Here is a 144,179-nt window from a genome sequence, read left to right as displayed (position 1 = left end):
GGATTGAGCAAATTGAAAACTATAATCGGAGACTAAATCTGAGTATTTTAAACTTTCCGAGAGAAATAGGGATATCACCGTTAGATGCCTTTAAAAAATATTTGATTGAAATATTGAAATATTCCTCAGAAGCTTTACCTCCGGTAAACAAAATTTACTACATACAAAATAAAACTCTCTCGGAAGGACTGTCTTCAAATGGTAAACCAATAGGAAATGATGGAAAAACAACTTTAAATGTATCTGAACTGTTGGAAGTTTCTATATCAGAACAATCAGAAAGAATGACTTTACTTGTTCGATTTGTTTTTCAACAGGATGTAGATGCGGTAAAAAAATTATACTTTTGGAAAATGAATGATTTATTTTATGGTAAAACAGTACGTGTTTATCAAGATGTTACAAAGCAGACACAGGAAATTAGAAAATTGTTTTTGAGTATGAGAAAGGAAATCCAAGATATGGGAGCCTCGTTCTTTTTGAACTATCCTAGTAAATGTGTCCCGAAATATGAAGGTTTAAAATATATATACTTTCAGCCAGAACAGTTAAGAGTGTTTCTTGATTCTAGGAAGCATTAATTGTCTGTGGTTTCCACCAACTGATAAAGAAGTTAAAGTAGGATAGAAAATGCGTGTTAAGTCTATTCTTGATATAAATCTTATTTGTTAAATTTCCCCTTTATTTCTAAACATGCCCCCCTTTATCTTGCTCATTTGTGATTTAAAGAAGATATTTAAATTTAAGATTGTTACAATGTTTTCTAGGGATGATATAATCCTAAGTTCATTTCTTGTCTGTTTTTCTGAAACAAGATTCTTTTGTAATGTTAAAATTTGGAAATTATAAATAAAGAATTAAAAAAAAATCCCACATGGTACCTAAAGATTGAAGGATGGCCAACGTACATAAGTACATAAGTAATGCCATACTGGGAAAAGACCAAGGGTCCATCGAGCCCAGCATCCTGTCCACGACAGCGGCCAATCCAGGTCAAGGGCACCTGGCAAGCTACCCAAACGTACAAACATTTTATACACGTTATTCCCGAAATTGTGAATTTTTCCCAAGTCCATTTAGTAGCAGTTTATGGACTTGTCCTTTAGGAAACCGTCCAACCCCTTTTTAAACTCTGCCAAGCTAACCTTCTTCACTACGTTCTCCGGCAACGAATTCCAGAGTTTAAGTACGCATTGGGTGAAGAAACATTTTCTCCTATTTGTTTTAAATTTACTACACTGTAGTTTCATCGCATGCCCCTTTTTAATAAGGGCTCCGGTGGTGATCCAGAAAACTACAAAAGAACAATATTACTAAACATATAGACAGTCGTGGTTTAACAGGACAAAGCCAACATGGGTTTAAACAAGGGACGTCTTATGTCACCCACCTGCAATAATTGATTTTTTGAAAGTGTAAACAAACATGTAGATAAAGTTGAGCCAGTTGATGTAGTATATCTGAATTTTCTGAAAGCGTTTGACAAAGACCCACTAGAGAGACTCCTGAGGAAATTAAAAAGTCCTGGGATAGGAGGCAGTGTCCTGTTGTGTATTAGGAACTAGTTAAAAAGTGGAACATAAGAAAAGCCATGCTGAGCCATACCAAGGTCCATCAAGTCTCTAATGATGGCCAGTTCGGGTTACAGATCCCAAAAAGTAGATCTATTTCTCACAGCTGATATCAAGGCTTTCCCAATTCTCTCTGGCTACTAATTTTTTTTACTGTACTTTTCCTCCAAGAACCAATGTTCCCTCTAAACTGTGCAGCAGGGGCGTAGCCAGACAGCAGATTTTGGGTGGGCCTAGGCAAGAAGTGGGTGGGCACCAAATGTTCTCTCCCCCACTCCCACACCAAAAAAATATCTCAGATGGTGGGAAAATGCTTCTCTCCAGTCTCCACCTTGATAGTCTGCAGCAGGCATGCGCTGAAAACTGAGCATGCGAAGGTGCCAGTATTGTGGAGAGCAGCATTTTCATTACCATGTGCTACTGTTGAATGGGCCTAAGCCCTAAGTGGATGGGCCCCGGCCCACCCAAGCCCACCTGTGGCTACGCCACTGCTGTGCAGGAGTCCTCCACCCTCACTTCTGCCGAAGGGGGAGGGGGTGGTGGTACCATCTGTCCCCTTGCAAATGAACACATGATATTGAAGCATCACCTCATAGGCACATTTACAAAATGGCTGCCGCTTTTGTAAATGTGCTCCAGACAGGACTCAGGCAAAATACTGCTACAGCATTCAGCACGGCAGAGGACATCGCTCCTAAAGAAGCTTATTGCGAAACAGAAGCTTGCTGTAAAATGAGCATCCCCTGACAGACTGTTGCTAACAGCTCAGATAAGTGCTACTAATCTTTTTGAATATAATACAACATAGAAACACAAAATTAGCAGCGTTAAATTTGGAGGTTTTTTGTCTAGTGACGAGCTAGCCTGATATCCACAGTACGAGCAAAATAGTTCTATGTGGGATATTGAAGGCATTAACCCTATAAAGTTAGTCAGAGCATTAACAATGAAAGGTTAAGCATCTGAAGTCTCCTATGTAATTCAATAGTAGATTAGTGAGAGGGTTATGTGCATTATTTAAGTTAAAACAGTAGTTAATAGGCAACATACCATCAGTAACCTAAAGCAAAGAAATGTTTGCAATGAAAGGTTTCATTCATGAAGTATTGATTGTACTATGAGAATGTTCAAACTTCCCTGAGAGATTGTCAACAGTTGTTATGCTTCTAGCTGTATTAGAAAAGTTTTTAAAAAGCTCACCGGTCTATAGTTTTCAAGATCATTCTACAGTCTTATTTTTTTTAATGGGGTTATATTGGCCACCCTACAGTCCTTAGGTATCATGGCCATTTTGAATGATAGGTTACAGATTACTAGTAACAGTTTAGAAATTTAATGTTTGAGCTTTTTCAGGACTCTAGGAAGAATACCATCTGGTTCTGGTGATTTGTCACTTTTTAGGGTGTCAGTTTCATCTGTTACATCTTCTAGACTTCCAGAAATGTGCTTTAGTTGTTCTGAGTCATCACCATAAAATGTTTCCATTGTGGGTATAACCCCAGTATCCTCCTTAGTAAAGACTGAGTCAAAGAAATAGGTCTGGTCAATATTCAGCCCACAGCTGTCAGCTTTTACTATAGAGGTCTTAAGGGACATGTGAAGCACATGTGGCTTTTACACTCCCATGCAAACAGCCTCTCCTCTCATGCATTAAAGACAAGAGTAGCAGAGGAGCTGGCGGAGTTTCTCAAGCCACACTGGTAAAGACATGCCTGGAGGTAGCAGGAATCCATTATTGGAAATGAGGTGGGGAGAATGGCTGAGGAGAGGACTGGAAAAGGAGGTTATTGAGGCCAATGAGGGGAGGAGTGGAGAGAGTGATTGAGGCCAAGGAATGGATGAGGGGACTGCAACCAAGGGGCGTATTGGGGGTGATGTGGGAGTGATTGAGGGCAAAGAAAGGTGCTAGGGAGGGGGTAAGATTGAGGCCAAAAGGGGACAGATATATATATTCTGGGATCAGGGCCGGTCTTACTATTAGGCAAGACTAGGTAGCACCTAGGGTGGCAGCTTCTAAGGGAGCAGCAAGAAGCAGCTGCAGTCAAAGCAAAACAGCTGCCCAAACTCAAGGAACCATCAGCCTGATATTTATCAAAATCGTGGAGAGGGGAGTCGACAGGCTAAGGACTGGAAAATTAATTGAGGGGAGAGGGAGCTAAAGACTGAAATTCACCTAGGGTGCTCAATACCCTTGTTCTGGCTCTGCTCCAGATGCATCACTGGAACATCTCATTCTTTGGCCTTCAGTTGGAGGAGTATATTTCTTTCTTTGGGACGGGCCACCCTTGGCACATCTGGACACAGTTTTGGGACCAGGGTCACATGCTAAATTTGCTAATATTTGCAATTTCTATGATATCCCCCTTTCATTTCTGTCTTCCAGTGAGTACAGTTTTTATTTCATAAGCCTCCTAGTGTAGGGTTTGTGTTGCAGGCCCTGCACCATTGCAGTAGCCCTTCTCTGGATTGCATCTTTCCTTTCAATGTCTGCAGTAAGAATGACCTCCAGAACCAAACACAGGACTCAACATGGGGTCTCACTAGTGACTTAACACAAGTTTTTGTGCTGGTGAGACCTCTTCTGATACATCCAAATATACTGTTAGGTTCTTCTGCTGCTCTGGCTGAGATAATTAGATAATCAGGAACTGGGTTGCTGAGGTGGATTAGTGAGGTTATCGGTTCTCATTGTAGGCTTTGTTGAAGAAATATGTCTTCAGAGATTTGCGAAAGATAGTTGTTTCATCGATTGTTTTCAGGTCTGTAGGTAGTGCATTCCATAGCTGCGTGCTCATGTAAGAGAAGGTAGTGGCATGCATCAGCTTGTATTTTAGTCCTTTACAGCTGGGGAAGTGCAGGTTGAGAAATTTGCGGGATGATCTTGTGGCGTTTCTGGGAGGTAAGGCCACGAGGTTTAGCATGATCTGAGCCCTCTGGTAGCATGGAAGTTAGGGCAGATCATCATCCCAAGCTTTAATAGTTGGAGCAAAGTACCCATTGCATCCTGGTATATATATATATATATATATATATATATATATATACCGTATTTTTCGGACTATAAGACGCACCGGACCATAAGACGCACCTAGATTTTAGAGGAGGGAAATAGGAAAAAAAAATTTTCCTTTTTCCCTCCTCTAAAACCTAGGTGCTCCGGTGCGTCTTGTCCGAGTTTTGGATCGCCGTCCCCTACTTACGCAATGCCATGTTCCCTGGTGGTCTCGGTGGCCATTTTGAATATCGCCGAGACCGTCAGGAAGCAGTCAGGAGCACGGAGAGCAGCGCGATGGGCAGGAAAGAGGGGGCTCTTTCCTGCCCCGACGTCACTAGACCACCAGGGAACATGGCATCGCGTAAGTAGGGGACGGCGATCCAAAACTCGCTACCTTCGGACTATAAGACGCACCCCCCATTTTCCTCCCAAATTTTGGGGAAAAAAGTGCGTCTTATAGTCCGAAAAATACGGTATATATATATATATATGAACTTGTTCTAGCTGTAAGTGCTAGACAGTGAAACCTGATTAAAGGATCCTAAAGCAATGGGTTTGGTTGGATCATGAAATGTCTGATCAGCAGTTTTCTTAATATGGAGCCCAAGGGCTGAGTATCACTCATCTAACACTCCATTTGGAAACAGAAGATAACTTTGCTACTGCCAACATATGCTCAGAAAGCATTTCTAACCCTGTGTGTCTCCCCTGGTTGTTTGGTTTAAACTCTCCGAAATTGTCTGTGCAAACAGTTTTACTCTGCCAGTACCTTCCTGCCTGAAGCTGTTTGTTTAGTCTTTTTTTTCCCTGCTATATGTTGTGTAGCATACGTGGTAGAGAGTGGTCCATGGACAGTTCAAATGCGCAAGACTTGATTGCTGGTTAAGGGTACAAAGTTCCCCCAGGGATGGGAAGTGCTTGTTTACTTGTGGTCCCAGAGCTCTCGTCTTTCAGTCTCAGGACTGAATCTCCGGTTCTGTTCCCAGCTGTGAACTATAAACTGCATCAGGAGGTTTGTTTATTTTTTTCTATTTTTTTTGGCATTGTGCTGTTACTGGAAACCACTGGAAAGCCCACCTTCCCATGCTGCAGCTTGTGCATTGTACGATATCTATGGGAACAAAATTCCCTATCAGCTACAACAAGCCCTTGTACTGCAGCTTGACTCCTAGCGGTAGTACTGCAAGACTACTGCTAGGGGTCACTGGTACTATTTTGAACCCAGCTTTGACAAAGGACAGGAGTGACTGGCGATAGCTTTTGCTCTTACCTCAGTAGACACCAGAAATTACTAAAAAGTAGGCCTTGGGTGGGGGGGGGGGACATTTGTGGATGGGGAATCTTTGGGGCAGGAGGGGGGCATTGGCACTTTGGCTGGCTCCTTTAAGAAGCAGAAAGTGTGAGGTTGTGGTTGTGAGGGTGGTTGTGAGGTTGACTGCATGCAGCATTATTCATGTACTATGGGAGTGACTAACCTGTGATACTGAACTACCGTAGGTTAGTCGCTTCCATGGGAAGTGAAGGTGTGATAAAAGCATGACTTCCACTGCACTCCTAATAACTACCTACCTACGGACCACCTTTTTGATGCTGCTTTTAACTCCTAACCCTTACTCACCTGTTCAGTACCCATATTTTATCATTCCCACCTTAGTAATTCCCTTATCTCTTATTTGTCCTGTTTGTCTGTCCTAATTAGATTGTAAGCTCTGTCGAGCAGGGACTGTCTCTTCATGTTCAAGTGTATAGCGCTGCGTACGTCTTGTAGCGCTATAGAAATGATAAGTAGTAGTAGAACTAAGGGCCTCTTTTATCATAAGTACATAAGTAATGCCACACTGGGAAAAGACCAAGGGTCCATCGAGCCCAGCATCCTGTCCACGACAGCGGCCAATCCAGGCCAAGGGCACCTGGCAAGCTTCCCAAACGTACAAACATTCTATACATGTTATTTCTGGAATTGTGGATTTTTCCCATCCATTTAATAGTGGTTTATGGACTTGTTCTTTAGGAAACCGTGTAACCCCTTTTTAAACTCTGCTAAGCTAACCGCCTTCACCACGTTCTCTGGCAATGAATTCCAGAGTTTAATTATGCGTTGGGTGAAGAAACATTTTCTATGATTTGTTTTAAATTTACTACACTGTAGTTTCATCGCACTAATGGTTCCCGCACGGCAATGCCGACGGAACCCATTCAAAATGAATGGGCTTTGTCGGCATTACCGCACCAGGAGCCACTAGCATGGCTTGATAGAAGAGGCCCTTAGTATGGAATTGTTAAAGGCTATTTTATGTGTAAGTCATTTTTATTAAGTGCGTTAACAGAAGAAACAAACAAAACAATGGTAAGCAAGCACAGTGCTTCCAAGAAATGCACAACAGGGAAGGATCAATGCAAATATTCCATCCTAAGAAAACTAGTCGTCCCCCCTTCTCCCACCCCCATTCTTGCTCCCCTGAGGGACTGGCCGGGGAAAAGAAAAGAAGAAAGAAAAAAAAAAACTCCAATCAACAGTTCAGAATCCTGCTCCTTGCAGGAGAAGTCAAAGTAGCAAAAAAGGATCCCAAGTGGCTTGAAACCGAAGTCCCACCACTGAGTCCAGGTTCCCCACCCGTCGCTGTGTTAAAGGTTACTTTAATTAATGCAAGATCTATTCGGAACTGGGTAACAGCCATTTATGATTTAATTCTTAAAACAAAATTTGATGTAATTCGTATAACCAGATCTTGACTCGCTGACTGATATATATTATTGATAAACCACTGTTGTCCCCCCTTAATGTGCAAGGGAAATGGAGTGTTGTACTTCACAGAGAGGTGGTGATGTTCTGGTGGTTTTTAAGAAATCTTTAAAGCTTGTAAAAAGTGCCTTAGAGAGTCGTAGCCAGTTTGAAATCTTGTGCTTAATGAGGGAAATGCTGGTTGATATGTCTTGAGGACTGTATTCCAGGACTGTTAAGTGCTAACTGTACTGTTGTTCTTCATTGCTGGAAACATTGGTAGCCTCTGAGATTAACTGGAGTAAAGGAATCATCTTGGGAGATTTCAAATTTACATATAGATTTAGATCCACAAAATGTTTCCAGTCCAGGATTGCATTGGGGTTTAAGCAATTGGTTCAAGGATCAACTCACATGGCTGGCCATGCTTTAGGCTTCATCTTTTTAAGATAGATTCTTTTGAGAACCTTATGCAAAATAGATGTGTTAAGATTTCTTGTACCTTGGTTGAGTCATTATGGCTTACAGTTCAGCTTGAATATATTAATAGATGAAGATGTAATAGGCGAAATAAGAAAGAAAGTCATGGTTGTATAGATGTTAAGAAATTACAGGATGTTTGGATATCCCAATTGCAGGAAATATCTTTTACTGATGAGGCTGAGGGAGTGGATTTCTGGATTTCCTCCTTGAGAAACTCTTTGAATTGGGCGGCAGCTATACACATTACCTCACATGCAACAAAAACAACCCCGTAGTTCAGTAGAGATTTGAAGGGAAAGAAGTAAATAAGAGACGCTGAGGAAATTTTTGAACGAAGAGCATTTGATTACATACAGGAAAACTGTGGGTAATAGTAGGTCTAGACTTTATCAGGATAAAATTAGAATTGTTTGTGTTTAAAGGAAGATTTTTGTACTCAAGAAGAAATACATTGTAAAGATTTTGCAACCTGTTTTGGGGATAAGGTTAATAAGATTTCACAGTTCTTTAAGGATATGCTGCTAACTATTGCTGATTTGCTGATCGAATTGGAGGCCATATGGAGACAGTTTGAAGGGGTAGCACTGAATAATGTAGTCTCTATCTATCTATCTATCTATCTATCTATCTATTTATTTATAGCATTTGTATCCCACATTTTCCCACCAACTTGCAGGCTCAATGTGGCTTACATTTGCCTTAATGGCGGTTGCCATTTCCGGGTAACAGAATTATAAATGGTATTGCATTAAGGTGCATACATACATGGTAACATACATGGAACAGATCATGGTATATACATATACCGTGTGCATACATACATGGTAAAGAAAAATAAATTATGGTATTGCATGAAGGTTGTTGAGAATAAATTGGATTGTAACATCTATTGTCAACTCTCTGAACTTGAAACCATGCTCACTCAATTTATGATGTCTGGTAACTTTGAAAGCTTTAAAACAAGAAATATTGGCTAGTTGTAATGAAATTAGTTTATGCACCTTTTTTGATGGACTGTGTACCACAATCATTGAAACATGCCAGTATTGGCCATTGATTAGAACAGAATCTATAAACCCCAAGGAATTATCAAACTACTGGCCAGTTCTGTATCTGCCTTTTTCTGGCAAACGTACTTGAGAAGGCTGCATTGACACAGTTATCTGAATTCATAGATTAAAATAGTTTACTGGATCCCTACCAGTTCAGTTTTGGGCAAAGTCATAGCACAGCAACTCTGTTATTATCCAGCGTTTAAGATATGCATCAGGGTTTTGATTATGGCCAGAATTTTATTCTGGTCTTGACTAACATCTTGTTGCTTTCAGCACTGAATCATGCAATTTAGCTGTCTCATCTTAAAGCCATAGAAATGACAGGGAAAGAGAAAGGGAACTGGGACTTGATATACTGCCTTTCTGAGGTTTTTCAACTGCATTCAAAGCGGTTTACATATATTCAGCTACTTATTTTGTACCAGGGGCAATGGAGGGTTAAGTGACTTACCCAGAGTCACAAGGAGCTGCAGTGGGAATTGAACCCAGTTCCCTACGTGCAGGACGTCAGACTCACAGAAACAGAAGCCTGTGTGGCTGCGTTGCTGATCTGCAAAGGCAGGCTTCTACATGGAATGTTGCTAGTGGAATACCAACATTCCATGTAGAATCTCAAATAGTAGCAACAGAATCTCAATAGTAGCAACTTTCCATCTAGAATCTCCAATAGTAGCAACATTCCATGTAGAATCTCAAATAGTAGCAACAGAATCTCAATAGTAGCAACTTTCCATCTAGAATCTCCAATAGTAGCAACATTCCATGTAGAATCTCAAATAGGGAAAGGGAAATGGGACTTGATATGCCGCCTTTCTGTGGTTTTTTGCAACTACATTCAAAGCAGTTTACATATTATATTCAGGTACTATTTGTACCAGGGGCAATGGAGGGTTAAGTGACTTACCCAGAGTCACAAGGAGCTGCAGTGGGAATTGAACCCAGTTCCCCAGGATCAAAGTCACTGCACTAACCACTGGGCTACTCCTCCACTAGCAACATTCCATGTAGAAGCCTGCCCTTGCAGATCAGCAATGCGGCCGCGCAGGCTTCTGTTTCTGTGAGTCTGACGTCCTGCACCTACGTGCAGGACGTCAGACTCACAGAAACAGAAGCCTGTGTGGCTGCGTTGCTGATCTGCAAAGGCAGGCTTCTACATGGAATGTTGCTAGTGGAATACCAACATTCCATGTAGAATCTCAAATAGTAGCAACAGAATCTCAATAGTAGCAACTTTCCATCTAGAATCTCCAATAGTAGCAACATTCCATCTAGAATCTCCAATAGTAGCAGCATTCCATGTAGAATCTCAAATAGGGAAAGGGACATGGGACTTGATATGCCGCCTTTCTGTGGTTTTTTGCAACTACATTCAAAGCAGTTTACATATTATATTCAGGTACTATTTGTACCAGGGGCAATGGAGGGTTAAGTGACTTCCCAGAAGGTCCTAGTGTGGTTTTGATCTTTTCTCTTGGCAGTGGTGTAGGCAAGGGTGGGCCCAGGCCCACCCACTTTGGGCTCAGGCCCACCCAGTAGCAGCATACCTATGATGTGGCTGGCAGGGATCCCCAAGCCCCACCAGCCGAAAACCCCCAACAACTGTCCCTCCTGGAGGAGTGGCCTAGTGGTTAGGGTGGTGGACTTTGGTCCTGAGGAAGTGAGTTTGATTCCCGGCACAGGCAGCTCCTTGTGATTCTGGGCAAGTCACTTAATCCTCCATTGCCTGCCGCATTGAGCCTGCCATGAGTGGGAAAGCGCGGGGTACAAATGTAACAAAAATAAATAAATAGCAGATCTTCGGCTGCAGTGAGCAGCGACTGATACATACTGCTCGCACCAGCCCCACAGCCTTCCCTCTGATGTATTCCCAGAAACAGGAAGTTGCATCAGAGGGAAGACTGTAGGGCCAACATGAGCAGTGTGTATTAGTTGCTGCTCACTGCCAGTGAAAATCTGCTATTTAAAAGGTATGCAGGGGAGGAGGGATGTTTGAGAGACCATATGGCGTGCAGGCGAGAGAAGGAGAGACCAAATCACTTGTGGGACAAGGCAGAGTTCTTCTGCCCACCCATCTTGGGCCCAGCCCCACCCAAAATTGGGTGTCTGGCTACACCCCTGTCTCTTGGATAGATGTCAACAAGTTTTCATACACAGTAATTGGTCATCCAAGGACACCTTATTTATTTATATATTTGGATTTTGCTCACACCTTTTTTCAATAGTAGCTCAAGGTGAGTTACATTGGGTATTTCTCTGTCCCTGGAGGGCTCACAGTCTAATTTTGTACCTGAGGCAATAGAGGGTTAAGTGACTTGCCCAAGATCCCAAGATGCAGCAGCCGGATTTGAACTGGCCACCTCTGGATGTCAAGACTGGTGCTCTAACTACTAGGCCACTCCTTGACTATTGGGGCTCCCCAGAGTTCTGCCCCTTGTCTGTGATGCTTTTTAGCCTATACCTGGCAATTATAGATATTGCTCCCTCTAAGCTGAGCAGGAGCCTTCCAACTGCAGTGCTTCCAGTGGGGAGTGGTATTTCAATATTGTGTTTTCAGTCACTAGGGACAGACAGGTCCCTCGGAGTGTTGCACAGCTTGCCTGTCCCTCACTATTGAAAATGTGATAGTAAAACAGAACCCCACCCCCCCCCCCCCACCACCACCACTGGCAGAACTGAAGGTGGAGGACTCCTGGTCCACTTAGAGGGAAAATCAATGGTGCTCAGTCATCTGGACTATTGCAACGCACTGTAAGCCGGCTGTAAAGAGCAAATAATCAAGAAACTTCAGACAGCCCAGAACACTGCAGCTAGACTCATATTCGGTAAAACAAAATATGAAAGTGCTAAACCCCTACAAGAAAAACTACACTGGCTCCCACTTAAAGGATGCTTCACGTTCAAAATATGCTCCCTAGTTCACAAAATCATTCACGGAGATGCACCAGCCTACATGGCAGATCTGATAGACTTACCACTCAGGAATGCCAAAAGATCATCCTGCACATTCCTCAATCTGCACTTCCCCAACTGCAAAGGTCTAAAATACAAACTAATGCACGCGTCAAACTTTACCTGCTTGAGCACACAGTTATGGAACGCATTGCCGCGCAACTTAAAAATGATCCACGAACTAACGAGCTTCCACAAACTACTGAAGACCCATCTCTTTAACAAGGCATACCACAAAGATCAACCAATGTGAATACACACAACTCCTCCACAGATATTCAGGACTGTCTTATAATATCTTCTTGTAATACTACTATCATGCTTTATCATTATGTTGACCAAGACCCTCCTATAACACTAAATATGTATTTTCTAATATATTTCCACTATTCATGATCTATTGTAAAGAGGTGGGGAAATGTGGGATACAAATGCAATAAAGAAATAAATAAAGTGCCTATAGATAAGTTATTAGCAAACTGTGATATACATTATAGAATATCCACAGATGATATACAAATTTCATATCAATTGTCCATGACTTGGCAGGTTCTCTGCCAAAAGTAGCAAAGTGTTTGACAGTGACAGAAGAATGGATGAGCAAAAACCATCTGGCCATTAACCTGAGCAAAACCGAGTTGATGATATTAGATAGACCTAAAGTTTCTGGTTCTCCAGAAGTTGTTTAGTTAGGGATATGACAAACCGAAGTGGCCTACAATATAATCCTGCTTTGGTTATTACTAAGTTGGACTACTGTAACTCATTGTATTTTGGGGTTGCCTAAGATGGCCATGCAAGACCTGCAGGAAGTTTAGAATGTAGCGGCAACAAGGCTACTGTCAGGAACATTTCATTACGAACATATCACTCCGTGTTTAATAGAATTACAATGGCTGCCTGAGGCCTGGAAAATCACATTTGAAATCTGATCCATCATATGTTGAGTAGAAATGCCTCCCCGTATTGTCATGAAAATGTACAGGCCCACCTGATCACTGGGATCAGAAAGCTCCCATTAGTTACATCACTCAGATAGTGTCATCGGGCTGAAGCACATGCTTGTGCTTTTTCAGTTGTGAGACCAGTTGGATGGAATGCTTAACCACAGGACTGACAAAAATTGAGAGTATTACAGATGTTAGAAAGAAGTTCAAAGGCTGGTTGTTTAAGCCGGCCTTCTCAATGTGAGAGATTATTATGGGGTTTTACTGAAGACTGCCATAGGGCGGAATAGCAAAATTACAGGTAAATGATGGGGGACTACCTATGTTTGGAGAGTGGATGATACGGTTATCACAATCACTTTGAATTGGCCAGCCTTTTATTTTGTTTTCATTTTCCAGATTATGTATGTGCAGTTACCTGTTCAGTAAAATGAGCAGACTATAAATCTTTAAATAAATAAATAAACTTTGCTTTAGCTAAACACTGATGAATATTTAACTGATCTCATCTATGTACTGTATAAACTCATTAACTGCTTGACTTACTGCCAGGCTTTATGAACAGGTGCAAACTGGACGCAGAAATTCCTACAGGATTGTCAGCTGGTGCATTCAGAGTCTTGTGCCCTCGCTGAAATTCCCTTAATATATCACTTGAAATTATGGGACAAGAGCCAAGCACCAATAATCAGGAACCTAAGGAATGCCAGGGAAGAGGTGCTAAAAGTATCCAGTAGCTTTGGGGCCATGAATGACTGACCTCTAATCCTGATGGAACATTCAGAGCCTCATTCATGAAAGATTATTTTCATAGACTTGAGAAAAGTCCTTTGTGAGCTACAGAGTTTACGGAAGTAGAAAATGTTAATGTAACAGGTACCCACAAAAATGAACCCATGGAAATGTTCACAGACACCCAAACCTCATCCATGCAAACATGTATCTCAATAGTGAATTTATACCATATTAATTTCAGCAGGCAAATTAAGCTTTGTAACAATCAATTTTATGTTCCATCTTAGGCCACTGGAGGAGTGGCCTAGTGGTTAGGGTAGTGGACTTTGGTCCTGAGGAACTGAGTTCAATTCCCAGCACAGGCAGCTCCTTGTGACTCTGGGCAAGTCACTTAACCCTCCATTGCCTGCCACATTGAGCCTGCCATGAGTGGGAAAGCACGGGGTACAAATGTAACAAAAAAAAAATTATATAAAGGGGCCAAACTTACTACTAGGATTTGTCCTCATCTCTCACTCTTTAGTCTCATACCCCCGTTGCAGAGGGGATAACCGCCAGGACCTGGGTATCTTCTATTTAAAGAAATGACAGGATGACTCTTAAATGGCGTTCCAACATAACTCTACTATTCAACTTGTGCAATAGTAACGATCTGCCACTGAGTACACTTTCTTCTGGGTATATCTATATGAGCGTGCAGAAACTTCATCCAATATCTGTTTATGATCCCTTGACATTTTTCTTCTCCAATGGGCCCTTTTACTAAAGCTTAGCATGCGCTAACAGAATTAGTGCATGCTAAATGTTAAGAAGCTGTTTTATACCTATAGGCTTCTCGGCACTTAGCAGGCACTTTTTCTATTAGTGTACGCTAAGCTTTAGTAAAAGGGCCCCTAAGTCTCAATGTCCTTATTTGGTTCTTGGATTTCCATGGATTCCGTAAACGGGCAGCGCCTGGTCTTTAATGAACTGAATTTCCATACCTGAGATCCTTCGGTGGGATCCTTTACTCTCATTCTATCCTCTCTTCCATTGTATTGGGTTGAGACCTCCATCACCTGTCACCACTCAGCAAATCTGAGAGTCGGTATTTCTCAGCCTCCTTGTTTTCTCCTATGCAGAGTACCAGGTAGGTTTCCAAATCTCCTTGTCTCCTACAACCTGGCAGGTTGCCTGGTCTCACAGACAGGGAGCCTCCTTGGCAAACCTTTCTCCTTTCTTTGAAGAGGAAGGGTGGAACAACTAAAATTTCTAGAGAGGAAACTCTGTTCTGTAGTCAATGTTGTGACTCTTAATTCAAACTTCAGCCACAGCTTCACTTTGAGAGTCCACACAGCCATTAGGGCTGTCTCTGCTACTATGGATTAGGAACCAACCACTCCTGAGGGTGCTATATATATATATTTTTTTTTTTACATTTGTACTCTGCACTTTTTCCCCACTCATGGCAGGCTCAATGCAGCAGGCAATGGAGGGTTAAGTGACTTGCCCAGAGTCACAAGGAGCTGCTTGTGCCGGGAATCGAACTCAGTTCCTCAGGACCAAAGTCCACCACCCTAACCACTAGGCCACTCCTCCACATAGATGGTACAGTCCTTTAACCTAATCTGTCTGGTAGGAACACTGAACCTCTACAGAGTCACACTGCTTAGCAAGTATCCCAGTAAAGTTCTCTGAAATTTGTGAATTATAACACCTTTGCCATATATAGAAAAATACCTTTTTGCCACATCTGTTCTTGTGGTACAGTAGAAGCAGAACATTTTACTTTAGGTTGTATAATTGCTTATATTTTTTCGTGTTCAAAGTGTATACATAATGACAATGTTCAATAAAGCTCCCTGCCCCAAACACACACAGTTCTGCTGCTGTTCCAGAACTGAGACCCTCACGTACAGCTGTACCAATTCTCCTCATTCCTGCCCTGCAGAATACACCTGCTATTCCAGCAGAAACCCCCTCTCCCCAGCTCTGCCAATGCTCTTCATTCCTGCCCTGCTGCATCCTTTGCTACTATAGAACTAGGGTTACCATACGTTCAGTTTTACCCGGACATGTCCTCTTTTTGAGGACACGGCCGGGCAGGTTTTGCCAGCCTGCCTGTTTGTCCGGATTTGCGGATGAACAGCAGGCTGGCGGGCAGACGGGCAGAAGTCTTGCAAGGTCACTGCTTCAACTCTGGTAGCCATTTTGAATTGGCGCCGGGAGAAAGACAGTCTGCAGATGCGCCGGACAAGAAAGAGGGGGCTCTTTCCTGCCCCAAAGAGGTCACTAGACCACCAGGGCATCACACTAAGGTAAAGGGGGGGAGGGGAGGGGTAGTGAATGGAGTCATGTGGGTGGAGGAAGGCTGGAAAAATAGGGGGAAGAGAGGGAATCTGGTTTTTTCTGGGGGGATCAGGGGGCGACAGAGGGTGGGGTGGGTGTGACAGGGGACGCAGCAGGGGTGTGACAGGGGGTGGGGCATGTGTTCTCTTTTTTCCTTAGGGCAAATATGGTAATCCTATGTAGAAAAAACATCCCACATACAGACCTGGCAATGCAACTCACTCCTGCCTTGCAGCAAACTGATATTCCAATACTGAGGTACTACCCCACCCCCCAACAGCTCTGCCAATGCCCTGCAGCATCCTAAACAAAGTTTTTATAAATACACTAGAACTACTCTGCAATTACAGTACTGAGACTCCCACACATTGCATTGTCAATTCACATTAATATGCACTGCAGGGCCCCTTGAAGTCTATTCTGAGAATGGTTCTGAACTTATTTTGCTTGTAACGGAGACTGGACTTTTGCTCTTTGTGGTACTAGGGATGGACTGGCAGACATGTTTTAAAACTTATATAGTTTTCTATTATTCATACATTGAAAACACAGATTTGAAATAATTATTTGCTAAGACTTTTGTAAGAGATGGGAAACCATTTCTTTTGTCTTCTGGGCATTGGGGAGTAAATCCTACTTCCTGCCTGACTCTGTTAATGCGGCTCTATTATGAGCTGGTAAGAATGACACATTTTAATCCATTGCACATTACTGAAACAGCACCCCCTGGAATAGCTGTACTTGTTCCCGCCATGTCATTCACAACTGGGAATTATGAAACAAAAGTCCTGTTATTATTTGCTGAATTAAATGGCCAAAGAGGGACTGCTTAGTCATAAATGTGAAGAAATTCATTTTTCTTGACAGCGAAAGACAGACTAAAGCAACAGAAAAGCAAAAGGAAGTTTACCAGCATTCTGTTGTGCCAGGGGATAGACTTATTTATTTGCTCTCTGAGTGGCCTCGGTTTTAAAATAATGCAGAGAAACTGTTATCAATTCACAGTGATTGCTTTGGTGTCAGATGCCTAGCAGCCCGATCGGGAAAACATAATGTCTAAGCCTTAGACTTAAACCAGCACCCAGGCCAAAAGAAGGGCCAACTTCAAGAAAAATGGTTTAAATAAAGCTGTGTTATACTCAGCTCTTACCACCAGATGGAGCATACCCTGTTTCCCTCCTTCAATTTCTGTGCACATAACCTCTCCTACTGCTCCCCAATTCACATTTAGCTAGGCTTAAAAAATTGTGATAAAAGCTTATTTTAAAACTGGCATAATAATAGCTCTAAATTAGCCTAAAAACAGTGGTTCTTAACCTAGTCCTAGAGACACACTCAGCTAATCAAGATACACACAATGAATATGTATGAGATAAATTTGCATTATTTGATAGAGGTCTATAAAACAATCAGTGGAATGGAACGGGTAGATGTGAATTGCTTGTTTACTCTTTCCAAAAATACTAGGACTAGGGGGCACGCAATGAAGTTGCAAAGTAATTAATTTAAAACATATCAGTGAAAATATTCATCAATATGTAATTAAACTCTGGAATTCGTTGCCAGAGAATGAGATAAAAGCAGTTAGCTTAGCAGAGTTTAAAAAAGGTTTAGATAACTTCCTAAAAGAAAAGTCCATAAAGCCATTATTAAGATGGTCCTGGGGAAAATCCACTGCTTATTTCTAGGATACTGTCAAAAATTAAGGGCATTCTCTACTGAAAATATATTCAAAACTAATAAATATAGTAGAGGATACGAAAAAATACGAAAAAAATACGAAAAAAATACAATATGTTGCAATCTCTTACGCGGGTGAGTCTCAATATATATATAACGGCTAGTGTCACTTCACTCCCTCGGTGAACCTATTGCGTAGAATGTTATAATCATAGACTCTTACCCCAACCTACCAATGTCTGAAACCTTTACTAATTATTCTTTTATTCTTAACATTATATGTAAGATCAGGCAATGTGTTACTTATCTTAGCTTGTTCCTAATGGGTGTGCTCACAAACCCGACAGGTAGCCTGTTTCGCAATTCTTGCTTTGTCAAGGGGGAGCGCTTCACCTCATGTCTGCTCGTAACCACTCTGGTTGAAGAAACCAGAGGTGTTACGAGCAGACATGAGGTGAAGCGCTCCCCTTGGACCAAAGCAAGAATTGCGAAACAGGCTACCTGTCAGGGTTTGTGAGCACACCCATTAGGAACAAGCTAAGATAAGTAACACATTGCCTGATCTTTACATATAATGTTAAGAATAAAAGAATAATTAGTAAGGTTTCAGACATTGGTAGGTTGGGGTAAGAGTCTATGATTATAACATTCTACGGCAATAGGTTCACCGAGGGAGTGAAGTGACACTAGCCGTTATATATATATGAGACTCACCCGCGTAAGAGATTGCAACATATTGTATTTTTTTCGTATTTCTAGGATAAGCATCATAAAATGTATTGTACTGTTTGGGGATCTTGCTAGGTACTTGTAACTTGGATTCGCAACTGTTGGAAGCAGGATGCTGGGCTTGATAGACCTTTGGTCTGTCCCAGTATGACAAAGCTTATGTACTTATTTTCATATATGAGGTGGATGTCCTGAAAATCTGACTGAGTGGGTATATCCTGAGGACTGGGTTGAGAACCTCTATTCTAAGCAAAATTGATCTGTGTGGGTTTTATTCTAGCTGGAAGTTGATTAAGGGGCTGGGAGCAGTGACTAAAACAGTGATTCTCAAACTGGATTCCTGGGAGTCCTCAGATTCTTCAAACTCTCATCGGGGGTTCCTCAAGAAAGAGATTATAGAATCTGTTTGTGTGAATATATATATGTTTACACAAATTGAAGATTCTTTGGTGTATGAAAAAAATATTTTAGAGGTTAGGACTTTAAATTAGGCATAGGCATTGTTTAAAAATACCATCGTGGAAGCCTAGACTAGATGTATTCCACATATTAATAAAGGTGGAAAAAAGTGCAAAAGACAGCCAGTGTGGTTAAACGGTGAGGTGAAAGAGGCAATTAGAGCCAAAAGAACATCTTTCAAAACATGGAAAAGGATCTGAATGAAGAAAATAAGATGCAACATAAGAACAAAGCATTGATAAAGAAGACTAAAAGAGAATACGAAGAAAAACTTACTGCAGAGACCAAAGCTCATAGTAACATTTTTTTTCAGGTATATCAGAAGCAGGAAGCCTGTGAGACAATCTGTGGGACCGTTAGATCAGGAAGGAGCAAAAGTAGCACTCAGGGAGGACAAGGCCGTAGCAGAGATATTGAATGAATTCTTTGCTTCAGTCTTGACAGAAGAAGATGTAAGAGATCTACCTGTACCGGAAATGGTTTTCAAGCGTGACAATGTGGAGGAACTGAAAGAAACCTTTGGTGAACTTGGAAGATGTACTGAACCAAATTCACAAGTTAAAGAGTGATAAATAGTATACCCTTCAGGGTATTGAAAGAACTCAGACATGAAATTGCTGATCTGTTGCTAGTGATCTGTAACATAGTAACATAGTAACATAGTAGATGACGGCAAAAAAAGACCTGCACGGTCCATCCAGTCTGCCCAACAAGATAAAGTCACATGTGCTACTTTTTGTGTATACCTTACCTTGATTTGTACCTGTCCTTTTCCGGGCACAGACCGTATAAGTCTGACCAGCACTATCCCCGCCTCCAAACCACCAGTCCCGCCTCCCACCACCGGCTCTGGCACAGACCGTATAAGTCCGCCCAGCACCATCTCCGTCTCCCGCCACCGGCTTTGCCACCCAATCTCGTCTAAGCTCCTTAGGATCCATTCCTTCTGAGCAGGATTCCTTTATGTTTATCCCACGCATGTTTGAATTCCGTTACCGTTTTCGTTTCCACCACCTCCCGCGGGAGGGCATTCCAAGCATCCACTACTCTCTCCGTGAAAAAATACTTCCTGACATTTTTCTTGAGTCTGCCCCCCCTTCAATCTCATTTCATGTCCTCTCATTAAACCTGTCATTAAAATCATCCATAGTACCTGAAGACTGGGGGATGGCCAATGCGACACTGATTTTTAAAAAGGGTTCCAGGGGGTGATCCAGGAAGCCTGACATCAGTGCCGGGGAAAATAGTGGAAACTATTATAAAGAATGAAATTATAGAACACATAGACGAACATGGTTTAATGGGACAGTCAGCATAGGTTCAGCCAAGGGAAGTCTTGCCTCACTAATTTGCTTCATTTCTTTGAAGGCATGATTAAACATGTGGATAAAGGTGGACCAGTTGAGGTAGTGTTTCAAGATTTTTAGAAAGCCTTTGACAAAGTACCTCATGAGAGACTCCTTTGAAAATTAAAGAGTCATGGGACAGTAGGCAATGTTCTTCTGTGGATTAAGAATTGGTTATTGGACAGAAAACAGAGGGTAGGGTTAAATGGCTATTTTTCTCAATGGAGGAGGGTGAATAGTGGAGTGCCGCAGGGATCTGTACCGGGACTGGTGCTATATAACATATTTATAAATGACCTGGAAAACGGGACAACAAGTGAGGTATTAAATTTGCAGATGACACAAAACTATTCAGTGTTGTCAAAACGTAGGCAGATTGTGAAAAATTGCAGGAAAACCGTAGGAAACTGAAAGACTGGGCATCCAAATGGGAGGTGAAATTTAATGTGGACAAATGCAAAGTGATGCATATTGGGAAGAATAATCAGAATCATAGAAATCTTCTGCCCAATTTGCAGCGGTGGCCAGAAATCAAACAGGATGCTAGGAAGTATTAGGAGAGGGATGCAAAATAAGACAAAAAAATATTATAATGCCTCTGCATCACTCCATGGTGCGACCTCACTTTGAGTATTACGTTCAATTCTGGTCACCGTATCACAAAAAATATATACTGGAATTAAAAAAGGTTCAAAGAAGATTGAGCGAAATGATTAAGGGATGGAACTCCTCCCATGTGAGGAAAGGCTAAAGAGGTTAGGGCTCATCAGATCGGAAAAGAGAGGGCTGAGGGGGGATATGATTAGATCTACAAAATCCTGAGTGGTGCGCAGTGGGTGGAAGTGAATCGATTTTTCACTCATTCAAAACGTACAAAGACCAGGGGACACTCAATGAAATTGCATGGAAATACTTTAAAAACAAATAGCAGGAAGTACTTTTCACTGAAAGAATAGTTAAGCTCTGGAACTTGCTTCCGGAGGATGTGTTGACAGCGTTTAGCATATTTGGGTTAAAAAAGGTTTTGGACAAGTTCCTGGAGGAAAAGTCCATAGTCTTTATTGAGATGAACATGGATGAAGTCACTGCTTGCCATGAAACTGCCAGCATAGAATGGTGCTACTAATTGGGTTTCTGCCAGGTAATTTACTGGGCTAGATGTACCATTGGTCTGACCCAGTATGGCTTTTCTTATGCTCTCATGTAAGCTTCTGAGTGTGTTTTGGCAAATGTTTGTGGCTGGCCTTACTGAGAAGGCATTCAAATTTTAATATAATTTTAGTTTGTCATAACATCAGACAGGGTTTGTGAAATAATCATCGGACGTACGTACGTGTTTAATTTTTCCTTCTGAGATGGTAACTCTGTCTGGCTACACCACCGCTCTCTTCTTTCAATATGCATCAGTCGACATCTGTGGATCAGAATGTAAGCCTTGTACTTTTCCCTTCTCCAGTAGCCATTTGAGAAGGGATCCAAAGCTCCTCTGGGCCACCTCCAGGGAGAAAGGGACACAGCGCCTCCTTTAACTCAGAGCTTTATACTTCCCGTCTATTCTATTGGGCCACTTTCTCAGAATAGTCCACCCTAGCCAGATTTGATTGCCATCTTTCTATAGCAGAAGGCCAGAATGTTCTCCGAAAACAGAAGAGAAAAACCACATGTTGTCAGCCTGCCAAGTTATATTTATTTCACATCAGTTGTTTCACTGGCGGTATATAATTGAACCCCCTCATAAATCCAAGGAAAAACCAATCAAGAAAGATTAATATAAAAGAACAAAAAAACTAACACAGGAATTCCTAATCAATAGTTTTGTAAAAACTGCTTTAAGAACCAACAGCTAAAGTACTTCATATCTTCCAAAGCTCAAGTCAGCTCTGCAGAAAGTTAATGTAAATCACAGTCCTGTGGGTGTCTCTAGTGTTAGCGCACACTAAAAATTTTAGTGCACCTGTAGCGCAGCTTAGTAAACAGGGCCCTTAATTTTTTTGTGTTGGTTCCAGTCTCTGGCTACTGCTTTTCTGTCTTCTTTTAGCTCTCTTTCCAAGGGACTCCTGTCCATTTGTCATTTTTTCTAAACTGTGTAAAGCACTAATACATGCTTACCCCTGGATTCTATATATCGCGCCTAGCCTTCTGCGCTGAAATCTAAGCGTATTCCATAGCAATGCACATAATATCTCAGGACTGAAACTCCCACTATATGCAGGGCTGTAGCAAGGTATGTGCAGCTGGTGTGGCCGCACAAGGAGCGAGGGAGGGAGGTGTGTCAAAATTCTGCCCTGTCCATTGCCTCCCCTGCTTGGCTGTGAGGCAGTGGGAGGGGTGGGAGCACTGGGTGCATTCCCAGCTTGGGACACTCCTAACTATATGTCTGTTTCAAAAAATAACTAGCAAATTTCTTGATAGCAATCCTCTATTAACCGTGTCATGATATTGCCTGAAATATTTTGCAAGGAAGCATCACTGTCAATCATGCTTCCCTTTGGCATTCTGGAAATGCCAAGGAGAGCACAGTTGACTCTGCTTTCATCATCAGCCATGCCATCATGCCTGCTTCATTCTGACTCTTGAGAGTGGGCCGCCAGCTCCTTGACCCACGGCTTCCATTAAGATCCCGAAGCCAGCACCTGTTGGTATTAAAAGTGCTCATGGGTAACGTCCATCACAGACAAGGGTAGTCAAGTCATCCAAGCTTGTGCTGCTTGAAAGATTTTTGAACAAATAACTAAAAAGCTTCTTCAGACCCACTGCTGTTCAGCTTTTTGAGCACTGACAAGGTATTACATTGATTGCTCAATAAGTAATTCCAATTCTTTTTGGCATTTTAAAATGTCCATTAAGATATGCATTGTTTACCTCCAGGAACTTTGGTGTACTAGAAAATGAAAGATTTCAATGGTATAAAGTGCAAAATCATTTATCTTAAGGAGAAGAAGGGAGTCTGTTCTCAATAAAAGAAACAATTGTAGGTCTGTCCCAGATCAGGGAAGCATGTTAATGCAGAGCAGACTCAAGGAGCGGTATTTGTTTTGGAGAAAACTAGAGACTTTTATTTGCTAAGTTCCGCTCCCGTTTACTCAATGCTAATAGCACACTTTTCTACACAATGCAGTTTAGCAAATAATCCATTAAGTCAGCTGCGATACCTTTTATGGCCGATATAAAAGGAGAGCATTTTTCCTGTGTAAAAAGAGTGTATGCAAGCTGTTTGAAAACCGAAATACCCTTTTGGCATGTAAAATTTTATGCAGAGTGCCACTATTCCAAAACAAAAAAAGCAACCACTGGGCCTTCAAGACTTGAGACAACAGGAGTCTCTGTTTCACATATGACCCGACACGGGCCGTGTTTCAGCGTTAAACAACGCCTGCCTCAGGGGTCAGCATTTGATTTTTTTTTTTGTTACATTTGTACCCTGCACTTTCCCACTCATGCAGGCTCAATGTGGCTTACATGGGGCAATGAGGAGGGTTAAGTGACTTGCCCAGAGTCACAAGGAGCTGCCTGTGCCTGAAGTGGGAATCAAACTCAGTTCCTCAGGACCAGAGTCCACCACCCTAACCACTAGGCCACTCCTCCACTGTTGCTACTATTTGAGATTCTACATGGAATGTTGCTATTCCACTAGCAACATTCCATGTAGAAGGCTGCGCAGGCTTCTGTGAGTCTGGTGTCCTGCACGTACGTGTAGGACCTCAGACTCACAGAAGCAGAAGCCTGCGCAGCCACATTGGTGGAATAGCAACATTCCATGTAGAATCTCAAATAGTAGCAACAGTGGAGGAGTGGCCTAGTGGTTAGGGTGGTGGACTTTGGTCCTGGGGAACTGAGTTTGATTCCCACCTCAAGCACAGGCAGCTCCTTGTGACTCTGGGCAAGTCACTTAACCCTCCATCACCCCATGTAAGCCACATTAAGTCTGCCATGAGTGGGAAAGCGCGGGGTACAAATGTAACAAAAAAAAAATGACTGCACATCTCAACTGAAGACTAATGCATCTGGTCCCTCAGAGTCTCAACTTTTCACCATCCCTAATTAAAGCAGCAACCCCAGATTAAAATGTTCTGCTTCTACCAAACACACATTGCATCCCTCTGCAAACACTAGTTCAGCTCAAGTTGTGTTAATGGACTTGCTCTCCGGGCCAAGAAATTGTCAATATTCAATGAAGAATGAAAACAGTTTGAGACTGTACAATGTCTGGAGAAACTGTATAATCCTGAGTAGAGGGCATATTTTTGGAAGGTTTTATTGAAGGTGAAGTAGTGTTTCCAGGAGTTGTCCAATTAACTCTTTAATATCTGATTCACTAAAATCTTTTTCCTAGATTGTGCCTATGGAAAAATATTTTAGTGAAGAAGGTCCTTAATGGGAAATGAGTTTCAGATCTCTCATACAACAAGTCTGTTTCTGACGCCTTACGTCCTGTATGGGGCTACATGCACGGTGCAGGACGTAAGGCGTGAGAAACAGATGATCCCACAATGAAGGCGCCAAAGTCAACCGGCGCTGAAGAAGACTCTTCAGCTGGCGGGGTTTGGAGACCCCCGCCAGCAAACAAGGTACCTGATGCAGCGGCGGGCGGCGGTGGTGGGGGGGTTGCGGTGGCGGGGGGAGGTCCAAAGCGGCAGGGGGAGGTCGGCGGCAGGGGGAGGCCGGCTAAAACAGTGCCCCCCACCTCGGGCTCTGCCCCCCCTCCCACCGAGGTCTGGCTACGCCCCTGGAATACACTTAGAAAGTTGTATGTTGTAAAGTGGATCCTCTTCCCTCAGCGGTTGCAGCTCTCCACAACGTGAAGAACACCTTTCAGTACTGCTCCTTTTTTTTTTCTCAGAACAATGAAGCTTTTTATTGCCTAGGAGGGGCTTCCCTCCTTCACTCAGTTGTGGCACCAAAACACAAAACAAAGCACAGTTATCATTCACCTTTCTCAATCCGGTTAGTTTCCCAGTCAGGCTTTCACAGCTGCTTCCTCTCCCTCCCTCCTGGGGAAGAGTAGCAGCAAAAAAGAAAAAAAATACCCTGTTCAGTGTAGCGGGGTTTCCCAAAACACAGTTCCCTTTTAACCAAGCTTTACCCCACTGCTCAGTTTAGCCAGGCTTTCCAAAATACAGTTCAGTTCTAGCCAAGCTTTCCAAAACACAGCTCAATTGAGCCAGGCTTTCAAAAAAAACACAGTTCAGTTCTAGCCAAGCTTTCAAAATACAGCTCAGTTTAGCCAGGCTTTCAAAAACACGGTTCAGTTCTAGCCAAGCTTTCAAAACACAGCTCAATTTAGCCAGGCTTTCAAAAACACAGTTCAGTTCTAGCCAAGCTTTCAAAACACCCAGTAATGGCTTTGCGCGGGCTCAAAGCCTAGGGTCCCACCCTCTTGGTCAGTCATACTCCTACCTGACCTCCTCCCGCTTGACCCGGCTTGGCCCCGCTACTTCCTTGGCTTTCGCTGAGCCAGAGCTGAAAAGTCCATCGGCTCTTCCAGGGTGTTCTCCGGTTCAGTCAACTCCATAGGGCAAGGCTCACTCCCTGCCTCTCTCTCCTCAGGAGCCCAATCCATATTCTCCTCGCCCCGCCCTTCTCCCAGCTGCTCACCCTTTCTTTCATTAAAGCTCCTTGGTGGCTCTTCTTTCTCCACCCACCTGTTCCACCACCTCTTCCACCAGGTTGGAGAATCAGCCTTATTCCTTCCCCTGCGGCCCTCCTCTGGAGACCTCTGGGAATGCACATAGTTTCTCTTATCCCTGGTCTCCCTTGGGGCATGCTGGGAGTTGTAGTTCTTTATTTCTAGTTTTTTCCTGGGGAATGCCTGCCTATAACGGGGTATTCGGGCCTATCCCAGGGTTCCTTTGGGGCCTGTCCTACATACTCTTTACAATGTGTAAATTCTAATTAGTTCCAATTAGTGCCAATAATTGATTGTTAGCAGCCAATTATCAGCGCTGATTAGCTTGTTAAACAAGTTTTCCACACAAATCGGCTACGCATGCAGATTTAGGCGTTCAACTTCAGTCACCATTTATAAATCTGGGGGTTAGTGCACGCCAATACAAATGCACTAGCTGGGTAACACTTCCATGCTCATTCTCCAGTTCTAACGAGGGCTCTTGACAATGAGGAGCACATCATTTAGTTAGTCTTATCTGAAATAAAAACCCTGGTCTTGCTGGAGCAGAGGTAATAATACCCCTATCAGTCATCTCCCATCTTCCCCTAAAGTTGCAATAAAGAGCCTTTGATGGCAATTTTAACTTCTGAATCTTCTCTCTGACAATTCCAGGCGCTACTTGGAGCGGTGATAAACAATGTCATAAATTACATCACACCGAGTGTCACATGACTGATTCAGTAGGTGGTGCCACATATGACATCATGGCCCAGATGAACCAATTGATTAAAACAGTAGGTGTGGCTCTGAGGCCATTTTCCCCCACTGGTCAGAACAGGGCTGCTCCCAAGGATTCGTGGCAATTTTAAATACATTTCCAATTGAATGGAAAAGTTATTAGTGAATAAATCCTGGGCTTTCCTTGAAGGCACACCTATGACCCATGACTGCAGCCTATTCTTACCCCTAGCAAGACCAAAAATACTACTCCCAAAGCAGCCTTCAATTTTTCAATGTCTTTAATTTAGAACAACTTGCCTTGTAGCAATCATTCTTTAACTCTGGGCCGAATGCATAAAGGTAGCCATAAAATATGGCTGCCACAGTAAAATTTAGTGAGTCGCAAACAGCAACCGATGCACAAAGGGGATCGCATGCAAATGAGCTGCATGGATCCCCCTTTGTGCATCAGTCACTGTTTAGGACTCTGAATTTGACAGCTCCTGATGCAGACCTGGCCCGACCCTAACACTCCCCACCGAATCCCTGGCACCTGACCCTCCAGCACCCCAAGCAACAAATACCTGAGTGTCCATTGGGTCCCCAAAAACCCCTGCACCCCTCCAGGCCCCCCATGCCAGCAATTCCCGTTGATCCAGTGGACTCCGGACCCCATACACTCCCTCCTAACCCTCCCCCAAAGCAAGTATGGCACTGGTGGTCTAGTGACCATGATCCCCCCGAGCCCTCCCTGTGCCCCTTCCCAACCCCCCCCCCCCAAAAAAAAGCAACAATGACCCTTGCAGCTGCCTGTTTGTGTTTCCTTCCTGTTCTGACAGCTCCAGAGCAATTGATCTGGAGCTGTGCATCACTCTGAATGTTCATAAGAATATTAATGAGCTCATTGTAATACATTTGCATGGAATTCTTGGTGGCTGCTAACGGCACACATTAGAGCCACAGAAACCCCCTTTGTGCATTACTCGCTAAAAACATTTGCTTTACACTGGTTAGAACCAGTCTAAAGCAAACATTCCCAGCACGGTAAGCTTGATCATCCTGGTGGAGCAGAGGGATGTACCTTACAGAGGCATCTTTTGTTGAATGTTTTTATTTTCAAGAAGGTTACGTTTTAATCCAGACGAAACACATCTTCTGGGTTTTTCATAAGAGACATGGGAGACAAGCCTTCACAATGAACACCTTGTTAACTGGTCATTAGAACCCCAAACCTTTCCTCTGCTAAGAGCCCCCCTTTCCCCATAGACTATCTGGAAGCAAGGAAATCTTGTTTAATCTATTACTGAATCCCTTTTCTTTTTGTTATTGTTGGTAAACAAGTGTTCACATATGAGGTGACAACTTGCATTTCATTTGCAGGTGGTCACAGCACACTGGTGTGCTTGCCATGAAGTTGCAAATGACACACCATGTACAGAGGTACTACAAGTACTGATATGACATCACAAAGCTTCAAAGTCAAATGCATCCAATCAGCTTGCAAAAACATCTTACAATGGCTGTGGAATGCAAGAAACTGTGTAAAAAGGGATAAAACAATTGTAATGTCATAACTGTGTTACCTCACTGCAGTTATCAGAGGAGCTGAGAGAAGACCGGAATAATGAAGACAGGTTGTGTAAGGCACAGATTGAAGAAAAAAAATCAAGGACAACATGACTTTAAAATCAAGGCAGTGTCCTCCTGAAGAACCTGGAATATTTTGTCATTAGTATCACCTTCAGAAAAGAACTTGAAAGGACTTCACCAGTGCTAAAAACTTCACTTCTGAATTGTCCCAAGTTAGTCTGCTGTATGAACTCCTGCACGGGATTACAGAGAAAAAAAACCCACCCCACTGAATACATGAGAATAAAGATCATATTTTTGTGCACATTGATTTGCTGCATGATAAAGTCAGACTGCAGAGCCACAGACAGTGCTTGCTTTCAGGAGCCCGTGCTGTCAGAGAGCTCCTAGACATTATTATTTGATGACCTCAGCTCCTGAAAGAACACATTCAGAGCACTGCAGGTCATTTCCACTCTGCAGTGTCTGTGATTTTACCACTTGAAAGGGAAACCTTAAGATTCAAATAGGTGCATAACTGGTTCTAAGACCACAAACAGAGCTTATGCTTGGTTGTGTACAGAGCAGAATCAAATTCCCATATATGAAAACAGGTTGAACAAAATGAACACATGTCTCTATGCAGTTGAAGCAGGATCGCTGAATGTTAGACTTTTATTTCATAGGCACAGGTAAACCCCATACAATATATTGGGAATAAGTGTACTGCGTTACATTTAAGCATTACACAATGAGTCCATAAGAGATCATATTACAAGGTGCTGAGTCAATTGTTTTACACAATGACATGTTGTAACAATGCTTTTAACAATGCACTCTTCATACAGATACAGAGATAACACAGTCACAAACATGCCACACAGAGAGCAGCACATCATCTTTCCATTTGAGTTTTAATGGCCACAAATGCCTTCAATTAGTTAGCCACTTAATCAGGGATGCTGACTGTCAGTAAGTTTGACAGTCAGAAAAAAAAAAGAACACAAAATGATATGTCTGTAACAATAATTTCACATTAGTAAAAACATACTGAGTAATGGATCTGTGCCTCTGGTGCCAGGAACTCAGGCTCTATGAATAGGACAGAAATAACCTTTTGGATGGCCCTAAACAAATGGGCATGACAGATCCGGTGCTATAATACAAACATATTTAAAACCTCGCAAATATATGAACACTAGTAAAAGAAGCCCGTTTCAGAGCAAATGAAACGGGCGCTAGCATGGTTTTTGTCGCCAACACCCCCCTCCCTCCCTGGCCAACCCCTTCGTTGTTCTGGCATTGCTCCGCCCCCAATGTCATGACGTTAGATGCGAGGGCGGGGCCCGGAGCGATTTCCCACCCCCTGCCTCCCTCCCTGCCAACCCCTTCATTGTTCTGCCATTGCTCCGCCCTCGAGGGCGGGGCCCAGAGCGATTTTGGTGGCTTCACCACCACGAACCTTTTTGAAGGAAGTCAGAGCTTGGCTTCACTGACGTCAGTGTCCTCAGAACGTTGAAGGTGAGTTTTATTATAGTAGATCAATTTGCTAGCCTGTAATATGGAAGTTTTAAAATACTCCCAAACTCCAGCAAGCACTCTCCACTGGCCAGCCTCAGATCTCATCAAACTTTTCCCCCTTCCCCTTCGTCTCACCCTCCCCAGGCCCCAGCAAGCTTTCTCCCATTTTCTTCCCACATCCAGCAAGCAGTCTCACCAGCCTTTACGTACTGGGATTGCTTCAGGGATTGAAAACAGAAGCAATCTGACAGGGACTTGAAAACAACAGGGGGAAAGGGGTATTCAGCACACCGTGGTAGCTAATGATGCCACTTCTTTCTGGATGTCATGCCAGGACAATGATTCCAGAAGGGTGCCAATGCATGGCATTGGATGATGATGCCAGCTCTTGACCTATTTGGGCCAACACAGCATCCATGATTGAAGACATCATCTGTTTTAAGCACAGGGGCCTGGGCATGGCCAGATTAAGGCAAATCTGATCAGCCCCCTCCCCTCCTCCCAAAAAAAACATTGGGCCCTATGTACATGTCTAGTTTACCTATGCCTTAATCCTGCCCTTTCTAGGAGGCTGTCATACTCGGGAGTTGGGAATTATGTCTCGATAAACAAAAGGATGTATCTGAACATAGTAAGTCCAATGGTGCACAAAATGACAACAGTAAAATGTGTACCCTTAACACTCTGTAAGCAGGGGCAGACCGCCATTAGACCACCTGAGGCAGGGGCCTCAGGCAGCACTCTTTAGGGAGCGGCATCTCCTCCTTCCCTCCTCCACCCCGTTTCCCAAGTTTACCTTCTTTCTTCGTGTTTCAAAAACTGTTGGCGGCAGGCACAATTCCCATACACCACCCTGCCGCCAGCACCCACTTCTTCTCTTTACTGCAGCTGCCTCTCTGATGTAACTTCCTGTTTCTTCAGAGGCGGCCGCAGTAGAGAAGAGACCGGTGCCAGCAGCAGGGCAGCTTATGGGAATTGCTAAAAGAAGGTAAACTCAGGGAACAGGGTAGATGAAGGAAGAAGTGAAATGCCAGAACGTGGCGGGGGGGGGGGGGGCGGCATCTCAGCCCTGCCTCTGGTGGCATTTTGCCTTGGGCTGCCCCTGCTGTATGACTGCCAGTAAAAACATTTTCATGCATGGCCAATCCTGTGTCTAACCAAGGAAAAGCAAACCACACAGCATCAATATTCCATTCCTATCACCAGATTTCCATCTTTAGTTTAACAGATGCTGTTTACTATGAGGACAGCTCTAAGTGGCACCTAAATGTAGGCATGACAGAGAAACACACTAACCCCCTAATTCTATAAAAGTTGCCAAAAATTGCACACGCAAATTTGGGCCTGTGCTCAGTTTGTGCACACAATATAATTGAATAAGAAACAATTATTGGTGCTAATTGAAATCAACTGGTATGTTACCATGTAAATGTAGGCATGTGATCCATGTCTACATTTTACGAGCATCCTGGAAAATGGGGCGTGGAAATAGGAGGGTCATGGGTGTTTTGGGGTGGCGCATGGGCGTGAATTCGAGTTATATGCACAATTATAGAATAAGGGCAATCCGTGCGTAAATTTAGGTGGAGCACTTGCACCAAGTTTTTGCTGGTGCACAAGGACTATGCCTAAATTTATACACAACCCCTGTGCTTAAGTGTTATTCTACAAACTTTGTCTAACTTTAGGCACGGCTTATAGAATAGCGCTTAAGCAGGGGTTTTTCCATGCTGATTTCTTAGGCACGGTTTATAGAATTCACCCCTAAGCACCAACTCTATAGCAATGTTAAGTCCTGTGTTAGCGTGCTGAAACTTAAGCAGGACAACATGCACCAGGTCAATGGCAGGCATAAGCTGGCACACCTAAATGTGCTTTGCAATGATCCTATTCTGTAAGTTGAGTGCATTGCTAGGTGGAATGCCCATGACATGCCCATGCTCCAGCCATTGGTACAACCCATTTGCTATAATGTGCCATGTGACTAGTGTGCCATTTTACAGAGTAGTGCCTAACACAAATGTGCATAACTGCTAATCTGTGATGCCATTCATGCACATAATTGTGCCTAAGCTACAAATTAGCACATGCAATTAGAGCCTAACTTTAGGTGCCCTTTATAGCATTGCCCTTCACACTTTCATCCTACCATAGAGCTGTGAAATCATGACACATCGCAGGCTACCTCCAAACTCCAAGTCTCTCTTGCAGTGTGCTGCATCTGATCATGTGGTTAAAACTAGTTATATGTTGTTGAGGGGCCCTGGGGGAAAATCCATCTTCTGTCCTGTAGAGAAGCCGCTGCACACCCCACTTCTCCCAACTGGGCAGTTCTTTTCCAGGTTCCAAGCGCCATCCCTGGAGAGTCAAGTGGAACCAGCTTATACCCAGGCCTTCACATGACTGTTCCACTCCTGGACACACCCACACAGACCGCCGTCCTCATACCACCTCCACTTGACACCCTTGTAGACAGCCCTGGCATAAGGCTGAAAGCACAGGAACAGGCGGAAGCGGCGAGCCAGGCTGCAGTAGATGGCCATGGCAAGCACGATGAGGGGGGACATGATGACAAAGCCCAAGATGATCAGTGCCGATGAGCTGCTGTCATCCAGGACAGTTTTGCAGTAGTAAGCATTGGAGTGAAACACCTGTGGCAGAAAAAAAGAATTGCTATCATATATGTCAGGGCAAAGAGAAGGAAGGCTTACAGTAAAATTGGTTCTGAAGGACCATCATTGGATCAGACATTTCTGGACACATGAAGGGGCTACTATACGTACACAACATAAATGAATTAAAACAGCCAACACATTATTTTAATTGGGGGGGGGGGGGGGGGGGGTTCAGAGTGTATTTGATTTTAATTCATGTAAAGTTTAGTTTTTGACCAGCCTTGGTTACTGTTAATAACTCTCCGTTTCAGATACAGCTGTTGGCGATGTACTGAAATTCCAGCACTATGCAAATCCTGATTCATACAGATGATCAATAGGACTAGTCATCTCATAAGACTTTTCCTGAATCATTTTTATTATAAGGAGCTATTTAGCTATACTATATTAGTGCCGTTATAAAGAGGCATGGAGCTGGTCAACTTAAGGCAGCAAAATCTAATGGCTATGACTCATTACCTCTTGTGGGGCTCCACTGGAAACCATGACTCATGGAAGGTGTGAGTCTACCATTTCATAACACTATATGACTCTCTGTATATCTTACCAGTCTACTATAGGCAAGCGCATGGGTGTAGACAGAAGTTGATTGGGGAGTCCCCAGGATGGACTGGGGAGGGCCAAGTATTTCCTCTCAGTCCCCTCTCCCCCCCCCCCCCCCACTGCTATCATTGCTGCGTGCTCCCCCTCCCCGCCCGATCATACCTTTGCTGGTGGAGATGCTCAAGCCCCACCAGCCAAAGTTTCATTGCAAGAGCCCTGCAGGTGCAGTCTGAGAAGCAAGGAAGCAGGCAGGCTGCTCCTGCCTCCGATGCCAGCACTTCCACACATGCTCAGTTCAAAATATGAACTGAGCATGCGCAGAAGTGCTGGAATCAGTCGCTAGAGCACCCTGATGGCTTCCTGCTGCTCAAGCAGAACTGGCTGGGCTCCAGCAGGGAAACTCTTCAACTGGCAGGGCTTGCACACCCCCGCCAGCCATGTACTGCTGCCAAAATGCTGGTGGGGGCCTGAGCCCAAAAAGCCCCCCTCCCCCATGGCTATTGGGCAAGAGGTCTAACCTTCCTTTTCTATAATACTTTAAGAACATATGGTGACCAGAATTGAACACAATACTCAAGGTGAGGTCGCACCATGGAGCGATGCAGAAGTCTTATTTTGCACCCCTTTCCTAATAAATCCTAGCATCCTGTTTGCTTTATTGGCCACTGACCCACACTGGACAGAAGATTTCAGCGTATTGTCTACAATGTCATCTAGATCTTTTTCTTGAGTGCTGACTGCTAAGGTGGATCCTAGCATCAGAGAAGTGGGAGGAGAGGAAAAGGAAGAAAAGAACGTGCATGAGAAGAGAGAAGGATATTTCATGGGAGTATACAATACTGGGTTCCACATTGGGCTAGATTCTATATATGATGCCTAAAAAATTGGCGCTGAAAAAATTATGCCTGGGCGTATTCTATAGAGTATGTCTAAATTTAGGCGTAGTTTATAGAATACACCTAGTGGCTGTCTGCGGGTTAAATTTAGTCGCAGGCAGTTATGACAAGTAAAACTTGGTGTAAATGTCGATGCCTAAATTAGGTGCGGACTGAGTGTATTCTATAACAACGTGGATAGTTTTTTTTAGAAATGCCCACAACCCGCCCATTCCACGCTTATGGCCATGCCCCTTTTTCAACTATGCACCTTGGAATTTATCCACATTGCTTTCCAGAATACACTTAGATAGTTGTGCTCGTAAATTCTAATTAATGCCAATTAGTGTAAATAATTGCTTGTTAATTGGCAATTATCGGTGATGATTGGCTTGTTAGCTAATTAAGTTGTGCGTGCAAATCAAGAATATGACCGGAGTTGCGCATGCAACTTAACTCGTACTATATAGAATCCAGGGGATTATGTCTTCTTGAGCTTCTGCTGGACCAGGAAACCCTGCCAGTCATTCTTCTGCTGCCACAATGATGAAGGGAATAAATAACAACTTCCTCTACAAGCCAGACCCAAGGATATTAGGTGCTCTAGGCCTCTGGTCTTCACTCCCAGGTACCTCTAATGAATATGCATGAGGGAAATTTGCATACAATGGAGACAGGCATGCAAATCTTCTTCATGCATATTCATTAGGATATACTGAAAACCTGAGCAGCTAGAGACCCTTGAGGTGTGGGAATAAATGCCAAGGCCCTAGTTGAACCTTCAGCCTTCTGGGCCCCCTAGTTTATATTTCATGCCCCTAAGCCCATGACATTTTCAAAATTAAACTCAACAGTTATGATTATTCCAACCTTACCCACTTTAGAACAATACAATCCTGTTTAACTTTTAAATGTAAAACTTTGGTTCACATGTAGATACATAACGATAGCGATTTCCACAAGCTATTTACCCAGTTGTGTGGCTATTCATACAGGTAAATGGGACATTCAAAAATTTACCACCCTGCTTGTGGGTAAAAGTATATGTTGTTGATTCTTTGAGTATGTGTGACTGTCAGGACCTATTATTTTGCTTTGTCTTTGCCACCCCTTAGAAGCTGCTGCCCTAGGCAGCCAACTCATTTGCCTAATGCTCCAGCTAGCCCTGTGGGTAGTAAGAAGAAAAAATGAGATTAATGGACTAGAGCCAGCCTGTGGAACATAGTTTAGAACCCCTTCTCCAAGACTTTAAATAATGACTCTGGTGTCAGCTCTTCCTCTCAGTCTCCCCCCACCACTGCTATCATTGCTGTGTGCTCCCCTTCCCCGCCCGATCATACCTTTGCTGGTGGAGATGCTCAAAAGCCCCACCAGCCAAAGTTTCACTGCAAGAGCCCTGCAGGTGCAGTCTTTAAATAATAAGGTCTCTTGTGTCAGCTCATCTTTTTAGCTAAAAAGTCTCAGAAACACAAAGAGATTGAATTAGAATGAGTCTCAAAAGGTGAAAAGACAGAGGACCTGACCTTAAAGCACTTTCTCAGTGAACACTCATTAAAATTATTTATTTAGTTATTTATTTGAAAATGTATATTTCACACCTCCTCATATGCTGTGTGATTTATAAAGAAACGTATTAACATATGTGGATAGTAGGCGGGATTTTTTTCCCCTCAGGTAATTTCAATGTTTGGTTGTTGCATTTGGCTCCCTTGTTATATTAATCATGCTGATAATGTCCATAAGAGGGAGAAAAGATTCTGCGGCCGGACTGATTCACCCTGACAGAAAAGAATTAAAGTGTAAATGATGGGTTTTCTCTCTCACTTCTCTGCCTTGAAGGGAGGTGCTGAAATCCCTGAGATAATCAAAAGCCCAGCCATGCAAGAAATTAGAAAACAGCAGAAACCTCATCATGGAAGCACAGGCACTTTATTAAAAAAAAAAAAAAGGCCAGGGTCTGTCATCAGGCATTTCGCAACCAGATGAGACTCTTGGTTCTTTTACACCTCCCGGTATATCTCCCATCACTTGACCATATGCTCAAAGGAAACAAGATCCCCAGGGCCCAGTCCCTGTTCATCTATAATAGAGGAGTGGCCTAGTGGTTAGAGTGGTGGACTTGGGTCCTGGGGAACTGGGTTCGATTCCCACTGCAGGCACAGGCAGCTCCTTGTGACTCAGACTCACAGAAGCAGAAGCCTGCGCGGCCACATTGGTGATCTGCAAGGGCCGACTTCTACATGGAATGTTGCTAGTGAAATAGCAACATTCCATGTAGAATCTCAAATAGTAGCAACAGTAGAGGAGTGGCCTAGTGGTTAGAGTGCTGGACTTTGGTCCTGGGGAACTGGGTTCGATTCCCACTGCAGGCACAGGCAGCTCCTTGTGACTCTGGGCAAGTCACTTAACCCTCCATTGCCCCAGGTACAAATAAGTACCTGTATATAATATGTAAGCCACATTGAACCTGCCATGAGTGGGAAAACACAGGGTACAAATGTAACAAAAATAAAAAAAATAATAAGAACAGAAACCACTCAAGTCCAATCTATGCCCTTAATCTGTGCTCTTTCTGAAACTGCTTATCTACTTTAAAAGCCAGCAGAAGTCTGAGGGGTCCTTTTACTAAGGAGGGCTGAAAAAATGGCCTGCGGTAGTGTAGACACGTGCTTTGGGCGAGCACAGAATTATTTTTTAGCACACCTACAAAAAAATGCCTTTTTAAAATTTTTGCCAAAAATGGACGTGCAGCAAAATGAAAATTGCCGCGCATCCATTTTGGGTCTGAGACCTTACTGCAAGGTATTGACCTAGTGGTAAGGTCTCACATGGTAACCGGACAGTAATGGTCTATGCGCGTAAAATACCACTTGATGCATGTACTACTACTACTACTATTAAACATTTCTATAGCGCTACTAGACTTACGCAGCGCTGTACAAATCAACATGAAAAAGACAGTCCCTGCTCAACAGAGCTTACAATCTAAATTGGACAGACAGACAGCTAGGGGTGGGGAAATTGCAGTGGTAGGGGTGATAAGTGAGGGTGTTGAGTAAGAGAGTCATGGTTAGGAGTCGAAAGCAGTAGCAAAGAGGTGGGCTTTAAGCCTAGACTTGAAGACAGCCAGAGACTGAGCCTGACGTACTGGCTCAGGGAGTCTATTCCAGGCATAGGGAGCAGTGAGATAGAAGGAACGGAGCCAGGAGTTAGCAATGGGGGAGAAGGGGGACGACAGGAGACATTTACCCAGCGAACGGAGTTCACGGGGAGGAGTGTAGGGAGAGATAAGAGTGGAAAGGTACTGAGGAGCTGCGGAGTGGATGCACTTGTAGGTCAAAAGGAGAAGTTTGAACCATATGTGGAAGCGGATAGGAAATTACCACGAGGGCCACAAGGAAACCAGGCAGTAACTCCGATTTGACACGTGTTGGACGTGCGTAGGCATCTACGCTGTTTAGTAAAAGGGTCCCTGGATTCCTCGCAGAACGATGTGTATAGTGGTTGTTTGGGCCTTGGCCTGCTCTTTCCTACTCAAGCCTCATCATGACTCTGCTCCTGACATCACTGATATCATCGGCCTAGTGATAGCATAGTAACATAGTAGATGACGGCAGAATGTAGCCAATCCTCTGGTCAGTGGGGCTGAGGGTGACCCCTGAGGTGAGTACAAAAGAGTAGCTGTAGATGTCTTTGGCCAAACATCACACTATTCTCCACTGCCCTCTTCCCATACACACAGAATACATATAAAGGGTCTCTAGTGGGTGGCTCAGGAGTCTCTCAACTCTTCCAGGGCAAGAGAAAGCTACCCCAACAACAAAGGAGGCTGATGGCAATTTATGCAAAATATCAGTTTAATTAATGGGCACTCCGCAGGCAAGCAAAAATATATCAAAGAGCAATAAAAATAATAAATACAATCCACAAGAAAAGGGTAAAATGATGGCAGAATATTTAAAACATGCTCTCTTGCATCTCTTCTCTATGTGGGTTGCTCATTTGGACAGTTCTGACTCTCCTTTGTGTCTCTGTTCCTCTGGTTCACTGTAGAAATGGTAGGGACCTCCATTGTCCCAGTAATCATTCCTTCTTAGTATCTCTCTATTTCAGATCAATTGCTTAGAGTCTAGAACAGACTTTAGTTATCTCTCCTCCCCCCCCCCCCACTTCCTCTGTGTAGTCCACCACACAACAGAAAAGTCAGTACTTGTCAATCTTTTTGCAACCCTGACCCCATGGTAGTGGCCACATCAAACTGTGTGACTCCTGGAGGTGCAGAATAATGATGCACCTATGGAAAGTCCACCTAGTTTGTGACCCCCCCAGTTTGGGAAGCTCTGAGATATCAAGTTACTCAGGAACCCTCCTGGCGCATAGTTAGCAGAATGCACCTGCCACTTGGGACCTACGTCCTCTCTTGCACTGGATTCTCCAACTCCTGAGCGCCACACCTCTTCCACTTCTTGGGATGTGGAACACTCAGTGGCGTAGCAAGGGCGGGGCGGTGGGGGCGGTCTGCCCCGGGTGTCAACAGGTGGGGGGGTGCATCCGTCCACCCCCCCCCCCGGCACAGCGCCTCCCCCCCCGACACGGTCCCCACCTGTCTACGAGCTCCATCCATCTTCAGCGCTGCTGTAAAAATTGCTTCGTCGGCCCTTCCCTCACTCACTCTGTCCCGCCCTCTGACGTAACTTCCTATTTCCTCAAGGGCGGGACAGAGTGAGTGAGGGAAGGGCCGACGAAGCGATTTTTACAGCAGCGCTGCAGATGGATGGAGCTCGTAGACAGGTGGGGACCGTGTCGGGGTGGCGCTATGCCGGTGGGGGGGGTCCACGCCGGTGGGAGGGGGTGTCGTGTTGGTCTGCACCCGGGGGGGGGGGGGTGCAGCGGCGATCCGCCCAGGGTGGCAGCCGCCCCCGCTACGCCACTGGGAACACTTTAGCATAATCTCCCCTCTGATCCCCACTCCCTATTCGTTCTGGCAGTTGGTGTTCCTGGGGTGTTAATTTTGATTTTGGCTTCTGATTCCTCCTTTCTCAGGGAAAAGACCCATTTCTTACTCTTCCCTTCTTCTCTTTTTGGCCTCTGGGGGAGAGGGTCAAACTCCTCACTGGGCCCCTAGGCACACAACCCACCTCCAACACCATCTATATCTTGCATTCCCTGGATGGAAGGCACCCAGCACCTTCCTACATTCATTTTTATAATTCCCTCCAGTTTTTTCACAACATCCACTTCAGAGGTCTCCCAGACTAGCCCACTCCCTCATTACCTTTGAGTGGTACTACTCTGGAGCACAGATTCAGAATATTCCTTTCACCCTGTTAGGGCAAGGAAGGAACATTTTGGAATACTTCTACAGTCATTAAAATAAGCCCCTTAATATTGTTCTGTTAGAACTTCTTGGAGAAGAGACGGCTGAAGGGAGATTGATAGAGGTCTTTAAAATACTGAGTGGAGTGGAACGGGTAAATGTGAACTACTCAAAACATTCTCCCATGGTAGATGTGAATCATTTGTTTACTCTTTCCAAAAATACAAGGACTAGGGGACACGCAATGAAGCTACTAAGTAGTAAATTTAAAACAAATTGGAGAAAATATTTCTTCTCTCAACATGTAATTAAACTCTGGAATTCACTGCCAGATAATGTGGTAAAAGCAGGTAGTTTAGCAGGGTTTAAAAAAGGTTTGGATAATTTCCTAAAAGAAAAAGTCCATAAACCATTATTAAGATGAACTTGGGGAAATCCACTGCTTATTTCTAGGATAGAAAAAATATATAGGAGAATATCTTAAGCAACACTTGTAAATTGTAAGTGAGGTAAAGCCTCATATCATTGGTCACAACTACTATTCACATCACTCCCATGGTGAATCCATGCTTGTGTGTCGAAATATAATCATTGACATACCTCCTCCATCCTTTAATTTCTTACTTAACTACGTATAAAAGACATTTAGCTTTAACGGGTTGGTGCATATAACAGGTGTGCCTGTGTACCCCGACAGGTGCCTGTTTCGCAACGCTTCGTCAAAGGGGGACTCTCACACTGTTTAGCTGTTATGAGTCTCAACATGGCTGCTCGCTTATATTTGACAAGTATTTCTAGGATAAGCAGCACAAAATCTATTTTACACTTTTGGGATCTTACCAGGTACTTGTGACCCAGATTGGCCACTGTAGGAAACACTGGGCTTGATGGACCTTTGGTCTGTCCCAGTATGGCAACACTTATGGTCTTATCTTCTTATATTTTGGGGGTCTATGTACATTTTATTATCATCCTTTTGGTTCCAGTCTTAATTTGAATCATGGAATGATGCTTATCATATCTAGCTGTCCTAACTTATGGGCCCTTCTACTAAACCGTGTTAAGCCCTTAACATGCACCGTCACTATCCAGATACCACTTTGGAAAACAGAATTAGGCTTTGTCACATTCCTACTGATTATTTGGTATTTTTGGCACACTTGACTTTGAACAATAATTAGCTTGTAGATCAGTAATACAAATACATGGCACAGCTATGGGCACAGTAATAGTCCCCAGTGTTGCCAAGTTATGTGTGATGAGATTTGAAGAAGATTTTCGATATTCCTCAAATTGGTTTCAGCACATTGACATATGCGTGAGATTTATAGATGATATATATATATATATATATATATATATATTCCATTTGGACATAGGATTTGCACAGTAGTTAAATTCCTTGAATCAACACTTAACAGTTTTTTTATGACTTTTCAACTAAAATACTGTTTTTTGATGTTATTGTCCAGAAGGAGGGTAACAGGGCAAGTACCACTCTACGTCGTAAATCAGGGGAATGGAATACAGTAACATAGAGGGGAATTATCAAACAGCACCGGCGAAATAGATCGCCGGCGATCTATTTTGGTGGCGGTGGTGCAACAGCTGGCAGTAACCATATTATCGAAAAAGATGGCCATCTTTTCTTTCGATAATACGGTTTGGCCCTGCCAAATGCCAGTGTTCGCCGGGCTTGAGATGGCCGGTTTTGTTTTTCAGCAATAATGGAAAAAAATGCCGGCGATCTCAAAACCGCAAAATCCAAGGCATTTGGTCATGGGAGGAGCCAGCATTTGTAGTGCACTGGTCCCCCTGACATGCCAGGACACCAACCGGGCACCCTAGGGGGCACTTCTAAAAATTCTTTTAAAAATACACAAATAACTCCCAGGTGCATAGCTCCCTTACCTTGGGTGCTGAGCCCCCCCAAATCCCCCCCAAACCAACTCCCCACAACTCTACACCATTACCATAGCCCTTATGGGTGAAGGGGGGCACGTGGGTAAAGTGGGTTTTGGGGGGGTTGGAGGGGGTTGGAGGGCTCAAAGCACCACAAGTGTAACAGGTAGGGGGGATGGGCCTGGGTCTGCCTGCCTGCACTGCACCCATTAAAAACTGCTCCAGGGACCTGCACACTGCTGTCAGGGAGCTGGGTATGACATTTGAGGCTGGCAAAAAAGGTTTTTATTTTTATTTTTTAGTGTGGGAGGGGGTTGGTGACCACTGCGGGAGTATGGGGAGGTCATCCCCCATTCCCTCCGGTGGTCATCTGGTCAGTTGGGGCACCTTTTTGAGGCTTTGTCGTGAAAATAAAAGGACCAAGTAAACCCGGTGAAATACTGATTAACGCCGTTTTTTTCCCATTATCCGTGAAAGCCGGCCATCTGGAAGCCACGCCCATGTCCCGCCTTCGCTATGCTGCCAACACGCCCCCTTGAACTTTCGCCAGCTCGGCGACGGGAAAGCGGCGATGGTGTCAAAAAAGCAGCTTTCGATTATACCGATTTCGCCGCTTTTGAGAGATCGACGGCCATCTCCCGATTTATGTTGGAAGATGTCCGGCGATCACTTTTGAAAATAAGCCTGATAGTAACATAGTAAATGACGGCAGATAAAGACCTGTACGGTCCATCCAGTCTACCCAACATGACAAACTCATTTTACATGGTATGTGATACTTTATATGTATACCTGAGTTTGATTTGTCCTTACCATTTTCAGGGCACAGACTGTAGAAGCCTGCCCAGCACTTTTCTTATACTAAAAGTTCTGAAGCTAACGTCGAAGCCCCTTAAAATTTACACTCCAGCCCATCCATATCTATTCAGTCACGATCAAGGCACAGACTGTAGAAGTCTACCCAGCACTGATTTTGCTTCCCAATTACCGGTGTTGCCACCCAATCTCCTCTTAGCGTTTGTGAATCCATTCCTTCTAAACAGGATTCATTTGTGTTTATCCCACGCATGTTAGAATTCCATTACCATTTTCACCTCTACCACCTCCTGCAGAAGGGCATTCCATGTATTCACCACCCTCTTCGTTTAAAAAAATACTTCCTGACACTACTGAGTCTGCCCCCTTTCAACCTCAATTCATGTCCTCCAGTTCTACCGCCTTCCCGTCTCCGGAAAAGGTTTGTTTGCAGATTCATACCTTTCAAATATTTGAAAGTCTGAATAATTTACTTTAGTTTGACAGCCATCACCCTTGTAAGCTGAAGTGTGCATTACCAGTTTTTTGAGGATCAGATATATTTGCAGCTCTATTAGGGGCATCAGTTGGATTGAGGATTTTCAAATAGACAACTTTTCATGTTTTTACCAAAACAGCCATTTTATCTTTCTAGTACTATTATCACTTGGAGATTGATTTTATATCATTGAAACCTCTCTGTGTTAACGTTCTGCCTTATTATAGTCAACAAAATTTTGTTCAATTGTTGATGTCATCATTTCATTTAAACGGGATATGGTGGAGTGGAGTGATAATGCCAACACCATTGTTCTACTTATAGAAAGGTACCAGTCTTGCAATCCAGAGTTGGCCAGTTCAAATCCCACTGCTGCTGCTCCTTGTGATCTTGGACAAGTCACTTATCCCTCCATTGCCTCAGGTACAAACTTAGATTGTGAGCCCTCCTGGGATAGAGAAATATCCAGTGTACCTGAATGTAACTCACCTTGAGCTACTACTGAAAAAGGTGTGAACAAAATCTAAATAAATAATTCAGATTCTACATGGAATGTTGCTGTTGCTACTATTGGAGATTCTGGAATGTTGCTACTAGATGAGATTCTACATGGAATGAATGTTGCTATTCCACTAGCAACATGTAGAAGCCTGCCCTTGCAGATCAGCAACGTAGCCGCACAGGCTTCTGTTTCTGTGCAGGACGTCAGACTCACAGAAACAGAAGCCTGCGCGGCTGCATTGCTGATCTGCAAGGGCAGGCTTCCACATGGAATGTTGCTAGTGGAGGAGTGGCCTAGTGGTTAGAGCAGGTACAAACTTTAGATTGTGAGCCCTCCTGGGACAGAGAAATATCCAGTGTACCTGAATGTAACTCACCTTGAGCTACTACTGAAAAAGGTGTGAACAAAATCTAAATAAATAATTCAGATTCTACATGGAATGTTGCTGTTGCTACTATTGGAGATTCTGGAATGTTGCTACTAGATGAGATTCTACATGGAATGAATGTTGCTATTCCACTAGCAACATGTAGAAGCCTGCCCTTGCAGATCAGCAACGTAGCCGCACAGGCTTCTGTTTCTGTGCAGGACGTCAGACTCACAGAAACAGAAGCCTGCGCGGCTGCATTGCTGATCTGCAAGGGCAGGCTTCCACATGGAATGTTGCTAGTGGAGGAGTGGCCTAGTGGTTAGAGCAGGTACAAACTTTAGATTGTGAGCCCTCCTGGGACAGAGAAATATCCAGTGTACCTGAATGTAACTCACCTTGAGCTACTACTGAAAAAGGTGTGAGCAAAATCTAAATAAATAACAACAGTTGTGGAGTGAACATTCTATTGTTCATTTTTTGATGCTATTATTCCAGTTAGGGCTGCATTGGAGTGCTGATTGCTGATGAAAACAAATTGAAACTCGGCGCTGCGTCAAATTAAAAAGCATGTCCATTGTCAGTGACTATGAAGTATGTTTAGCAGCATTGTATTTGATTATTAATTTGAATGAACAAGTAGAGACAGTAACAGGAAATCAACTGGCAACTTCCAAAGTGAACATAAGTGTCATTGATTGTGATAATGAGCAGTTCTATTGTCGATAACAGTTACCATTGTAAGTGTCATTATTTCCACATTGATTCACAGAGTTGATGCAATGGGAACATTTTTTAAAATTCTATTATAACAGTATTATGTGCACACCGGACTATATGGGGATGTTATAAAGAAAGGGGTGATATAAACCTTTGGATTACATAATGGACATTGGGTCTGTTTGTTTTCATTTTTTAGAAGAAAAGGTGTTGACATTGCAAGTATCACGAGGATGTTCCTATGATTGAGAAATTGGAGCACTGATTATATCGGTTGTGAGTCAGCTTACGTTGCCTGTCGGAGGATCCTTTTTCTACACTTTTGGTAGGAGCATGGAATGTTGTTTTGTTTACACTATTGTCCTACCAGGGATATTTTTGTGGGGTGAAGAGATTTGCAAAAGCCCCCAGGTGTCCAGTCCCTGTGATTCTTATTTTGCAGTAACACAAATATATTATTCTGCTGTGAATGGAGCTTTTACCTAGCTGCCTGCTATGTGATAAGAAATTTACCGCCACAGCAAGAATAACCTGGACATAGGCAATGAGAGCCAAATTCTATAAATGGCGCCTTAAAAATTGGCACAGAAAAACCACGTGGTTAGCGTGATCCTATAAACTCCGCATAAATGTAGGCATAGTTTATAGAATATGCCAACATGTCGTTCTTGCGACTAAAATTTAGGCGCACCCACTTAGGCCACCTAAAACCAGGCCTCAATACCTGCACCTACATTAGGCGCAGATCAGGTGTATTCTATTATAGTGCGCATACTTTTTTGAAACGCACACAACCCACCCATTCCGTGCCCATAGCTATGGCCCCTTTTTGACTGCGCGCATTAGAACTTATACGCACCGTATTGTAGAATACGCCTAGAAAGTTGGGAGTGTAAATTCTAATTAAAGCCAATTAGTGCCACTAATTGGTTGTTAAGTACAAATTATCAGTGCTAATCGGCTTGTTACTCAATTTGTGCATGCAGTTTGGCCATGCGGTCAAATTGGAATGTACAGCTTAAAGTATCATATATAGAATTTGAGGCTAAATGATTATAGCAGCATTGAAATTGATTAATTTCATCCCTCTTCCAACCTTCACTATACATTCTTCCTTAATTAACAACACACTATCCCAATACACACCCTCCTCCCACTCCTTACCTCTACCACCCTCCTCCTTTACCCATCTTACTTACCCACATCTAATCGTCCACCTCTTTATACACTATATTACAGTTGTTATCCATTCTATGTTACTTTGTAAACCTGTTATACTATGTAAGCCGCATTGAACCTGCTAATAAGTGGGAAAGCACGGGGTATAAGTGTTACAAATAAATAAATAATATAATAGCCATTAAAAAAATATTCAAATAACAGTACACATTATAACACAGTATGCTACTTCCAATGTCAACACAGCACAGCACATCTTAATAGACAGCACAGGGGATAAGTGGAGTGGAACATACGGACAGATAAGACAGAGTTACAGGAGTTTAGACAGAGATAAGCATGACTACATAGTAACATAGTAACATAGTAGATGACGACAGAAAAAGACCTGCATGGTCCATCCAGTCTGCCCAACAAGATAAACTCATATGTGCTACTTTTTGTGTATACCCTACCTTGATTTGTACCTGTCCTCTTCAGGGCACAGACCGTATAAGTCTGCCCAGCATTATCCCCGCCTCCCAACCACCAGCCCCGCCTCCCACCACTGGCTCTGGCACAGACCGTATAAGTCTGCCCAGCACTATCCCCGCCTCCCAACCACCAGCCCCGCCTCCCACCACCGGCTCTGGCACAGACCGTATAAGTCTGCCCAGCACTGTCCCTGCCTCCCAACCGCTAACAAGGAAAACTTGCACATGAAGTCAGAAAAGGTGCATGTGAATAAAGGATGAGAAGAGTTAATACAGCAAACATGTTGTTATTTCCTCAACCAAATCCAACAGGGGCATAGTCAGACACCCAATCTTGGGTGGGCTTCAGCCTCAAATGGGTGGGCATGGAAAACCCATCCCCCACCTGGCATCTCCCCACCCCCAGGCAATCCAGCATCTCTAAACTTCACTCCCACTGTTATGGTATAAGCCAATTGTCAGAATTATCAATATAAAAATGCAGCTTTTAAAAGATGTATTGAAACTGCATTTCAAAACCTTCTTTCCCCTTTTCCTTGGGAATTTCTGGTAGCAGGGCTAGTCAATTACAAACACTTAACAAAGACAAAAGAGAGATATATTGCTTCCTCTGCCCTCCCACCTAACAAAAGCTTGACTAAGGTGGGAATACTGAATACTCCATCCAGACATCTCCGAAAACCAAAGACCCAAGAGACAGAAAGTCTGGAGACCCCATTGAAAACAAAGAACTCAGAGGAAAAGCATAAACAAAACATTTGCCTGTCATCAGAGGTATACCTGCCCCCTCCCATCATCTATCAGACAAATGGACGCCAGGACATCTGCAGATCATGTGAACAGACTACAATAACCATAATGCCTTGCAAGTTATCCAGTGCAAACCAGGAAGCAGGTGCTGGGACTCTGTGATCATATCCTCCTGCAGCTTGCAAGATATAAAAGCAAAAGCTGTTTCCCCAAGATTCAGATTCTCTCTTCAGCTGCAAACAACTCAGATCCACTCACTGCAGAAGCCTTGCTCCTGTCCTGACCATGTGCTCATCAATCAGCTGGACCACAGCATGCTTGTAACAAGGACTGTAAGTTAACCTACCTGTTACTTTGTTCTATTTTATGCACAAATTCTCTGTTCTAAGATCCTTTTAAAAACCTACCTCTTGTGTGAAATTGTATTTTAAAATAAACCTTTCCTGAAGCTAAAAGTATGGTCTCTTTGTGCTCTGAGTACATGCTTTCAAATCTTGCAGTACAGAATACTGCATTTCAGAGATATATACTTAATTTATTTAATTTATTGCAATTATCACCTTTGGTGATTGGTGGAGATATTGATATCCTAAAACTTATAAATACAGCGCCTGCTCTTAAATTATAAACAGTAGCGAGTGCTCTAGAGCTCTTTCCCCCAAAATAAATAATTTCTTGTAACACCACAACCCCACCCCACTCCTGGTACCTTTTAAATCCTTCAGTGCTGGGCCGGCAGCAAGCAGCGACTTATACTGACTGCTCATGCTGGCTCTGTGTCGATCTGCCATTTCAGCTCCGTTTTGGGGGATGCAGAGTGACTGACACCTAGTGTAAATCCTCACGCGGATCCCTCGATTTCTATAATAGTGCATTACCACTTGATCTGAAAAATATTCACGACCTTATCAACTTTCGAAAAGCATTAAAGACTTTCCTTTTTAACAAGACTTACCATAATAATCAATAATAGCATCTCTAGCACATCACTATTTACTTTATAATCTGTCTATTTCCTGATTTATTGAATTGATTATATCCATTATGTTACACTTGTTCTTTATGTAACCAATTGTTTATCTACTCTTGATTGGCACTAGTTATGATGTATTATTGTAAGCCACATTGAGTCTGCAAATAGGTGGGAAAATGTGGGATACAAATGCAACAAATAAATAAATAAATAAATAGTGTGCACATTTTTAGTGAATGCCCCTGACCTGCCCATCCTTCTCCTATGGCCACACCCTTTTTTCAGTTGTGTGCTAAAGGATTTACATACGCACCTTCAAAGAACAGCGCTTAGTGAGATGTGCATGTAAATCTAAATTGTCACCAATTATTGATTGTTAGCGCCCAATTATTGCCAATTAACTGCTCATTTGTCAATTAGGTTGTGTGCACAACTATAGAATACGCCTGATACGAGCCAAATTTCAGTGCGCAGTTTTGGACACCATATATAAAATCCAGGGATATATGTGTAAATACAAGTCCCAACTACACTATGTCCAGCCTCCGCCTACATGTGCACCTACCTGTAAAATATGCACTACATCAGATATGCATGTATTTATAGACTAGCGCTTACGCAGGTTTTTGGCATATATATGTGCACAGGTACACATATATATGCAATTATAATTATTTGCATGTGTTTTCATATTTTGACTATAGTTAATACTATTTATGCAGGTCTCTCCCAATATTCCATTCACCGTCTTCAGGCAATACAAAACACTATGGCTTGGATCCTTAGTTGTGCCTCCAGATTCGATCGTATTATTCTGCTTCTTATTCAACAATACTGGTAACCCATTGCCCATTGTGTTCACTACAAGATTCTTGTCCTTGGTCACAAGATTCACTACTCAGGTATTCCTTCCTCTCTCTCCTTATCCCTTATACCCCACCCAAATTCCTTCGCACTCTTACTGAAAATCGTCTGTGAATTCCCCCTCTTATAGAAACCCATCATGAATTCACCCGAGCTCCTGCTTTTTTTCTGGCTTTCCCCCTCGCTCTGGAATTCCCTTCCCTCTTCTATTCGTCTTGAGCATTCTTATCCCAAATTTAAAGTATTACTAAAAACATATCTCTTTGAAAAGGCCTTCAACTAGACCCTTGTGGCTTCCTTGGGATCCACTAGTTGAGCAGTCTCCACCTTCTCACTCTCTCCTTGCTCCCTGCTCGCCTTTTTCTTTTCCTTTAAAGTATTTGATGTTCTTTTCCTTTTCCTGTTAATTTAATTAAACTCTGTACATCTGAGGAAAGATGATTAATCAAGTCTGAATAAATCAAATCAAATTAAATCAAACTGGTGCAGAAATGTTAGCAACTATTTTGTAGAGCTTCCCCTAACTGTGCACTTTTCAGCTTGTTTACTTGCATCAGGTTTCCACAAAAGGTTTTATTTCTGAATATCCCAAGCAGGTATGTTTTCCGCTATTTATTACACTTGGGCTTTTGTCAGATGTACCTCAGAAGCACAGGGCCCTAAGAGACTGTCTTTTCTCCCATTCAGGAAAGACACTGGGGAATACAGTCAACTAGTCTGACCCTCACATCCTAGATGTAATTAACAAATACTCACAAATATCTGGATACAAACTAAACCCCACTACAACAGAAATGTTACCATTAAACACGGCCTCTAGATCATACCAATTCACAATGTCCCATTTTAAATGGTCGCCCACGTGTCTGAAATATCTGGGTGTATTATTTGGATCCAATATTAATGAAACTATCAACCTCAACTCTACATACCTTTTGAATTGTGTGAAGGATATGACTAATAAATGGTCTCCACTTAAACTTTCTTGGTGGGGTAGATTAGACACCATAAAGATGATGATAGCACCGAAAGTGAATTATATTTTAAGTATGTTACCGGTTATGTTACATGCCAGTACTTATAAAAATATGGAAAAAATATTGTCAAAGTTTTTGTGGTCTAATAAACCTCCTCGTATTGCACTGAAATATCTTAAACTCCCCAAACACAATGGTGGTGTTAATTTTCCTAATTGTTTGGACTACCATAAGGCTTTCTTACTAAGACAAAGTTCTTTATGGATAACCTCAAAAGAAGAACATACTGACCCACTTTGGATAAAATGGGAAGCAAAGATCTTTAAAGCAACCCCAACACCTCTCTTACCATGGTCTTCAGTACACAATTCGGATTATAATCCCATCATATTCGCTTCTCAATCATCTTTCAACACATTGGACTCATGTGTTAAAATCTCTATCCATTCGACCACTAAGATACAACTTTTGAATAATCCAAAACTAAAAATTAATGGAATGTGTTTTGCTTGGCCTAAATGGATTGAAGCAAAAATATGGTTTCTACATCAACTATTGGATAATCACAAGTGGCTACATTTTTCTACACTACAGGCAAAGTATAATTTACATAATCACTGCTACTTTCAATGGCTACAACTAAAACACTGCATTTCTGCAAACTTCGATATTAACTCATTAAAGGACGAAACTCCAAGTTGTCTAACATTATGCCATCAGTTGTCTAATGGGAAGAAAACGGCATCTAAATGGTACAAAATCTTCCAAGAACACTCTTCTCACTCTCCTTCAGCCTTACAAAACATTTGGAACAAAGAACTCAATTCTCAAATAACTGCAGAACAATGGGAAAAAATCTGGACATTACTATATAAATCCTCAAAATCATCTGCTCTTACCCAATCATCATTCTACATCTTGCATAGAGCTATGTGGACACCTTACAAACTTTCCAAAATATCTAAAGAAGTCTCAAATAGATGCTGGTCTTGTAACAACCATGTAGGTACTTTAGACCACTTAATTTACAACTGTCCTATACTGGATGAGTATTGGTCTCGTATAGAGGACACTATTTCCCATATTCTAGATTTTAAGATCTCTCTAACATACAAAATCATAATCACGGGAGAATTTGGTTTAAACACGGTAATACAACCTCAAATAGCCAAATTATTACGTATATTGATTCAAGTTGCTTTAAAACTGATATGTCAAAATTGGAAGGACTTTACGAAGTTATCTTATGATATGTGGTGGAATACAGTATGTCTTTACGCTAAATATGAAAAAGCTGCTGCAGAGAAATGCGGCTCCCTTTTAGCATTCAATAAAACCTGGTCTCCTATACTCAATTACTCATCCAGTTAATATTAATTATTATAATCTATGCAAATATAAATGGGTACTAATTACATATATATGTATAATTTCTTATCTCCACCTCTAACATTTAGTAATATGCTTATTCCTATAGATATACAATACCTGTAATGAAACAGAATCAGGGATCCTAGAGTTGATGTAAACAATGTCTATAATTCTTCTACAAGTCAGTGTACATAATCAAACTTGTTAAACTATTATTAAGTCTCTGGTACTTAATTTCCTTTCTTTTTGTTATTTAAAAATTAATAAAAATGATTGAACAAAAAAAAAAAACCAGTCTGACCCACTTATCCAGAATGTGACCTTCAGTTCTGCTAGCCAGGTGAAAAGAGTGTTACACTTTTATAATGACTGACCCTAAAATTGTGTTTTCAGGTATTTTCATAGGTAGCTTCTCTTAGTAATTTACTAAAGCACTTAATGTTGCTTTTGTAAACCAACTAGGATTGTTACCTCATATCATAAGGAACAAGCTAATCCATTCCTGGTTTTACTCTGTTGCATTCATGGACTTGTAGTTCTGATTGTCCCATTTACATGCACGAAACAGGGTAAAACTAGAATTGGATTACTCTTCCATATGACATGGAGACAGATAGAAACCCTATTAAAACATCTCTGGGACAATAATCCCTTTCCCCCTTCTATTTTTCAGATTTTTTGATCTGCTTCCTTGGTATGCAAATCTCTCTCATGCATATTCATTGTGGATATCCTGAAAACCTGACTGGCTGGGGTTCCCCCAGACAGGTTTGGAAGCCCCTGATAGAGAGACATTTTAACCAAAGATTTAATTTTATGGAATTACCAAAATAAAGTGATTCCTGTCATCAGCTGAACTTTCCATTTGGCCCATTTTGCTATACAAGAGGTAACTGCTGCTTTTCCTCTCCTAATTCCTCCTACCCACCCTGGTGACTAGGAAAATACTTACCGTATTTTTCGGACTATAAGACGCACTTTTTTCCCCCAAAATTTGGGAGGAAAATGGGGGGTGCGTCTTATAGTCCGAAGGTAGCGTTTTTGGATCGCCGTCCCGTACTTACGCGATGCCATGTTCCGTGGTGGTCTAGTGACGTCGGGGCAGGAAAGAGCCCCCTCTTTCCTGCCCATCGCGCTGCTCTCCGTGCTCCTCACTGCTCGGCGGCCATTTTGAATCTCGCCGAGACCGTCAGAAAGCAGTGAGGAGCACGGAGAGCAGCGCGATGGGCAGGAAAGATGGGGCTCTTTCCTGCCCCGACGTCACTAGACCACCACGGAACATGGCATCGTGTAAGTATGGGACGGCGGTCCAAAACTCGGACAAGACGCACCGGAGCACCTAGGTTTTAGAGGAGGGAAAAAGGAAAATTTTTTTTTCCTATTTCCCTCCTCTAAAACCTAGGTGCGTCTTATGGTCCGGTGCGTCTTATAGTCCGAAAAATACGGTAACTAGCTGTGAAAGGGAAGCCAGGTAGAACCTGCAAGTTGCCTTCTGTCTCACATTTATTAAAAAATAAACATTTTTTAAATCCTCCAGCCATTTAATGGGATGGGCCATTGAGTCCTTGACCCTATAAGTGGGTATAGTAGGCTTTTGGTGGGTTTTGGAGGGCTCACACTTTCCACCATAAGTGTAACAGTTACAGTGGATTATAGACTTGGGTTCCCTTCTCTACAGTGCATTGCAATGACCACTAGTCTACTCCAGGAGCCTGTTTGCTGCTCTAATAGGATTGGCCATAATATCTGAAGCTATTACGGAGACTGGTATACAGCATTTCTTTCACATCTTTGAGAGGAGGCAGGGGGTTATGCCTGAATCCCTCCAGGGTCATTTAGGGCACCTCATTGTGACTTAATTGTGATTGAAACAGGTCTAGACCAAAATGTCTTTTAGCCTGGATGTTCTTGCTTTGTTCCATTATGGCAGAAAAACATTCAAGTTTTGGGAACACCCAAATCCCACCTCCAACGTGCCCCCTTGTGATATGAACACGCTGTAGACAAACTGCATAGAAAAATAACTTTAAAATGGGTTTTGAAAACAGCAATTTGGATGTTTTTGACAATAAAAAAAACATCCATCTGTCGCTTTGTGAATGTTTTTCTGTTTTAAAAATGAGCCCCTTAATTACATGCTAAAATGCCATATTTAGGCATGTACACTTATTGACATGGTGTAAGTGGGCATTTAAATGTAGACACCTTGATGGTAACTTATACTGTTACTCCATAACAGAATCTTAGCTAGAGGCCAATATAGGCATCTAACTTGCCCCCATCATAGCTAAACCGTGAAGATCAAGCTCCATCCTCCACTGTTTTCCACATAATTAGTCCATCACCCGCAATGTATGTGTGTGGATTGCTCTTCCCTCTGATTGTTTATTTATTGTGTTGAGTCATCACCCTCAGTAAAAGCTTCCCATTCAGTGTCACTGAGATGAAAATCAGTCGCATTTCACAATGTCAGTATCAACATCACTGCTGAGTACCAAGACAAGAACTCCAGAAATTATACTTACCCTGTCTCTTGGGCTATAAATGTTTCAAAACTAATCTTTTCGGAAATATCTTCCTATCTATGCTGTAACTAGAGAATTATCAAGTGAGAAATCGGAGTGAACAGCTAAGTAATCCTATAATCTAAGCAACACCATGTCTGGTAATAGAGTGACCTCTTCTAGATCTGGCAGAAGGCTGGGTGAGGGTCAAAGAGAAAGGGATTCTATTTCTCATTGGCATGTTTTTGGCGATACCTTGTTTTTCTCCAAATAGGCAATAACGAGTAGGACTCAACCACTGAATTAGAAATAAGTATAACTTCAATACAAAACGTGGCTGTAAATCGTGTGGGACAGAAAAAGTGACACACAAAATTTTAGGTATAAGAGGCCCAATATTCAAAATGTTTTTAACAGCCAGGAGAGGCTCCTCGCAGTTTAAATCATCTGCCTGGGGCTAACTGGGCATTTTCAGGGCATTTAACCAGATAGTGCCCAGTTAGCCCCAGGCAGATGGCCCCCTCGTGGCAGCTATTTTAGATGTGCGCTGCAAGGGACAGGAGTGAGGGGGCTGTGCTCCTGCACCCAACAACCCCACTTGACCACCAGGGATTCAGGTAGGCTCAGGGATCTACCTGCAGGGGTGGCCTGACCATTAGGCTACCTGAGACGGGGGCCTCAGGCAGCTGTAGTAGAGAAGAGGATGGTGCCAGTGGCAGGGCAGCATATGGGAATAGCTGCTCCTGACGGCTTTTTCATAAATACGTAAGTATTGCCATACTGGGAAAGACCAAAGGTCCATCAAGTCCAGTATCCTGTTTCCAACAGTGGCCAATCCAGGTCACAAATACCTGGCAAGATCCCAAAAAAGTACAAAACATTTTATACTGCTTATCCCAGAAATAGTGGATTTTCCCCAAGTCCATTTAATAATGGTCTATGGACTTTTTCTTTAGGAAGCCATCCAAAAGTAAAAAGAAGATTAAGCCACTTAGCTAGGGTTACCATATTTTGTCCTCTTAAAAAGAGGACACATGCCCCGCCCCTGTCCTGCTCACACCTCGCTCCTTTTGCATCCTCGCCCCGCCCCGTCACATATTCCCCTCCCCTGGGTACATATTCTCCTCCCCTCCCCCCATCACCTCCCCTCCCCCAGGTCACATATTCCCCTCCCCTACCCCCCCGTCACCTCCCCTCCCCCTTGTCACATATTCCCCTCCCCTCCCCTTACTTACTATCTACTGCCCTGGTGGTCTAGTGATCTCTTCAGGGCAGGAAAGAGCCCCCTCTTTCCTGCCCGGAGCGCTGCCTTGCCCTGCATCCTTCTCGGTCTCGGCTCAGGATTCAAAATGGCCGCTGAGAGTTGACGTCTCGCAAGGCCGCTTCAACTCTAGGCGGCCATTTTGAATCCCGAGCCGAGACTGAGAAGGATGCAGGGCAAGGGCAGGCAGCACTCCGGGCAGGAAAGAGGGGGCTCTTTCCTTCCTCAAAGAGGTCACTAGACCGCCAGGGCAGATAGTAAGTAAGGGAAGGGGAGGGGAGACCCATGGCGCCGCTCACCTGCCTGTTTGTCCAGAAATCCAGACAAACGGGCGGGCGGGCAAAACCCGCCCGGACGCCCCGGACATGCCCTCAAAAAGAGGGCATGTCCAGGGAAAGCCGGACATATGGTAACCCTACACTTAGCTATGCGGGTGATGGCACTTAAAATTACTGGCACTTGCATAACCTGGGGCTCCTCTCCAGTGCTGTCCCTGACCTGCCCACTTTTTGTTTGGGCGGTCTGTGGGGATATTCAATGGCAACATGGTCTCAAATCAAAAAAATGGTTCCCTCTTTGGAAAAGCGGGGTCCCAGTTCCAAAAATTCATGCATAGAAGCATGGGCTCAAATCACAAACAGGAAGAGAAGCCACACGCTTCTTAATGGCAATGCAACGACATCACCAGGGAGTCTGTCATATATGCCGGATGGTCAGATTAGCGAAGGTCAGATCATCGTACTGTATATACATAAAATCATGTTGTGTGTCCTGCACTCAAATAAGACTTTTTGTATTCTACACTGTATATCTCTTCCTCCTTGGAAAAGGATTGCTTACTGTGTAATAATGCTCTTTAACCCTTTACAGGACAGCAGCCACCCCGGAACCCTTCATAAATAGTGTGAATGTGAACTATGCAGTCTGCCCCCTTGTGTCCCGCACTGCTTGACTAGATTCTGAGTATTCCTGTATTTCTGACAAAAACTTGCATCTTGCATAATGTTCCTCTGGACTGCAGACAGAATTCTTATGTGACATGCCCAGCTGGTTAAATTGTCTCTCGTTATGCCACCCATTAAATAACCACCTCTTTAGTTCAGTTAATTAGTGAAAGGGCTATACCAGGTACAATAATTAGAGTTATACAATGGGCATAAGGGGAATGGTAATAAGTATGTTCCTCTTTAAAATCTCATGAACATATTCATGGCTTACAATCTTCAGGTATTATCTAAATTGCTTTTTCTTAATGCCTTTAAATTAATTGCATCTGGAAAAAAAAGCACTGTCTGAGTTGAAACTCTATTTATGCTATCCATTAGTGCTCCTAATTTCATTCATAGCTCACCGATTACCTAATTTAATGAGTACTGAGCTGTTAATCTCCTACTCCTATTTGACTACATTTTGAGATCTCCAAGTGGAAGACTACCAGTGCTTCTTAGTTCTGGTCTTTCAGCTCTTTTTCCCCACCCCTGACCTCCCGGTTCTGACTGCAACAGTGATTACACTTGAGATGTCTGCATCCATAAAGACTAAGAGCCAGATTCATCTGCATGTTTTGGCTTCTTCTGAAGTCAAGCCTGGGGACCTATAAGTGCATTCACTCTGCAGCTCCTCAGTACCTCTCCACTCTCATCTCTCCCTACATTCCTCCCCGGGAACTCCATTCACTGGGTAAATCTCTCTTATCTGCACCCTTCTCCTCCACTGCGAACTCCAGACTTGGTTCCTTTTATCTTGCTGCACCATATGCCTGGAATAGACTTCCTGAGCCGGTACGTCAAGCTCCATCTCTGACCGTCTTCAAATCTAAGCTAAAAGCCCACCTTTTTGATGCTGCTTTTAACTCCTAACCCTTATTCACTTGTTCAGAACCCTTATTTTATCATCCTCACCTTAATATTCCCTTATCTCTTGTTTGTCCTGTTTGTCTGTCCTAATTAGATTGTAAGCTCTGTCGAGCAGGGACTGTCTCTTCATGTTCAAGTGTACAGCGCTGCGTACGTCTAGTAGCGCTATAGAAATGATAAGTAGTAGTAGGACCTAAATGTCTAGAAATAGCCAAAAGACTCATTAGACAAAGCATAGAAACAGAGAGAATGATGGCAGATAAAGACCATAGGACTGATATTTATCCTGTGGCAGTCAGTGGTTTGTGAGCCGCTGACAGCTGTGAACTGAATTAAGCTCAGATAGTCAATGTCAGGCTATGTCTGGGCTCCGGAATTGAATATCTGGGTAAGTGCCAGAAGTTAATCGGGCACTGACTAATATTCAGACCAGGGGCATAGCCAAACATGCTAAGTTGGGTGGGCCTCAGCCTAAAGTGGGTGGGCACATACTGTTTTGTCCCCCCCCCCCCCCCCCCACCAAAGACCTCAAATTCAAATAAATAACCTGAGCTGGCAGGGATGCCTAAGCCCCGCCAGCTAAAGATTTCCTGCTCCGGCAGCCCAGAGCACTCCTGTACTCGCTGCAGCCAGCAGCACTCTCTATGGGCCATTGCTGCTAAGCCGCCTTTCCTCCCTCCTGCGCATGCGTAAAATCTGAGCATGTGCGGAAGAGGGATGCCCATAGAGAGTGCCGCTGGCTGCAGCAAGTGCAGGAGCATTCTGGCCCACCAGAGCAGGACCTCTTCAGCTGGCGGGGCTTTGGGAATCCCTGCCAGCCTTCACAAGAGTGCCACAATTTTGAGTGGTCCTGAGCCCAAAGTGAGTGGTCCAGGTCTACCCATGTCTACACCACTGATTCAGACCATATAAAGTTAGAGCAGACTTTTTGCTGTCCTTTTTGTGCCTACTTGACTGGTTAGTGGAATGAGTGCTGGCTCTGCACCCAAACCACCTGGCAATAACCAGACAGTGCCATGGCAGTCAGAAGCAATATCCAGAAGCACAACCCACTTAAGTGCCGATGAATATTTGCGGACGGTCAGTTCAGTGGGGTTCAACCAAGCAGGAGCATCTCCTGCACAGTTAAATCCTTTTGAATGTTGGGCCCCATATAGTCTATCCATTCTGCCCATCCATATCATCTACTATCCCTTTCTCCCCCTTCAGAATCCCTATGTGCTTGTCCCATGCTTTGATAAGTTAATAACATTGGACTGGCCTACAATAGTCTCATGAACAGAGATTGAGTTTCTTTCAAAAAATAGATATCAAATTGAACTGATATTTTGTTATCAATACAAAGGTAATAGGGCTGATAATGGAAACTAAACTTAGGACCCAATGCTCAGAAGTAAACGCGGGTGCTAGAGGCCATTAGCACCGGACTAGCACCCGTGTTTACCGGCGCACAATGCTGAATGGCCCCTAGTACAAGAAACAACAAGCACGCCCACCATCAGCACAAGTAGCATGCTAATGTAGTCAAAAGCATGCAAATAGGGGTCATTTCCTATTCTCTCCAATGCTTGTAGAACAGCGCACTCCACAAGGTTGCCCGTACTGCTGCAAACTCTACGCCAGCTCGGAGCTGGCATTAGGGTTTTGTGACGCACCCTTACATATTGTAAGTTGACTAATCTCTACGCAAATAACTTCGTTCTGCTTTTACAGTATGTGGTGTTTAAATTTATCATAGAAAACTTTATTTGAAAAGGCCAGAGCTGCTTTGCTTTCCAGAGGTTGTGCATTCATGTTTCAAAAACGCTTTACCTTGCATTAGCCTATACAATCTTCACACCATTATATTTTTTGTAAACAAAAATATATATCAAATAATTGTACTTCTGCCTTACATCGAATAATTGTGTCGCTGCCTTTAAAGTCTAAAGAGTTTGGTTGGCACCTCCTCCTTCTCTCCTCCCCCCCCCCCCCCGACAATGTGGGCACACACTCAAGATCTGTGCTTAACGCACAACTCTTGAGTGGATACTCCAAGCACCATCCTCCACTTTAACTTCCAAATAACTCCCTAATGCTCAATGCTAACAGCATGCCTACATTTGCATCTCATTAGCATTGAGCATTAGGGAGTTGTTCTACTGCGCTGTTCCAGCGCTATTTCTCCGCTGTTGTTCAGTATAGCGCCGGAGTTTTGAGCATCTGTCCTTTAGAGCAGAGGTTCTCAAGTCAGTCCTCAGGACACACTTAGCCATTCAGGTTTTCAGGATACTCACAATGAATATGCATGAGAAAGATGTCCTACCTCCACTATGTGCAAAATTATCTCATGCATATTTATTGCAGGCATCCTGAAAACCTGACTGGCTAGGTACGTCCTGAGGACTGACCTTAGAGGCAATCTCCTGCTATCCACAACTCCATTAGCTTAGTTTTCTGTCTGTCAAATAAAAATTACCCTAAACTTCAGAAAGATCATTATTTTGCAACAGGGGCGTAGCTAGGTATGGCCATGGGGGCACGGGCCCCCGCAGATTTAGCCCTGGCCCCCTCTACTTTTAACCCTCCCCCCCGGCTGTTTTTGATCCCCCCACCACCACCACCACCGCAAAGGCACCTGGTGGCGGCGGGGATCAAAAGTGGTGGGGGAGGGTCGATGGTGGCGGTGGCGGGAGGAGTCGGCAGCAGGGGGGTCGGCGGCTGGGGGAGGTGGGCTAAAATGTACCCCCCCCCCCCGCCGAGGTTTGGCTACGCCCCTGTTTTGCAATAGGGTCAATATTATTTCTATGGCATCATGCATGCTTTATCATTTGAAGGTGCAGAGTGTAAAACGTTTAAATAAATAGATACATTGCTAGGACTTATCACTGTTCTTGAAGATCTTGTGCTTTTGTGCTAACTTTAGTCTAAGAGGAACAATGTGTTATAGTCTTGCACCTTGTCCGAATTAGCCTGATGAAAAAAAAAGACAGAGAATTAAAAATAGCCCCAGAGAATTAAATATGAGGTTTTGTTGAGACTCAACCAATGCTCCACATACATCCTTTGTTGCCTATGCAGAAATCAAAGCTGTGTTGACTGATGTGATATTATTAAAGCTTCAGCTCTTCCCAATAACTTCTGAATGACACTCACTGAATCTGCTATTTATTTGATATTAATCACCAACAAGATTGCCCCTGGTAGGTGTTTGCAAAAATATTTATGTGAATATACAATGCTTAAAATTACCTTTTGAAAGAAGTCAGCTTAATGCACAGAAGATGAATCACAATCACAAAATGCAACTCAACAGAGATGTAATGTGAGTCAGACAGTGGCATAAATTCTGTCCGAACAAGCTCAGCTGTGCCGGGGAGCCCAAGGAAGAAGGTGGCTTATTGGTGACTGCTTCTGATTCTTCTGAAATGGCTCCCACACTATGGGGGCCCCTTTCCAAAATTATCACATGCTTAATTTGAAGTTATGCCATGGAACAAGGGTTCAGAAGATGCCTGTGGGCTGGTCTTGCTCTTTCTTCGCTCTCCTTGTTGCAAACAAAAGACACAGGACAAATTTTGCCATCCTCCACTGGGCTGGGAACTGAAGAATCAGGACAGAGCTAATAATGTTCCCCTTTTAACCCAGTTCCATCATATTCTGGTTCAAAAACCATCCCTTTCCAACCCCTCCCCCTTCCCTCAGTATACGTTACACGGCGGCGGTAATGTGCTGGAGTGGGCTCTCACAGGCTCGCAAGAGCAGTTTGTTAAGTTTTTAAGAATTTTGGGAGCTGGTTGTTCAAGTACTCCCCCCCCCCCCCCCCATGGGGCTGTTAGTGACACCTGGATCACATTTGTAGTGCTGACTTTTCATAGGTAGAATTGGTGCAGTTTGAGCTTGTAGAGTTGGTTCTGGTATGATATGAGAAGCTACTGAGATTGTATTTGCGGGATTTTGTGCTATGTCACATGGTGTCTAGCAGTGGAGGGAGTTTGTGTTGCTGTCACTGATGTGAGACCAGAATCTGAATACAATCTCTTTTTTTTTTGTATGTTGAGCTGTAAAGTGACACATTCTACTTCTGCGCTGCACCTTTGGGAGACTTTTATTGGCTGGTCTCAGAACACCTCATCTGAACAAATTATACCCTAAACATGATCTACATAAAAATGGTATTTAGAATGACATCACGGGCCTGATTTTAGAACAGGACACACACATTTCAGCCATGTGGGTATGTGTTTACTCTAAGTGTGCACTTGTGCATCCTATAGGAAGACCAAAACTCCACAGATAGGTCCACAGAAGTTGTTGTGTAACAACAATGTGCTAGGCTGAAGAACAGCTTCGATATTTGTAGTAGACACAAAAGGTAACCTAGCACATTGTTGTTACACAGCATCATCCGTATTCGCTAGTACAGGATTGAATGAAGAGTACACATTTGCATACACCATACATGCGGACTCCTGAGGCAGGTGCTAAGCACCGAAACACAGCTGCTGTTTCGAGTCTTTGGTGTATATTCATAAAATATTAAGAATCATTGCGTTTCCCTTGTGTCTTTTGGAAGAGCCAACCCACCCTACTCTTTGGTCTATGTAATGATGGGAAGGACATGGGTGGGTCAGGGGCATTCCCTTAAATGTACACAGTGTTACAGAACTTGGGGGATCTGTGCTCAACTTGCCCACCGGGATTACACCTGGTTTCAGTTGATATACAAGCTATGAGCGAAGATTCTGCTGATATAGGTCTATAAAATAATGAGTGGAGTTGAACGGGTAGATGTGAAGCGTCTGTTCATGCTTTCCAAAAATACTAGGACTAGGGGGCATGCGATGAAGCTACAATGTAGTAAATTTAAAATGAATCAGAGAACATTTTCTTCACTCAACGTGTAATTAAATTCTGGAATTCGTTGCCAGAGAATGTGGTAAAGGCGATTAGCTTAGCGGAGTTTAAAAAAGATTTGGACAGCTTCCTAAAGGAAAAGTCCATAGACCGTTATTAAATGAACTTGGGGAAAATCCACTATTTCTGGGATAAGCAGTATAAAATGTTTTGTACATTTTTGGGATCTTGCCGGGTATTTGTGACCTGGATTGGTCACTGTTGGAAACAGGATGCTGGGCTCGATGGACCTTTGATCTTTCCCAGTATGGCAATACTTATCTACTTATATATATGCTAGTCTATACAGGGTGTCATTCAAGAGCACCCTTTATAGAATACCAATCAGCGCCAATTTTATTCAGCGCCATATACTGAATCCAGACCTTTACATGATGTGTTGTTGCTGTGCATGCTTATATACTGTATGCTACCTTGAGTGAATTCCTTCAAAAAGGTGGTAAATAAATCCTAATAAATAAAAAAATAAAATATACACAATACCAGCATGCAAGTTTTAAAAGGCCTGTTCCACATATAAAAGGGAAAGGTACTTGATATACCAGTTTACATATTATAACCAGGTATTTATTTTGTGCCTGGGGCAATGGAGGGCTAAGTGACTTGCCCAGAGTCACAAGGAACCTGCAGTGGGAATTGAACCCAGTTTCCCAGGGTGCTACTCTAACCATTAAGCTACTCCTAGGCTACTAAGCTTTACTTGCAGAAAAACCTTCATAAAATTACCCTCTTAGTGTAAATGTAAAGTGAGAAATTGGGGTGGGAGCTAGTAGGGTGGAGTTGGAGACAGAACTTGATTCTCCCCTCCACCAGCTAAGAAGATACTCAGCTGCTCCTGGTAGTTGAGCTAACCTTGGCAGAATCCCTGGATTAAAGTTGGGCAGTGCCTAACTGAGAGAGAAGGTGGAATCCAGACTCCCCATCTGAACATGTCTTAAAAAAAGACAAAGCACCTCTGGCGTCTGCCATTGTTACAGCTCATGATTTTATATTTTAGCTGTATTTTCTGGGGGCTTGCTGGCACTAATGGTCTCCTTTCCATTGTAATGCAGTTTCCAGCATGGTAACCTGCCAGAGAGATTAGCTGAAATGATTACCAGAGCTGATGCATTTGCTTTTATCTAGGGCATTACCCGAGAAGAAATGGCCATTTTCTCTGAGAGCAGTCTGCAGGTTGGAATTCAGTTTTCAAGTGAACAGATGAAGCACAAAAGCCTTCATGTACAGTGCAACAAAACCTTATGAATTCAATTTTCAAAGGTTTTCAGAGCAGTTGGGCATCCAAAATTGTAATACAGAGCTGTAAAGTGACCTCCTGGATATCTAACAAATTTTTAAATGAACATGTTAAGTGTGTAAGGGTAGTTAGAGGACTTTAGTGTAGGCGTGCAAAAAAGTGGGTGGTTTAGAGATTTGATCTTATAATAAGACATATGTCATGTAATTTACAGCATGTTGAAAATCTAAATCACACTTGTTTTGTTGTACTAACTAATACAAGTGTCTAACAAGGCACCTTATTCATGTTGCCAATGCATGAGAAACCTAATAATCATTTTAATAAATCTGCCCTGGTTATGATTTCTTTTCTATGCACAAATTTTCCTGTATAAAATCCTGCTTAGACACATAGACTTACCCCTAAATCAAAGGTTCTCAACCCAGTCCTCGGGACACACCCAGCCAATCAGGTTTTCAGGATTTCCACAATGACTATGCATGAGGTAAATTTGCATGCACTGCCTCCATCGAATGCAGATCTCTCTCTTTCGTTGTGGGTATCCTGAAAACCTGATTGGCAAGGTGTGTCCCGAGGACTGAGTTGGGAACCACTGCCTAAATGCACTGTATGATCTTTGTAATAAAAATGTCTCCCCTTGTGAGATCTTATTCAAGACTGATGACAAAGAAATGGAATTCACATCAAGGAACCCCTCCAACCTGAAACTAGGAGGCAAAGTCTTTTCACTGCTTATTTATATCAGGAGAATAAGTGTACATTGTCATCATGAATTTACTGAGGGCGACTGCAGGAGAAGTTAATAAAAATGATTAAGAGTGATTTTTTCAGCAATTCAAGCAGATAATGGTAATACACTGGGCTAGTAAAAAGAGGTCTGGAAAATACTTAATGGAATCCAAGTCAGGCAAATTTTCAAACTCCTTTTTATTATTTCTTTTTCTATCATTATAAATTATTCTTTTGTACAACCAAATGTGTCTTATTTGAATTCTTTCATTGCTGATGGAATACTGAGGAGATTTTAAAAGGCCCAGAAAGCTCATTCTTTATAATACTTCTGTTCCATTTATGGTTCTTTTGGTGATGTCATAAGGTGATGTCTGTGATATCACAATCACTCAGCAGTGATGCCCATACTTTCATTCCCATACTGGTGTGTCAACATTGCTACAGGCAGGAAGCACACAATGAAGCTACAAAGCAGTAAATTTAAAATGAATTGGAGAAACTATTTCTTCACTCAACATGTAATTAAACTCTGAAATGTAGTAAAAGCAGTTAGCTTAGCAGGGTTTAAAAACAGTTTGGATGGCTTCCTAAAGGAAAAGTCCATAGACCATTATTAAAATGGACTTGGGAAAATCCGCTGCTTATTTCTAGATTAAGCAGCATAAAATTTATTGTACTGTTTTGGGATCTTGCCAGGTACTTGTGACCTGGATTGGCCATTGTCGGAAACAGGATGCTGGGCTTGATGGACTTTCGGTCTGTCCCAGTATGGCAATACTTATATACTTATGTAAGATAACGATGGCATATACTGCCTAAGTATACCTTGGAGGAAAGGAGAAATAAGGTTGACATAATACAGACGTTCAAATATTTGAAAGGTATTAATCCGAAAACAAACCTTTTCCAGAGACGGGAAAGGCGGTAGAACTAGAGGGCATGAATTAAGGTTGAAGGGGGGCAGACTCAGGAGTAATTTCAGGAAGTATTTTTTCATGGAGAAGGTGGTAGATACATGGAATGCCCTCCTGCGGGAGGTGATGGAGATGAAAACAGTAATGGAATTCAAACATGCGTGGGATAAACACAAAGGAATCCTGTTTAGAAGAAATAGATCCACGGAATCTTAGCGGAGATTGGGTGGTAACACTGGTAATTGGGAAGGAAAGCCAGTGCTAGGCAGACTTCTACGGTCTATGCCCTGGTTGTGACTAAATAGATATGGATGGGCTAGAGTGTACATTTTAAGGGGCTTCGACGTTAGCTTCAGAACTTTTAGTACAAGAAGAGTGCTGGGCAGACTTCTACGGTCTGTGTCCTGAGCACGGCAAGGACAAATCAAACTCGGGTATACATATAAAGTATCACATACCATGTAAAATGCGTTTATCTTGTTGGGGAGACTGAATGGACCAAATAGGTCTTAATCTGCCATCATTTACTATGTACTATGTTACAATGTTTACTATCTTTCTCAATATGATAATCTTTTGTAATGCTGTGTAGCATCCTTCAGAGGAAAGATTTAAACTTTTGCTATTCCCTCCCTTCAAGAATTTATCTTTTTTTTTTTTAGCATTACTACAAATTCATATCAGACAAACTCTTTTGATACTCCTTACAATCTACCCAAGAAAACATGTAAGACAAACAAATTTTAGAAGTTTCATTTATTAATAAGAAAATGATTAAATCTAACAAGACTGCGCTAAAGAGAAACAGCGGTCAAAATTTTAAAGCAGCCGTGAAGAGATGAGGTTTTAGACTGAATCTGAATAAGGCCAGAGGAGGCATTACAGACCAACTCAGAAAGCTGACCCCCCCTCCCCCAACATTCAGCCTAAGTAAGCGGTTTTACATTTAGTTGGGACAGGGAGGATGACAATGTTATTCACAATTATTAGAGAGAGGGGGAAAAGTGGAAGATGGTTTGGGGTGACAGATAAGAAGTTCTGTCTCAGCTGTGCTAGTTTATGGTGGTGGTGGTGGGACATCCAGGTGGCAATGTCAAACAGGCTGAAATTTCTGACCTAGTGAGATAGATCTGGGAGTCATCAGCCTAAAGAAGGTACTGAAAGTCATGGGAGGAGATCAGAGCATCAAGGGAACAAGTAGAGAGAGATGAGATGAGGGCCAAGAACAGAGCCCTAAGGCACACTACCTGATAGTAGGTTAGCAGTAGAGGACAGACTAAAAGTGGAATGGCAGAGGTTAGAAGAGAATTAAGACAGACTAGAGTCCTAAAATCCAAATTGCCAAGAAATGCTGAAATCAAAACAAAAATATGTGTTCAAAAACGTTTCCTAACAGGGGCATAGCCAGACACCCAATTTTGGGTGGGCCTGGGCTCAAGATGGGTGGGCAGAACTGCACCCTGTTGCACGAGTGATTTGGCCTCTCCCTCTCTTGCCTGCATGCTATATGGTCTCTCAAACATCCCCCTCCCCCACATACCTTTTAAATGACAGATTTTCACCAGCAGCGAGCAGCAACTAATACACACTGCTTGTGTTGACCCCACAGCCTTCCCTCAAATGCAACTTCCTGTTTCCGCATAGGCGGGAATACATCAGAGGGAAGGCTGTGGGGCCAGAGAGAGATGTATGTATGTATGTATCAGTCGCTGCTCACTGCAGGCGAAGATCTGCTATTTACAAGGTATGTAGGAGGGACAGTTGTTGGGAGTTTTCGGCTGGTGGGGCTTGGGGATCCCTGCCAGCCACATCATAGGTATACTGCTACTGGGTGGGCTTGGGCCCACCCTTGGCTACGCCACTGTTTCCTAGAGATGTGAATCCTTTGAGGTTGGTTGGGAATAGATGATACAACAGCCTGGGTTTTAGTCCATTCGCCTGTTCAGTATCCAATATGCTGCTCATGGGAAAAATGACCTTGGGATGCATCTCACTTGAGATTTTTAGCAATAAAAAAATTTCCTAGAACACTTTTTTGAACCATTACAGAAGCTATTTGATGGATATAAGGTCACAATTTTAGAAAAGATTCATAAATGTTGATGAGTATAAAGTAAAAGTCATGCTATAACAAGCATGGCCTCTGGATGGTTCTCCTGTAGGTCATTTCTTTACCACCAGGTTTCTGCAGATTTCCCACTGACTTCAGTTGGGTCAATGTTGCTTATAGTCTCATCTGTTTAGATCAGTAGAGCCAGCTTCCAAGATCATTCCGTGGCCTTGCATATGCTCAGTAATAATTTTAATTGAAGAAAGTGCCGCATTAAAATCAGCAATATGCTTGGCTGCTTCAGGACGAAAAGGTTAATGGTTTTTATATTTTCCACCTAGAGCTCCATAAACAGAGAGCTGGTTCAGAATCTATACATGTGACTTTATAATACATAGTAATACCAGCGTGAAAAGAGAAAAGTGACTAGTTGCATTTGCATGGTAAAGTGTGCACTGTATTTATTGGTTTTATGCCCTAGGTGGCATTCAGACTTTAAAAAAAAAAAAGATTTCCATTAGCTTCCAGCAAATAACATTTAACTGTGAGCAAACTAAACCCACTACTGGCTTTCTGCATCTCGGGTTTTATTAATTGGCAGCTGCCATGCAAAGGTCACTGAAAGGAGACTGTTTCTGAGCAAGGAGTTAAGTCTGGGTGCTCCTACAGCCTTAGCCACCTGCAGCCTTCAGTGCTAATTGGCTCATGCACCAGTCATTAAGGGCAGGTGAAAAATGCTGCCTTGCCCTGCACCTCTCTCTTTTTCCTCCTGGCCTCTAATCATCCCCTTGCTCAGCAAATGAAAGTCCCCAGATTTAATTCTTGGCTGATACACAGCTCATTTTTTCTTGCGCTGTGCCTGCTGCTTGTCCCTTTTCAAGATTTTTTTTTTTAAAGGTACTTGGGTCAGTGTCATTGCAGTCTTTTGCCTGAGATTCCTGGATCAGTGTGGGTCAGGTCTATATTCGTGTCCATGGCCTGAAGATTTTACTATAGATAGGTAACCTGAGAAATGTCAGAACCCACAGGAAGACTGTGGCTATCAGGTCCCTACTGTGATTTTAAGAGATCCTGTAGTCCATCTTTGCATAGATGAGACTGACTAATTGTTTGTATATTTTATAGCAATACAAATTGGTGATGCCATAGAACTTTGTTTTAGTGCTATAAATGATAAGTAAAATGCAGGGACTGAAAATATCAGGCAATCCTGCCAAATACAGATTGAAAGTGCTGCAAATGTCATAGACCGCTGCAACGTGCAGAATGCAGTCAGAGCCATGACTAAGGTAAGCAAGAAGGATAATTACCCTAGGTGTCAAACTGAAGGGGGTGAAGGTGTGTACCCACATTACCCTCCTGAATCAGACGGTAACCATGCAAGCCTGAAAGGCAATGGGGCACGAAAGCTATATCAAGTATGAAGTTATATATGCTGTACACCTCCTCGGGTGAATCGCTTCATAAAGGCGGTTAATAAATCCCAATAAATAAAATAAAGCAACCCTTGCTTGGGATGCAGTTTTGTTCAGCAGCTGCCCTGAATGCAGGGACTCCAGCAGAGTAAATTGCCAGGAATGTGCAGAGACTGAGGATGACAGAGACTTGGAAGATAACACCCATCATTGAACACTGCTCAACCATATGTACTGGAAAGGAATTGGCATCTTGAGTTTCAAACTGGTAAAAATTGAATTATGAAGCGAGTGCCCTATGGGTTTTTTGTTATTGAATATTTTCAATATGTGGAAAAACATTTTTTTCCAATGTACTCAGGCACAATCCTGTCATGCTTTTACCTCATGATCAGAGATAATATCGTGCCTAAATTTACATGCTACTATCTCTGATCATAGGGGCGGTATAGACCCCGTCGCTGTCCCAGCGCTATTTTTAGAGCACTGTTTAGAACAGCACGGGGCTTCTGCTCATCTGCCTATTGGTCTTGGAGGCACCCCAGCCAGTCAGGTTGTCAGGATATCCACTATGAATATTCATGAGAGAGATTTGCATGCACCGCCTCCACTTCATGCAAGTCTCTCTCATGATTGAATTGCCTTGACTCCGATGGAAGGTGGAACAGAGGCGTAGCTAGGTGGGATGCCAGGGGAGCAACCGCTCCCCCAAATAGACTTCCGATGGTGCCTATTTTTCAAGAAGTCTGTCATGACTATGCAGTACGCGCATCTGCCTATGTAGTAGTCTGCTCTCTACTCCCCCTGGTGTCACAACCTGGCTACGCTTCTGAGGCGGAGGTGGTAAGCTGCAGTGGTGCGTGAAATGCAGAGTGTGGGAAGAAGACTCTGACTGTGAATTTGCTGTGGGTAGATGATTCCCTCTGTACAGTGTTGCTTACCCAGGCAATACTACAGCCAGAACACTCAAACACAGAACGTTCAAATATTTGAAATGTATTAATCCGCAAACGAACCTTTTCCGGAGATACGAAGGCGGTAGAACGAGAGGACATGAAATGAGATTGAAGAGGGGCAGACTCAAGAAAAATGTCAGGAAGTAATTCTTCACGGAGAGAGTGGTGGATGCTTGGAATGCCCTCCCCCGGGAGGTGGTGGAGATGAAAACGGTAACTGAATTCAAACATGCGTGGGATAAACATAAAGGAATCCTGTTCAGAAGGAATGGATCCTCAGGAGCTTAACAAGATTAGATAGCAGAGCCGGTAGTGGGAGGCGGGGCTGGAGGTTGGGAGGCGGGGATAGTGCTGGGCAGACTTATACGGTCTGTGCCTTGAAGAGCACAGGTACAAATCAAAGTAGGGTATACACAAAAAGTAGCACACATGAGTTGTCTTGTTGGGCAGACCGTGCAGGTCTTTTTTTCTGTCATCATCTACTATGTTTACTATGTTCCAAGAAAAAAGTACTTGTTTGGATGAGTCAAAAGTGATGAGTGAGGACAATCCTGTTGTCTCTTCTTTTTTTTTTTTTTGTGAGCTGATAAAACTGAAATGGTGACCACTAAGATCAATACACTATTGATTCAGCATTATGATAGAAATAAACTAGAATAGATATGTTAGCTTCTCGTCTTAGTAATAAGCCCTTTAAGTGTTCTTGAGGCCTGGATTGGCCACTGTCTGAGGCAGGATGCTGGGCTTGATGGATCCTTGGTCTTTTCCCAGTATGGCGGTGCTTATGTTCTTATGTACACTACAGCATTGAGTCTCTTTTCGTAAATGACTCCATTTCTAATGTTTTATTGTCTGCTTTTCTTAGATTAGAGGTTTTGGTTGTTGCAAAATTATATTTGCAGCATAGGGTTGTAGTGAAATTACAAGAATGTGTGGCTGATAATTAGGCAGTTGGACTACGGAAATATTTTGTACAGTGGGCTTAAAGCTTTTATATATGGTGATTGTAAAATATTCTGAATACAGCAGTGAACTTACTGCAATCAGCTTGAAGGTATGATCATGTTACACTGCTTCTTATCTACCAACACTGACTTCCTGTTATCTATCATTTGAAATTTTATGATCTTGCTCCTGGCCCATATAGTTTTTTTTATATAGGAGTACATAAGTAATGCCATACTGGGAAAAGACCAAGGGTCCATCGAGCCCAGCATCTTGCCCACGACAGCGGCCAATCCAGGCCAAGGGCACCTGGCAAGCTTCCCAAATGTACAAACATTCTATACATGTTATTCCTGGAATTTTGGATTTTTCCAAGTCCGTTTAGTAGCGGTTTATGGACTTGTCCTTTAGGAAACCGTCCAACCCCTTTTTAAACTCTGCTAAGCTAACCGCCTTCACCACTTTCTCCGGCAACGAATTCCAGAGTTTAATTACACGTTGGGTGAAGAAATATTTTCTCCGATTTGTTTTAAATTTACTACACTGTAGTTTAATCGCATGCCCCCTAGTCCTAGTATTTTTGGAAAGCGTGAACAGACGCTTCACATCCACCTGTTCCACTCCACTCATTATTTTATATACCTCTATCATGTCTCCCTTCAGCCGTCTCTTCTCCAAGCTGAAAAGCCCTAGCCTCCTTAGTCTTTCTTCATAGGGAAGTCGTCTCATCCCCGCTATCATTTTAGTCGCCCTTCGCTGCACCTTTTCCAATTCTACTATATCTTTCTTGAGATGCGGCGACCAGAATTGAACACAATACTCAAGGTGCGGTCGCACCATGGAGCGATACAACGGCATTATAACATCCTCACACCAATTTACCTGGCAAATCATCTAATTCCTCTGGTCTCTTCTCAGCCAGTAGGGCCCCAGAATAGTAACTGTTATATCTTCCCTTTGTTACATGTACCTATGTGGAGGGGCATTTTTGATATGACGTCCAAATCCAGCTTTGGATGTATTGCAAAAAAAAAGTCCAAAACTCCAGTGCCAAACATGGTCATTTTGGTTCAAAAATCCCCCTAATTTAGATGTTTTTCTGCTCCGTGCATCTTTCTTTAAGGGCCATTTTCAAACAAAACTCATCCAAGGGGGGAAACAACGCACAAAAACAAGCCACTCGGATGTCTGGGGGCTAGCAGTCTCGCTATACTGGCCACACAGACATCCCAGCATAACAGTGGGGCAGCCTAAAGGGCACTGCAGTGAATGTCACATAAAAGGTCCCAGATACCCATCACATCACAGCCCCCTTATATTGTAAAGTGAGCCCTCCAGGAATAGCAAAAAATGTACAATACACAACTGTACACCACTACAATAGCCTTTATGCCTGCAGGTGTCACCTGTTTTGTGGGTTCAGTAGGCATTTGGGGGGTATTGGAGCGCTCACACTTTCTTTTACAAGTGTACCAGTTAGAATGGGTTTTGGGCCTGGCTCCTCTTCTCACCATTGCACCAGCCACTAGGCTACTCCAGTGACCTGCTTACTGCTCTAAGAGGAATGGTCATTATATCTGCAGCTGTCATAGAGCCTGATATGTACTGCCACTTTAACCTTTTAGGGGGGTGGGATGGGGGGTCATGCCTCTCCAGTGGTCATCTGGTCAGTTTGGGCACCTTTTTTGTCATTTAGTCATTATTCAAACAGGTCTAGACAAAAACATCCTATTTTTTTTTTAAACATCCTATTTTTTTTACCCTGGATGTTTTTACAGTGTTCCATTATCGCAGAAAAACGTCCAAATCATAAGCCCACCCTAGTCCTGCTCAAAACACAGCTCCAACACACCCTAGATTTAGACAAACTGCATAGGAGAGCATCTTAAAACGAGTTTTCAAAAACCGCGATTTGGAGTTTTTGAGAAAAAGAAAGTCCATCTGACAGGTTGTGCTGGTTTTTTTGGGATGTTTTTCTGTTTTGAAAATTAGCCCCCTAGAGCACACTCATCATTCTGCCTTCTTTTCTCTTGCTCTGTTCTTATGGAACTCTCTGCTATAATAATTCCAGGAAGGACTGAAAACTGCAGCACAACAGGTATATTACATTATGGAGTGCCAGGGAGATCAAATTATTAAATGTAATAAATGTCTGCTTTATGAAGCAACTGGTCCAGGAACCAAGAGGTGGAGCCATTTTAGATCTAGTCAGTGGCGTTCCTAGGGGGGGGGGCGGTCCGCCCCAGGTGCACGCCGCTGGGGGGGGTGCCACGCGCCTGTCCGCTACATTCGTTCTGTGCTCCATCTGCCCCGGAACAGGTTACTTCCTGTTCCAGGGCAGAGGGAGCATGGAAACGGACAGGCGTGGCACCCCTCCCCCCAGTGGCGTACACCCGGGGGAGTTTCCTTCGCCGGGGGGGGCAGGGTCGTGCTGCACCTGGGGGGCGGGGCACATCGGCGATCCGCCCCGGGTGTCAGCCCCCCTAGGAACGCCACTGGATCTAGTCCTTAGTAGAATGCAGGGCATAGTACGAGAGGTAATGTGTTGGATCCGCTGGGAAACAGTGATCATAATATGATCAAGTTTGAGCTACTATCTGGAGTGAGGCCACAAAGGAAATCTACTGTAGCAGCATTTAAAACCCTGGAATGAGAGGGCATAGGAAGACGTTGAGAGACAATACGCTTAGGAGGAATGTAAGAAAATATTCCTTCACGGAAAGAGTGGTAGATGTGTGGAATGGCCTCCTGGTGGAGATACTGGAGACGAAGACCTTGTCAGAATTTAAGGAAGTGTGGGATAGGCATGTGGGATCCCTTAGGAAAAGGAGGAGTTAGTGGTTACTAAGGAAGAGCAGACTGGATGGGCCATGAAACAGCATTAGACCAGCCGATTGCTGAAACATCAACAGAGCTGCAGAAAAACACCAGGTCATTTCACAATGGACAAGATGATCAAAACTATTAAAGGACTAAGGAACGGAAATTTGCCAGGATTAGACAACCTCAGCGCAGAACTCTCGAAGAAAGCATCAAGTCAAATGATAGAATGGTTACCACAATCATGTAATATGGAATGAGAGAAGAAGAAAAAAAAAACACCAGATGACTGGAAAAAAGGTAAAGCTGTCGAACAAGATTTATTGGACTGCAATAACTGGAGAGAAATTATTCTGTTATCTGTGCTTGAAAAAGTTTATAGTCAAATGATTCTTAGCTAGCTTAAGGGTCAAGTGGGCAACTTACTATAAGAAGAACCAGCAGGATTCTAGCGCAACAGATCCTATACAGATCATATTTTCACACTGCACAGAGTATTAGAAAAGGTTCTTGAATATAAAATCCCAGTAGTTAACAACTTTGTTGAAAGCATTAGCAGAGATAGCAGGTTTTCCATATGATTTTGTAATACGCATAAGCTAAGTTCATCAGTTATTAAAAATCTGTATACGAACAATGAATGCTCGTCAGAGTGGTAGATGGTTACATGAATTTGTTTAACAAAAGAAAAGCACAAATGGGCCTTCAAGAATGGAACAATCAAGAGTCCTTTAATGAATGCTGTTCTTGTTTGTGTACTTTTGCACCCTCTCTTCTGTTGCTTTACATGAATTTGTTTAAAATAGTAACTGAAATCAAGCAAGATTGTGTGTTGTCACCATTGTTATCCAGCTTAGCCATGGACTGGGTAATGCAAGATATAGTAGGAGTCAAAAGAAATATAGGAATCCACAGCTTATAAACATGTGGTTAGAGGACTTGGATTTTGTAGATAATGTGGCCTTGTTGGCAAGTTCTCTTCAGGCATTGCAGACCAAGACGGACAAAATAATAAAAACAGATTGGGTTAACTATATTGAGCAAAAAGGCAAAGTTTCTATGACTATAAACATAGCAGATAGTTACTTTAAAAGGAGTGAAGCCTGTGAAAACTGGGATTACTTTAATCAGTGGGATCTGAATTAGAGATTTAAGTATATGTATTGTTAAATAACTTCTGGTTTTTAAAAGAGAGAGAATGCTTTTGACTCCTAACCACTGCTCACTTGCCCTTTTTATCCTCACCTCTTTATTCCCTTACCCTTAATTGTCCTGTCTGGCTGCCTGTCTTATCTAGATTGTAAGCTCTTTGAGCAGGGACTGTCTTTTTGTGTATGGCGTACAGCGCTGCGTATGCCTTGTAGCGCTATAGAAATGATAAGTAGTAGTAGTAGTAGTAACTAATATTGGACAATAAGTATGTTTTCAATGAAATGATTTGACTATACACCTTATTGGCCTTGAAGAAGCCAACCAGATAATCAATGTGGAATAATGAATTAGACGAGTAATATCTGGGGATAATCAGGTTAATACCACAGTTTTCTTTTTCTGTTTACTATTTAATTGACCTCCTTGTCTTGTTTCACTCTCTCTATTTAGTGGTCTAAGAAAGAGAATAGAATTACCTGACTGAAATAATTCCTATATATTACTTTCTCTGTATTTCTGCCAAGCTGTTTTATCGCTTGCAAAAATTTAAATGGTTATAAATAAATAAATAAAAACATAGCAGATAGCACGGCAATCAAATTAAAAGAAGTTGAACTAGAAAGTGCAGAATTCACCTTTTTAGGAATTCTGGTAACAGAAGTGAACATTAGAATTGGTAAGGTGGCATCAGTCATGAACAGATTGAGTAAGATCTGGAACAATAAGAAGCTAACAACTTGAACAGAGATGCATGTGTACAATCGTACTGTCATACCCACTCTGCTATACGGTGCAGAAATTTGGTCAGTAATCAAAACTCTCCAAAACAGACTAGACAGTTTTGACTCAAGCAGCTTAAGAAGAATCCTACATGTCAAGTGAAAAGATAAGGTTATAACCAAAGTGATGAGAGAAAGTTAGTAGGATACTAAAACAATGGCACCTTAGATGGTTTGTGCACCTACAAAGAATGAATATACAGCACATAACAAGGAAAGCCATGAACTGGAAACCAGAAAAGAAAGAGTTTTAGGAAGACCAATATAGACGTGGCATCAAACCTCAATGAGCTGGATATTAATGGGTCAGAAGCAGTTGATGAAACACAAGGTCGACAAGCATGGAAAATGTGCCTATCTGCCTTATGACTTCTTAAACATGTTGATGATTAATAAAATTAATATTCTCAAAAAAAGTCTCTAGATCCATTACTTGTAGCAGACTATCACCCAGTTTCAAAATCGCTTTTCTCTCAAAGTTTTAGAAAAGATTGTAACTGATTTCTTAGCCAAATATTGGTCCTCTACCCCATGTAGGTAGGTTTTTGTCGAAGCCATAGCACTGTTGAATAATTCTTACACTGTCCTTGTTGAAGACAAGATATCCTGATTGTTTCCTTAAAACTGTTGAGTAGATTTGATCTTGCCATCAGATTTTATTCGGTTGTCTTCCTTCAATAGGTATTGGTGACAAGGTACTTGACTAGTTTAACTTATTTCTGTCCAATCACACCTTTCAAGCCATCAATGGAGCTCATTCCTCTTCACCTTATCCCTTGAATTGTGGCATCCCCCAAGGGTCAGTTCTTGGCTTGCACTTATTCAACCTTTTTTGCAGTCCTGATTAGCCCACTCTGATCCAATCACCTAAAATACTGGGTTACTATTTTGTTGCCAACATTCAGCTTTTGAAGGTGTAGATCAGTCCTGTCCCAGCCTACCCGCATTAAATTCCTATTTCCTATCTCCAAGAAGCTGCATTCTGGCTTCATGACAATAAACTGAAGATAAATAAGAGGAATACCATGAAAAACTACATTTTTTATACTGTTTCATGGTAGTCCTATTAGGTTTTAATTTTTTGTTCTCAAGTTTACCTCATTTATTGTATACTAGTAAAACACAAATGAAACGGGCGCTAGCAAGGTTTTCCTCGGAGTGTGTATGTATGAGAGAGAGAAAGTGTGTGTGAGAGATGGAGTGTGTGTGTGTGTGAGTGAGAGAGAGACAGTGTGTGTGTGTTTGTATCAGAGAGAGAGAGAGAGTGTGTGTGTAAGAGACAGAGTGTATGTGTGTGTGAGAGTGAGTGTGTGTGTGAGAGAGAGAGTGTATGTGAGAGACACAGAGTGAGTGTGTGTGTGTGGGGCTCCGAGTTCCATGACCCCCTCCTTCCTTCCCTTCCTCTCCTCCCCTCCAAGTTCCAGGCCCCCCTTCCGACCGCGGTGCAGGCCCCCCCCTCTTTCCTCCCTCTTCCTCTCTCTCCTCCCTCCCTCTCTCTCTTCCCCTCCGAGTTCTTGGCCCCCCCTTCCCTCCGAGTTCCATGCCCCCCTCCCTCTCCTCCCCAGCGTGTTCCATGCCCCCCTTTCCTCGGAGTGTGTATGTTTGAGAGAGAGTGTGTGGGTGAGAGATGTACTGTTTATGTGAGAGAGAATGAGTGAGAGACAGACAGACAGACAGAGTGTGTGTGTGTGTGTGTGTGTGTGTGTGTTAGAGAGAGAGAGAGAGTGTGTGTGAGTCTGTGTGTGAGAGAGAGAGTGTGTGAAAGAGAATGTATGTGAGAGACATAGAGTGAGTGTGTGTGTGTGAGAAAGTGAAGCCTTCAAGCCTTGAAGCATTCGTGCGCTCTGTAAGGCTCCATCTCCTCAATTGACGACACGCAGTTCCAGAATGTTGCAGGAATGCTTCAAGGCTTGAAGGCTTCACTTTCTCGGCTTCAGAATGTTGGAGGTGCGTTTTATTATATAGGATATGTTTTATATTTGGCCATTTTACAATTGTTATGATGTGAACAAAACTGTAAGTTTTATGTTAAACTGTACCTTCTGTACACCGCCTTGAGTGAATCTCTTCATAACAGCGGTTAATAAATCCCAATAAATAAATAAAATAAAATAAATCCCCTTAAGTCCAAAGTAATGTGAATAAGCCTTCTCAGTCAGCCTTGGTTCCCACTATCTTAAGACATACGAACTCCTTGTCGTCTTCTCTCAAATTTCTAGGTTATAAAATCGATCCTTACTTATGGTTTATGTCTCAGCTTTCAGCTAATACTTGAGCATGTTGTGGGGTTTTTTTTTTTTGCATTATGCCAATTATGCACTATTAAACCCCTTCTGGATCCCAGCAACCTAAGGGGTCCGGGTCCTTTTACTAAGCTGTGCTTAAAAATGGCCTGCCCTGTTGTAGGCGCAGGTATTAGACGCGCACAGGTCCATTTTCAGCACGCCTGAAAAAAGGCCTCTCTTTTTTTTTGTCTGAAAATGGACATGCGGCAAAATTAAAAATTGGTGCCCGTCCATTTTGGGCCTGAGACCTTACCGCCACCCATCGACTGAGCAGTAAGGTCTCACACATTAACTGGGTGGTAATCGTACACTGCCGATTACCCCCCCAGTTAGCGCCAAGCGGTAAAAAATATTTTCTGCAGCGCGTATCGGACGTGCATAAAAAATGGAATTACCGCCTGGGGCATACAGTAGCTGGGTCGTAGTTCCAAATTGATGTGCGTTGGACGCATGTAGGTGCCTACGTACCTTAGTAAAAGGGCCTCTAAGGGTGCTGGCCTGGGAATTGGGTCTTTCCTGACTAGACTATTGTACTTTTTTTGCAATGGATGTAGCTCCACAACCCTAAAGAAACTCCAAATAATCTAGAACATTACCAAGAAATTAGTGCTTAATGTCAAACATTTTGACCATGGGATATCATTTTTATATGCAGAACAGAACACTGACTACCTATGGAATTGACTACCTACCAAATGTATCTCCTACTCTGAAATGACGATCTATCATGTTATCCACATGGAGGGGCATAATTGAACGAAAACGCCTATCTCCATGGGCGTTTATCTCCAAGAACGGGTCCGTGAAGGGGCGGACCGAACCGTATTTTGGGAAAAAATAGACGCCCATGTTTTATTCACCAATGTGTGAGCTGGGCGTTTTTGTTTTTCAGCGATAATAGAAAATGAAAGCGCCCAGCTCAAAAACGAATAAATCCAAGGCATTTGTTCGTGAGAGGGGCCAGGATTCGTAGTGCACTGGTCCCCCTCACATGCCAGGACATCAACCGGGCACCCTAGGGGGCACTTTTACAAAACCAAACAAAAAGATAAAAGAGCTCCCAGGTGCATAGCACCCTTCCCTTGTGTGTTGAGCCCCCCAAATCCCCCTCAAAACCCACTGCCCACAAGTCTACACCATTACTATAGCCCTAAGGGGTGAAGGGGGGCACCTACATGTGGGTACAGTGGGTTTGGGGGGGGGGGTTGGACGACTAATAAGCATTAAGCAGCACAATTGTAACAGGTAGGGGGGATGGGCCTGGGTCCACCTGCCTGAAGTCCACTGCACCCCCTAACAACTCCTCCAGTGACCTGCATACTGCTGTCAGGGAGCTGGGTATGACATTTGAGGGTGAAAATAAAAAGTTGAGAAACTTCATTTTTTGTGCTGGGAGGGGGTTAGTGACCACTGGGGGAGTCAGGGGAGGTCATCCCCGATTCCCTCCAGTGGTCATCTGGTCATTTAGGGCACTTTTTGGGGCCTTATTCGTGAAAAAACAGGGTCCAGGAAAAGTGTCCTAAATTCTAGCTAAAAACGCATACTTTTTTCCCATTATCGGTGAAATGCGCCCATCTCTGTTCGGCAGATAACCATGCCCCAGTTCCGCCTTCGCCACACCTCTGACACGCCCCCATCAACTTTGTCCGCATCCGCGATGGATTGCAGTTGAAAACGTCCAAAAATCGGCTTTCGATTATACCGCTTTATTCGTTTTTGTGAGATAAACGTCCATCTCCCGATTTAGGTCGGAACTTGGGCGTTTTTCTCATTCGATTATAAGCAGGATAATCTACTATGTCATCCATGTTCACTATGCAATATCAATTGTACCTTTTTACTCTGGAATGGCAAATGCCATAAAGGAGCATTGTAAGCCACATTGAGCCTGCAAATAGGTGGGAAAATGTGGGATACAAATGCAGCAAATAATAATAATAAAATCAAATTTGAGATGTTAATGCTTACATACAAAGCCTTCAATGTTGGGGACCCAAACTTTCTGTTAAGATATCTGCTACCCTATACCCATTCTCATGTCCTTCATTCTTAAATAAGTACCCTACTTCAAATCCCTTCCTCTCTCACTATGTTATCAGGTAAACATTTGCCGTCTGATATTTAAATCCATTTAAACAAGAAGGAACAGCTCCTGGCCAGTTAGGTGGCACTTATCCGGCTATCTGGCAATATTCAACAGGAGATAGACAGTTATCTCCCGCTGAATATTGCCAGTTAATACTTAGTGGACAGCAGGTTATATCGCGTGACATACCCAGCTATCCACCAATATTCATTCAGTGCATCATCAGCTAGGTTTGGCAGCCAAATTAGGCCGCCAAAGTAGCTGGCCAGCACTGAATATCGGCTTGGCCGGTTAAATTTAAACGGGCCAAGAAACACTCAGATATTCAATGCCGGGTCACTGGAAATGGCCCGGAATTGAATATCCAGTTAAGCTACGATCTCCACTGGCCAAGCCTTTTCAAGTTTCCTGTTTGCCTCATGGTGAATAAAAAAGAGAGTTGGGGGGGGGGGGGGGGGGGGGAGGGAGAAGGTAGCCACTAGTAGCAAATTACACGGTTCAGTCACTAATTGTCACTGCATATAGCAACCATTATGAAAGCTATACAGTTCAGTCAATAGGTTTCACAGAAGAATTTACAACAAAGAAAATGAAATATGCAATTGAATATAATGAGGTGGGGAAGGGGGTATAACATGCAGATCATGCCTTATGGGATTGTTTCTAATCCGTGTGTGGGTATCAGACTAAAGGGAGGGGCTGCTTCTGTGCATCGCTCAGAAAACGGCTGTGCATTGCTCAGAATGCACTTTTGGATGCCTAATGCCTCATTTAAATAGTTTAGCATAGGATTCCCATTCTCTGCTGCCCCACACGATAAAAAGCCCACAGAGCCCCTTTATGCATCTCCCACTGAATAGCATGCTTGCTAAACCGGCTGGAACTGGTGTAGAAAGCACATTGCTGGCTCGTAAGTTTGATGCATCTCACCCTGAGTATAGTAGTAGGAATGTAGGAAGAGCTCACGTGCATAAGGCACCATAATGAAGCACTTGTTCTCAACTGAGCATTCTTTTAGTTCAGAGATTTGCATGATTCTGTTTGTAGAATGATGTAGATCAGATGGGGATAAAGGTTGTTAACCAGTTTATAGTATAGATTTAGGTATAATATGATAATTCTTAGGTGGGTAATATATGAAGCTTAGTTATTAGAATCTACGGAGCTGTTCTAAGTCTATGCTTTGGGGATACGGAAATCAGCACTTGGATACAAAAGGAATTTATTGCTTTATGAACTTCAGAAATGTTACCTCATTTCAGGCTGGAGACTTGTTGGCCAGCTCTGGTTTATAATTTACATTGCAAAGCAGGATGGGATTTGTAATGTGATGATAGACCCACACTGCACCTGGATGAGAAAGTCAGAAATCCAGGACTGTCTCTTAATCTTCAGTCTTGAACTGGGTAACTTGGCATCTCTGAAATGTTCTGATTAGAAACCAATTATACCCTGGTTATGTGTGGCCAGAAGGCAGTGAAAGGGCTGGGCACTGCAGACACAGGAGCCTCCTAGTTAAAATGGAATATTATTACAAAAGACTATGCCCAGGTTTTAATGCTCAGAATGTTTGGTGCAAGTCAGAAGGAGGAACTGAGCTATTGAATTTAAGGAAGCTTCATGAGTTCGTTGGGGAACGCCTTTTGCATTAAGCTATGCTATTACAGCTAGACAAAGGGAAAAGCACATAAGCTAAGGTAAGCTAAAGGTGAGAATCCTATAAAACGGATGGTTTTGTCTGTATGAAGAATGTACTTAGGAAAATTAACTGTAAACATTAATTAGAAAGTGAGCTCTTTAAAGCCATAAGCCTCATCTTAAAGTAAAGAGACACAAACTGCTGTTGAAAGCTACTGGTGGCTTAAAGCTACAGGCTGCAGTTTGAGACAGGTCTATTTAATGTTACAGTTTAAGAAAAATACAGTTGTGTCAGTAGCTATAAAAGTGTTATTAATGTACAAGAGGTGAGTTTTTTCAAATGAAGAAAAACTCTGGAATGAGAGAGCATAGGATGACGTTACAGGCTCAGGAGTAATCTAAGGAAGTCCCGGAGACAAGGACTGTCTGAATTTAAGAAAGTGTGGGACAAGCACATGGGATCTCTTAGGGACAGGAGGAGATCTGTAATGACCTGTTCCTTGCCAAATCCAAAGGTCACTACTCCATCCTCATCCTCCTTGACCTATCTGCCGCTTTTGACACTGTCAATCATAATTTACTTCTTGCCACACTGTCTTCATTTGGGTTCCAGGGCTCTGTTCTCTCCTGGTTCTCCTCTTATCTCTCCCACTGTACCTTCAGAGTACACTCTCATGGATCTTCCTCCACCCCCATCCCGCTCTCTGTTGGAGTTCCTCAGGGATCTGTCCTTGGACCCCTTCTTTTTTTCAATCTACACCTCTTCCCTGGGCTCGCTGAACTTATCTCATGGTTTCCAATATCATCTCTATGCCGACGACACCCAGCTTTATCTCTCCACACCAGACATCACTGCGGAAACCCAAGCCAAAGTGTCGGCCTGCTTATCCGACATTGCTGCCTGGATGTCCAACCTCCACCTGAAACTGAACATGTCCAAGACAGAGCTTATTGTCTTTCCACCCAAACCCACCTCTCCTCTCCCTCCACTTTCTATCTCTGTCGATGGCACCCTCATCCTCCCCGTCTCATCTGCCCGCAACCTCGGAGTTATCTTCGACTCCTCCCTCTCCTTCTCTGCGCATATCCAGCAGATAGTCAAGACCTGTCGCTTCTTTCTCTATAACATCAGCAAAATTCACCCTTTCCTCTCTGAGCACACCACCCAACTCTCGTCCACTCTCTCATTACCTCTCGCCTTGTCTATTGCAACCTACTCCTCACTGGCCTCCCACTTAGCCATCTATCCCCCCCTTCAATCTATTCAGAACTCTGCTGCACGTCTTATCTTCCGCCTGGACCGATATGCTCATATCACCCCTCTCCTCAAGTCACTTCACTGGCTTCCGGTCAGGTACCGCATACAGTTCAAGCTTCTCCTACTAAACTACAAATGCACTCAATCTGCAGCCCCTCAATACCTCTCTATCCTTATCTCCCCGTACGCTCCTACCCGAAACCTCCGCTCACAGGACAAATCCCTCCTCTCTGTTCCCTTCTCCACCATCGCCAACTCCAGGCTCCGCCCTTTCTGCCTTGCCTCTCCCTATGCTTGGAACAAACTTCCTGAGCCCATACGCCAAGCCCCCTCCCTGCCCATCTTCAAATCCTTGCTCAAAGCCCATCTCTTCAATGTCACCTTCGGTACCTAACCATTTCACCTCTATCCAGGAAATCTGGACTGCCCCAATTTGACTGTCTGCACATGTTGTCCATTAGATTGTAAGCTGACTACACATGTTGTCCATTAGATTGTAAGCTCCTTTGAGCAGGGACCGTCCTTCTTTGTTAAACTGTACAGCGCTGCGTAACCCTAGTAGCGCTTTAGAAATGTTAAGTAGTAGTAGTAGATAGTGGTTGCTCGGGATGGGCAGACTGGGCCATTTGGCCCTTATCTGCTGTCATGTTTCTATGTTGCTAAGTTAAGGCTGCCAACTGGATCCAGATTCACAGGACAGGGTGGATCCAGTTCTGGGTTTACCCCAGTGCATGCTTGGATTGAAGCCTTGCTTTTCTTAGGGAATGCAGTGGGAAATGAGAAACTACAAATTACTCCAAATATGGCAGCTAGACTTATTTTTTTCAGTATCAAAGTATGAGAGGGTAACATCGCTTTGTATTAAGCTGCATTGGCTTCCTGTGGAAAGCCAGGGAAATTTTCTTGTGTACCCTGATTTTCTTGATTATTCATGGAGAAGCCCCTGAAGTGTATGAGTAGTTTGATCATTGTACCTAATTATAGAAAGCAAAGAATTGTAGGGAATTATATGAAATTGATGTTTCCTAACCCGAAAGGGGTTAGATATAAAGCAATGCTTTCAGTTGCTCCCCCATATTTAGCATTAAAATGGTGGAACAGCATTCGGAGTTAAGTAAGATTTATTTCTTGTTTAAAAGACATTTCAAAAAGCCCTTAAAACTTATTTATTTCAGAAATATGTTATAGGTATTAATTGATTTTAGGATATTTATAGTTTGTTTTGATCATCTTGTTTCTGTTAAGAAGTCTTATAGGAAAACTTCCCATCTAAACTATTTACTGAAATTTACAAATAAAGGGGTCCTTTTACTAAGGTGTGCTGAAAAATGGCTTGCGGTAGTGTAGGCGCAGGTTTGGGGCGCGCGCCGATCCATTTTTCAGCACGCCTGTAAAAAAGCCCTTTTTTTATTTTTGCCAAAAATGGACGTGCGGCAAAATCAAAATTGCCGCGTGTCCATTTTGGATCTGCGACCTTACTGTCAGCCATTGACCTAGTGGTAAATTCTCATGTGGTAACCGGGTGGTAATGACCTACGTGCGCTAAATGCCACTTGGCGTGCGACCCATACACGCAACCAAAAATAAAAATGATTTTTTTTTTGGCCGCATGTATCGGATGTGTGCCAAAAATAAAATTACCGCAAGAGCCACGTGGTAGCCAGACAGTAACTCCATTTTGGTGTGTGTTGGGCGCGCATAGAGCCTTACATGGCTTAGTAAAAGGGCCCCATATCATGGTTATAGTACACCAGTGTTCTGCTCATTCATGTTAGATGCTGCAGTGCTGAGCTCTTACTCAGAAAGTCAGTCCCTAAGGACCTTGACAACAGCATCTGTGTAGATATGTCTTCCTATATGTGAGTCTGTATCTGTCTTTATGTGAGCGTATGTGGGTCTGTGACCAGGAGACTAGAGAAAAGAGGAGAAGTAATTTGAAAGGAACAATTTCCTAACTGTTGTGTTTTAATGTTTCATGGTTTCGATGCTGCCTCTCCCATAGAAAAGCAGTGAAACAATTGTTGGGGATTTTATTTCTCTGGAGTCCCCAGTCTGATCTGGCCAGTTTTTAAACCCAATGTGTCTTTTCCCCAATTTTTGTAACTCATATCAAATTTGGTCCTGTTTCATTGGTTTTCTTTTTTCATAGTTTTTGTGCCTCACGATGGTCAGACAGAAATTCTCAACCTCATATATATAATTTCTTTCTAACATTCCATTGCCTTGGAAATAATAGAAACAAAACAACAAATACACCAGTGCTTTTGGCAAAACCCAAATCAGGAGTAACTTAGCTTGTCCCAGATCACGTAATTCTTACCCTTCTGAATTACCATCTCCGCTGCAGTATGAGAACCAACAACTGCGGCTTTGAGGCCACTTGGGTGGCAATGATGTCACTGGTCACTAGAAATTAGGCTACAATCATAGCACGACTCCACTGTTTAAAGTAATGCCCCCAAGTGCCAAATAACAAAAAGTTCTATAAAGCTCACACTTAACTTGCTAGGTGAAAAGACTAAAACGGGTCCCGACATAGTCCATGTTTCGCCGGAGCTGTTTCAAGACACCCGCTGTTTGGTCTTTAAACCTTTAAATGTGGAAAGCATCCCTCATGTATTATTTGGCACTTGGGGGGCATTACTTTCAGTAGAGTCGTGCTATGATTATATGCCTGGGCATCTTTTGAAGAGCAGCGAGTCTGTGATTCTCACTTGAAAACATATGAGCATGTCCCTATATTTCTATGAAAAACATTTTATGGAATGATTTGTGAAAGTATATTGTCAGTACTGTGGTTTACACCTTTGCATCAGATGGGAATAAGAACTGTATATATATATATATATATATATATTTATTTATTTATTTAGATTTTGCTCACTCCTTTTTCAGTAGTAGCTCAAGGTGTGTTACATTCAGGTACTCTGGATATTTCTCTGTCCTAGGAGGGCTCACAATCTAAGTTTGTACCTGAGGCAATGGAGGGTTAAGTGACTTGCCCAAGATCACAAGGAGCAGCATCCATTTTGAAAAAGTATCCTCAGTTTGTTTTCGGTCTTTCCTACACTAAAAATTGGGTGCCAGATTTATGTATGCCGAGTGCTGTTCTATAAAATTTGGCAGAAACTCACCTACATTCAGGTGCCTACACTACACCAGGTCTTTGGCAGGTGTAAATGTTACTGCGTAAATGTGGCACTTACATGCATAATGGTATTCTGCAAGTCGTGAGCGTTAAGAAGGAGACACGCCCATGTCCCAGCCATGCTCCACTTACATGTACACCCCTTGGCAGGGCCGGTCTTAGGCAGAGGCGACCAAGGCGGCTGCATAGGGCCCCGCGCCTAAGGGGGCCCCGCTCTGCCTTCGCTCCGACCTCCGCTCGCCTCGGACGACCGTCCGCATCATTCATGATGATCCCGTGGCTCGGCCACTCCACTTCTGGGGAGGGGAGGTTTCATGATAGCATTGTGCTTATTATTTCAATCAGTTTTTTTGTACAAGTTTAGCTTCATTTGTCTTTATTTGAAATTTCATAAATAAAAAAAAATTCTAAAAATGGAATAATCTTATCAATGGGGTGGAGCTAGGGTGGGGGCGGAGCTAGGGCGGGGCTAGGATGGGGCCCCATCAAATTGGTCTGCACAGGGCCCTGCACTTGCTAAGACCGGCCCTGCCCCTTGGCTTTGCACACTAGGGGGGCCCTTTTACCAAACTTAGGTAAAAAGTGGTCTTAGCGAGTGCTTACGTAGATCATTCCCGCATACTAAGCCATTTTTCCACATGGGTAAAATAGCCGCTTTTTCTATTTTTTTAATTAATGACCACGCGCTAATTTTCCTATTAGGTGTCATAAGTGCTCATGGACTATCTTGTAGGTGGTAAGGGCTCACGCGCTAATCGGTTAGCGTGCAGCGATGTAGCTGCACTTACTGATTAGCACAAGGGCTGCATTTCAATTAAAATTTTAATCACCCAATTAAAGGCGGGGCATAGCTAGCAGTCCAGATGCAGATGCTGGCACTCCCCAAGCATGCTCATTTCATGCCTGAACTGAGCATGCTTGGGGAGTGCCAACATCTGCAGCTGGAGGCACCCCGCTGACTTCCTCGCTCCTGAGGAAGGAAGAAGGAGGCGACTTAGGCAGCAGATTTCTTCAGCTGACGGGGCTTCAGCTACATCACCAGCCGTTGAACAGATACTACAGCTTTGGAGGGGGCCTAAGCCCAAAGTGGGGAGCCCAGGTCTCCAAGACCCCCTCCCCAAGGGTTACCATATGGCTCCACAAAAATGAGGACAAATTAAGCCAATCCGGGTTTTACTTCTATTGAAAGCAATGGAAGTAAAATCCAGACTGGCTTCATCTGTTCTCGCCAGCTGTGCCGGTGATTAAAGACCCAATATCTTCCTTTCTCCTGCCTCCAGGTCCAACTCTCTCTCTCTCCCTCCCTCCCTCCTTCTATCCCTCAGTTTGGCATCTCTCTGTATGCTCCCAGCATCTCTTCCTCCCCTTTTGGCCCTGCCTGCAGTTCTCTCTCAATTTCCTCCTCCCTCACACGGTGCCTGCGGTTCTCCCTCAATTCCCTTCCTCTCTCCCCTCCCTCCTGCACAGTGCACGTGGTTCTCTCTCTCAATTCCCTCCCTCCCCCTTCCCTGCATGGTCCGGCATCTCTCCCTTCCCTACTGGATCTGACCACAGCTCGCTATCAGGTCCCCCCCACCACATCTGCACCCCTACACGGTGTACCTTTTTAAACAGCAAGTCTTCGGCTCTGCAGGCCAGTACCAGATCTTTCCCTCTGACCCAAACCAGTCTGCCCATTCTGAAAACATGAAGTGACATCAGAAGGGGCGGGCCAAGACAGAGGGAAAGGCCTGGTGCAGACCACAGGCAACCTTTGCATTCGGCTGCCGCTGGCCTGCAGGGCTGAAAACTTGCTGTTTAAAACAGTACACTGGGTGGGGGTATGGGAGGGGAGGGAGAGCTTCGGACAGATCCAGGAGGGGAGGAAGCGATGCCAGACCATGCACTGTGGTGGGAGTCGTGGGAGGGAGGCAGAAGGCGGGCAGCCTGCAATTAATTATTAATTGCAATTACATTTTAAATTGTGATTAATAAAACGTTAACTGAGATTAATATGCAGCCCTAATTAGCACAGAAGACACCTACTCTCCACCCCAACCCACCCCCATGCTAAAAAATAAAATCTAGGAAGCATGCGCTGCTACCAAAATTACTGCAAGATGCCTGAGCATACCCCGCAAGCTGTGTTAGTGCTTACTGCAGCTTAGTAAAAGGATCCCTAAGGCAGTTGTGCATGTATGTTATAGAATACCGTTCTCTATATGGTGCCAAGTTAGGTGCTACTTCCACGCTGAATTTTTGGCATGAAAAAAGCATTTCAATGGATGCAAGGCGTTAAAACGGGCAGAAATGGCAGTTCTGTGCGAAGAAAAAGAAATCCGCCAAAAGACGGAGAACTCAAGACACCCCACGGAAAACAACAATATAGAGTAAAAGTGGGAGGACGACCAAGGTTACCAAAGACTGAGAAGATGTATATTAGTACAGAAGTTTATTGAAGTATAAAGACTCGACACAACGTTGTGTTTCGGCCTTTAGGCCTGCATCAGGAGTCTTATTTTTCAAAAAAACCTTCTGAACAATGATGATGGAAAATCTTCTAGAAAGAATAGTCTTTAAAAAGACCATTGTAGGATAAAGCGTGCTCGTTTGTCTCTTCGGACTGAACGCTCGCAGCGAAATGCTTGAAGTGGCAAAACACATTCACACCTATTTACAGAATAGCACATAAGTGTTCCCGCTTGGATCTGCAAAGGGGGTGTGGTCATAAGAGGGGCATGGCTGAGCCAGGGGTGTTCCCTTAAAATGCACGCAATGTTATAGAGTCAGGGGCTCCACACCCAACTTGTGTATCAGGATTTACACCTGGTTTCAGTTGGTTGTAACCAGGTGCGGACAGACCATTTGGGCAACCGGGCAGTGCCTGAGAGCCCAGAGGCTCTGCCCGGATGCCCGGCCCACAGGGCTGCCACTATTCCCCCCCCAACCCACCCGGCACCACCATATTTTAAATATGGCGGCCGAGATTCCCTGCGGAAGTCTCATGAGACTATCCAAACCTGCGAGACTACCGCGGAAAGTTTTGGCCGCCATTTTGAAAACACGGCAGCACCGGCAGGCAGGGGGAATAGCAGCAGCACAGTGACTAGGGAAGAACATGCCCCCCACAGAGGCCACCAGAAAACCAGGACCCCTCAGGTAGGACTGGGGCAGCGGGGGTGTCGGCTGCGGCGGCAGGTGCGACGGGGGGGGGGGGGGGTGTCAGGCAGCGGCCAGGCAGGGGGCCCAGAACACCCTCAGTCCGCCCCTGGTTGTAACTGCTCACTCCCAAAGTTCAACGTGAATCCTGGCACTATACACTATTCTATAAAAAGCGACGATCCCCGTCCACTAATATTGGACAAAATAAGTATGTTTCCAACGAAATAAATTGACTATACACTGTTTTGGGTTTGAAGAAGCCAACCAGACAATCGATGTGGAATAATGATTTAGATAAATAATAACAGGATAATCAGGTTAATACTATGTTTTCTTTGTTTACTGTTGTTTAATTGATCTCCTTGTCTTGTTTCACTCCCCCTATTTTGTGGTCTAAGGAAGAGTATATAATTACCTGATTAAATTATTTTTTGTATTATCTTGTCTGTATTTCTGGCAAGTTATTTTAGTGCTTGTAAAATTAAATTGTTAAAAATAAAATAAAAATATATTTTTTAAAAAAGCAACAATCCCGGAATGCCATTCAGCGCTGACTTTTTTTCAGCGTCGAGTTTTGAGCCCCATTTATAAGATGTTCCCCTTAGTGTGCATATGTGCTGGTGTTCTATGATATATATGCAGAAGTGCCACCTAACTTTAGTTGTCCTGTTATAGGGTGAAGGGGTTAATGGCATGTTTAAAAACAAAATTTAGATCCTGACATGCTGGGTGTAATAAACTGTAGGCACTAAGCAGACTGTTCCTTTGTTGTTTATGCTATTTATAACAACGTCTGGGTTTTACATTTACCGTTTGTTTTTGTTCATTTGCTCTTTGTCATTTCCTCCAATTGAAACATTAGATAATGTCTTTCCTTCCTTATATATGTAAACTCATCTGCAGATGTCATAAACCATGGATGTGGCCCCTTGTAAAAAGCTTAGACGGGAATAAGCAAATCAAGATCCTGAGATGGGCTGATGTTATCAACTTACTTCATGTCACCTGGTGAAGCTGAGTGGGGCTGAGGAAATCCTGCTGACACCCACTGCACCCTGTGTATTATTTGGTTTGCAAAAAGGCCTATAGAGTCAATAGATGAGGTGGGGTGTGGGTTAAGTCAGGACTGGCTTCACTTGTCCAGCTGACACAAAGCATGATGACACCTTAATTGGGATCCAGTGTGTATGTTAAATAGCTCTCAGGTGCATAGCTCCCTTACCTGGGTGCTGAGCCCCCCCCCCCAAAACCCACTCCCCACAACTCTACACCATTACCATAGCCCTTATGGGTGAAGGGAGGCCAATGGCATAGGAAGGGGGAGCGGTGGGGCGGTCCACCCCGGGTGCACGCACTGGGGGGGTGTCGGCGCCGCTGGTTACCTGCTCTCTCTCTGCCCCAGAACAGGTTGCTTCCTGTTCCGGGGCAGAGAAAGCAGGGAACCAACAGAGCCGACGCAGCTCCCAGAACAACGTGCACTCGGCGGGCGGAGCACCAGCGGTAATGATGCACTCCGGGGGGTTACGTGTGCCGAGAGGGGCGCGTGCCGCACTGTACCCGGGGGGGGGGGGGTGCGCAGCAGCGACCCGCCCCGGGTGTCAGCCGGCCTCGCTATGCCGCTGAGGTGGGCACCTACATGTGGGTTCAGTGTGTTTTGGGGGGGGGGGTTGGAGGGCTCCTATTTACCACCACAAGTGTAACAGGTAGGGGGGATGGGCCTGGGTCTACCTGCCTGAAGTGCATTGCACCCACTAAAAACTGCTCCAGGGACCTGCATACTGCTGTCATGGAGCTGGGTATGACATTTCAGGCTGGCATAGAGGCTGGCAAAAAAAAGTTTTTATTTTTTTTTGGGGTGGGAGGGGGTTGGTGACCACTGGGGGAGTAAGGGGAGGTGATCCCCGATTCACTGTGGTGGTCATCTGGTCAATTGGGGCACTTTTTTGAGACGTGGTCCTAAAAGAAAATGGACCAAGTGAAGCCGGCGAAATGCTCCTCAGAGCCGGCCTTCTGTTTTTCCATTATCAGCTGAAGCCGGCCATGTCTTAACAACGCCCCTGTCCCGCCTCCATCCCGCCTCCCATACCCTTCCGAAACGCCCCCTTTAACTTTGGCCGGCTCTACGACGGAAAGCAGTTGGAGCCAGCCAAAATCGGCTTTCCATTATACCGATTTCGCCGGCTTCAGGAGATGGGTGGCCATCTCCCGATTTGTGTCAGAAGATGGCTGGCGATCTCTTTTGAAAATAAGCTGGATAGGTATTTAAATGTCTCTATCATAAGTGCACAGGAGGCGAGTCTCTTTCAATAGAAAGGAAGTTCTGGAACGAGGGGGCATAGGATGAAGGTGAAAGGAGACAGACTCAGAAGTAACCTGAGAAAATACTTCTTCATGGAAAAGGTGGTGGATTTGTGGAACGGTCTCCTGGTGGAAGCGGGTTACCATATGGCTCCAGAAAAAGGAGGACGGATTGAGCCAGCCGGGTTTTACTTCCATTGCTTTCAGTGGAAGTAATTGAGCCAGCCGGGTTTTACTTCCATTGCTTTCAATGGAAAGCAATGGAAGTAAAACCTGGCTGGCTCAATCCATCCTCCTTTTTCTGGAGCCGCGAAAACAGTAACTGAATTCAAGAGAGCTTGGGACAAGTACATAGGATTTCTAAGGGAGTGACAGGGGGAGTAGATGGCATGGATGGGCAGACTGAATTTGTTCGTAAAGTCTTTATCTGCCTACATCTTTCTTTTGTTCTATATACTTTCTAACCTAAAGCGACAGGTTTCTTTAAAGTGTTATTAAATCTCAGCCTTTTTCCCCCAGTATTAATAGTTATCAGGACTTGAACCTGTGACCTTTAGGTTGAAAGGGCACTGCCTTCCAGGAAGAGATATTCTGCCTTTTGAAAGTTTATTGCCAGCTCATACCTAGCTGTGTCCTGTTTCCTGATTGGCTCTTTGCTTTTAGTAACTCTTGAGTGGAATTTTGTGCTGGATGCACTTGGTGGATGTACAATGACATTAAGACTTTTCTTGAGCAATCTTTAGTTCTTGTCTTGTTCTAATATAGGATTAATTCACGCCTCAAAAGTTCCTGCTAGGGACTCTGTGGCAGAATGAACCAGGAAAAGTAAAGATTACTGAAAGACTGACTCAGTAACCTAAATAAAAAAGCTGATAGAATAATTCAACTAGATTTTAGTCTAACCTGAAAGGTCAGGGAGTGGGGTGGGGGGAATGCAAAATGACAGGTTTAAATCCATTGTTGTTAACTTTAAACATTTTTTCCAATATTAATAGCTCTTATGCTCAAGCCAGCCTTGAACCTGTAACTTTTGAGTTGGAATTATTCTGCCTCTTGAGAGCGTGTTATATTTCCCAGCAGGAACCAGCTCAGAACAGGCTTGAGCATTTTCTACCCTGCCTCTGAACTCGTTTCCTGTTGCTTCAATGCTGTTCTTGTCCAGTTGTACCCTAAAAAAAATTATGAAAACAAATAAAAATGTATAAAAACAAACCAGAAAATCCTGAAAATGACACAGGAAACTAAACAAAACAACTGTCTTTTTTTTGTTTTGCCTGTACATCCCTAATAGTTATTAGGGAACCCTAATCCAATTTTGGTCACAGATAAAGATCAGTTGCAAAGTAAGACATAAGAACAGATGGCTTCCTGTTACAAAAATATCACTAAGGTCGGGGTCCAGCGGGGGATATATTTATTTTTCTTATGGGGGAGGGGACCAGGAGAGGGAAGAAGCCAAGAATTCCATACACCCTACAAATCAAAGTATTTTCATTTGTTCAAATAGCAATAACAAAAGAACCCAGTTATATCACAATCTGTGATTTAAAAAAAAAAGCAGAAAATAAACAAATGAAAGAGAGAAAATTGCAATTTGTAGACGTTACATTCTTCCAAACTTTCTGCCCTGGTGGTTTTTATATGCAATGTGGAAGAAGAGAGCTCTGAAATGCTAACGTTGAGCCCCTTTGATTTCCCACAGGTTACTTTTGCTGTTAAGAGTTGGGGGACTACCTTGTGAGTCTGGTGCGTTAGACAGCTGGGATACCTTCATCTGCTATTGGTTCATTTCCAGAACATAAAGACACACTTGCTTCTAATATTTGCTGTTAACAATAACAATTAGGGCGAGTTAAGCTCTGGAACTCTTTGCCGGAGGATGTAGTAACAGCGGTTAGTGTATCTGGGTTTCAAAAAGGTTTGAACAAATTCCTGGAGGAAAAGTCCGTCGTCTGCTATTGAGGCAGACATGGGAAGCAACTGCTTGACCTGAGATTTGTAGCATGGAGCGTTGCCATGATTTGGGTTCCTGCCAGATACTTGTGACCTGGCTTGGCCACTGTTTGGAAAACAGGATACCGGGCCAGATGGACCATTGGTCTGAGCCAGTATGGCTACTCTTATTTTCTTATGTTATTTAAGGCCCTTTTTCTGTAAACACAGAATAGGAGAACATTCTTTAAGTCAAGCTCCAACAGCTTCTTGTCTGCTGGCTGATATTTTCTTGATAGTACAGCTCCTAAGAAACCAATTTCTTTCACTTGAAACTTCCATCACAGACTGAAAAGGAACAGAAGGGCACACGTCCCTGTAATTTATCCAGTTGCAAACTATGCCAAAATATTTCACAGGACCCCACAGTTACCCACAAAGGAAAGATATTCAACATAAAGGGATCTTTCACTTGTTCATCTTCCAATGTGGTATATATCATTCAGTGTAAAAAATGTAACGAAGGATGCTATATTGGAGAAACAGGCCAGATGCTTAAGACAAGATTCAATTTACATAGACATCACATGAACAATACTGGTGCCAGTAGGGCTCCCACCCCTGTTGGTCAGCATTTTACAGGACCAGGACACTGTACCAGTGATTTCACAATGAGAATCCTGAAAGGTAACTTTAAAACCATACAAGAATGTAAGACCTTTGAAGTCAGAATGATTGAATATTTTAACACCCAACAGAAAGGACTTAACAAGGATCTGGGGTTCCTAGCCCATTATAAACCATAAAGCTGTATATCTCTGTTGATCACCCTCCCCTCACCTATCCACACCTATCCTGTTAGAATATCAATGATATGCTTTGATGTCCCCATGCATACCTCCTACCCACCCCCATCCTCCCACCCTGTCAGACTGTCATAGTAATGCTTGAATGTTTTCACTTATATACACTGTCAGCTAGCACATTTGCTTATTTCCGATCTGACGAAGAAGGGCAACCTTCGAAAGCTAATCATGAAATGTATTAAGTTATGTCCAATAAAAAAGGTATCATCTTATTTTCTTTTCCATGTTTTATTTTGTTTGATTTCTATTGATTTCACTTGAATAAACACGAAAATGAATGTAGGCTGAAAATGATCAAATGCCTTTAGAGGTTTGATCATTTTGCGCCCTGTACTCTCCCTATATTGGCCGTCTTCAAATCTAAGCTAAAAGTCCACCTTTTTGATGCTGCTTTTAACTCCTAACCCTTATTCACTTGTTCAGAACCCTTATTTTATCATCCTCACTTTAATATTCCCTTATCTCTTGTTTGTCCTAATTAGATTGTAAGCTCTGTTGAACAGGGACTGTCTCTTCATTTTCAAGTGTACAGCGCTGCGTACGTCTAGTAGCGCTTTAGAAATGATAAGTAGTAGTAGTTCTGAGAGAGCAATTATAAGTACTCGGGCATTATGCTTATTTGGATTTAGGCCCAAACAAGAAAGGGAGTCCACACAACTTCCACAAAAAGTCAAAGCACTAACCGAGGGTGGAAGGGAAAAATAGTTCCAAAAAACACAGGCAAGCTAGAACTAAGAGCTTCTAAAAAGTTTATTTGCCAAAAACAATAGTAATCCACAGTGTAGTAAAGAGGCAACCCAAGTGACCATACATGGGCCGTGTTTTGGCATAACAGCCTTCCTTAGGCATCTAAAACATAAACACAGAACATGATCTACTATAATAAAACTCAACCTCAACGTTCTGAGGACACTGACGTCAGTGCAGCGCTGCGTACGCCTTGTAGCGCTATAGAAATGCTAAATAGTAGTAGTAGTAGTGAAGCCAAGCCCTGACTTCCTTCAAAAAAGTTCGAAGGTTTGTGGTGGTGAAGCCACCAAAATCGCTCCGGGCCCCGCCCTCAAGGGCGGAGCAATGGCAGAACAACGAAGGGGTTGGCAGGAAGGGAGGCAGGGAGGCGGGGGTGGGGGTGGGAAATCGCTCCGGGCCCCACCTTCGCGTCAAACGTCATGACGTTGGGGGCGGAGCAATGGCAGAACAACGAAGGGGTTGGCCAGGGAGGGAGGGAGGGAGGGAGGGAGGGGGTGTTGGTGACGAAAACCTTGCTAGCGCCCGTTTCATTTGCTCTGAAACGGGCCTCTTTTACTAGTATAATATAATGGACTAGCGCATCATGATGAAAATAGAAATAAAGCTGAAAATAAAAATAAAGATAAAAATTAAAATGAATCTGAAGAAATAAAAATAGGTGAAAGTGAAAATTAGTAAAAAGAAATGGTGCACAAAGGAAATATGTGGATATGAAAATACAGTGAAACGTATCAAAAAGGCTAATCTACCTCCTAGTATCATCCATTAACACCTCCTTAATGTCTTTAGTCTCATTCTTTATACCAATGGTCTGTAATATTTCTCTAACACTATTTCAGTGACGTTCCTAGCCTGGATGACACCCGGGGCGGATTGCCAATGCGCCCTCCCCCCTGGGGTGCAGCGCCCCCCCCCCTGTGAAATGACACCTCCCCCCCCAGCGAAATGACACCCCCCCGGGTGCATGCCGCTGGGAGGGGTGCCGCGGTGCGCGCCTGTCGGCTCCAAGTTCGCTAACTTCGCTCATTCGCTGCAGCTCCCTCTGCCCCGAGCGAAGTTAGCGAACTCAGAGCCAACAGGCACGCGCCTCGGCACCCCCCAGCGGCATGCACCCGGGGCGGCCGCCCCCACCGCCCCCCCCCCCCTTAGTACGCCACTGCACTATTTGCTTTTGTCTCACCTAGAATGTAAACGGCACTGAACCCTGGAAAGGGGATATTAGCAGCATACAAGAATTTTTTTGAATTTGGATTAATAGCAGTGTACAGATAATTACAAAGCATGTATCCTGTGTAGAAAACTCTAAAATTACCACTGTGGATTACTATCGAGTTTAGCAAATAAACTTTTTAGAAGCTCTTACTTCTAGTTTGCCAGCGTCTTTTGGAACTATTTGGATTTAGCCCATGTCTTTTGCATGACACAACTGATCTGTTTAAGTGTACATCCTCTCAGTATGGTCTGTGTGGAGGGGATGCAGTCAGGGTCCAACCAGAGAAAGAAGTCTCGAGGGGCCTTTAAATCTATTATGGACATCAGGTAGGTCTCATCAAACAGATGGTCCTTATTTTCCTGTCCCCAGAAGGCTCATAATCCATGGTTATACTAGAGGCAATGGAAAGTTAAAAGCCCCTTTTAATGACCTGCAGCATAAAGGGGCCGGTGCTGGTGTCGACGTTTACCGCAGCTGGTAAAAGGGAAGTCTTGCTTTCCTATAGCAAATGGCCAGGCAGCAAGTAAAGCACTTGCCATGCAGACATTTCGGGGGGGGGGGAGCCCTTACCGACACCCGGAAATGATAGCGTGCTAGGGGTGGGAAGTACCGTCAGGCTGCTGCGGTAGCCCGGCGGTACTTCCTGTATAGTAAGCGGTAAGCCCGCGCAGGGCTTGCTACCGCTTAGTAAAAAGAGCCTTAAGTGACTTGCCCAACACCGGCTTCAGTGGGATTTCAATGCTGGACTCCTCAGTTATCAGCTCATTGCTGCTGCGTTTAAGGCCTAGCAAGAAATATCTGTGGCAATTCCTCCCCCTCCCCCTTCACCCTTCACCCCTAGGTCTCTCCTTCTGAAAGTACAAAGACTAGGGGTCACGCCATGAAGTTACTAAGTAGTACATTTAAAAGAAATTGGAGAAAATATGTTTTTTTTATTCAATGCATATGTAAGCTCTGAAACTCATTGCTGGAATTAGCATAGCAGGGTTTAAAAAAGGTTTGGACAAATTCCTGGGGAAAAAGTCCATAAAGTATAATTAAGACAGCCCGAGAAAAGCCACTGCTTATCCCTAGATATAAGGACAATAGATTCTTCTTACTTTTTAGGACTCTGTCAAGTACTTGTGACCTGGATTGGCTACTGTTGGAAACAGGATACTGGACTTCATGGATCTTTGGTCTGACCCAGTATGGCAATGCTTATGCTCTTATAAACTACTGGTGAAAGCAGCATTCAGAGGGTCAGTGTGCTATTAATTATTGGGAGTTATGTTTTTGATTTACTCCTCACCTTTTCCAGATCTGAGCTCAATGTGAGGAATACAAGTTATGTCCCAGTTAATCCCAGTTCTCGTCAATCACACTTGATATAAGAAAGTGTGCTAATCTTGCTCCCAATGCAGTAAGGGTTTTAGACCCCCTTTTACTAAGGCGTGCTCACGTTTTTACGCACGCTAAAATTGGGCGCACGCTAAACGTTAGAGACGCCAATGCATTCCCGTGGGCGTCGCTAATGTTCAGCGCATGCCCAATTTTAGCGCGCGCTAAAAATGTGAGCACGCCTTAGTAAAAGACCCCCTAAGCAAGGAAATTGGAAGTAAAACCACCATGCTAAACAGTAGTGTCGTGAGCTTGCAAAATACATCCAAATGACAACATTCTTAATTGCTCCTGATATAAAAACTTGATAAATATTAGCACATGTTTTACTCCTTTCGTGGCACTGAATCTTTATAACAGCTCAAGGCTGGAGTAAAGACGCAGTGTGGGAGCAACGGATCATCTGTGGTAAAATGCGGCACTTTACCTCAGATGACCCTTTTCAGTGGATCTCCCTGGTGGCCATAGTGAATCCCCTGACTCCCAACCCCCAGCTGGAAAACATTGCTCCTGAAGGCCCTAACGGTGACCCGGACCTCTCTGGCACTTTCCTTTGAGCCCCCCCCCCCCTCCCACCGCCAGGTTGGGAGAACCCACTTGTTCCTGTCTCTGGCACTGCCATCTTCCAGTGCTTTATTTGGCAGATTATCCTGAAGCACTGCTAGCAGTCAAGTGCCACCATTTTCCAAGATGGCAGCAGGAAGAGGGACATGGTTGAATGCATTACTTGTCCAGGGGGGGCTCCCTGCAGAAGCATGAAGGCTGTTTGATTCAGGGCCTCACTGACCCAGGAAGGCGCTGACCTAGGGTGCCCAGGACCAGACAACCCTGAGAGGGATCCAGGAATTATTGTGGATGGGGTAGGGGGCAGAGTTCAGTCTGGCTGGCTTTTGTTGTTTTTTTTGTTTTGTTTCCCTGTCAGTGCATGAACCAATCCCCATTCACACATTAACAGGAAAGAGATATTCTGGGGTCATTTTACAAAGTTGCAGTAAAAAGAGGCCTGAGTGCACCCTTACACAGATCATTCCCGCTCACTAAGACCATTTTTACCACACTAATTTTCTATTTTTTCCATTCATGGATATGTGCTAAAAATTACTGGGAAGCACATACCAGTACTAGTGAGGACACCCACATTATTCGAGCACTAACCAGTTAACGTGCGGTAATATGGATGCGCTAACTGGTTAGCGCAGGAATACCCACTCTCTCCCCTGACAAGCCCCCTTAGAAAAATACAAAAAATGATTTAGCGTGTGGTTAACTTGTGCAAATGCAAAAAATCATGTGACGCCTTAGCGCATCTCATAAGTACATAAGTATTGCCATACTGGGAAAGACCAAAGGTCCATCAAGCCCAGCATCCTGTTTCCAACAGTGGCCAATCCAGGTCACAAATACCTGGCAAGATCCCAATCTCATGGTAGTCCATTTTTTTGCTGCGTTAATACAGCTTAGTAAAAGGACCCCTTTATTCTCTGTGCAGCAAATCACTGTGGTGTGCACTGTATGTACATGATGGCACACACTTTTTAATACTGTAATAATCCGCATGCCATTTACTGCATTGTGAGTAAAAGATATATATTTTTTAGTGGTGCTAAAGCTTAGTGCACTGTTCTAACACATGGATTATTACATTGAGCCTTCAAAGAGAGGCGGCAGTAGACGACCCCTTTACTACAGACCTTTGAAGTCTCAGATCTCCCTATTACCAAGGAAATTTCTACCTCGAATGTGCCCACCCTCCCAGTGTAGTTGCCAATAGTGTGAGTAGGGGCTGAAGCTTGTCCTGCAAAAGTTATTGTACAATGTGATCCTCTACTAAGGTTGACTTCAAACAGCCAATATTTTCAATTTCAAGACATAAACTGAAAAAAATACAAAACCTTTCTTTCTCTCCTTCCCAGGGGAAAAAAATGTAGAAACCAGAAAAGCTATTGTATTTGTAAAAATAATAAAGTGAATATAATAAACAATAATTTAATGCTATGTTTTAATTTCAATATTCATACCATAGAAATCATCCTCATTGTCTGTCTTACAGAGGCCCTCGACATACCCTGAGAGAAACACTGCAGACATACAATAAAATGACTATAATTACTGGTACATATATTGTCAGGTCTTGGCACACAACATAGAAGTAACATAGTTTGTTCTTGCCTGCCATGAAGCTTACATTTTACTGGTTGAATGCCGCGTTACCTCTAGTTTTGCTTCATTTCTTGGTTGATCTCATGATGCTACAAGTTTCAAAACTGTGTTAACGAAACCCTATGAGTTGTGTATATTTTTCTGTAATCATCCACCTAAATGTTTTACAAGATTCATTACTCTGGTGCCTTAGTTTTGGACCCCTCTTCCTTGTCCCCCCTCCCTCTGTTCCAGGGAATTTTGCATTTTTAATGCACTGATGAATTGCATGTCAGTAGAAATAGGAAAAGGCTTGGAAAGAAGCAGAGCCATACAGAATTGGGTCATCTCTGGGGCAACGGAATGCCTCTTTTATTGGAAAGGCCAAGCAAAGCAATCTCTGGCCTCATTTAAAAGGTCTCATGTTGATGATGCTGTGCTGGGCAAAATATTGGTTGGCCCACAGCATCAGTGGCCTACCACATTCCATTTCCTGTGTCTCTAGGTATGGCAGGTCAAATTTCTCAGCATTTCACTGTGTTGCCCTCTGTCTCCCCAGATGATTCATTTTCAGCAACCGAGTGTGAAAATCTGCTATTTATTTAGGGTCAAGCCAGCCAAAGATTTAACTTCCATAATAGGCAAGCATCAAAGATGTCCATCTGGCATGAACTATACAGTGTATAAGACCTGGAAATGAACATACTATTACATGAATCTCCTAACTTTTAAAAGAGCAGTATAAAAAAAACCCAATTTGACAGCTTGGAAGGAGTGAAAGATGGGATGATAATCAGATCAGACTTGGAGTGAGATTATTGATCACTAGTGTCCAGTGAAATTACCATCATTAGTAGGTCACTGAGAGATATTGGAGTCGACAGCTGTGGGGAAGGTTATAATAAATCATTTATCCTAATGAATGACGCCTAATACAGGCTGACACTTCATTTTCTCAGGCTTCTATTTTCAGCATTTTAACATGTTGCCTTTTAGGGCGGAAAGACACTTTTATTTTTGTTTTAGCTGTGGCATTTAGATTTCCCCAGCAGCTAATTCAAATGGCATTTCGCTATTTCCTACCCAGAGATCTCTTGGCAGATTGTGGAATCAAAACTAGAAACAGGACTACAGTGCTAAGAAGTTTATTGTATGGAAGGGTCTGTGAAGTAAAACAAAGATCAGACTAACCAAAACAGATGGGCAAATGGAGGACCTCACTGAAAACCATACAAAAGTGAGGGGACAATCAGTCACGATGTACATCAGCAAGACATAGTCCAGAGAGTAGGGTAAAGAGGCTCTTCCAGAAAAACAAGGGAGACACCAGTACAAAAAGGTGATCTTTGTACTGGTGTCTCCCATGGTTTTTTTGGAAGACCTTCTTTACTAGGGTTACCATATGTCCGGATTTACCCGGACATGTCCTCTTTTTGAGGACATGTCCAGGCAACCAGGCGGGTTTTGCCAATCTGCCCATTTGTCCGGATTTCTGGACAAACGGGCAGGCTGGTGGGCGTCCAAGTACAGCCCGCCCACCAGCCTGCCCATTTGTCCAGAAATCCAGACAAACGGGCAGATTGCTAGCCTCCCCTCCCCTTACTTACTACTGCCCTGGTGGTCTAGTGACCTCTTCCACCTTCGGGGGAAGGATAGAGCCTCCTCTTTCCTGCCCGGAGCGCTGCCCTACATGCATCCTTCCTGTTGCTAATCTCGGCTCCGATTCAAAATGGTCACCGAGAGTTGAAGTGACCTTGCGAGACTTCAACTCTCGGCGGCCATTTTGAATCGGCGCTGACATCAGCAACAGGAAGGATGCATGCAGGGCAGCGCTCCGGGCCGGAAAGAGGGGGCTCTTTCCTGCCCCGAAGAGGTCACTAGACCACCAGGACAGTAGTAAGGTAAGGGGAAGGGGGTGACGGTGTGTGACAGGGAGGAGGGGAAAATTTGACGGGGCAGAGCGAAGGCGTGAAAAGGGGCAGGGTGGGGTGTGAAAGGGGGCGGGGTGGGTGTGTGGTGGGGGCGGGGCATGTGTCCTCCTTTGGGGGGGGACAAAATATTGTAACCCTACTCTTTACCCTACTCCCTGGATTCTTCCGGAGCTCACTGAAAAACAGAAGATAATATAGGCAAAGACTTTTATTAAGAGTAAGAAATGGCCTGACACAGCTTTATTTCAGTGTGTGTCTTCATCAGGGGTCCTGAGAATATATACATGCAACAACAATAAGATGTAGTCATAAAGTTAATCTTTCCTTAGTCTGAAGCCTGTGCAGGAAAAAGTGAGCACTTTATCTTTTTCTCGTGGGGCAATGTTGGGTCGTTTGCATATTTTGCAGGATCTGTGAAGCGTCAGGAAGAATCTGCCACTGGGTTTACAGAACCACACAACCAAAGTACCACGATCTTCACATTAGGGCAGGGGTTCTCAACCCAGTCCTAGGGGTCACACCAAGCCAGTCAAGTTTTCAGGACATCCACAATGAATATGCATGAGAGAGATCTGCATGCACTACCTCCATTATAGGCAAATCTATCTCATGCATATTCATTATGGAAATCCTGAACACCTGACTGGCTAGGTGTGTCCTGAGGACTGGGTTGAGAACCCCTGCATTAGGGAGACCTGTGTAAATGGAATGACTACAAGGGGTGACACAGTGCTGGACTCAGATTTCAAAGGTAAACTTCCCCGTGTTATATATATTATTCAGTACTGAAAATGCTATAATGGGGAGACAGGACAGATGCTAAAGACACCAACTCATGCAGGCACACATCAAAACACACAAAGCAAATAAAAGTGACACCTCTGTGGGTAAGCATTTTTCAAAACCTGGACACTACATCAATGACCTTTATAGCTAACCCAGGAACGTAAGAATTTTGAATTTAAAATGATGAAATATTTTGATACCCACCAGACAGGAAACTCAGGTCTTTTTGAAGTCCTATCATATTGTAACAGTGGTTCCCAAACCTGGTCGTGGAGGCACCCCAGCCAGTCAGGTTTTCAGTATATCCACAATGAATATTCATCAGGTAGATTTACATGCAGCGGAGGCAGTGGGAACCACTACATTAGAAGCTATAAATTGTCACCTTCTGTTTACCCATCCACCTCTCCCTGTTTCTCCCAGTCACTCGTCCCCGGCCCCCCCAACCTCTCCCTCTAGCCCAGGGGCGTATCTGGAATCGGGCGGTAGGGGAGGCCAGAGCCAGAGAGGGGGGGCACATTTTTGCCTCCCCCCCCCCGCCGCCGCCGCCGCCGCCTCTCTCCACCCCCTCCCCGCCGTCAACCCTCCCCCGCTGCTTACTTTTGCTGGCGGGGTCCGACCCGCAATCTCCATATTTCGGCTTCCTCCGTGGCCATGTGCTTCCAGGAAGTAACGCTGCAGCGCTGATTCGTTGAATCTAGTTCGGCGTCTGACGTGTGGGACGTCAGACGCCGAACTAGATTCAACGAATCAGCGCTGCAGCGTTACTTCTTGGAAGCACATGGCCACGGAGGAAGCCGAAATATGGAGATTGCGGGTCGGACCCCGCCAGCAAAAGTAAGCAGCGGGGGAGGGTTGACGGCGGGGAGGGGGGCCAGGGCGAAATCTGCGGGGGCCCAGGCCCCTGTGGCCCCACGCAGATACGCCCCTGCTCTAGCCTCATTGGAATGTACATAAGTACATAAGTAATGCCACACTGGGAAAAGACCAAGGGTCCATGGAGCCCAGCATCCTGTCCACGACAGCAGCCAATCTAGGCTAAGGGCACCTGGCAAGCTTCCCAAACGTACAAACATTCTATACATGTTATTCCTGGAATTGTGGATTTTTCCCAAGTCCATTTAGTAGTGGTTTATGGACTTGTCCTTTAGGAAACCGTCTAACCCTTTTTTAAACTCTGTCAAGGTAACCGCCTTCACCACGTTCTCCGGCAACGAATTCCAGAGTTTAATTATGCATTGGGTGAAGAAAACTTTTCTCTGATTTGTTTTAAATTTACTACACTGTAGTTTCATCGCATGTCCCCTAGTCCTAGTATTTTTGGAAAGCGTAAACAGACGCTTCACATCCACCTGTTCCACTCCACTCATTATTTTATATACCTCTATCATGTCTCCCCTCGGCCATCTCTTCTCCAAGCTGAAAAGCCCTAGCCTCCTTAGTCTTTCTTCATAGGAAAGTCATCCCATCCCCGCTATCATTTTAGTCGCCCTTCGCTGCACCTTTTCCAATTCTGCTATATCTTTCTTGAGATGCGGCAACCAGAATTGAACACAATAAAGTTGCGGTTGCACCATGGAGCGATATAACGGCATTATGACATCCTCACACCTGTTTTCCATACCTTTCCTAATAATACCCAACATTCTATTCGCTTTCCTAGCCGCAGCAGCACACTGAGCAGAAGGTTTCAGTGTATTATCGACAACGACACACAGATCCCTTTCTTGGTCAGTAACTCCTAAAGTGGAACCTTGCATGACGTAGCTATAATTCGGGTTCTTTTTTCCCACATGCATCACCTTGCACTTGTTCACATTAAACGTCATCTGCCATTTAGCTGCCCAGTCTCCCAGTCTCGTAAGGTCCTTCTGTAATTTTTCACAATCCTGTTGCGACTTAATGGCTTTGAATAACTTTGTGTCATCAGCAAATTTAATTACCTCGCTAGTTACTCCCATCTCTAAATCATTTATAAATATATTAAAAAGCAGTGGTCCTAGCACAGACCCCTGAGGGAACCCCACTAACTACCCTTCTCCATTGTGAATACTGCCCATTTAACCCCACTCTCTGTTTCCTATCCTTCAACCAATTTTTAATCCACAATGCTTATCATATATATATATATATATATAGTCATATTTTGCTCATAACCAACCTGAAGCGGAAGGCTCTTCCTTTGAAAGCTTGATAAAAATGTATTAAGTTAGTGAAACAAGGTGATATCTTTTTTTTTTTTTCAATGAACTTTCTTTTTTTGATGTATTTCTATCCATTATCTTTTAAAATGGACTAACATGGTACCCACATTAATTTATCCTCTGATTTGCATTATAGGTTTAGAGTATCATTTGTCAGCAAATTTACAGTGTACTGAGGGAAGCAAAAGGCTAATTTCATTCATAAAGCATTTACATAGTATCTTTCTGAACAGTGGTCCAAGACTTTTATTGAGCAGGTGGTTAAACCTAAGTCTTAAACCAAAATCTTTAATTTCATCTGTGTGAGATGTTGATAAGAGATGAACTGGGGATTTGGAACAGGTTCCAAGAATCATTAGCGCGGTTTGGTAAAAGGGGTCCTATGTTAATATTGTGGGAAAATGGGTAGTTTCTCTTAAATTAAAATAGTTTTATCCTGTTCAAAGTTCCTTTTGTGTTTTCATTCTATCCAGTCTGCATGGTGCCAAAGCTTACTGATTAATGGCTCGGTTTTTTTCAGTAGAGACAGATTTTAAAATATTGGGAGTGAGTTTAGATTATAAATTATCATTTGAAAAACAGGTTATTCTGTTGACAAAGTTATTTCTTTGTTTACGAAGATTAAGAAAAGTCAGGCACTGTTTTGAAGGCCTACAATTGAAGCTAGTGGTGCAAACGCTAACACTGAGTCAACTGGATTATTGTAATATGTTATACATATGTAACCACATATTTTTGAAAGGTTTGCAGGCTTGATCTATGGTGTGGGAAGATTTGACAGTGACACCAATGTTGATTAAGGCCCACTGGCTCCTATCCAAGCTTTTATCATTTGTGTTATGATATTTAAGATATTACATGGTATGGCTCCTCATTATATTTATTTATTTAGATTTTGCTCACACTTTTTTCAGTAGTAGCTCAAGGTGAGTTACATTCTCAGGGGCGTATCTGAAAGTCGGCGGTAGCGGGGGCCGAAGCCAGAGTGAGGGGGCACATTATAGCCTCCCCCCCACAGCCGCCACCGCCGCCGCCATTTCCGACCCCCCCCCCCCTGCCGCCGTGGGTACCTTTGCTGGTGGGGGACCCCCAACCCCCACCAGCCGAGGTCCGCTTCCTCCTGCCGCTGCGAGGTTTTTTAAGTTCATCAGGATTCGTCCTCCGTCACTCTGTGCTGCTGTTCAAAGAAGCTGCTAGCTGAATGCAGTTTCGGACTGAGTCTGACGTCGCTGCTGCACGTTGTACGTGCAGGACGTCAGACTCATGTACAACGTGCAGCAGCGACGTCAGACTCAGTCCGAATTAAACTGCATTCAGCTTGCTGCTTCTTTGAACAGCAGCACAGAGTGACGGAGGACGAATCCCGATGAACTTTAAAAACCTTGCAGCGGCAGGAGGAAGTGGACCTTGGCTGGTGAGGGTTGGGGTCCCCCACCAGCAAAGGTACCCACGGCGGCAGTAGGGGGGTCCAGGGTGAAATCTGCAGGGGCCCAGGCCCCTGTGGCCCCACGCAGATACGCCCCTGATTCAGGTACTCTGGATATTGCTCTGTCCCAGGAGGGCTCACAGTCTAAGTTTGTACTTGAGGCAATGGAGGGTTAAGTAACTTGCCCAAGATCACAAGGAACAGCAGTGGGATTTGAACTGGCCACCTCTGGATGCAAGACCAGTGCTCTAACCACTAGGCTACTCCTCCACTAGCACATAGAGGCCTGCCCTTGCAGATCAGCAACACAGCCGTGCAGGCTTCTGTTTCTGTGAATCTGACGTCCTGCACATACGTGCAGGACGTCAGACTCACAGAAATAGAAGCCTGTGCAGCCGCATTGCTGATCTGCAAGGGCAGGCTTCTACATGGAATGTTGCTAGTGGAATAGCAACATTCATTCCATGTAGAATCTCAACTAGTAGCAACATTCCAGAATCTCCAATAGTAGCAACAGCAACATTCCATGTAGAATCTCAAATAGTAGCAACAGAATCTCAAATAGTGCCAACATTCCATCTAGAATCTCAAATATTTATTTAGATTTTGCTCACACCTTTTTCAGTAGTAGCTCAAGGTGAGTTACATTCAGGTACTCTGGATATTTCTCTGTCCCAGGAGGGCTCACAATCTAAGTTTGTACCTGAGGCAATGGAGGGTTAAGTGACTTGCCCAAGATCACAAGGAGCAGTAGTGGGATTTGAATTGGCCACCTCTGGATTGCAAGACCGGTGCTCTAACCACTAGGCCACTCCTCCGTCTCTTATAAATTTTCCAACTCTAGGTAGCATTAGGAAATTGAGGGGTCTTTTAACCAAGCTGCGGTAAAGTGAGCCCTGCAGTAGTGGCGGCAGCCGTATTTGCCACACACCAGGGCCCTTTGTAATGCAGCAGGTAAAAAAGGCCAAAAAATAGACATGGCCATGTGGTAAAATTGCATTTAGCACGCGGCCAGCCGAGGGGAGCACATATCGCCACCCATTAAGATGGCAGTAAGGGTCCCCACAGTAACACGACAGTAACTGGGCAGCATGCAGCACCGCCCAATTACCGCTGGGTTAGCGCGCACTAATAATTATGGAAAACATTGCCACAGCTCCTGAGATGGTGCGTGTTCGAGGTGGCCGCGTTGGGCTGGCGGTAGTTCCAGGTTGCCACGCAGCAAGCCCTTTAGTAAAAGGGGCCCTGAGAGATTTTCTGACACTTCATTTACCCTCTGTTAAAACAAAATAAATTAGGTTTTTGAGGTCTTTTCAATCAGCCTTCTCATTTGCCGGAGTTAAGATATGGGATATTTTACCTCCAAATATTATGCAATTTAACAGCTATTTGTTATTTTGGAAATCTTGAAATATATGGCTGTTTAGGAAATATCTGTCTTAAGTTTTAGGTTGGATATTTAGTTTACAAACATTTTTATGTGATTTTATATAATTTATGTAGTTTCCCAGGTATGCCTATATAATCCATACAGAACTCAAGAGGCTTATTGCAGAATAGTATTAGATTAGATGAGATTAAAAGGAGGGAGGATTATTTGATGGAAGGAGGCCAATGAGGTTCAGAAGGGACCATCCCCAGTCATTTGACTCAGAGAAGGACACCCTTGAGAACAGTTCATGTGACCCTTCACGGTTCTTTTCATATATACTGCAGCCTTTCATGACAAAAATGATCTTCAGCCCTATTCTACATAAATTCTAAAAACAAGGTTTTGACAAGCTTAAAGGTGCTGGTGGCTAGAAGGTTGTTGTCTAGCCTTGGTGATAGGAAGAAGTGCCTTATCCATTCTACGTTATGATTTTGACCGGTGTAGCTTTGGATAGTTAATAATGTTCTATAAGCCTGATGATACTTGTTTCCCCTGAAAGGAATTCACACTTTTCTGATGCGTTATCACTTTCTGTACTGCTTGGGGAAGGTTTACACTTTTTTTTTTAAACATTGCGCATGCTGGCTGCCTCTTCTCTCACTTCTTAAAATATTTAGCCCTGCTGAATTCTTCAAGGTGACGATGACAGCATCTGGATAAACTCACTGAACTGAAGTATGATATTTCCAAAATCCCAGAAGAACGTTTCCCGCAATAATGATGCTCAGGATCTTGGAGCATATACTCGACTTCTACTTAACAAAGCATTTCAGACACCTACAAAGCAAAACTGTTTAAAAGAACATTCAGCCCTTCTACAAAGTTGTTACTACTTCACAGCAGAGAGGCAAAGGGAACCTTTGATCAGTATGCAATGCTGCTGCTGTGTCACGGCAAAATAAGGCATGTTTTAAAAACACCTAACATTTGCACAAAAGTCCCTGATATCTTCTATTTTATGGCGCAGTTACTCTACTGACAAAGTGGCTACTTCTGAGATTCACTAGCTGCATTTCAAGATCCCATTCGACACAGGAAAATCAAGTCTCATCCTTTCCTTCTCTACATCAGTACAGGCTAAATGACAAATCTAATCCGTGCTGCAGCATTTCTAGCATCTGAAGCAAGGGAACAGAAAATCACGCTACTTGAGTGCCACTCTATGCTTTTCATTTACAGTGGTTATTCTGGGTAGGATATATGCTTTCTCTAACATTCCCCTGTTGGATAAGCAATAGAAGAATCCAAATTGAATGAATCACATTACCGGTACTAGAAGTTATCATTAATCTGCCACTTCAGCCACAGATGGGTCCTTGTTATACTAGGAATCAGGCAGAATCCATAATCAAATTTCAGTGGCAAAATGGCAGATATTTACAAAATAAATAAATACCCACATACATACAACCAAGCAAGAACAGGGGAAGAGGTTGCTCTTAAAATGCAGACAGAGAAATCTTGGGTGACAACTGTAACAATGTTATGACAGAAAGATGTATTAACTAGACACAAAAGGGGGACAATCCTGTACATCTGACCCAAAAATGTCACCGTACCCTAGCACTACTGAAATTCTCTAGCTGATATAAGACTAGGCTCAGAGATGCACTGTTCTCATCTTATGCTAGATTTCCTTCTTCCTTCTTTCTTTGTTCGGTGGTTTTTCCAGTTGAACACACTCACGTGACTCTAATAAAAAGGAGTTAAGAATAGGAAACTGAAGAGCCAAACCAAAATGGAAAAGACCACAAGGCATAAAAATTCATAAAGATGTCCTTTAGAAGGCTCAGCTCCAGGAACAATAGGCGGAAAACAAGAGATATGTAAATCTATGCATATGATGTGTCTGCTCTGCAGTACCGGATTGCGAATGTGTCTCAAAACTTAATAAGAACAAAGTAAAAAGAAAACCAACTGAGGAGGTTCAGAGGACCCTCTAATCTGCCTCAAGACATTGATCAGAAAGCAACAATAGAGCAGTGCTCTAGTTAACATACTTACAGTGTCCTTCGTTATTAGTTTAAAATTGATTTTCACTGATAAATCTCTGGTTTTGTGCAAAACTGAAAATCATTTTGAACTGATTCTCATCCTAATCAAACAGCTGCAGGCCCATAACGCTTTCCTCACAAGATTCAGAAGTACTGATGAGGTCTGTGATGGTGCTGACTACATAAGTGCTTTTTTTATTTGTTAACTTTGGTCACTTAAAATGAAATTGTTTCTCTGGCCCTATCCAAATCCAAGCTGCTTTTAACTCATAGCCCTTTATTCCATACCAATGTTGTTTTAATCACCCTATAATAAATGTAACTCCCTGATCCCTTATTTGTCCTGTTCTGTCTGGAATAGTTTAAGCTCTGTCGAGCAGGGACTGCCTCTTTTGTTTGTTTGTTTATTAGGATTTATTTACTGCCTTTTTGAAAAAGAATTCATTCAAGGCGGTGTACAGTAAGGATAAATCAAACATATGCAATAGACAATTACAGCAGTAAAAATATTCAAATAATGCAAAGTATTGCATAGTATACTACTTCTCTATTTTTCCTTAATTAGGTACCTTGGCTTCCTATGTTCTATATCTATCTCGTTCCAAGGTTAAACGTATGTAATGACCCAGACCTCCAATATTGCAGTAGATTTCTTTATCAAATAGACCTCAATACCTCCACCCCTGGTCTAACACCGAATTGGTGAAATAGAACCTTTATGTAAAGGATTCCAGGGATTCTGTGGGGTTAATTCCTATCATAGGTCATAATTTTATTCAAAAAATTAAATTTATGTTTTACCAACAAGAAACTGCTAATAATTATATTGGCTGGTCTTAATCAACACATACTGTCACATCTTACATAAAAATATCATGACTCCAATGTTTACACGGAGACCCCTTATCTCGATACTTTCATTTTCTATTTTCTATAATTATTCATCTTTACTTCCGTCCCTTTAAAATTGCACTTAACTGAATTCAGTTTGTTCTTCTCCAGCCGGCTGGTGCATACTCTGGGCCCGTGAAGTTTCTAGTAGTCCTTTCTCTGATATGAGGATCTCTTCGTGACGCCGTAATTTTCTTTAAATCTCTCCTTGATATATCAACTCTGTTCCTTCTTCCTTTCTATGTTATATTTTCCAAATCTCTCCTTGATATATCAACTCTGTTCCTTCTTCCTTTCTATGTTATATTTTCCGACAAGCACGTCTTGTTTCGCGACCTCAATCGCTGCTTCAGGAACTTTTTATTTTAATTTTTTTATTCCGAATAAAAAAATTAAAATAAAAAGTTCCTGAAGCAGCGATTGAGGTCGCGAAACAAGACGTGCTTGTCGGAAAATATAACATAGAAAGGAAGAAGGAACAGAGTTGATATATCAAGGAGAGATTTGGAAAATATAACATAGAAAGGAAGAAGGAACAGAGTTGATATATCAAGGAGAGATTTAAAGAAAATTACGGCGTCACGAAGAGATCCTCATATCAGAGAAAGGACTACTAGAAACTTCACGGGCCCAGAGTATGCACCAGCCGGCTGGAGAAGAACAAACTGAATTCAGTTAAGTGCAATTTTAAAGGGACGGAAGTAAAAGATGAATAATTATAGAAAATAGAAAATGAAAGTATCGAGATAAGGGGTCTCCGTGTAAACATTGGAGTCATGATATTTTTATGTAAGATGTGACAGTATGTGTTGATTAAGACCAGCCAATATAATTATTAGCAGTTTCTTGTTGGTAAAACATAAATTTAATTTTTTGAATAAAATTATGACCTATGATAGGAATTAACCCCACAGAATCCCTGGAATCCTTTACATAAAGGTTCTATTTCACCAATTCGGTGTTAGACCAGGGGTGGAGGTATTGAGGTCTATTTGATAAAGAAATCTACTGCAATATTGGAGGTCTGGGTCATTACATACGTTTAACCTTGGAACGAGATAGATATAGAACATAGTATACTACTTACAATGTCAACACAATCCTATATAATAAAACTCACCCTCAACGTTCTGAGGACACTGACGTCACTGTCAGGTCCTCCGGGCACTTCCTTCCGGTTCGAAGCCTTCATGGTGGTGAAGCCACCGAAAACTGTGTTGGGGCCCCGCCCTCGCATCAAACGTGATGACGTTGAGGGCGGAGCAATGTCAGCAGATTGACGGTGGCGTGCCGAGGTCCGCAACAATGGCGGACGAAAGCCGACGGGGTGAGTAGGGAGGGGAGGGAGGTCCGGACAGAAACCGTGCTAGCGCCCGTTTCATTGCCGCAAGAAACGGGCATGTTTTATTAGTATGTAATAAAACAGATACACTCCACAGAATCTTTGGTCTATTGTTGAAATTACTATTGTTTGCCATTACATGAGAGAGTTTTGTTTTGTTGTATACTGATGGACCTGAGTATGACATTTGAGGCTGGCATAGAGGCTGGCACAAAATATTTTTAAAGATGTTTTTCTGAGGGTGGGAGGGGGTTAGTGACCACTGGGGAGTAAGGGGAGGTGTTCCCCGATTCTCTCCGGTGGTCATCTGGTCAGTTCAGGCACCTTTTTGTGGCTTGGTCATAAGAAAAACAGGACCAGCTAAAGTCGTCCAAGTGCTCGTCAGGGATGCCCTTTTTTTTCCATTATGGGTCGAGGATGCCCATGTGTTAGGTACGCCCAAGTCCCGCCTTCGCTACGCCTCCGACATGCCCCCATGAACTTTGGTCGTCCCCACGACAGAAAGCAGTTGGGGATGCCCAAAATCGGCTTTTGATTATGCCAATTTGGGCGACCCTGTGAGAAGGATGCCCATCTTCCGATTTGTGGCATCCTTCTCTTTCGAAAATAAGCCTGATAATCAACGCTAATAAGCCAATTAAGTTATGTGCATTGTTATAGAATACACTTGGATTCTGGCGCAGATCTCTAGGCGTGCTATATAGAATCCGGGGGTAAGCGCTGACCGGAAATATTCAGTAAGAGATATACTCACTAACTCGGTGGTAACTGGCCAGTGCGCAGTACTGCCCCATTACTGCCAGGTACACACCAGCGCTACAAAAATAAAAATATTTTGTAGTGCCGGATATGATAGATACCACCTTCATGATTCATTTTTCCACACTCTGAATTTATGCAAGCAACTTTCCAAGCATATTCTGTAAAGTGGTGTGCACAAATTCTAATGCATGGATCTCAAAAGAGGATGTGGCCATGGGAGGGACATGGGCGGGGCATGGGCATTCCTAAAAATTATGTGCACTGTTATAGAATATGCCCGATCCATGCCTAAGTTAGGTGCGGGCATTTTACACCAGGTTTTAGTTCGGATAAATCCTCACGCCTAAATTTCAGTTGTGAAGATGGGCGCTATGCATATTCTATAAGCCGCGCCTAACTTAAGGCGAGATTTATAGACTAGCATTAAGCATGGGTTTTTGGCACCAATTTTTAAGGCGTCATATATAGAACCTGGTCCATAATGCATAAAGTACATATAATAAATAATTATTAAAACTTTAGAGGTGGTCTAGGAACACGAAAGTTAAGTGGGGGAGAGGGTTTGCAAGGCTGAAAGATAGCTTATGGTATTAATACCTTAACACCAGTTCTGGCTGTTTAGGGAATAGTTGTTTATCCTTTCAATTATCTGAGTTCTATCGAGAGCTATCCCTTGAATCTATTAAGTAAAATACTTTGAAGAAATTGGAGAAAGTATTATTTCACTCAACATACGATGTGGAATTTGTTGCCAGCGGGATGTGGTCAAGATATCTAGCTTCTCTGGATTTTAAAAGGGTTTAAAACAAATTCTTAGAGGAAAAGTCCATTAACAATTAGGGGCCATTTTACTAAGCCGCATAAGCGTCTACGCGCTCCCAATGCATGCCAAAATGGTTACCGCACAGCTACCATGTGGCTCTTGCGTAATTTTATTTTTGGTGCGTGTCCAATGTGCGCGTCTGAAAAATAATTTTTATTTCTGGACGTGCGTATCAGATGCGGGCCAAGTGACATTTGGCACATGTAGGTCATTACCGCCCGGTTACCGCGTGAGTCTTTACCACTAGGTCAATGGCTGGCAGTAAGGTCTCAGAACCAAAATGGACACGCGGCAATTTTGATTTTGCCGCACGTCCATTTTCGTCAAAAATTTTTAAAAAGGCATTTTTTACAGGTGCGCTGAAAAATGATTCTACGCGCACCCAAAACCCGTGTCTACACTACCGCAGGCCATTTTTCAGCGCACCTTTGTAAAAGGACCCCTTAGGTAGGCTTATCCCTGAGAGTGGGCAACAAACAATGGCTATCCTTTTTTGATCCTAGTGGGTAAGTGGTCTGGATTAGTCACTACTGGAGACTGAATGCTAGACTCAATGGATCTCTTAAGCACATATGATTCAGTCCTGATTTTACTAAAATTAAAAGCTCTTATATGTGTTGAAGGCAGTGGCTTAGCCACATGGGGCCACGGGGGCCTGGGCCCCATAGATTTGGGCCTGAACCCCCCCTGCCGACAACCCTCTCGACCCCCCCTCCCGCTGCCAACCCGCCATCGCCTACCTTTGCTGGCGGGGGACCCCAACCCCCGCCAGCTGAGGTCCTCTTCTTTCCGCGCAAGGCTTCGTTCTGACGTCCTGCACGTTGTACGTGCAGGATGTCAGAAACAGTCAGCAAAGGTAGGCGGTGGCGGCGGGGGAAGGTTGGCGGCAGGAGGGGGGTCGAGAGGGTCATCGGAGGGGGGGTCAAAGTTGTTGTTGGTGGTGGTGGCGGCGGCGGCAGCGGGGGGGGGGGGTCGGCGGTGCTGAAGGGCTAAAATATGCCCCCTCACCTCGGGCTCTGTACCCCCCCTCCCACCGAAGTCTGGCTACGCCCCTGGTTGAAGGTATAGGTATCACTGCAGTCCCTCTGCAAACTGCAGCTGCTACAGAATATGGAAACTCATTTTCTCACAGGTACAAAATACCATGATGCCAGTCCTGGAGCAACTGTGCATGGTTCACTACAGAGGAAATTTTAAAGCACTGACTCTCCAGGGACGATTGCATTTGCAAAAAGTTGTTACTAGATATATTCCCAGGGCTGCTCTTGAGATCTGCAGAGAATGCTCTGCTGTAGGTATGGAATTTAAAAAAAGAGCTAGACATTAAAGAAGTCTTGTGCAATACTATCCCTCTGGAATGCTCTGTCTAAGAACTGTACATAGAGATGAATTATGAATTATCTGACCTTCCAAAAGAAATTACAAACTTGGGCTTTATATCCAGGCTTTCACAGGTAATATATGAACACCTGTTTAGGCTTACACTTTATTAACTAGGTAATAGATCTTGTCTGCTGGGAATGTATTAAATGCGATAAGGATAAAGTAACTGCTCGGGTGCGTAATAAATCAACAAGTGCTGTGTGTGGACTGCTGTGTTACTCAGATTTGCTTTAGGCTGCTTTTAGTTTTATTCTTATGTTTTTATTTTATTACTTTTGCTGTTGTAATTATCTCATGATGGAGATCATTTTAGAAGCACTGCTGCCATTTACATGTGGAGATAGCCTGGAATGCTTGACAGATCAAAAAAATGACAAGGGAATTCCGTATCTATCCGCCCACATTACGCACCACATGGGTGTGTAAATGCAGCAAAATGTGGCACTTATTCAAATTCCCTAAATGCTATTCTATGTGTAAGTGACAAACCCCCAAATTCTATAGAATAGGGCCAGGTACGCAGATAACATAATTAAGAAATTGAAACTAAGTTTACTCTAAATGCCAATAATTGGCACCAATTTGGCATTGTGCATGTAACAGACTTACTCCCCTATGCTATAAACAGCAGGCCTAGCTTCTCTCATGCACAGATACAAAGGGGTGTTAATGTGGGAGGGGCATGGGTGTGTCAGGGGAGTTTCATCAAATCTTATGTGCACTGTATAAAATAGTTGCATTTTCACACCCAACTGCAGCATTGAGATGTCACCGTTTTTGCCAGCCATAGATATGGCATAAGTTGTCACACCTAAAGTTTGGCACATAACTGTGGACGTAGGGGTCCTTTTACAAAGGTGTGCTGAAAAATAGCCTTCAGTTGTGTAGGCGTGGATTTTGGGCCGCGCAGAATCATTTTTTAGCGCACCTGTAAAAAAGGCCTTTTTTTCTGCCGAAAATGGACGTGTGGCAAAATCAAAATTGCCGCGCGTCCATTTTGGATCTGAGACCTTACCGTCAGCCATTGACCTAGCGGTAAAGACTCACGTGGTAACCGGGTGGTAATGACCTACATGCATTAAATGCCACCTGGTGTGCGTCCGTTATGCGCGCCCGATAATAAAAATATATTTTTCAGATGCGCATATCGGACACGGGCCAAAAATGAAATTACTGCAAGAGCCACATGGTAGTCGGATGGTAACTCCATTTTGGCATGCATTGGGCACGCATAGATGCTTACACGGCTTAATAAAAGGACCCCTTAGTGTTCTGTAACAGATTTGGGGGTAAATTCTCTAAGTGGTGTCTAAAAATCCGCACCAAAAAATCTACACACTGAGCTCTATTCTATGAAGGGAACATATCCTTTATAGAAAAGTGCTTACTCCAGGATTCTATATAGCATGCCTAGAGTTACGCGTGGTTCTATGTATAAATCTATGCGTGTTCTATCATTACACGCATAGATTAATTGTTTTAACAAGCTGTTAAGCATTAACAGCTCTTAAAAAGCAATAACAAGCACTAATTGGCAAAAATTAGAATTTATGCCCGTACATTGCGAAGTGTGTTCTGTAATGTACCGTACCTAAATTCTAACATGCGCAGGCACAAACGGGCATGTTTAGGGGTGTGGAAATGGGCGTTTTATAGGAGTTCCAAAATCAACGCACATTGTTATAAAATATGGGCCAGTGTGCGTAAATCTACACGCAGGGATTTACACCAGCTTTTTGTTGGCATAAATGGACGCACCTAGATTTAGTTGCATGAACTACGCCTAAGCGTATTCTAAATACTGTGTGTAAATTTACATGCTTAGATGTAATTGCCTACTGCACGTTAATTTTAGGTGCCATATATAGAATTGGGCCCTTAAGACATAAACCGTGCCTAACTTTAGGCGCCAGCAATTATGCCTGCTAAAAGCTGGTGTGAATACCGGCACTTAAATTAGGTGCGATTCGGCTGAATTCTGTATTTACATGGGTAAAATGTTGGAACATCCCAAGCAACGTCCCTAAAAATGTAGCCCCCAAAAAGTTTTTAGGGGCGTTAGGATTTACACACGGTTTGTTATAAAATGCAATCTGTGTGTAAATCCTAATTAAGGCCAATTAATGTCAATAATTGATAGTTAGTAGCCAATTATTGGCACCGATTGGCTTGTCAAGCAATTAAGTTGTGCATACAAATCAGCTACACGTGATTTGCGTGCGCAACTTTAGTTGCCATTTATAGAATCCGGGGGTTGGCGTGCGACTGTCGTTACAAAATACTAGGTTAGCACCCAGTTTTCTGGCGCCTGACTTTAACAGTCTATGTTGAATTTACCCCATACTGCATAACTGCAAGAGTGTATATGTTGTTGACCACTGCGGGAGTAAGGGAGGGGTTATGCCTTAATCCCTCTAGTGGTCATTTGATCATCTAGAGCACCTTTTGGTCACTTAGAAGTGATTGAAACAGGTCTAGTCACAAATGTCTTCATTTTGGCTCTAGATATTTTTATTTTGTTCTGTTATTGCAGAAAAACTTCTATCTTTTGGGGCTGCCAAGGTCCCGCTCAAAACACACCCCCATCATGCCCCCTTGAAATCTGGGTTAGCTGTGGAGTGAAATGTCTACAGTTGGGGTGTCGAAAATCCCTTCAATTACCCATCTAGAAAATGTTTACAGAAGGGAAAAAAAGGAAATAAATATTCCAAAAAATTCAAAAGAATTATTGTTTGTTCATGAGGAAGGCTTCCAGCTGAGAAGAATCGTTGAAAGCATATTTAACTTCTTGATTGGAAATTAAAAATCTACATGGAAACATACTATTGTCACTTCTAGGGAGGGAGGGGGATCTATACTTCCATGTATAATTATTGGCAGTTATATGTAGAACACGTCAAATGATGTTGTCTTTTTCTGCACATGTAGACGCTTGAAATCAATGATCCCACTGTACATGCCAGCAAATAGCCATGCTTTGCTGACAATGTTATATGTTGTTTTTTTTTAAAAAAGCTCCATGTTCGGCAGAGCTTTATGTAAAATACTGGGGACATTGTGAATGTCCTGACCTGGGCATCCCAATTCCTACTGCCGCATCCTATGCAAAATGGGCCTTCACCCAGATGGTCCAGGCTGTTCAGTATTCAGGTTCTCCGTGACCAAGGTGTTCTTGGACACTAATGATACCTAGGACAGGAACCCCTTAGCTTAATGGAATTGAGGGTTGACACTTGATTTGCCAGCCAGGAAATCAGAAATCAAAGGCACAAACAGGCCTAAAAAGAGTGGACGCCAAGCTCAGCCCTGCTGCCCTCTTCTGTGTGTGGCCATTTCAATCTCCCCTGGGAGAGGGGGGGGGGGGTAGAGAACAAAAAGGATAGGGAAGAAGGGGGGCTGGTAGTTCTGGCTAAAGTGTTACTCACACTTGTCCCACCTACTACAGGGACAGATGTGCCTCACTTTCCCCCTGCAGTCATCAGGCCCACCTGCTTCCCCAAATGAGATTTCAGAAAACTAGGAGTACAGCAACATGTCAGGCATGAGATGAACCAGATGGCAAGTTGCCCATGCTCTCCAGAGGCCTATGATTTCCCAGACATGAGCAACCTCAAAGTGTTCAGCACGATAACGACTGTAAACTCTGCCAGTAAATTAAAAGCAGGGCTGGTACAAAGCAATCTGTCTACACTTCGTTGGTTTGCAAATATAAATTAATCCCAGTTGACTAATTTCATTGGTGATCATTAACAAGCTAACCAGGAAAATCAAGCTGTCAATGAGAAAAAAAAGGATGAATTACACAATTTCTTATCTCTCTCACACACACACCTACACCCATGCCCACATATACACACATTTGGGTTGTAACTAGATCTCCCTCAGTCATCGATCTGGAGATAACAGATGTGGGGGGGGGGGGGGGGCGAAGGGGAAGAAAAGTATAACTTTGAAGTACAGATGAACAGACTACCAGTGAGGGAGGTCAGGGCTGGCATTAGAGGGTGTGGAATGAGGGCAATTGCCCTGGATCCAATACCAAAGAAAGCCCCAAGCCTGCCTGAAGCTAAAGGAAGCACAACCTGCCGCCAGGCTTTGGGCTGTCTCCCAAGTTTCTGCCCCCAGCATGTCTAACTAGAGTTGTGAAGTTATTCAGTTCCAGAAAGGAGATTTTAAGTCAGTCCTGGACTTCTAAGCCTATCCTGCTGCACTATGGGATCTGCAGCCCTGATTTCATTGGGCTTGAATCAGACTTCAGATAGTACCTACTTCTGAAACTTGGCAGCTCTGCTCTAACCATGTTCCTGGTGGAGGCAAAATTGATAACAGATTGATTTCAGTAAGCATAGGACAAATGGATAAAGCTGAGATTAAGTAGGGTCAGCAGTGTGCAGTAGAAAGAGCTTTTTACTTCACTAGGGCACTGTTATTAATGGAGACCAAGCTTCCTGACTATCCTGGCTGCTGGGATGGGCTGGAAGAAAAAAAATTCATTACCACTGTCTCGGGCGAGTCTTGCACCTCCCTCACTATTTTTTGGGTGTTAGTGTTCATTGATAATTAATGTTTTTATATTTTATTCAAAGAGGATATAACCTAGGCCTCCAGGCCTTAATGGTGTGATTTTGTTCTTGAGTGATTGTTTCTTTTGGGTAAAGTGGTAGGGTCTCTCCATGTTTCTCACCCCCCTCCACATCCACCTCTACCTTCCCCATAAGACTGTCATCGGAATGCTTTTATATTTCACAGATATAGTCTGATATGTCATCATTTGGCCACCCTTCAGGGGTGGGGTGATCGCTGAGGGACCCGCCCCAAAATGCCCCCCTGCAACTAGTCCCAGAATCTATGACAAGGCCGAATTTGTGTGTAGAGACTGAGTTCTTTCATTACAACTTGGGGGTCCATGGGTTAATTTTAGCAACCAATGGAAAAGGTGCCGGTACTCAGTACCCCCTCAAAAAAAAAAAAGCCCTGCAAATTAATAAACTGAAACACAGCACATGAGATGAGTCTTGTGGTCATTATTTGCTCTTGCATAATAAGTTATTTTTCTAAGCCATAGTGGTTCTTGGAACAGGAACAATTGTCTCTCACACATCCTGCTGAGTCCGACTGCCTCCCGCACTGCGAAACTCATTCCTCTCTGTTCAAGAAATTACACACCACATTTTCTCGTCCATCTTTCAAACAAATGTACTGTGTGCATTGGATTTACTGTAGGTTGGAGGTTAAGGGGTGCCCCTCTCATTCACTCTCTGCCTGAGCCTTTAATATGAGAAGGGATGAAGAAAGTGACTGGGGGAGGCCCTGCTGCGTCACAAAGAGAGAGGGGGGACACCGAGCCCTGCAAAGTGCTTCCCACATTCACCAGAATGAGCTCACTAAAGAAAAATTTGGCCTCCGGCTCTAAACAACCATAAATAATTCAAAGGGCCACAGCTGTGAGAGAAACATATCCAACAAACACAGGGCAGAAACACTGGAAAGATTCTTCAAAGTTTTCCTGAGTGTTAAAACTGTCATTAAGAGGTGCAGACCTTTGTCCTCTCTAGAACAGAAAGGAGGTGAGGAAGGTTTTTGAGGGGGCTGGAAAGGAAGCATCTGTTATGAAGTGGTCATTAATTTTCTGGGGTAAGGCAGCACTAGATGCATCAGCCCCAGTACTGCATTAGGACAGGAATAGCGAGAGTAACTGCTTTTAGTATCTCTAACTCCCTCTTGCTCTGCAGCTAGGGTTAAAATATATACCAACATGGACTAAACATATGGCCCACAGACCCAAAGAACTAGATTTTATAAATGGTGCCAAATAAATAAATAAATAAATAAAGCTTAGCGCTATTGTACAAACCGAACTTAAAATTAGGCTTGGTTTATCAAACAGGGCTTAGCGTCAGGAACTGCAACTACATTTAGGTGCAACCATTTACACCAATGAAAACCTGGTGTAAATCCACACGCCCATAGATCAGGTGCAGATCCCACTACTTCTATAACAACGTGCATAAATTGCAGCAATGCCCCAACCCATCCATGCTCGTCCCATGATTAAGCCCCCTTGTCAGATCTGTACATTAGAATTTATACGCCTAAAAAGATATTCGCGTAAAATTCTAATTATTGCCAATTAGTGCTGACAATTGCTTGTTATTGCCCAATTATTGGTGCTGATTGGCTCGTTACTCAATTAAGTTGCATGCTTAAATTCAGCACACGCCCAAATTTATGCACGCAACTCAAAGCGCCATATGTAGAAACCGAGGGAAAAAGATAGAAAACCTTAGGGGATCTTTTACTAAGCCACAGTAACGTTTTCAGCTCGCTGTAGAAATCAGCTGGTGGTAAACACTGAGATGCTCAGGCATCGTGTGGTTGGTTTGAAATCAGCACGTGCTAACCGCATGTAAAAAAATATATATTTTTTAATTTTTGCGTGGAGAGGGCATGTCTGGGGCAGACAGTGGGCATTTCTGCACTAATCGATTAGCACATCTACATTATCACATGCTGACTGATTAGCGCAGGAGCCCATACTGGAGAAAAAGGGCAGCGCCGGGCAGACTTTGACGGTCTATGCCCTGAAAATGCCAAGGACAATTCAAGATCAGGTATACATATGAAGAGTCACGTCATGCCTTATGCTATGAGTTCATCTTGTTGGGCAGACTGAATGGACTGTACATTTCTTTATCTGTTGTCATCTACTATGTTACCACGTAACAGTCGTAATTTCATGAACTTAACAGCAGGCTGATTTCTTTGCTTCCTGCACAGCACAGTGCATGAAGAAATGAAAACAAATACAAAAGGGTCATAGAGCTTCGTGTTGAGTTGTGATGAAGTAAATTCATCTAAGTAGATAAGTATATAAGTAATGCTTGGACAGACCAAAGGTCCATCAAGCCCAGCATCCTGTTTCCAAAACTGGCCAATCCAGGTCCCTGGCAAGATCCCAGCAATACAATACATTTTATGCTGCTTATCCCAGAAATAAGCAGTGGATTTTCCCCAAGTCCATTTTAATAACGGTCTATGGACTTTTCCTTTAGGAAGCCATCCAAACCTTTTTTTAAGCCCCGCTAAGCTAACAGCCTTTACCACATTCTCTGGCAATGAATTCCAGAGTTTAATTACACGTTGAGTGAAGAAACATTTTCTCCGATTCATTTTAAATTTACCACTTTGTAGCTTCATTGCATGACCCCTAGTCCCAGTATTTTTGGAAACAGTAAACAGACGCTTCACGTCTACCCGTCCCATTCCGCTCATTATTTTATAGACCTCTATCATATCTCCCCACAGCCATCTTTTCTCCAAGCTGAAGAAAAATCAAATTATTATATGCTAACTGCAGAAGGCAGAGGCATTGTAGGCACATGCGTATGTGGAGGGAGAATTGCACAATATATATCTTCTATGAGCAATATATTTTCACATAGCCAACCTCAATTGGAATTTGAGATGTCTGGGATTGCTGCACTCATGCTTACACACTTCCTTCTTATGTTGACATCTCTCTCCTGGGTGCTGTTAAGCCTTGTTTCCTGCAGGCTTGTGGAGAGACAGCTGCAAACTGAAAATGAGCCCATCTGTCCAATACTATGCAAGTGAAACACACCAAGTTTGCATTTTGTAGATTTATGGCCTATGCAAATTGTCTTGCGGATTTTCCTGACAACAACCCTAACCAGCTGGCATATGATTGCATTAGGTCTCTGAAAAAGTATGGGAAGGCCAAGGCTTGATGGGTTGATTATGTTTGTGACAGGGAAGAGAAGAGGTCTGAGAGACTGGGTACAAGACATGGGCAAGAGGGAGCTGTTATTGGGTTGCATTTGGAAATTTCATATATGCCTCTCCTAAGAGAATGACCTAAACGGGGCAGATTGGATGGTCCAATTTGGTCTTTATCTGGTCTCATTTACTATTTTACTACATTACTAAAATGTACTTAACCACAGAAGCTACTGGAGGGACTAGAGAAAATCCAACCACAAATACGTACAATCCTTTCAAACTTGTAGAGATCCTGGAAACTCAAATCTTCAAACTTCAGGACCTCTCTGCTTCTGTCTCCTTTAAATTCCTGGCACTTTGGCACCATGCTACCAATTCTGCTTGCCCTGGGATTGGTAGTATGGAATGTTGCTACTATTTGGGTTTTTGCCAGGAACTTGTGACCAGGATTGGCCACTGTTGGAAGCAGAATACTGCAGGGGCGTAGCCACGGGTGGGCCTAGACGGGCCAAGGCCCAGCCACTTTTGCTCCAGGCCCGCCCAGCCTCTTCTGCCCACTCTCCCCGTCCGCGTGGTCTGCTCACTTTTACTGCCCTGAAGCGCCGTTCTCCCTCCAGCACCGGTGATTCCCATAGCCAGCCTTCTGCCACTGCGCGTCGTCAGGACCTCTTCTCAGGCGCATCCCGCCTACTCTGCAACTTCCTGCATCCCACCTTTGCAGAAAACAGGAAGTTGCAGAGTAGGCGGGACGCGCCTGAGAAGAGGCTCCGACGACGCGCGCTGGCAGAAGGCTGGCTATGGGAATCGCCGGTGCTGGAAGAAGAATGACGCTTCAGGGCAGTAAAAATGACCAGAACTGACCATGTGCGGGGGGGGGGGGGGGGGTGGATAGCGGGTGGAGAGGAAATGCGGCGGCGGGTGGATGGAGAGGAAATGCGACGGCAGGCAGGGGGTGGTAGCGGGTGGAGAGGAAATGCGAAGCCTGTGCCTACCCGGTCCACCTCCAGGCCCATCTAAAAATTAAACTCTGGCTACGCTACTGGAATACTGGGCTAGATGGACCATTGGTCTGACTCAGTATGGTTATTCCTATGTTCTAAGATGTAGGTGCTACAATGGGGCATGCTTAGTGCGAATTCTATAACAGCACTTAGGGTACATCTAAGTCATTATAGAATACTAATGCAAACCTGCTTCAGCATGCTAAAAGTTAGGTGCAATCATTTACGCCAGGACAACGGCTGGTGTAAGTGGGCGCATCTAGGTGTGCCAATCAACACGAACAACTGATAGTATTCTACAAGTTGTGCACATTGTTTGGTGACACGCCCATGCTCTGCCCATATGTATGTCCCCCTTGCACTTAGGAACTACCTTATAGAATAGTGCCTAGTGCATATATGTACATCACTGCCAATTACTAGAACCAATTCAACACTACTCCGCCCATCCCTAAACTACCTATCTTAGACAATAGTAACTGAATATCCACAGAATCGAAGGTCCCAGAAACATCCAAGGAAATTAGATAAAAACAAACATTTCTGTCCATCCCTCTCCTCAGTTCATCAACTATAGAAAGCAACAACAATTCCAGAATCAAAACTGATTCGGATCTAAACAACCTACTTCATCCACAAACTCCTACAATGGTCACAAAATCACCTTCTCTAATACTTTACCCAAAAACGGTACCATAGAAATTGACCTATAGTTGTTCATCACTGTAATATCAAGACCCTGTTTCTTCAACAAGGGCTTAACCATCGCCAGTGTACACTTTTTCAGATAAATGCCAACATTAAGAGATTTATTAACAATCTGAATCACGATTACATCTGCCAGTTGCCGAATCATAAGAAGCAAAGTACACAAGGGTGGAAGAAAACCAAGTCCAAAAGACCAGTACTGAAACCACGGTGGTAAGAGCACCAAAACCACAGTTTGTTGGGACCCTACAGGGTCTGTGTTTTGGCTACAAAGCCTTCCTCAGGGATCAACAAATTGATGTGTATAGATTAAGCATCTGAACCTCTTAAAATGAGGTGCAATGAGCTACGCGGTGCAGTCCACAATCCGGATGCTTAATCTATACACGTCAATTTGTTGACCCCTGAGGAAGGTACAAACACAGCGGTTTGATTCTCCTGCATTGGCAATGAATGTAAGGTAACAGTTCCTCAGTGCAGTCATCTGGCAATGTATTTATTTATCTGCAAGACTTTCTATACCACTCTAGCTGATGGGCAGGACAGAGCAGTGTACAGGCTAAAAATTAGGAAACAAGAAAGGAACGCCATCAATGTGTACGAAAGGAGAGTAGTTAAGTTTAAAAGACAGGCGTAGCTAAAAGAAGAAAGCAAAATCAAGCATACATAAAAGAATGGCATGGTTGGGTGGGTAACACTAGTGGCGTAGCTATGTGGGGCCACGGGGGCCTGGGCCCTCCCAAATTTCCTCTGGGCCCCTAGTTTTACTGGCGGGGGTCACCAACCCCTGCCATCTGAAGCATTGTCCAGCGCCGCTCTCTGGCGCCACCGCATTATCTGCCCTGCGCTGTCTTCCCCTCACTTCTGGCACGCTCTTTTTAGTGAAACTGAGCATGCTCAATTTCACTAAAAGGAACATGTAGGACATGAGGGGAAGACAGAGCAGTGCAGGCAATGCACAGCGCCAGAGACCGGTGCTGGACAACACTTCAGCTGGCAGGGGTAGGGGACCCCCGCCAGGCAAGGTATTTGCTGCGACAGTGGATGGGGAGCGGCAGGGCGGCGGGGGGTGGTGAGGCGGTGGGGGGAAGCAAAGCGGCAGGGCAGTAGCGGCGGGGTGGCAGAACAAAATGTGCCCTCTCCCCACCTCGGGCTCTGGCCCTCTCCCATCGTGAAGTCTGGCTACTCCCCTGGGTAATACTGGTAGTTTTAATCAAGCTGTTTCTCCAAAGGTTAATTGGAAGAGCCAGGTTTTCAGCTCAGTTCTAAAGTCCTTGAAAGAGGAATTGCCATGGAGAGAGAGGGGAGATTGTTTCAGATGTGCGGAGCAAGGCAGAAGAAATCACTGTGACATGTTGATTCCAAGTGAGCACGATTTGGATAGGGCAGAACTAAACTCTGATTGTTTAAAGAGTGGAGGGTTCTGGAGGGGCGGTAAGGAATAGTTAGACAGGAAAAACAGTCGGAGTTACCAAACCTAAAGGCCTTAAAGGTAAAAGTGGCAATTTTGTAGGTAATCCTTTGTTTGACGGGGAGCCAATGATATTGTTTCAGCAAGGGTGAAGTATGATCAGAGCAATGGGCATGGCAGAGTAACCTGTTGGCTGTGTTCTGGAGTGACTGAAGTTTCTTTAATGAGTGATGGGACAACCCAACGTAAACAACATTGCAATAGTCAAGACAGGTGGTAAAAAAAAAAAAAAGAAAGGAACAAAGCATGAAATTGTGGAGTGCCAAAGAGGTGGCAAATTGCTCATAGTTGGCAGAAGACTAGAAAATTAACGTGAGCTTTGTGGCAGAAAGGAGAGAGAGGAATAAAGGATTTTTTTTTTTTGTTACATTTGTACCCCACGCTTTCCCACTCATGGCAGGCTCAATGCAGCTTACATGGGGCAATGGAGGATTAAGTGACTTGCCCAGAGTCACAAGGAGCTGCCTGTGCCGGGAATCGAACTCAGTTCCTCAGGACCAAAGTCCACCACCCTAACCACTAGGCCACTCCTCCACTAGGATAATATCTAAATAGTGAAAACCAGATACAGGTATAATAGAAGTGCCAACTAAAGTAATAGGGGATGGAGGAGGGAAAGGTGCACCAGAAAACCAACAGCCAACAGTTTTATCTGGATTCAACACTAATTGATGATCTTGTAGCCAGCTAGCAACTGAGTCGAGGCAGGTCTGTAAAGGAGTGAGGGAGGGAGAGGACGAGGTAATGGGGTAGATCAACAGAATGTCATCAGTATAAAGATAGGTGGAGATTCCGAAGGTTTGGATAAGAGCAGCAAGAGGACTCAGGAAGAGACTAAAAAGAAGAGGAGAGAATATTCTCCCTTGGGGTACTCCCCAATGGTAGTTCTCTCCACTCAAGATGTTATATCAGACAATGACCGGAAATGTGCGATCAGATAGAAGAGAAGTGAACCAAGAGAGAACGGTCCCAGTGATGCCCAAGGCAAATAAATGTGAAAGTAAGAGGGAATGGTTAACCAGATCAAAAGTGGTGGAAAGGTCGAAAGAAACCTTCAAGAGAAAGTGAAGTTCACCGATAAGTGCTGCCATGATGGTTTCTGTACTGTAGTGAGTCCTGAAGCCAGATTGCCGAGGGTGTAGAGTGAGATTTTTTTCTCAGCAAAAGATGTGAGTTGGGCAAACACTATTTTTTTTTCTAGTACTTTTGACATATTGGCTTTCCCCTCCTTTTCCAGTACTACACTGGGTCTCAATTTCACCCAAAACGTCAGGAAGGGACTGTTTTCAGCTCCCAATTCAAAATACTATTCTAGTAGAGACGGCTGAGGGGAGACATGATAGAGGTATATAAAATAATGAGTGGAGTGGAACAGGTGGATGTGAAGCGTCTGTTCACGCTTTCCAAAAATACTAGGACTAGGGGGCATGCGATTAAACTACAGTGCAGTAAATTTAAAACAAATCGGAGAAAATGTTTCTTCACCCAACGTGTAATTAAACTCTGGAATACATTGCCGGAAAATGTGGTGAAGGTGGTTAGCTTAGCAGAGTTTAAAAAGGGGTTGGACGGTTTCCTAAAGGACAAGTCCATAAACCGCTACTAAACGGACTTGGAAAAATCCAAAATCCCAGGAATAACATGTATAGAATGTTTGTACGTTTGGGAAGCTTGCCAGGTGCCCTTGGCCTGGATTGGCCGCTGTCGTGGACAAGATGCTGGGCTCGATGGACCCTTGGTCTTTTCCCAGTATGGCATTACTTATGTACTTATGTAGTGCCACGTGCATCCCTGCTGGAGCAAACCTGCATAGGTTGGAAGGAGTACAGTCACCCCTCCTCTTCTCTTTCCACAATTGCTTATGCTCAGCGCTAGCTAAAGTATAATAAAGTGATAATTGCTTAGCATAGGTTATAATACACACAGTGGTCACTTGTTCAAAAGAGCTTGTGGTGGATCTGGGCTGTGAATTGAAAACCTTTTGTCAGGAAGCTGGTATGATGCTGCTGTGAGAATTATGATCTGGTGTTTGTGGTATGGGACAAGAACTATTGGTGGCAATCAGGCTGACATTGATTTTCAAACTCCCTTGCTTATTTTTTGCATATAGTAATCTACTGATAAAGAGGATGAAAGGTTCATTAAATACAAGTAAGATGTCTACTAAAGATGCCCTGTGAGTCTCATTCTCTTGTATAAGGCTTTTTATATGCTGGACGGCTCTGAAACTTCAGCTAATTCATGACAATAGAATCAAAATTGGATCAATTATTAAAAAAAAAAAAACATGTGGCAAAAGAATGGGCCATTTGTTGCTCATCCCTACCTGTCTTTCTCCAACTGAGTTTTTAATCCCCAGGAGAAAAGACGATGCCTGTTATTATAAGCCATTACTTCTAATTTCAGTCTTACTCAGATGAAAATTACTGCCTAGGGGTATTTCATACAGAGGCAGGAGGATTTATGTTTTACCTTCGAAGATGCCTGCCGCAGGAGCTAATCCTGCAAAGAGTCTGAGCAGTAAGAGAAGATGTCCCCATGCACTTGTAAACCCTGGGTGGAAACTTTGCAACCTGAAACAGAGGAACGGAAGGTGCATTTTCCGAAAGATTGCGTGGCCTATTTAATCTACATATGGTGTTACTACTGTAAGTGCCCTAGAAAAGTATTCTGGCTACAAAACCTTTTACTTTTTTGACCTTGTTTATATTATGATTATTATTATTATTATCCTTATTATGTAATTCCAAAAACAGAAGAGTATAATGAAAGGTGGAGGGAAGCTTGAGAAGCCTCAACCTCAATGCATTGTATATAGAAAGATATCCTGAACAGAACCTCTACACAGGATCCATGGTACCTAAACCATCTCAGAGAGATGTGTACTGAAAGTTCTAAACTCACATTATTGGGAAAGTTTGGGAAGGTATCAACCAAAAAACATCGGGTAATAAACATAAATTGTAAGATAGTGTATTAATAACGGAGAGGGAGAGGACCTCAGACCGGTGACAACCTTTAATCAATAAGATTACATCAGTCTGGTCACCTTCGTATAATCACTGGTCCTCTACCAACCTCCTCTCTGGTTGTTCATTCGTGCGCTTTTAATACTTATAAATGCTACATATCACAGCCATAGTGCAAAATATTACTGCCAACCACAGCTACTTAGCTTGTTGTTGCTCAAACAAGGGCCTCCCCAACGGTCCCGTTTCGCCAACTGGGGCTTCGTCAGGGGAAGAGCACCCCGCAACGCCAAACTGTGGCAAGAACCCAGCAAGCCGTTAATGCAGGAAAAAGAATGTGCTACATTAACGGCTTGCTGGGTTTCTGCCACAGTTTGGCGTTGCGGGTTGCTCTTCCCCTGACGAAGCCCCAGTTGGCGAAACGGGACCGTTGGGGAGGCCCTTGTTTGACCAACAACAAGCTAAGTAGCTGTGGTTGGCAGTAATATTTTGCACTGTGGCTGTGATATGTAGCATTTATAAGTATTAAAAGCGCACGAATGAACACCCAGAGAGGAGGTTGGTAGAGGACCAGTGATTATACGAAGGTGACCAGACTGATGTAATCTTATTGATTAAAGGTTGTCACCGGTCTGAGGTCCTCTCCCTCTCCGTTATTAATACACTATCTTACAATTTATGTTTATTGCCCGCTGTTTTTTGGTAGATACCTTTTATAATTCAGCGGAGTTGTTCCCATAAGTTTTTGTTACCTTGAAAGTTTGGGAAGCAAATAAAGTTATTCATTCATTTCACATACACCCACATTGAAGGCAATTCACCTTGAGGTGCTACTGAAAAAGGTGTGAGCTAAATCAAAATGAAAAAATAAAAATAAAAAATGCACACACATTCTGACACACAAATACAGACTGACACACAGACATACACTCATGAAATACTAATACATGCAGATGCCTGCAACAACATATGCAAATCTTCACAAACACTAACACACACCCCTTACACAGAAACATGCCGGCACATAGTCTTGCAAGTATGTTAATGAAGACATTCAACTTACTATTGAAGACATTCAACTTACTGTTCGAACTTCCATAGATCCTCTTATGGCCAATGATAACACTGCCCTGGTTCAGGTGAAGTGTGCAGAAAAACAGGAGGACCTATTATACCAGTGTATGGATTCTTCACCTTCCACTCCACACATCACCTTGCAGACATTTTCTTCTAGCACCTCAGCCAACAATAAGACTTCAAGGGGTCATGCAAGGAATGTAAAGCTAGTGAAAATGATGTAGCATTAGAGATGGAATGCAAAATGCTCCAAATCACACTACATTTTTCCAAAACCTCCAGTACTTTCCTTTTCATAATTTCAGGATCTGTGTATCTATGCAGCCTCAAGGTACAGTCAAATATGTCCCCCAACTAAACAAGCAATGAGCTTGCAGTACCCATGCTCCCCCACCTGTCCTTCCAGTCTATGTAAAACAAACTCTATTTCTGGGGGGGGGGGGGGGGGGGGAGGGAGAGGGAAGATTGAGTTCTGTTGTACTTACCCTAGAGTGGCATTTGAAGCCAAAGTACACTACCACGACTGTGGGCAGCAGCACCACTGTGAAGATGACGGCCATGAAGATGAAGTTCATCAGAAAGACTAGGATGTTCATGGTGGTGACCAGCAGAGTCCAGGCCCAGCAGCTGCACATGCTGCGGCGCTCCATAGGGAGTAGCTGGTCCTCTATGTTGTAGGGCGGAAGGCCAGGGATCATCCTGGAAGTGTCCGAGAGATTGTCCACCTCAAAGTCTTCAATTTCTTGGTCAGACATTTTCGGGGAATTTCAAGATTTCTATTTCTCTTTTCTCTCTTTCTGCTTTCTTTTTCTCTTTGATTTTGCTCTCTGTTCTTTTTCCTCTTTCTCCTAATTAAAAAAATATATTTTCTTTATTTCTTTCCTGCCCAAGTTACAAGCAGAAAGAAAGCAGCTACCTTCAGGCAAGCCCAGTGAATGGATCAAGGAAGATGCTTTCTCCTTGGCTAGGGGAGGGGGGAGGGGAACCTTTTCCCTGCTGGAGATGGAGTTCTTGATGCTGTCAGAGTTGGTCTAACCTTGGTGCCTTCCACAGTCTAGGAAGCTATATTCAGGTGTAGTAAAACCAGTAGCGAATCCCTTCCTTCACATCTCAAGGCTGCGATGGGTCCCAAGGATATCAGAGGTGACCAGCTTCCCTGATCCTGGCGCATCCTTGACCCCCCAGTCGCAGAATCCTATTCGTGCAACTTTCTTCCAATGAGCAGGGTCCCCCCTAAGGCTTCTTTCCCAGTTTCACAGAGCGCTTCAGCTCTCCAGTGATAACCACGATTGCTCCAGGGGGGGCGTTCAAGAAGCTTTACCGAACCCACGAGGTATCAGTAGCTATGTGGGGCTCTGTCCAGAGCCAATCGGCCATGCTCGGTACTAGATAGCAGCTCTGGCTCTGGCAAAATGTCAGGCAGGCAGTGTGCTTGTGCTTTCCCTGCGCTGAATGTGCGTGGCTGCCTCAAAGCTCCTTCTCCCCTCCTCCTTCTCCTCTGCTGCTCCTCCTGCTGCGTCTGCTCCCTCACTTATGCACCCAGACCAGCCGCACCTGGGCCCCCCTCTGCCCATAGAGGCTCAGGGTTTTCACTTATCCTCTAATCATTCACCTCTGCAATTTTCATCCAGGACCAAGAAGTGCCGCATTTCTTAACCAGAATCAAACAAGGGCGCAGATAATTGAACTGCAATGTTTCTTAGAAAACAGCCATATCTAATAATTGGCAATGTTGGGATTACGGGCTAATTGTATTGTGTCTGTAATGATCCTGCATTATTATTAAGACAAAGAAAATTAATTAGCATTCAGAGGAATACAGAAGCTTTCAACCAAAACAAAAGTTTCCAAAACTGTGCATGACAATACACGATGCTACGTGAATTAAGTAATAATGGGAAGGGTGCCGAACGCTGAACTCAGTAAAACTATAATGCAGCGGAGCTAAGGGCAGCCCCGAGCTGAAAAGTGCCTGTCTGTCGCTCTCCATTTCGTACCCAATCCATCCTCCCCTTCCCCACAATAAGCCCACCCTGGGCTTTGATTTACTGCCGATTCTCTCTTCTGAGAAGGAGCTGCGGGCTCCCAGTATATCACAATCAACCTGAGCCTCCAGAGGCTTCTTCAGCAAACCTGCATTTTCAGGGAAGCTTGGTGTTATCCTCGGTTACAGCTTAGACTGTGACTGGGAGGGATTTTCAGGACCAGGAGTCGACGGACAGCAACCTTACGGAAAGCTTGGGGAAGAAGCCATTTGAGAAAAGAAAGACCTGGAATTCAGAACATTGACTGACTTAAAGTCAAGATCAACTGTCATCAAATTACTCAGGATTAAACATTAAATTGGAGGAAATGATGACAATAATGAAATGTAATTTCATATTTCTATTCCGCCCTTCCGTGATAAATCTCATTCAAAGCGGATCATTACGCACAAAACTCTTCCTTGGTCTCCCGTTTCTGCCTGGTACTTCCTGGCAAGTCCCCTGTACTGTTGCTTTTTGCTGCAGTCTCCCCTGGCATGTTCCGCTTTCAGAGAGTCTGGATTCGTTTAGTTCAAAGCAGCCAAGTTTTGCCGGGATCGCTCTTTGTCATAAACTTTTATTAAGAGACGAAAGAACCAGTTAGAAATGAAAAATCCATTCATACTCTGCCCTTTTGTTTCACTTACTCCCTCACTTTTAATAACATACATTTTCCTTCTCCTATTTTCTGGCTGACTGTAATAATGTTCCTAAGAGTCGTTCATTGCTTTCTGGCTGCATTGCCTCCACTCTTCCTGGCTTTCTTAAACTTCTGCACCTTGTCACTGACATGTTATTTTTTAAGATGTTGACAGGAAACAATGAATGATTACGAAGACCAGCGGGAAGACGAACGATCCCAGGAATTGGAACGTGATTCTACTGCAGAGCAACCAAGGAATATAATGGGAAAGCAAGGTGTGTGCTCTGGTGACCTCTTACTTACAGTAAACAGTGGGGCCAACGATGTCTCTCAGGATAGCAGATGGTCATCACATGAAGTTCCTCAATCTGGTCTGCCCCAGGCTGTGGTGGTGCATCACATTTATGTGTATGGTAAGACATTTCATCACCTCCAGAGATCAGGAGTTCAAATAGCTAAAGAAAACACTAAGAGCCTGCAAAATCGGGACAAAGTTACTTTAATCGTATAACTTGGATAACAATCTTCCAAAGTTGACCCGACACGGGCCGTGTTTCGGCGCACAGTGCCTGCATCAGGGGTAGTAGGAGTTGTAATGTCTAGAAATGCAGTAGCCAGACTTGCTCCTTTTTCACAAGTATCAGAGAGAAAAGGCTGTCCCTTAAGGAGCAAGTCTCACTACTGCATTTCTAGACATTACAACTCCTATGACCCCCCCCTGAGGCAGGTGCTGTGAGCCCAAACACCGCCGTGTGGGGGTCATCTTTGGAAGATTGTTATCCAAGTTATGTTAAAGTAACTTTGTCCCAATTTTGAAGCCTCTTAGTGCTTTCTTTGGCTATTTGGACTTTGTTCTGTACTCTGAACCCTCTCTGTGCTGTGTTGAGATCAGGAGTTTACCATGAACCCAGAGACCCTTTTACTAAGTTGGATTAAGGGCTAATAGGTGCCTATTGCAGCAAAAAATAAAGTACTGCAGGATGCACTCAGGCATCCTGTGGTAACTTTGCAATCTGCTTGCCATAACCACCCACTAAAAATGTGTTCTTTTTTTGAGGGGGCATCTCAGGGGCAGAAAGTGGGCATTCCTTTGCTAACCAGTTAGTGTATCTACATTACATATTCTGGATCTGAAAGATCTTTCCAGTTACAGACTGATTTCTAATATTCCATTTCTTTCTAAAGAGCTGTTTTCTCCCAACTGTCTCAAGGTGTTCTTCATCCCTCCCAACGAGGCTTTTGTCCTGGTCACTCTACAGAGACTATTATCACTTTGTTACTTAATGATTTCCATTCTGCTTTTGATCTCTGATCTCTCTGGATCTCAGAGCTGCATTTGGTCTGGTTTGCCACAATCTCTTATTCTCTTCTCTCACCAAAATTAGGTTATCTGGTACAGTCTACAAATGGTTCTTATCATTCCTTTCTAACTGTTCCTTTCAGGTTTCTCTTCCTTCTTCCAAATCTGATAATTGCCCCTCCTTTGCAGCATCTCTGTACCCTTACCTCTTCTTTTTAATATATTTCTGAGGCCTTTGACAGTCTTGCTCCAATCTTTTTTTCCACTAATTTCTGCATTTGTGCAGACGATATTTTGGTTTCAATTCAAGATCCTTTTAACCCAAACATAACCACTTTTCAATCTATGCTATTGATGACTGGTTATCTTCTAAGTGTCACCTACTGAGTCCGGCAAAGTTTGTGGCCCTTGGGATTACTGGCCATGCTTCCATCCCTTCTATAGTTCCAAGGATATGCTCTTTGCCTCTTACACAGGTGGACTCCATGAAATATCTTGTTGTCACCTTAAATTATCAGCTTTCATTTCGGCTTCCCATCTCTTCTGTTATCAGATTGTATTTATTTTCTCTATCTTGATGGTAATGCCTGTGCCACTCTTCTTCACTCACTCATTATAAAATGGCTTGACTATTATAATGTTGTTTTTGCAGATCTAACAATTTCCCTTATGAAAATATTGCAGTTGGTCCAATATACTGCTGATTGTCTCTTCTCATATGCTTCCCAGTTTGACTATATCACTCCTCTCTTAGCTCATCATTACTGGCTTCCAATCCACTTTCATGTTCAACATAAAGACTCCTGTTATTCTATCTTATTTATCTATATGTTCTATCTTTGCTTATACCCTATGCTAGTACAATGTTCTATTGTGTATTGAGTTGACATTGTAAGTAGCATTTATTTATTTAGATCATTTATATATACTATGCCATACTTTGTATTGTTTGAATATTTTTACTGCTGAAATTGTCTATAGCTTATGTTTGAGTTATTCTTGCTGTACACTGCCTCGAGTGAATTCCTTCAAAAAGGCGATAAATAAATCTTAATAAATAAATAAATAAATAAAATTTTCGCCTTGACCAACAAGGTTTTCCATTCTGGTATCCTAGTCTATCTCTCCTCACTCATTACCCCCTTTCATCATTTCCTGACGGGACCCGGCCAATGGAAACCTGCAGGGCCGGTGCAGGCAGCAATAATTGAATCACTGCAGGCACTGGGGTGCTTATAAGGTACACCAGGGAGGGATGGGGGTTCAGTGATGGGTGGGCAGATGCCGTGACGCCACGGAGGAGGAGAGATTTTGATATGGAGTAGGTGAAAAAAATCTATACATTTTTTTAATATCTCCGAGGGGGGGGGGGCTGTGGAGTGCCATGCTGTGCCATGCCATGGTAGGACCCATACAAGTTAGCTCTGGGCACATCCAAAATACTGGGTCTGGCTACGCCACTGCATTATTCTATAACACAGCACACAACATTTTGAAATGCCCCATGGCCCTCCCATGACCACACTCCCTTTTGGGTTATGCACTATGGGATTTAGACCCCCAGTGTTATAATATAGCGTGCAGCCAGATGCAGACGCAAATGCTGATTGATGCCAATTAAAGTCAATAATTGGTTTTTTTTGCATTCAATTATTGATGGTTTTTAACAGCTCGTTAGCCAATTCAAATGTGCACATATTTTGGAAGGGTGCCTCAATTTGGATACCATATATAGAATCCAAAGGAAACCTTACAAGGCTGCTCTGAACTGGCCTTAGTTCCCAACTACTAGCTTTGCTGTTTAAGCACTATTCCTGCCCATTATAACACATCAATAGCCATGCAGTCGTTTAAGTTTTGTTTTGATTACATCTTCTTTCTATATAGTGATCCTCTGCGTTTATTCCATACAGTTTTGAATTCTATCACCGTCTTTGTCCCTGCTACCTCTACTGGGAGGGCATTCCAGGCATCCACCACCCTCTCTATGAAAAACTACTTCCTGTTGTTACTCCTAAGTCTACCACTCTGCAACTTCATACCCTGTGTTTCTACCACTTTCCTGCCTCTAGAAAAGATTTGTTTGTATATCTGCCGGCAGAAAGAAGTATGAGAAGTACCAGAATCACAACTTCCTCCCCCACACCCATCATCATTATCCTCCAGCTACAGCAGAAGTCTAACGAATGGTAGCACTTGTTACTTGCTGCTTCCTCAGTTCAGAGTCACCGAAGGGGAGGGGGGGCACAAGATTCCCCAGCCCGGCCTCCAAGGAGGACCCAGCGGTACTGCTGATTCACAATTTGAATTGATTTGCTGATTTCTTTTTGACAAATCTATTCAAACTGTTTGTTTTTATAAAAATCAAGGCCCCCCCCCCCTACCTTTTAAAATGGCAGTTGTTTGTCAGCAGCAGTGTTGCCAGGTGGAAAATTTTTTTCCCACCCAATCCAACACAAAAACCGCCCAAAACTCACCCAAACTCAAACCCCGCCCCTGACACCCCCACCCCCGCGTCATCACCCCGCCCCCGCCGTCATCAACCCCGCCCCCGCCGTCACCGGCCCCGCCTCCCCTGTCATCGGCCCCGCCTCCCACATCATCGGCCCCGCCTCCCACGTCATCGGCCCCGCCTCCCACCTCACTAACCCCGCCCAAAAACGTCACTAACCCCGCCCCCCGCGGCCGAAAAAGCTGCACAAAAAACCGCCCTGAAGCCCAAAAAACAGCCCAAAAAACCGCAACCCGCCGCGGGCAAAAATTTCCCCCGGCGGGTCGCGGAAAACCGCCCAATTGGGCGGTAAAACCGCCCACCTGGCAACACTGGTCAACAGCGTGCATGAGTAGCCATCGACTGATACACACTGCTCGCACCAGCCGCACAGCCTTCTTTGTGATGCAATTTCCTGTTTCCACATAGGAAAGAACAAGCCTGAGGGAAGGCTGTGGGGCTGGCAGGAGCAGTGTGTATCAGTCGCTGGCTGCTCTTGCTCGCTGCTCACAGCTATTTTAAAAGGGAGGGGGGGGGGGGGACCTCGAGTTTTACAAAACCAAGAGGGTGCAGCATCATTGGTGGATGGGGGGTTGATGACAGGGGGGGGGGGGTCCTTGTTTGCCCCAGGCCCAGCTTTGTCTCTCAGTGGCCCTGCCTCAGTTGTTTTTTCTGTGCAGGTTGAAGCAGGTGAAGGCCCGTTTGTACCCATTTCAAAATGCGCTTAAATATTATGATGGAGGGCACAGTGCATTTGTTTGCCTAGGGCCCCCTAAAAGGTTAATCCTGCCCTGATATCCTAGGGCAGCAAAGATTTTATTTCTTCAGGGTGGCTGGGCAGAAGACACAAACTAATTTTGCTGGGGTGTTCCTGTCCATTCCAACCAAATGTTGAGAATATGTCAGGTGGGGACATAAACCACACGATATTCAAAAAGGTTTAACTGAGCAGGAGAAGGCCTGCCTGGTTAAATCCAGTTGAGCAACTCAGCATACAATATTCAGCGGCACTTAACCAATTAGTGCTGCTAAATATTGCCTTTAACTGGCCATCTCCTAACTGGTTAGGTTAGAGGTGGACTGGGTGCAGAGCATGGGCAGAACGCCTACATAGTCAGTTCAAGGCAATGTTCAGTCTGCTAAACAACGTATTAACCGTATAAAGTTAGGACAGCAAAATGGCTTCCTTACTTTACACACTAAAGTTAACCGGGTATAGGTCGGTGTGTGTGCATGTGTGCGTGTGTGTGTGACGTGGAGGGGCATAATCGAAAGGGGTGCCCAAGTTTTCCTGAGGACGTCCTCACAGGATGTCCTGGTGAAGGGGCAGGGAAACCCGTATTATCGAAACAAGATGGGCATCCATCTTTCATTTCGATAATACGGTCGGGGACGCCCAAATCGTGAAATTTAGGTCAACCTTAGAGATGATCATCTTTAGAGACAGGGGCAAAGCCAGACAACAGATTTGGGTGGGCCTAGGCAAGAAGTGGGTGGGCAAAAAGTGTTCTCCCCCTCCCGCCCGCACCACCACCAAAAAAAAAAAAAATCTCAGCTGGCGGGAAAACGCTTCTTTCCACCTTGGCAGTCTGCAGCAGGCATACACTGAAGACTGAGCATGCGCAGGTGCCAGTATCAATGAGAGTAGCGTTTTCATTACATCAGGGGGAGGTCTTCAGCTGGTGGAGCTGGGGATTCCCACCAGCTATCACTAACGTGTGCTACTGTTGGGTGGGCCTGAACCCTAAGTGGGTGGGCCCTGGCCCACCCAGGCCCACCTGTGGCTAAGCCATTGCTTAGAGATGGTCGTCCCCGATTTTCAGCGATAATGGAAACCGAGGACGCCCATTTCAGAAACGACCAAATGCAAGCCCTTTGGTCATGGGAGGAGCCAGCATTCATAGTGCACTGGTCCCCGACATGCCAAGACACCAACCGGGCACCCTAGGGGGCACTGCAGTGGACTTCATAAATTGCTCCCAGGTGCATAACTCCCTTACCTTATGTGCTGAGCCCCCCAAAACCCCCACAACCGTACACCACTACCATAGCCCTTATGGGTGAAGGGGGCACCTACATGTGGGTACAGTGGGTTTCTGGTGGGTTTTGAAGGGCTCACATTTACCACCACAAGTGTAGCAGGTAGGGGGGGATAGGCCTGGGTCCGCCTGCCTGAAGTGCACTGCACCCACTAAAACTGCTCCAGGGACCTGCATACTGTTGACATGGAGCTGGGTATGTGTCACAGTCTCAGGCTCTAAACAAACAGTCACGGACTCTGGAACAATGTGAGCCCTTGGCCTACTGTCGTCGAGTGGCAGCAGGAGGCAAACCCCCCCAAACAGGACTGGACTAACAAGCAAGAATAGAGCTGAAGCTGTAGGCAGGCAGTGCTGGAACAGACAGGACTGGAACAACAGGACTGGAGCTGAAGCTGTAGGCAGGCAGGGCTGGAACAGACAAGACTGGAACAGCAGGACTGGAGCTGAAGCTATAGGCAGGCAATGCTGGAACAGACAGGACTGGAGCTGAGGCTGTAGACAGGAAATGCTGGAACAGACAAGACTGGAACAACAGGACTGGAGCTGAAGCTGAAGGTAGAGGGAACTAGAGCAAGCAAGGCAGACTAGGCAGAACACAAAGCTGACCCACACAGACAAACAACAGAACTAAGGCTGAAGGCTGACCCTAGCACATAAACAAACAGAGAAGAACAGAAGCAGAAGTGCACACAAGCACCCTAAACAAGAAATCAAGACAGAAGTGCCCACGGGCACACAGACTATGAACAAGGAAGAAGTGCTTCACTGCACACTGACTAACCTGAAGACCTTTGGCATTGCAAAGACCCTGAATGAAAGTCCACCACTTCCTTATAAAGGCCCTCACTAATGATGTCACAACTACAGGACAGAGGAAGGAAACACACTGAACACCAAAGTGAGGCTTGAAACACACAGGAAGTGGAAACACTACAGGAAAGAAACAACAATGCAAGGTGAAAGAACAGACTGGAGCAAGCTCAGAAGCTGACCATCGGGAAATAAGGTGAGTCAAAGAGGGGTCACAACCACAGTCATGACAGTATGATATTTGAGGCTGACATAAAGGCTGGAAAAAAATATTTTTTAAAACTTTTTTGAGGGTGGGAGGGGGTTAGTGACCACTGGGGGAGTAAAGGGAGGTCATCCCCAATTCCCTCCGGTGGTCATCTGGTCATTTAGGGCACATTTGTGTGGCTTGGTCATAAGAAAAAAAGGACCAGGTGAAGTCATCCAAGTGTTCGTCAGGGATGCCCTTCTTTTTTCCATTATCGGTCAAGGATGCCCCTGTGTTAGGCATGCCCCAGTCCCGCCTTCGCTACACCTCCGACACACCCCCATGATCTTTGGTCATCCCTGTGACGGAAAGCAGTTGAAGACGCCCAAAATCGGCTTTCGATTATGCCGATTTGGGTGACCCTGTGCGATTTGTGTCGAAAGATGGGTGCCCTTCTCTTTCAAAAATAAGCCTTATAGTGTCCTAAGTTGTGTTAGTCATGGGTAGAACTCCAGGTCTGAAGGAGGAGATGGGATAATTCTAGTGCACTGCTTCTGAACCCTCTCCTGGAGGCACACTGTGTTTTCAAGATTATCACAATGAATTTGCATGAGTGTATTAGGTCTATTTGGATCCTGATGTATAAAAGCAAGAAAACACACACACACACACTTATGCAAACAGACTAAAGTAAAGCAGGCATTTATTTACAAAAGAAATCATGGCACCCAACATAATAGCCTTGACAAAATAGCCCCGACAAAACAGCCTTGTAGCAAAATAGCCCTTGACAAACCAGCCTCTAACAAAATAGCCCTTGACAAAATGGCCTCTCCCACAAAATAACCCTTGAGAAAATAGCCCCTAGACAAAACAACCCCCTAGAAAAAAATGCAGAGCCATATTCTGGACAGCCTGATCGGGCCCTTTTTTTCAGGGAGCTAATTTGTCAAGGGCTATATTATGGGCAGGCCGTTTTGACAGTGGCTGTTATGTCAGGGGCTATTACGTCAGGAGCTTTCTTGTTTGGAGCTTTTTTGTCAGGGCCATTTTGTGGGAGGGGCCATTTTGTCAAGGGCTATTTTGTTGGAGGCTGTTTTATCAAGGGATATTTTGCTACAAGGCTGTTTTGTCGGGGCCATTTTGTCAGGGCTATTATGTCGGGGTACCTGGTCAAAATAGCCCCGACAAAATGACCCTGACAAAACAGCCCTTGACAAAACAGCCTCTAACAAAATAGCCCTTGACAAAATGGCCCCTCCCACAAAATAACCCTTGACAAAATAGCCCCCTAGAAAATAATGCAGTGCCAGGACGTCAGGACTCACAGAAACAGAATCCAGAATGATCAGCAACGTGCCGGAGACCGGCGCTGAAGAGGACTTTAGCTGGCAGAAATTGGGGTCCCCCGCCAGCAAAGGTACCTGACGGCGGCGGCGGGGGAGGGCTGGTGGCGGCAGGAGGGGGGTCAAATGTGGCAGGGGTTTGGCGGGGGGGGGGGGTATGAAAGCAGGGGGGCCAGCTCTAAATCTGCAGGGGCTCATGCCCCCGTGGCCCCACCTAGCTACGCCCCTGGTCTTACCGTCGCTTAGTAAATGACCCCTAAAGCAAAAATAAATAAATCATTTAGGGAAAAAAGACTTCACATATACAAAGCTGCCATCTGGAAAACCAGTGATTGATATGCTGAGACATTTTTCAGATGGCAGCTTCGTATATTTGAAATCTTTTTTTTCCAACTTAAAGATTTCTTATTCCTTTAATATGGTTATTTAGGATTGCGTGTGTTTAGTGTTTAATAAAGTCTCAGGTACACCTATTGGCTTCGATTTGAGCATTGTTTTTGCTTTTCATTTGTGATCACTGCTGTCTTTTTCATTTTTTTGATCATTGAAATCACCCATTATTATGTTGCCAACTTTGCTATCTTCCCTAATTGATGCAATCATTTCTGTCTGTCTGTTCTGGCCTGGGGGACAGTAGTACATTCCTACCTGTATCCTCTTTCCTTTCACACATGGAATTTCTACCCCTAAGGATTTCACATTGCTATCTGTTTCCTGCTGATTTTGTATTCTGTTAGATTCAATTCCCTCTTTAACATGTAGCACCCCCTCCCCCTCCAATCTGAAATGACATTTACATGCCCTTGCACAACCCCTGGCTACACATTAAAAACAATTTTAGAACAAAAAAAAAACAGCAAATAAATACCAACATGACAGAGAAACACCGTCTGGACATAAATGCCATGCATTACAATGCTACAAAAACCATCATATCGGGAAGCATCAATCTCCCTGCATAATAGTGTGCCCACGTGTCTCTTTAAAAAACCACATCCTAAAAATACAAGCTGTGTGATTTGAACTGCTGCCCTCCTTGCTGCAGGAGAATGGAAATTTAGAGGCAAAACATCTTGTTTACGACTGGTAAATATTTTGTTTGCTAGAACCAGGGAAAAGTCAAGCTAAGTGAGAACACTGCTGAGAGCCTTCACCTCCCCCCCCCCCCCCCCCCCCCACATCTCATTACAGTGCTCACCCTCAGCTGTGCAGCTGACCCACAATCACAGGGTCAAGCTGCAGACTTACTAATGTACTAAACAGAATTGGAAAGAAGGCCAGAAGGGCTTTTCTTCTTTAAAATCAGCCTCTGAGATTTTTGTACACTCAACCCTTGGTTGCATAGTAGTGCTACTACCCAGTGGCGTACCAAGGTGGGGCGGGGGGGCGGTCCACCCCAGGTGCACGCCACTGGGGGGGTGCCGCGTGCCTGTCGGCTCTTCGTTTTCATGCTCCCTTTGCCCCGGAACAGTTTACTTCCTGTTCCGGGGCAGAGGGAGCATGAAAACAAAGAGCCGGCAGGCACACATCACCCCCCCCCCCCCCCCCACCAGCGGCGTGCACCCGGGGGGGGTTCCTTCACCGGGGGATCGGGGGTTCTTTCGCTGGGGGGGGCCTCGCGCTGTTCCGGGGGGGGCGCTGCACCCGTGGGGCGGGGCGCATCGGCGATCCACCCCGAGTGTCCCTAGGAATGCCACTGCTACTACCTAGAGTTTCTTTCCAATGGTTTCAAATCATTTTTTTTACATAATTATAGACAGCTCTAGAGTTCTGCTTTGTTTAGATGGCAGAGACTTCTAGTGACTAGTAAAGCAATTCATTGTCCTATAACTTGCTTATACTTCTCCAGCTTCCAGAACATGAGGAGGGCTCTCATCAGGGCCCAGGGCAGGGCCGCCGCAGTCACCGCCCCCATCACTCGGGCCACAGCTGTCACCACCCCCTCCACTCAGGCCACTGCTGCCACCACTCTCTCCTCACTCAGGCTGCCGCTGCTGCAGCCCCTTTACCTTTCTGTGTCTGCTCCTCCTTCAGTCTGTCACTCTCCTGGGCCCCAATTTATCGCATTAACGCAATCACCCGGGTCCCAACACACCGGAGCAGGAGAGAGACAGACCGAGAGAGCAGAATCTTCTGTATGCCTCAGGAAGCCTTGCCAGCGCCGGGCCCCCCCTTGGAGGCTGGACCCAGGGAATCTTGCCCCCCGCCTCTTGGTAGCCCTGGCTCTGACTACCAGTGAGATAATGGTGGAAGGAGACCCCTTTGGAAAGAATGGTATAAAACCAAGATCTAGTCCAGGAAAAATGAGTAGATAATATAAAAAATGTGAAAAAATAAACTTTTTAAATAAAGTATCATTAAAGAACATTAAAAATGTGGAGAAAAAAAGACCTCAATAAAAAAAAAAAAATCTTTCAACCGTGGCAGACAATGGTCAATGGTTGAAAACTAATCATAGATCATTTAAAAAAAAAAAAAAAACTCCACTAAAACACCATATGTGAAAACTATATAATGTGCCAGAAAATCTGTCATCATAGTAATGTAGTAAGTGACGGCAGATAAAAACCTGAATGGTCCATCCAGTATGCCCAACACTCATTATCAATTTATGATTAAGTCAACATTGAACGTAATATTATATACTTAATCATGATCTTTCTTTGGTGTTTCTGGGACATAGACCGTAGAAGTATAACCCAGCTCTGTCCTTATGTTCCAACTACTGGAGTTGCCGTCAAAGCCCACTCCAGCCTATCCAAATCCATCTTGTCATTTGCGGGACCCAGACCATAAAAGTCTGTCCAGCACTGTCCTTGGTTCCGGCTACTGAAGTTGCCATTAAAGCCCTTTCCAGCCCATTCTAAACTGGATTGCCATATACAGAGCACAGACCTACAAAGTCTGCCCGACAACGGCCTTAGTTCTTTACAGGCAAAGTCGCCATCCAAGCATCAGTTACGCATCCACACATCTGCAGCCATTTAAAGATTTTTTTTGTTTAAATACCATTTTCTAATTAGAGATACTCTGTGTTCATCCAACGCCTTTTTGAATTCCGTCACCGTTTTTGACTCTACCACCTCCCTCGGGAGGGCATTCCAGGCATCGACCACCCTCTCCATGAAAAAGAATTTCCTGACATTACTCCTAAGTCTACTATCCCGCAACCTCAGCTCATGGCCTCTTGTTTTACCATTTCCCCTACTCTGGAAAAGATTTGTTTTTATATTAATATCTTTCAAGTATTTAAACTTCTGTATCATATCTCCCCTGTCCCTCCTCTCCTCTAGGGTGTACATATTCAGGTCGTCCAGTCTCTTCTCATATGTCTTATGGCGTAAGCCCTATATAATTTTTGTTGCCTTCCTCTGGACCACTTCTAGTCTTTTTACATCTGTAATGAGATACAGCCTGCAAAACTGAACACAACACTCCAGGTGGGGCCTCACCAGCGACTTGTACAGGGGCATCAACACCTCCTTTCTTCTGTTGGTTACACCTCTCTCCACACAGCCTAGCATCCTTCTGGCTATGGCCTCTGACTTGTCACACTGTTTTGTTGTGTAAGGGGGGTCTAATATTTGGGGGGGGGGGGGTTAAATTTAAAAAAGCAACTTACCAGAGCTTCAGGGGAGTCCCGAGACTGAACAGGAACTGGCATGGGGCAGAGTCATGGGTGCCCATGAAGCCAGAAGCGCTCTCATGCTAAGCAGAGAAGCACTCCAGGGTTCACAGGACTGCCGTGGCTAGAACAGTTTTGACCCAAGAAGGGGGTAGAGGGTGACAGCTGGCAGCTGCACTCTGGTGCCTCAGTGGTCCTGAGCGCTGGGGCCATGGGGGGGGGGGGGACATGCTTCCGGTGCATGTGCAATTAGTGCGCATGTGCACAAATGGGAAAGAGGTCCCCGAGAGGGGCGGGGAAGCATCAAAGTGGGCTTAAAGGCCCGGATGTGTGAGGTGCAAAGTGCAAATAGATCTCATACATATTCATGGGGGGGGGGGGGGAATCCCAAAAACTCAACTGGGTTGCAGCCCTCAAGGATGAAGGTTGTTGTTTGTAGGGTTATTGGGGTTGTATAGGGCAGGTTACATGCTTACTTTTACCTTCTCACTTTATCTTCCTCTGAAGGATGAAAAACAGAATAAACCATTTCAGGGTTGAAGGTTTAAGCTCCGGGTATAGATCAGTAATATATGCACTGCACCTTTAATAGCAAAGCCATTTCCCTACATCCTTAAGCACAGTTAAAGTCAAGTTTGTTGAGTAAAAGATAAACTCAGGCCTGGCATTCCTTGCTTTATCATCTCTGGCTCTCTGCCACACTCTCTCTATCTTGTTTGCCATGCACAGGAGCATTAGCCCCAAAATTAACAGCAAATCATTTTTCTTGTGAGTATACAGAGTTTTGTGGCATGGACAACAACGCTACACACCCTTTAAAGACTGGACTTGTTGAAATGCTGGGCCATGCTTTCAGGTGTACCTATAATAATGTGAGCTCAAGTGAGTGCATTGCATTCATTGCTGGTTCTGGTACCTTTTATTGGATAAATGTAAGAATTATCCAAACACGCTGTAATACACATGACTGTTTGAGATCAAATAGATGGCCTTTGCTGCAATATGTTTTGTAATGATACCACATATGTGGTAATGAAATCAGTCACACGGGAAAGAGCAGGACATGTGGCTCTTCCCAGAAGTGAAGCTTTTCTGTGCTGACCAGCTCTGAAGGACATTCAGGCTTCTGAAGAGCTTAATGAGAGTCATTAATGAATCATTAACTTGTAACTTGCTGAGAAAAAGCTGCAGGGATGACTCATTATCTGCAGGAACCGGAGTCATGGAAAGGGATAGGGAAATCTCTCTTTCTGCAGCTTTCTGAACATCTGTAGCGTATCATAGCCCCAGTGACGTACCAAGGGGAGGGCGGTGGGGGCGGTCCGCCCCGGGTGCACGCCGCTGGGGGGGTGCCGCAGCGCGCGCCTGCTCCTCCGAGTTCATTAAACAACAACAACAACCATTTCGAAAGCGCTACTAGGGTTACGCAGCGCTGTACAATTCAAACATAGAAGGACAGTCCCTGCTCAAAGAGCTTACAATCTAAAAGACAAGAGAACAATCTAAAGACAAGTGAACAATCTAGAGGACGAGTGAACAGTTAATCTGATAGGGTGGATAGATTGGGGTATTTTATATTTCTCGAGCGGTTAGGCGCCGAAGGCAGCATTGAAGAGGTGAGTTTTAAGCAGAGATTTGAAGATGGGTAGGGAGGGGGCATGGCGTATGGGTAAAGGAAGATTATTCCAGGCATAGGGTGAGGCAAGGCAGAATGAGCGGAGCCTGGAGTTGGCAGTAGTGGAGAAGGGTACTGAGAGAAGGGCTTTGTCCTGTGAGCGGAGGTTGCGGGCGGGAACATAGGGGGAGATAAACTTTGTTTGTTCGCTGCAACTCCCTCTGCCCCAGAACAGGTTACTTCCTGTTCCGGGGCAGAGGGAGCTACAGCGAAAGAACGAAGTTTAGCGAACTTGGAGGAGCA

General features: G+C 43.8%; 1 protein-coding gene and 1 long non-coding RNA gene across 2 annotated transcripts; both read right to left on the bottom strand.

Annotated features, from left to right (window-relative positions):
* Window positions 1-4,704: 4,704 nt before the first annotated feature.
* Window positions 4,705-21,060, bottom strand: LOC115482500. The gene is made up of 3 exons (XR_003944095.1): window positions 20,970-21,060; window positions 19,701-19,703; window positions 4,705-4,718 (listed from the first exon to the last, which is right to left on the bottom strand). It is a non-coding gene; the product is annotated as an uncharacterized LOC115482500 (long non-coding RNA).
* A 10,475-nt stretch (window positions 21,061-31,535) lies between these two features.
* On the bottom strand, window positions 31,536-128,548 carry TMEM88B (transmembrane protein 88B). Its single transcript, XM_030185891.1, has 2 exons — window positions 128,279-128,548; window positions 31,536-32,068 (listed from the first exon to the last, which is right to left on the bottom strand). The coding sequence occupies exons 1-2, from the start codon at window positions 128,546-128,548 to the stop codon at window positions 31,799-31,801; spliced, it is 540 nt and encodes a 179-aa protein (XP_030041751.1). The 3' UTR covers window positions 31,536-31,798.
* Between the last annotated feature and the right edge of the window lie 15,631 nt (window positions 128,549-144,179).

This window comes from Microcaecilia unicolor, chromosome 13 (assembly GCF_901765095.1).
Source record: "Microcaecilia unicolor chromosome 13, aMicUni1.1, whole genome shotgun sequence".
NCBI lineage: Eukaryota > Metazoa > Chordata > Amphibia > Gymnophiona > Siphonopidae > Microcaecilia > Microcaecilia unicolor.
Note: the sequence above shows the minus strand (reverse complement) of the source record. Positions and strands in the feature narration are given on the sequence as shown.

Coding starts and splice junctions, on each gene's coding strand:
- TMEM88B (XM_030185891.1), bottom strand. CDS start 128,548: ATGTCTGACCAAGAAATTGAAGACTTTGAGGTGGACAATCTCTCGGAC. Junction 32,069..128,278: donor GCTTCAAATGCCACTCTAGG/GTAAGTACAACA, acceptor TTTCTGCCACAG/GTGTTTCACTCCAATGCTTA.